Source organism: Musca vetustissima, unplaced genomic scaffold, assembly GCF_032173495.1.
Source record: "Musca vetustissima isolate MV318-11 ecotype Yass unplaced genomic scaffold, APGP_CSIRO_Mvet_v1 utg25722, whole genome shotgun sequence".
Taxonomy (NCBI): domain Eukaryota; kingdom Metazoa; phylum Arthropoda; class Insecta; order Diptera; family Muscidae; genus Musca; species Musca vetustissima.
The window spans coordinates 1-117,148 of record NW_026887153.1 but is presented as its reverse complement, the minus strand read 5'-3'; the positions used below and the strand labels follow the sequence as shown (position 1 = coordinate 117,148).

The 117,148-nt window shown below is 35.9% G+C and overlaps 2 protein-coding genes across 2 annotated transcripts; both read right to left on the bottom strand.

The window, feature by feature from the left end:
* Positions 1-44,891: 44,891 nt before the first annotated feature.
* Positions 44,892-105,445, bottom strand: LOC133334749 (leishmanolysin-like peptidase). Its single transcript, XM_061543077.1, has 11 exons — positions 104,984-105,445; positions 63,051-63,253; positions 57,143-57,173; positions 49,633-49,715; positions 49,389-49,500; positions 48,918-49,303; positions 48,626-48,851; positions 45,930-46,117; positions 45,733-45,865; positions 45,435-45,594; positions 44,892-45,364 (listed from the first exon to the last, which is right to left on the bottom strand). The coding sequence occupies exons 1-11, from the start codon at positions 105,443-105,445 to the stop codon at positions 44,892-44,894; spliced, it is 2,457 nt and encodes an 818-aa protein (XP_061399061.1).
* Positions 105,446-110,478: 5,033 nt separating this feature from the next.
* On the bottom strand, positions 110,479-113,010 carry LOC133334748 (bursicon). Its single transcript, XM_061543076.1, has 3 exons — positions 112,989-113,010; positions 111,030-111,154; positions 110,479-110,745 (listed from the first exon to the last, which is right to left on the bottom strand). Exons 1-3 carry the CDS (start codon positions 113,008-113,010, stop codon positions 110,479-110,481), a joined length of 414 nt encoding a protein of 137 aa, XP_061399060.1.
* Between the last annotated feature and the right edge of the window lie 4,138 nt (positions 113,011-117,148).

Genomic DNA, 117,148 nt, shown 5'->3' with positions numbered 1-117,148 from the left:
AACTATTCTTTAAGAAATCCACGCCTTTGATAGTCCTTGAAAAACTATTCTTTAAGAAATCCACGCCTTTGATAGTCCTTGAAAAACTATTCTTTAAGAAATCCACGCCTTTGATAGTCCTTGAAAAACTATTCTTTAAGAAATCCACGCCTTTGATAGTCCTTGAAAAACTATTCTTTAAGAAATCCACGCCTTGGATAGTCCTTGAAAAACTATTCTTTAAGAAATCCACGCCTTGGATAGTCCTTGAAAAACTATTCTTTAAGAAATCCACGCCTTGGATAGTCCTTGAAAAACTATTCTTTAAGAAATCCACGCCTTGGATAGTCCTTGAAAAACTCTTCTTTAAGAAATCCACGCCTTGGATAGTCCTTAATATAAAAGCTTATAAAAAAGAATAACCTTCATTGCATTATCACATCTCATTGATCTCGTAAACATACATTGAGGAAATGAATTCAAAGCCAACAATACCATGTTTAATTCAACGTAATTGAAAAGAGAACGTAAATAATTTTTATTTGTTTGTATTATTGTAATATGTTTATAATTAATAATTATTCAGAATAGGAATAACAGCCAAAGCGCCTGTGTGATTATATCTTCGTATTCTTTGGATTATTTCTCAAAAGTGATACTAAAGTCCTTTATTTGAAGTCGTTGTAGTGAAATAAACAACAAATAAAAAAACAAACTCACAAGACATTAATCTAATCGAATTAAATGTTCTACTGGGAAGATGCAATAAATCTATAACTCCAGACATTGCAGTAAAATGATGAAGATACGAAATGACGAAGGTACGAATGATCAAGATACGACAATTAAAATTTTTTTGCCTTAAGGAAACCCCCCATTCTCGATTTTAATTTTTCAAGTTTTTCAATGGTCTGGTAAATCAATACCAATACTTGTTAAGGTTTGTAACTTTGCACATATATAATTGAAGATTTAAACGAGAGGAAAAATAATTTACAAAAAAATTGTGTAATTGTTTTGTTGTTGTTTTTTGTAATTAAAGAGAATTCCTTATCTTTGATGGATGGCATGATAACTCCTCACTGGAACATCGGAATCCGAAAATTCCAACGGTGTTAGAAAGAGTACATGTCTGGCTCTCGTATAAACTAGGATTATTGACTTCGCTCTAAATTTACAAAATGGCGGACCTTTGTAAAAATATTTTTGGAAAATCGCCGATTTTTTACCAAAAATCAAGTTAAAAAAATAAGGACGATCTTCACCGATTGGCTTTATCATAGTTCATACGATAGCTATACACTCACAGAGAAACGTGTAAAAATTTGGAATCGATTGGGTTATTAGTTTTTGAGTTATCGTGCACGCCATTCGCAAAAGAGAAAAACGCGTTTAAAGTTTGAGAAGCCCATTAGCCGTGACTTGATGCTGACACAATAAATCGGCTGTATATTCAAGAGTTCTTAAGATTTTCACTTGAAATTGTGTAGGGACATTCTTGAATTAGTGTAGATTAGAATTAAATCAAAAAAAATTTTTGACCCCGAGAATGGGGGGGTGTCCCTTTAAGGCATCAAAGAGAGGATTTTATAAGGAATACTTTTCAAGGCATGTACAAGGCGTATATTAAAAAAAAATCATGGCATATTTCAAGGCATCAACAAGGCATACATTTTTTAAAGACGATTTTTCAAGGCATCACTAAGGCGCGGATTTATTAAAGAAGATTTTTTCAAGGTATCAACAAGGTATGGATTTTCTAAAGAAGATTTTTCCAAATCATTAACATGCCGGTGATTTTTTATTATTAATTGAGAACTATTTTTACCAATATGTAAATGCATAATTTTGGAATATATATTTCCACAATGCTAATATTCTGCGGCGCCATCCAATATAAGCTGACAGATTAAATTCACTTTTCAACACCTGCATTTCTTACTTAATTCCCTAAGGGCACTTTATTCCGTCTTATAATTTGAAGATAAGTTAATTTTCTTGAATATCACGTCATTATCATTGCAATGACTTTGTAACTTTTAATTGAATATTTAATAGTTTTTCTTTTTTACATTTTTTTGCAATGACATCGTAGTGACGCTGCAAAACTTAATGACGCATGAAATTAACAACCTCTCAAAGGAGTGAAGGCATAGTTATATAGCAAACCTATGGAACATTCCGTAATAAAATTCAATAAAAATCCAAATTGGTTTTAGAACAAATATTCTTTAAAAAATCAAAGCCATCAGGTATTTTTAAAAAAAATATGCTTAAACCAGTTAACGGAGCATTATAGTCGGACGGAGCCGACCATACGATACCCTACACAACTACCACGGAACTCGGATGTTTATTCCGATTCCCTTCACAGTGGGTTGTGTTGTGATGTTTGCCTATATTCGACTAGAAACACACACAAAAAAAATAAGTTTTCGGTCCACTTCATCCCAAAATTTTAATCAGATCATCATCGAAAATTATAGGCGTTGTCTTTGACCATAATTGGAACTTCATGGAAAATTTTAAAGGGATCAACGCTATTTTTCCGCCATCTAATGAGGTAATGGGTTACTAAATAATATCTGAATACGTAAGCACCTGTAAATATTTGTGTGTAACTCCCATATCCGAGTACATACGATAATGTAATTGGAGTCATTTTGAAGGCCAACCATTCCTCTTGGATACACTATCAACTTAGCGGGTCTATATGCTTTACGAGTAAATATATACCCCATAGAATACAAATTTTGTCATTTTTCACACAAAAGTCAGGGTCCATTTGACCCGCTAAATAATGACCGATCTTTATCAAAGGTGGCATGCATATTCTCTGGCCCGATCCCCTTCTCCATGCAAAAATTCGCAGTGTTTGGGACATAATTGCGGCCTCTGGAGTGGCCAGAAAACCCAACAAAAATACATATTTGGTCCATATTATCCCCTAAATATTAATCGATCTTTACCAAAAACAATAGGAGTCTTCATTGGCCAAAACCCTTCCTACATGTAAAATTTCTTGAAGATTGGCACATAACTGTAGTCTGTATCATGTTTACAAATTATAATGGACAGACGGACGGACGGACACACATGTCTAGATCGACTCAGCTAGTCGAGATAAGACGATCGGTATACTTAATGGTGGATCTAGGACCAATATTTCGCAGCGTTACAAACTCTTGGGGCTGCACAAAGCTATAATACCCTGACAACATAGTTGTGTAGGGTATAAAAATTCACTCCTTGTGTTGGTCCTTTTCAAAAAATATGCTTGAAAAATGCACTCCTTGTTTTGGTCCACGAAAAAATGTTCGTTAAAAAATCCACGCCTCCATGCGGCCTGTATTATAGCTGCCATGGAACGAGACGTGAATTTGGCTGCGGATTTATGGTTAACAGGATAATAAAAGACCCCGTCTCCAGATTCACTCCAGTAGATGAGCAAATTGCTATAATCCGTATAAAAGCGAAGTTTTTCTACATCAGTCTCATTTGCGCCCATGCTCCGAGCGAAGATAAAGATGAACAGACCAAAGACTTTGGTGCTTTGGTCCAGGCAAATCCTCCTGTAGAGATGAAGAAGGAAACCTGGTGGCAGCGTGCTGTGAATCTGGAAGGAGCATTTTGATAAACTTCTGGTATCAAATAGTAGCAGTGAAGAGAATACCCCAGATGAGGTCAGAATAACAATCAATCAGCTGAAGAAGAATAAAGCAGCAGGTGCCGATGGGTTACAAGCCGAACTATTCAAGACTGGTGGTCAGATGCTGGCAAAGAGTACAATTTGGCTAGAAGAATGCAACCTCAGCATCCGGTGTCCCGTGCACAAAAAGGGAGACCCACTAAAAACACATCGACACATTCCACCTATTCGTCGACTATAAAGCCGCATTCGACAGCCCTATCCGTGTATACAGCCATGTCTGCGTTTGGCATTCCTGCAAAATTAATACGGCTATGCAGGATAACTTTAACTGGCACAAGATCAGCAGTTAAAGTCGGAAAGAGCCTCTCGGAGCCCTTTAATACCGGATTCGACAAGGTGACAGTTTGTCGCTGATGGTATCAACGCGCAAGACGTCCAGTAGACTCGGACCAACTGTGGAAGTTGAGAATTACAGCTTTTAGGTAGTCAAAGGTTTTAAATACCTTGGTACCGCCATAAACAAAAGAATGACATCAGTTTTGAAATTCGGAGAAGGATAGTGATGGTCAACAGATGGTCTGAGCAAACAACTCAAAAGCAAGGCCACCTCCCGCCAGACCTAACTCACACCCTACAAGACGCTGATACTACCCGTGTTGTTATACGGATCTGAAGCATGGGTACTTACGCAAGCAGATGAGGCTCTTGGTGTGTTTGAGAGAAAAATTCTCCGAAAGATCTATGGGCCGATCTGCGTTGACGGTGAATATCGCCGTCGAATGAACCATGAGTTGTACTATCTATTCTCGGACATCGACATTGTTAGACGTATTGAACTGCAGCGACTACGTTGGTTAGGTCATGTTGTGAGAATGGATGAAGATACCCCAGACCTGAAGGCATATAAAAACGAACCAGCTGATGGTTCACGCAGAAGTGGAAGGCCACGAATAAGATGGAAATATCAAGTGGAAGACAACATTGCCGAATAGGGTCTTTCAAATTGGAAAAACTGCGCAAAAGACCGACGCGCCTGGAAATCTTTTTTAAAGCTCGGCTTATGGAACGAAAGTTCTATAAAAAATAATAGTCGTTGAAAAAATGTGTTGGTCATGAAAAAATATTCTTTAACAAAATCCACGACCTATGTTGGTCCTTGAAAAATCCACACCTTTAAAAAAATTCACCTGGTGGTATTTTAAAAATATTATTATTTTTTAGTATTCGGAGATTTCCCCATGGAATACCCTATATGTTGAAAAAAAAACGTATTACTAATTTCCATTTTATTGTTGCTAAATTAGCCAAACCTTGTGGACTGATGGGGCCAACAAATGAAATACCTGAAATACTAAGCATGTAATTATACTTAGTGGTCATCATCATTAGTTTCGTTGGTACTTAGCTGGGGTCCGCCTCATGGGCCAGACAAATTGGCAGGCAGATATGGCACAAGTACACACTCCTCCTGATGCTGGTGCTGCTGCCGCCACCGAGGTCTTTAATATCAATTTGTGGTGTTGTAACAATGTTTGCTTTATTAAATGACATACATGTGTATACAAAACCGACACATATAAATATACAAACATATGTATGTATGCATGTACAACAACAAGCATTGGGCCAAGTGTATTTTAATCATTGACAGCAATGAACAAACACACACACTTTCGAGTACAACAGCGGTGTTTTACATATTTATTTCGCTTGTAATTGTAATTGTTTAACATAATTCAAATACTTGTGGTCTTGATGACTTGACTTTTGACTAGTTCGAGTGACTAGTTCGGTGGTAAGTACTTCGGCTCGTGCTATTAACCAAGCATTGATCGCATCGTAGGCATAATGCCACACACATAGTCAAATTGGGGCGCTGCCGGCAAAAAAGAAAAGAATCGAACTGAACAATTTCCTAAGTACGTCATCGATTGATTATCACCACCCAGATGCCGGGTATATATTGGAAAGTGTTAGCCGGGGATATTTACAAGTGTACCGACTGGCTGTCTGTCCGTCCGTCCGCCTGTCGATGTGTTGTGTGTATGTTGAACAACACAAAACAATGCCAACCACTTAGGGACATGGTGATCATTTTACAACCCTCTCAAAGCGAGGATTTATGGCCATAATGAAAGGGGGAGTTTATGCCTCGGCACCATCAGCTCGCTCAAGTGGTTTTACTTAGGAACGGAACCAAACGAATAAAAAACAAAACTTATTTTTTTATATTCCCTAATATCTGCGGAATATAAAATATCCAACAAAGGTGAATGCCACACTTATGTGGAGCGGACACATTCACAAAGCTCTGTGACATATTTCCGTTTTTGTAAGTTTTCACTTCCGTTGGGCCACATCCAGCAACGATTAATTTTATTATTGTTGTTGTTGCCAAAAAGGATACAAAATATCTGATTACCCACAACGATTAACTGACTGATTAACAGACTTAAAGAGGCACGTTCAACAAGAACAACAAAAATTCACTTGATTCCATTAAACTTCACAAAAATCAAAACTACCCTTCGACTCAGCTCGACTTTCGGATAGAATTAGTCGTTTTTGTGTGCCATACCACACCACAGTGAACAGTGATTTGTTTTATTGTTGTTGTTTAGGTGCTTCGGTCTTTGTCCCCAGATGCAAACGTTTTTTGCTGCTGTTGTAATTTAATATTATGTTTTATAGTGTTTTTGTTTTTATTCATCGTTGTATTTTTTTAGCAGACTAAGAAGGGCGCTAAATGCGCTTTAATGTGGTTTTTGTGGCTTTCGCTGAGACAGATTTATTTTAAATTTTTTTGTTTGGTTTCCATTCCAAAGTTCATTTGATGTTTATTTTTATCGGATAAACCTTTTTTCTCATTTTCTCATAACGAGTAAGATCACTAGGTCAAGTTCAATGAAGCCATATGGCTTCACTGATTTTGGATTGGTCAATGATTTGGAATTGTTACGAAGAGAAGGATATCGGATAATCAGATTTATTGAAAATTATAGATTTTATTTAATGAGATAAAGGAAGTGAAAGGTAAAGGTTTGAACAAACTAAGCCCTAACAATATAATCCCAATTTTAAACTTTGCTCCGGATTTATTTTAGATATTTCGAAGTTACTAGTCGAATTTTAACGACCAAAATACAAAAATCGGACTGACTTGGTACAGATAAATCAATTTAGATTAAATCAATCGAAAATATATACCAGAGCTTATCAAAATTTGAACCGATTTCAATAAAACTTAAGGGAACCCCCCATTCTCGATTTTTATACCCTTCACCACACTGTGGTAAAGGGTATTATGTCTTTGTGCATATGTTTGTAACCGGCAAAAATAATCGAGATAGACCCATGGTTCCTTTTGAGAATATGCATAGAACCACTTTCTGAGTCGATTTATGCATGTCCGTCCGTCTGTAGATGTTAAATTGTAAACAAAGTACAGGTCGCATTTATGATCCGAATTGGATGAAATTTGGCACAGCTCATTTGTTTGGCCCAAGGACGAACCCTATTGAAGTTGGGAAAAATCGGTTCAGATTTAGATATATATCTTTCGATTTGCACGAATGAATTAAGTCTAGCGTAATGAATTAAGTCTAGAATGATGTGTGTAAAATTTCATAAAAATCGGTTCAGATTTAGATATAGCTCCCATATATATCTTCGTCCGATTTAATGTAAATTGTGTAATAAAATCCCTATATATCTTTCGATTTGCACGAAATTTGGCACAGCGTAATGAATAAGGTCTAGAATGATGTATGCCAAGTTTCGTGAAAATCGGTTCAGATTTAGATATAGCTCCCATATATATTTTCATCCAACAATTTAAAGTATAAAATTTCGATTTTTTCCATTAAATATATTACGGAACCTTCCTGACTCAGTATTTGATGTCACTATAATTTTTTTTGCAGCAAAAGGTTGCTACCCAAAAAAATGGATCTCGCTTACTTAGCTGGCCCGAGACAGCACTTAAAAAGGATTTTATGCTCAGTTATTCCAATTTGAAAGACCGTGCTTTGATATGTCGTCCTCCACTTGATTTTTCCATCGAATTCGGGGTCTCGTGGTTCATTCGACGTTGTTCGACACATTATGTCGATGACATCGGCGTAGGCAAGTAGTAGTGTACAGAGCAACAATGTAGCTAGAGGAGCAACGAAATGACATTTTTGCACAGTAAATTTATATTTGCAACACCGATTTTTTTCATTTTGTACCAGTATTTAATTTGAAATGGAAATAGAGATTTCAAAACATAAACATTTGATTTAAAAACCTAAAATTAGGTTAGGATCATTAGACAACGAAACATTGAACAATATTGAACATTTTACAGAGAATGTAAAACGGATCAGTTGCCACATTCCCAGTTTGAGAGGTTCATGGAATAGTTTCATTGATAACTTTGATAACTAGTCAGCGGGGCAGTATAGTCGGACGGCGCCGACCATATGATACCATACATAACAACCATGAAACTCATACTTTCTGCGGCTCAATACTGCGAGCCTGGGCATTATTTTCACGGTGTGTCAGCATCAAGTGACGGCTAAATGGCTTCTCAAACTTTAAACGCGTTTTTCTCTTTTGCAAATGGCGGGCACGATAACTCAAAAACTAATAACACAATCGATTCCAAATTTTTACACGTTTCTCTGTGAGTGTACTGCTATCGTATGAACTAGGATAAAGCCAATCGGTGAAGATCTTCCTTATTTTTTAACTTGGTTTTTGGTAAAAAAAATCGCCGATTTTCCAAAAATATTTTTTCAAAGGTCCACCATTTTGTTAATTTTAGAGCGAAGTCAATAATCCTAGTTTATACGAGAGCCAGGCATGTACTCTTTCTAACACCGTTAGAATTTTCGGATTCCGATGTTCCAGTGAGGAGTTATCATGCCCGCCGTCAAAAATAAGGACTTTTCTTTAATTACAAAAAAACAAAAAAAAAAACAATTACACATTTTTTTGTAAATTATTTTTCTTCTCTTTCAAATCTTAAAATATATATGTGCAAAGTTACAAATCTGAACAAGCATTGGTATTGATTTACCAGCCCATTGGAAATCTTGAAAAAATAAAATCTAGAATAAATATTCGTTACAAAATCCACACCTTGATGATCTCTTGAAAATGGAGTCAAGAATCGAACGCATTGTGATTTGATGGATTCCAAAATGTCCGTTCTATATTGTAAAAGTTTGCTAACTGATTATGGGCCATAGAAGGTAGAGGGTACTTTAAATAGGTGTTAGATTAACAAAGAACCATTAACCAATATCCATTGTTGTCTGTCAATACATAACCGCAGTTAATCCCCACATAATAGCCCACTTTATTCGACATACAAAACAAGTGTGAACCACAGAAAACAATGAATGAAAGTTACACACAAACACACGCACACATTTATCTATCGGCGGACGCCTGCTCGTTGTCATTCTTTTGAAATTTTTATTTCGCTGATAATGCGCCTTAATTAGACAAGGCCTGGTTGCCTAGTTGTCAGTACCGCGATGCGCGTTGGAACATATCTACTGTGTGTTAGATAGATAGCTACGCTTCGGGATGCTGTGGTGGTGATTTTTCTACACTTCTCTGGAATTGACACTAACAAGCATTATTTTGCATGTTTACCATCAATTACCACCACAAGAAACAAGTTGTGATTCTTGGTATGGACAAGGCAAGCTAGCCAGCTAGAGATAGATTCCCAAACGTCCGGCCAAACGACAGACTGATCAACTAGGCAGCCAGCAAGCCGACCAACCAGTCAACAGGCCAGTTAACCAAATCCAACACACACATATGGTATAGCTTGGCATGTCTAGACAAGACAAGCGTAGGCAATTGGTTAAATTGGATATATGCCGGAGTTATCTTGGCATAGCTGACACCTTTCGGGCGGAGGCAATGATTTGAAGGCGTAAATTAAATTTGTGTGTGAGTGAGTGTGTGTCTTTCTACCCAAATCAAATCGAATTAGAAATGCTCAGACGGATTTCAGCTGTTATTCATTTGTGTCTTAAGCACGCATTTGGGCAGCTAAAATAAAACTTGGATATGTGGACGATCCGAAAAAGTCCATCAGAGGGAAGAGAACAAAAAAAGACGAATGGAAGAAACATGTTAGGCAATAAGACGCTCATTGCGTTTGACTCAAATGGACAATCACTCAGACAGTTCGGACAGTACGAATGTATGTAGGTATGTACATGCAGCGCACATGCAACACGTTTTGCAACAAATCCTTCTTCGGTTTTCAAATTCATTTCATTTATCTTTCCTTGCATGGTGTGGAGGATATCTCTGGGATGGTGTGCGCCTATGTTTGTATTTTGACATGTTTAGGTTTGTGGCTGTCAAATTAAACGAATTGATGATGTGACACCACAAAGAGTTGCCTGCCACAACCACGTTGCAAAAAATTAGAAACCATATCAGGTTATGGGATGCTAGTCATATCGGAAAGATGACACAGAATTTGTTGCGTGGCGGAGGAATTATGGTTTCAGTAGTTATAAAGGGGGGACATGGGCACTAAAAACTCCACGCCTTGGTAATGCCTTGAAAAAATCTTCTTTAAAAAATCCACGCCTTGGTAATGCCTTGAAAAAATCTTCTTTAAAAAATCCACGCCTTGGTAATGCCTTGAAAAAATCTTCTTTAAAAAATCCACGCCTTGGTAATGCCTTGAAAAAATCTTCTTTAAAAAATCCACGCCTTGGTAATGCCTTGAAAAAATCTTCTTTAAAAAATCCACGCCTTGGTAATGCCTTGAAAAAATCTTCTTTAAAAAATCCACGCCTTGGTAATGCCTTGAAAAAATCTTCTTTAAAAAATCCACGCCTTGGTAATGCCTTGAAAAAATCTTCTTTAAAAAATCCATGCCTTGGTAATGCCTTGAAAAAATCTTCTTTAAAAAATCCACGCCTTGGTAATGCCTTGAAAAAATCTTCTTTAAAAAATCCACGCCTTGGTAATGCCTTGAAAAAATCTTCTTTAAAAAATCCATGCCTTGGTAATGCCTTGAAAAAATCTTCTTTAAAAAATCCACGCCTTGGTAATGCCTTGAAAAAATCTTCTTTAAAAAATCCACGCCTTGGTAATGCCTTGAAAAAATCTTCTTTAAAAAATCCATGCCTTGGTAATGCCTTGAAAAAATCTTCTTTAAAAAATCCACGCCTTGGTAATGCCTTGAAAAAATCTTCTTTAAAAAATCCACGCCTTGGTAATGCCTTGAAAAAATCTTCTTTAAAAAATCCATGCCTTGGTAATGCCTTGAAAAAATCTTCTTTAAAAAATCCACGCCTTGGTAATGCCTTGAAAAAATCTTCTTTAAAAAATCCACGCCTTGGTTAGGCCTTCTTTAAAAAATCCACGCCTTGGTTAGGCTTTCTTTAAAAAATCCACGCCTTGGTTAGGCTTTCTTTAAAAAATCCACGCCTTGGTTAGGCCTTCTTTAAAAAATCCACGCCTTGTATAGACCTCGAAAAAATATTCTTTAAAAAATCCACGCCTTGGTAATGCCTTGAAAAAATCTTCTTTAAAAAATCCACGCCTTGGTAATGCCTTGAAAAAATCTTCTTTAAAAAATCCACGCCTTGGTAATGCCTTGAAAAAATCTTCTTTAAAAAATCCACGCCTTGGTAATGCCTTGAAAAAATCTTCTTTAAAAAATCCACGCCTTGGTAATGCCTTGAAAAAATCTTCTTTAAAAAATCCACGCCTTGGTAATGCCTTGAAAAAATCTTCTTTAAAAAATCCACGCCTTGGTAATGCCTTGAAAAAATCTTCTTTAAAAAATCCACGCCTTGGTAACGCCTTGAAAAAATCTTCTTTAAAAAATCCACGCCTTGGTAATGCCTTGAAAAAATCTTCTTTAAAAAATCCACGCCTTGGTAATGCCTTGAAAAAATCTTCTTTAAAAAATCCACGCCTTGGTAATGCCTTGAAAAAATCTTCTTTTAAAAATCCACGCCTTGGTAATGCCTTGAAAAAATCTTCTTTAAAAAATCCACGCCTTGGTGATGCCTTGAAAATATAATCTTTAAAAAAATCCTTACTGGACTTAAGTCCATTTTGATTTCCATGTCATGGTCTTGCCATTACAAACTGCTATTATGTCTCATGGACTTGTGGCCAATTTGATATCCGAACAAAAAAATCGCAAATCCATTCATTCCGTTTAATGTTGAACATTACCAACATTGTAGACATTATTGCGTGGATTTATGATGACAAGAACATAATTTATTAATGGCTCAGTTTATGCCGCTGCTGTTGCTGCGGCAGCAGTACACGGCTATGGCAACATGTGCCGGGCAATGATTTGTCGAAAGACGACTTTTAGTGTCCATTTATCGTTTTGGCCAAACATTAAATGTTCAAGCGGAGATTTGATTAATTGTTTCAAGGTAAAAAATTGAACAAGCCTGGATCAAGATAACATACATCTTAAATCGGATATTATCTTTACAATTTACAGTAATTTTTTTCAAAAAAAAAAAAAAACAAAGGACACTGACGTAATAAATTCCAATATAGTCGACTGTACGAAGCTCCGACGTTAGCCTGATTTTCAATACGCCCCATGGGTAAAATTATGATCGACAATCGATTCGAATATTTTTAAAAAATTTCCTACAAGTTCATCAAATATTGCTCTTTGTTGACGTTATTCCTTTTTTCCTTGTCCCCTTCCTTGTGGTTACCTCTGCCTCCCATGACAATAACTATCTCTATTCTTGTGTTGTTTTGCTATTGTCACTGGAATATTCCTACTGATTCACTTAACCGCTTTTTTTCTCATCATAAAGAGGGGTTCATAAAGGGGAACGGACAATATAAAAACATAATGAAAACAAATTACCAACAAGTTAAGAAGTTGTCAAGACCACACCGCACTAAACACAAAACCATGTAAATAAAACAGAAGACGAAAAAAGGGAAGACCTACCATTTATCAACTACCCAATGCTTACTTTTGTGACCGATCCGATCATCCGACCATCCAGACTCACTTAAACTACTTTTGTCTGTTTTGTAATATTGTTTTTATCTGTTTATTCGTCATTGTCAGAGCGTTAAGGCGAGATAAAAATTAACATAATTTTTTAAGCGCTTTAATGGTTTATTAATTTATAACCTACTAAGATTTATCAGAGATGATCCACACACGAACACACACACTCAAGAGCTCCACTTGAGAATGGCTTTGGAAGCGGAATATTTATATTTCAAGATTTTTAAATAATATATTTTCAAGGCATCACCGAGGCGTGGATTTTTTAGAATATTTTTTCAATGCATCACCAAGGATTAGATTTTTTAAAGATTTTTTTCAAAGCATCAACACCGGCGTGGATTTTTTAAAGAAAAATTTTCAAGTCATCACCGTTACGTGGATTTTTTAAAGAAAAATTTTTAAGACATCAACACAGTCGTGGATTTTTTAAAGAATATTTTGTTAAGGCATCACCGAGGCGAGTATTTTTTAAAGAATATTTTTTCAAGGCATCATCATGGCGTGGACTTCTTAAAGAATATTTTTTTTCAAGGCATCAACACAAGCGTGTATTTTTTAAAGAATATTTTTTCAAAGCATCAACACAGGCGTGGATTTTTAAAGAATATTTTTTCAAAGCATCAACACAGGCGTATTAAAAGTTATGCCAATAAAACTTTTGTCGAAGACGTTTTTTAGAGCTGTCAATGATTAACGACGTGACACTGATAATAACCACTGAGCGGAGCAGTATAATCAGACGGGGCCGACCATATGATAGCCTACACAACTACCACAGAACTCAAATTTTATGTAGATCTGTAGCGCAATATGTCACGATGTTTGTTCCCTTTTGACCAGTTAGAGGTCAACTGCTCCTCTTTCCTACTCCGGCCTATTTCCAAAGGGTTCAAATTTTGCTATTTTACACATAAATCTGGGCTCATTTGACCCGCTAAATATTGACATATATTTATATTATTGGAATAATAAAGATGCCGTCTTTGCGCCTAACCGGAACATTATATAAAATTTCATAGCGATCAGCACTACATTTTCGCCCTCTAGTGGAGTAATGGCAATACTTAAGAATATCAAAATGCGTAGACCGCTCAATTGCTGATGAACATTTTAAAGGCCAATAACTCCTCTTGAATATACCGTCAACATCTCCGGTCTAAGTCCTTCACGAGCAAATATGTACACACATTTTTCACATAAAAGTCTGGATCCATTTGACCCGCGAAATATTGGCCGATTATCATGAAGAGAGCCATGCTAGTTGAGATATAATGTTTGGTATATTAAAATGTGTGTTTTGGACCAATATTTCGAGGCGCTAAAAACTCCTGGGCCACACAAAGCTTTAAATAGATATTCGAGTCATAATTGTGGTCTCTACATGGACTACCGAATAGAAAAAAATAAAGTTTTTGGAAAAATAAATCTATTATGAAAATGTCGATAAAATCGGAGAAATAATCGAAGTTGAACGGCATGTTATCAGTTGTTACATCGCCTATGAGCTAAAAATCGACCATAGAATTGCTTAAATCATTTACAAAAACCTGGATTCAAAGGGAATCTCGATGTTTGGGTGCCACACCAATTAACAGAAAAAAATGTGATGGATTGAATTTCCATCTGCGAAGTCTTTGCCAAACGAAATGAGATAAACCCATTTCTTAAACCCATTCACATACGATAAGCCTGTGCGAAAACGATCGTGGTCAAAGAGTGGTGAAGCACCACAAACGGTGGCCAAACCGGGACTAACGGCCAGGAAGGTTCTGCTATGCATTTGGTGAGACTGGAAGGGGATTATTTATTATGTGTTGCTTTCATATGGCGAAACCCTAAATTCAGATCTCTACTGTCAACAACTGGACCTTTTGAAGTTAGCAAATGACCAGAAATGGCCAACAAGAAGGTTCTGCCAAGAAGGTTTGGCCAGGATGGTTCTGCTATGCATTTTGTGGGACTGAAAGTGGATTATTTATTATGAGTTGCTTCCATATGGGCAAACGCTAAATTCGGATCTCTACGGTCAAGAATTGGACCGTTTGAAAATAGTAAATGACCAGAAATTGGCCAACAGGAGAGGTGTTCCACCAGGACAACGCTAGGCTCCACACATCTGCAATGAATTACCAGAAATTGGCCAACAGGAGAGGTATCATGTTCCAAAAGGAACTCGGCAGAAACTTCGGGAGCTTGGTTGGGATGATTTAATGCATCCGTCATACAGTCCGGACTTGGCACCAAGCGATTATCATATTTTTCTTGCATTGCAAAATGTCTTTAATGATAAAAAATGGCATCTAGGGAGGATTGTGAAAATCGACTACAACAGTTTTTTGCAAATAGAAGAGGACTTCTATGAGAGAGGCATTATGAAGTTAACTTTAAAATGGCAACAAATCACACAACAAAACGGTGCAAATTTGGCGAAAATCGGACATTCCGTATCATGTTAAATAAAGTCCAATAGTTCAAATAAAAATAAAAATAATGGATTTATTTTTTTCCCAACCTAATATTAGTGTTTACGATAAATGTCAAATGAAATTCGATAAATGAGATTTCGATGTTCCTGAAGATGGGCCTGATCAAGAATATGCATTATGCATCACTGATGAGTATTTCATTCAATAGAATATGATAAAACGCATTCAAATTCGACGGGACTGATTATTATATACCACCAACATGTACCGACATTGTAATATTTCTGCCGGGTGGAGTTTTATCCTCTAGGAAACCAAAATGCGAAAAACATAGTCGTATATTGGCAAATTTTTAACAGAATGTCTATTAACATCTGAATATTATAATATTATGGTATGAGAAATGCGGTTGGGTCTATCAAAAATTTTATAGTCATTTCGTTTTGAAACTATAACCATCAAAATAGTGAAAATGGGGCGATACTATCATATTGGTGGATTTTCCAAAACATAGACTGACCCTTTTCAATAGTGAACAAGCTATCATAGTATGAACAGACAGAGGGGCAGATATGGCTAAAACCTCCCATAAACTCTCATTAATATTTCATGGTGTTGTATTCGCTATGACAAATTTATTATAAAAAGTGGAAAGAGTAAATACCAGCCCTCCAGTCTTTAAAAACCTTGAAATTCCAAAACGTAACTTGTCCTTCAGAAAAAATGCAATACGCGTGGCAGGAATCAATTGCTTACTGCACAGTAGTAAAATATCCTTGAATTAGCTCCAGCTTCAATTAATAAGATTTCATAACAATTTTTTCAAGAAAAATAAATCTTGTTTTGTCAAGGTCAAAAGAGTTTTCCCAAGAGTCCTGGTAGTCAATTTATTTGCCCTTGACAAGATCAAAAGTCACACGACAAAACAAGAAGTAGTAGTAAGTGTAACAAAACGATTTTTTTTCTCCTCGTTCGCATAAATATTGACTACAAGGTCAGAAGCAACTATTATGTGAGTTGGAAACGGACACATTTTTTACATTAGCCAAGGACAACAAGCAATACCTTAAAGGTCAAGAATGTGCGTGAGCGAAACATATTTGTGTGACAATGTGATTGTCTCAGATCTAGACACAGTGTTCACTTCTTGTGTGAAATATTCGTTTCAGTCAATTTGGTATCAGGTAAAGAGTGTCTTGTGTTCATATTTATTGCAAAGAAAAAGTGTCGATTCATTACTGGAGATAGTGATGAGGTGGAAATTCGACCATGCATTTGTCTAAAACTTCTTCAAAAAATTCTTCAAAAAACTTCGAGGGCATAATATGTTAGAGTTTTCGTTAAAAAATCTCGGCACGCCCTTCTAAATTCTCCTCTCTCTGTGCGGAACTCCAAACCTTGAAATCCAGTTATAATTTCTTCTGTTAACACACATTCAATCAAAAATCTTTATTAATGGGATCATATTTTGACATTTTATGAGATTTGATTTTTTCCCCAATTTTGTTCTGACATTTGGCTGTTTCATAATCAAAATCCATCATCGTTTTATACAAAGAAGAAGAACAAATCTGTATCAAAGAAATTGTGTGATTTGATGCCTACAATCATCAAATGGATTGACAGCAAGCCAAACTAAGAACCCTCGAACATCATACACCACATTGCCACGTTCGATTAATTCTTGAGCGAGATGATGAACGGAAAATATCAAATTACATTGCATTCCTTCTTGTTCGATTGTAAAACATGGCATTTAGAAAGAGATTTGTTGTGATTTATTTCGATCTTAAATGAAGAACATCAGATACAAAATATTCCCATGTTTTATATGGCAATAATCATTAACAAATTGTTGTTAATAAATTTTGGATGATTTTTTTTCAAACAGACTCCCACAATTCAAAAACACATTTTGCTTTCATTTCGGTTTTGCTTTAGATCATAAATTATAAAGTCCAGCTGGATTCTTTGGGTTTCGATTTAATTCCTGTGAAAAATGGGATATGCAATATACACACGAGTGCTTTGAAATATTATACTTCACGGATATTTGCAGCTATCATTTATCAAAGGGGCAATACGAAGCGTGGATTTCTTAAAGTATATTTTTCATGGTCTCAAAAAGCCGTGGATTTCTTAAATAATATTTTTTCAAGGTCTCAACAAGGCGTGGATTTCTTAAAGAATATTTTTTCAGGGTCTCAACAAGGCGTGGATTTTTTAAAGAATATTTTTTCAAGGTCTCAACAAGGCGTGGATTTCTTAAAGAATATTTTTTCAGGGTCTCAACAAGGCGTGGATTTCTTAAAGAATATTTTTTCAGGGTCTCAACAAGGCGTGGATTTCTTAAAGAATATTTTTTCAGGGTCTCAACAAGGCGTGGATTTCTTAAAGAATATTTTTTCAGGGTCTCAACAAGGCGTGGATTTCTTAAAGAATATTTTTTCAGGGTCTCAACAAGGCGTGGATTTCTTAAAGAATATTTTTTCAGGGTCTCAACAAGGCGTGGATTTCTTAAAGAATATTTTTTCAGGGTTCATACAAGGCGTGGATTTATTAAAGGGTCTCAACAAGGCGTGGATTTCTTAAAGAATATTTTTTCAGGGTCTCAACAAGGCGTGGATTTCTTAAAGAATATTTTTTCAGGGTCTCAACAAGGCGTGGATTTCTTAAAGAATATTTTTTCAGGGTCTCAACAAGGCGTGGATTTCTTAAAGAATATTTTTTCAGGGTCTCAACAAGGCGTGGATTTCTTAAAGAATATTTTTTCAGGGTCTCAACAAGGCGTGGATTTCTTAAAGAATATTTTTTCAGGGTCTCAACAAGGCGTGGATTTCTTAAAGAATATTTTTTCAGGGTCTCAACAAGGCGTGGATTTCTTAAAGAATATTTTTTCAGGGTCTCAACAAGGCGTGGATTTCTTAAATAATATTTTTTTGTGTGTTAATATATTATTACCTTTTATGAATATTCCAATTTAAGTAACAATTTGTATTTGTATTTTTCAGGAGCTGGAGCGAAATGTTTACAATATCCAAGGTAAGTGCAGCTATCCAAATTCCATTGTGTTCAATACTTATTTCTAACCAAATTTGTATTCCATGTATTTAAATTTGGAAATATAGGAAGTATTCCACATATATTTTATTTAAATTGATTTAATATTATTTTAATTATTCCGCACGAATTAAATTCGCCACATTCCAATAGAGCATCACCCACTTTTTGGGTGTTGGAATTTTTTTATATTCTCGACAACGACACTCGGTATCTCGATGATGATAACCTGCGACAATTACCACGGTTAAGTTCGCTTACTGTTGAACAAATAACAGTAGGGTATGAGGGTGCTTTCAGAAACCCCGATGCTACAGCTGAAAAAGTGTCATGTTTTATCCTACTGCTGTTATTTGTTGTTCTTGTTGTTGTATTTTGTTTCATATTTTTTGTCTGTATGGTTATTTTTTCCTAACCAAAGGCATCATATATATGCCATTGTGGTTGTTGTCGCTGCCTTAAAATTCATTCACAAAATGAACTCCTGTGTAAGATATTACAATTCATTTGTCTCTTCATTTCACTCGTTTTTGTCTCTTTGTGAGAAAATCCAGTTCTCATTGGTTTGTAAACAAGCGAAGAGTTCATTTCGAACTCAACTCAAACTCGTTGACAAAGGAATGTATGTGAGCTCTCTTTTGTTGTAGTTGGTGTGTTGGGTTTCCTTTGTTGGAAAGAGATGGCTATAGAATTGTTTGTTGAAATGGGAACTCAATACTCAAACTTCACCAACTACCAAGGAAACGTGTATGTTGGAGTTGGAGTGTGTTTTGATTTATTCAGTATATTTTCGTTTAAATTTTTATTATTCAACATGGCTACTCAGCACTCAATCACAACGCATAATTGAATGAGTTTTATACCCTTCACCATAAGGTGGAGTGTTTATTAATGTTGTCATTCCGTTTGCAACACATCGAAATATTCACCGGAGATCCCACAAAGTGTATATATTCTTGATCAGAATAAAATTATATTTCGATTTAAATATGTCCGTCCGTCTGTTGAAATCACGATAGAGGTCGCAATATTTATGATAGAGCTCTGAAATTCTGCACAGACATTGCTAGTACTCCTAGGATGTTTGGTACTTTGAATGGAATTTATCGGTCTACTTTTTGGTGTAGCCCCCACATCAAACTTATGAATATTGACCAACATTTCAATGAAGCCTCCATGTAACGGTACATCCCAGCATTCGGAATTTTGGACACGTTTTAACCCAAATTTGGTATTTTGTATTCTCACTGCGTGTCAAATCTCACTACCAAAAATTTGGGCATTTGGATAAAAAGTTCGGCTCGGCTGAACTTAAAGCAGTTTTGACTTGATTTTCCTACAGGAAAAAATATTCCAATGAAGAACTTCGTTATGCCTTTCATAAATACAAAACCTTCTACAGATCTATTATAGATAGAATACGCTTTTGAAATAATTTACCTTGTACTGAATTTCTGTTCATACCGGCATCTGTTGGTGGTGAATAGTAAGTATACCTTTTAGGGTCTTCAAAATATTTACCATACATTTTCTATAGATGAAATACATTATATAAAGGTCTCCAATAAGTCTTCTGTGGACTGTTTACAGATTCTCTATTAACAGAGGACCCCCCATTTAACTTTTACTGGCTTCCTACGGACACACATACATATCTACAGCCAGAAGAGCATCTGCAGGCCTTCAAAAACAGAAGGCCTTTTGCATGTCGTTTGGGTGTATAAGGCCTTCTTCAGGTCTTCAAAAGTCGGAAGACGTTTTTAGGCCATCTATAGTCAGGAAATCATCCACAGATATTGTACAGTGAGATGATCTTCTGCTGATCTTTTATAGTCAAAACACTTTCTGCGGGTCTTCTCCAACGGATCTTCTATAATAAGTAGTCCCTCAGTAGCCCTTTTATTGTCAGAAGCGTCCTAAAGACCTTCTATATTCAGAAGACCTCTTACAAATATGCGAAGTCAGAAGACCTCCAACAGATCTTGTATAGTTCTAAGATTTTTTTCAGGATTTCTATAGTCGGACATCTTCTGCAGATGGTTTTCTAAAGTGAGATGATATTTGGCTGATCTTGTACAGTCAAAACACTTTCAGCGGGTCTTCTGCCACGGATATTTTATAATCATTAGTCCCCAGTCTATTGTCACCAGCGCCCTACAGACCTTCTTTATTCAGAAGACCTTTTACAAATATTCTATAGTAGGAAGACCTCCAACAGATCTTATATAGAGAGTTTTTTCAGGTTTTCTATAGTCAGGTCTCGTATAGTCAGAATCTGTCTCATAAATCTTTTGTACTCAGATGACTCAAAGGTCTCCGTATAGTCCCTTTAAAAGGATTCTATAAATCTTTTGCTACTCAACCAAAGTACATCTTAATGATTTTCTAAAGACAGGAGAACGTCTACATTCCGTTAATAATCGAAAGGACTTTCTATAAGTCTTCTATATTTACAAAATACATTTAGAAGCCAGAAGACCTACGGCAGGCCTGCTATAGTCGGAAAGCTCCTTCAGATCTTCTATAGTCGTTTTTGCGTATTCAGAGACCTTCTGCAGGTTTTGTATCTCTTCCACAGATTTTCTGTAGTCAGATGATCTTTTAAAGGTATCTATAGTCAGAAGGCATTTAGCTAAAAAGCAGGAAATCTTCTGCGGGAATTTTATAATGTAAAGGCTTTTTGAAATTCTTCTACAGACAGAATGTCTTTTGAAGATTTTTTTTTCAATCATAAGACCTTCTGCAGGTCTGCTATAGTCGAAGATCTTCTTCAGATAACATTCTTAAGGTAATTTTGAGACAGAAGACTTTCTGCAGGTATTTAATTGCCAGAAGAATTTTTTCAGATATTTTATAGTCAGGAGTTATTCAGCAGACTTTTTGTACATCTCCCAACGTTCTTCAGTTCTTCAATTGGCAAAATAAATTCCACACATCTTTCATACCTTTCCTACAGGTATTCTGTAGGTAAACTAATTCTTGACTTGTATGTTCATGTGTTCTGCAGATATAATTCCTATATAAAATAACTTCTCATAATTTATAAATGGGTAAAATGTTTTATTTCCGATATACTGCTTATACAAATTAAACTCTTAAACTCTCTACAACTCATTAAACGCCATGGACCGCAACAATGAATGACTTGTTGTTGGGGTGGAGCTGCCTAAGGCATATGTTTTATTTTTCTTTTCTTACTTCTAAAGTAGCAGAAACATAAAAACTCAAGAGCGCATACACCAAACGCACACACATTACAAACTATTAATGGCGCAGTCAGCATCAGCACAGAGATGATCATCAACGAAATTATATTTCCAAATTTTTTTCGATTTTTGATTTTTTGGAACAATGGACAAGTGGTGAATAGGAACCGGTCTACATACATATGTATATACAAACTTACATACAAAATAGTTAATATCATTCGGAGTCGGCATCATTAACAAGAAAGCGTTCTACCATGAAATACTTTTGTAAATCGGCATATAAAATATATGAAATCGGAAATTTCATGTTTTATTTCATTAAGTACACAAGAAGAATCATTTTATAAAACTCTTGTCGAGCTATTGTGAGCGGAACGGAAAGAGATGCCTGTATTGGAATTGTGAGAAACCGAATAAAACATTAAGCACTCATGAAGAACTTTCGTTGTAAACTTGTATTCATTTATAATAATTTTTAAAGGTTATTAGGGTAGGTCTGATAAAAAATACATAAGAATTTAATATTTATTACTGATAAATAATAAACTGTACGAATTTAAATGGAAAACCTATAATATCTTAAATTTTGCATTATGAAATCAAAAGACTTAAGACACATACACGAATATTGGTGCCCACACCACAAAATTTTCCATAACATTTTTATAATCGACTTGAATTTGTTTTCAAAGCAATATCATTATTTGGGAGCTATACCAAAGCGTGAACCGACATCTGTGCAAAATTTCAAAACTCTGTCTTAGTGCAATGGAGGCATGATTGACATACATTTTTATACTTTTTGGACGAATATTTCGATATGTTTGCAGAGGGAATGACAAATTTAACATATACTGCATCTGTAGGTGGGGAATATAAGTTTTTAATGTTTTTCGTTCCCGTTTCTTCTGTGTATATCTTTACTCTAGTGAAGATATAGACATTTCGATCTGTCGTCTGTCTTCTACTTGATTTTTCCATCTAACACGTGGCCTTCACCTTCTGCGTGAACCATCAGTAGGCTCGCTTTTATGCTTTTGAGCTGAGGCTTTCTCATTCATTCTCGCCATTTACACCCAGACCCTCTTTGGCAGGCTCCTTCTCAATTTGTTCAAAGGTGGCTGTTATCACTCGCAATGTTCGACCCGTTATATCGATGTCATCAGCGAAGGCGAGTAACATGTGTTGTTTGGTGTACAAAGTGTCATTTCAGTTCACTTTTGCCTCTCGTATGACCTTTTCCAGAAGAATGTAAAAAGGTTACACGACAAACTGTCACCTTGTCTGGCTCCGAAAGGTCCTTTCCAACATTCACTGCTGACATTGTGCCACTCAAAGTTATCCTGCATAACCGTATTAATTTTGCAGGAATGCCGAACGCAGACATGACTTTAAACACCTCTGAACGGATAGGGCTGTCGAATGCGGCTTTATAATCGACGAATAGGTGGAATGTGTCAATGTGTTTTTCGTGGGTCTTTTCCAGTATTTGACGCAGAGTGAAAATCTGGTCAATGGTGGATTTGACAGATCTGAAGCCGCATTGGTATTGTCCAATAATGTCATTGACCATTAAGTTCAGTCGTTCGCACATCACGCTGTGTAGAACTTAATATGCGATGGGAAGGAGACTTATTCCTCTATACATGGCACATATCGTCTTGTCTCCTTTTTTTGCTTAGGTTCTAATCATTGGGCATGCATTCCTCAAGCAAATCGTACTAATCAGCTGGTACATGCTCCTGACCACCAGTCTTGAATATTCTGCTTGTAGCCTATCGGCCCATGCTGCTTCATTATTCTTCCACCGATTGCTTGCTATTCTGACCTCATCTTGGCTATACCGTCATCTATTATTGGTTCAGAAATATCCACTTCACCGCTACTATTGATACCAGAAGCTTTTCAAAATGCTTAGGTCTACAGGAAGATGTGCATGCACCAAACCGAAGGCTTTGGGTTGCCCTATACCTGTTTTGTTTGCAGCTTTCCGAATGTACCCTTTATGGTGAATATGCCAATAAGGAAATCTTGATATATTTCTTTGCATGGCATTCGGTTGGCAAATTAGTCAAAAATGCCGAACATCAGTAGGTGCCCTCGTATGGAGGCTAATATTGACAATCGGAAGGTAGCCTTATATGGATTATATACCAAACCATCGATCAATATTGAGAACCCAGCATTTTTAAATAGGTATATTTGACTAAATAACTTGTCCGAATCTATCTAAATACCAAACAATTTGCAAGTCGATTAATCTATGAGATTTTACCACTCGTTTTTACGTATTTTTTATATGTACCTTGAAAGATATTTGAGAGAGTGTATTTTGCCAAAATTGGAACTACATGTAAAAACAACAACATCAATATGGGTACTATTGTCAATTAATGAGAAACATGATTGTGATATTAGTAATGAATTGCCTTTCGCAAAAATCAGACTTGCAAACTCATTGTTTTGTGGGTGTATTGTAGGCTACTGTATACCTCTAATTTTCTTTAAATTTCTTAAAGTGACATTTTTTCAAAACAGTTTGAACCCTTTGCGGTTGGACTGGTGAATCTTTTCAATGTTCAACAATAGAGAATAGCCTTTGCAAACCCTTTCACTGTTTGCCAACAAGCGCCACATGTGGTCCTCCTATTCAGGTTCGCACATCAATCATGACTCGTAATTTTGCGACAAAGAAATGTTTGCCAAAAAATTTAAAATTTGCCCACTTTGTGTGTTTTGTAAAAACTGTCAAATATTTGTCACAAAAGGCAGCACATCTGGTAGCTCTTTGCAAATCATTATTACTTGCAGTTTTTTAGTAACACAGTGAGTTCTTTATATTTAAATGACTTTTACATATTTATATGAATACTTTTTAGTTTTATTTGTAAACAAGGTATTGGGAATCGTTCAACGTCTAACGGATATTTAAGAGACAACAGTATAACTTGAGGTTTATACATTGATCTTAAAAAGGGAATCTGAGAAGATAGGTAGTTCCCTTTGTGATATAGGCTTAATAATTTCCTTTAAAAGTCCGTAAAATGAAGTTCTCTTTTGTGATTCCTCCTTTACTTCTATCGACCTCCGTAATATTTACTAATAATTTATCCAATTTCATAGCGTTTGTGTTCGTAACCGTAGAGAGACTATAAAATATGTCGTGTACAGAGATAACCATTCGTGACGATATTAGTTGTAATTATGATGTATTCGGAGGGATTGAAACTGAGATTGAGAACACTCATGATAGTCTATATCGGTTATATTGTTTAGTTGTAGTTTCCTTCTCTCCTCGGAGTATGGGGCATGTTTCGGTATAGGCGTCATATAAAGGTACCGAGCTGTTGAAGGTTCCTAGTGATATAGCATTGCTGGTTATATCGGTTTTTTCCCCTATAGGGGAAAGGGTATGATAGATACCAAACAACGGCTCTGATTGGCTTTAACATGGCTAACTCTAGGTTTATCTTGGTCCCTCTTTCATCTCAATTGTGGACACGAACCTCCCCGCGGTGTCGCCTGGGTTAGCTACTTTCATCCGTTGAAATTGTGGGCTGATATGTGCCGTGAGTTCACCCATAAGAACTATAAAAAATAGGTTAAGGCGTCGGGTTAGTTGCCCACTCTTACTATGAAAAAGCAACGAGAATGAAAACCAAACCCTCCAATGTTGACGAACCCCGCAAATGTATAAAGTACCACGATCTGCGAATCTGCACTTGGAATGTGCGGACATTGTACAGAACAGGCACAGTTTTCGCTTTGGCGGATATACTCAAAAATTACAAAGCCGATATTATTGTCTTACAATAAATGCTATAAATCAGATGATTACGCGCTGTATTATAGCAGCTGCCGTGAAACGAGGCATGAATTTGGCTGCGGATTTATTGAAATACCTAGTCTCCAGATTCACTCCAGTAGATGAGCGAAGTTCTTCTACATCAGTCTTATTTGCGCCCATGCTCCGAAGGAAGTCAAAGTTGAACAGACCAAGCGCCTAGAAACAGCATATGACCATGACATTAAAATTCTGCTATATGATCTTAATGCAAAAATCGGAAGGGAAAATATTTTTAGTCCCACCGTCGAAATATTAAGCCTCCATGAAGAAACATCCGACAACGGCATGAGGTTAATTGACTTCGCAGCAGCAAAAAACATGGTAGTTTGCAACATAAGATTCAAGCTTCTCTGGATTTCTCCTGATAAGCAACGAGAAATCAAATTGATCATGTTGTGATAGACGAAAGGAATTCATCCACTGTTGTAGATGTTCCATCTATACGAGGAGCGAATATCGATTCGGACCATTACCTTGTGGCAGACAAGGTTCGCAACCGTCTTAATGTAGTAGCAAAGGTGCGATCTAATGTAAAACGGAAACTCCACGTCGAAAAGCTGTAAACACAACAGATAGCAGAAGCCTACGCCGCTCAACTTATCCACTTGCTTGACGAAAGCACTCCTTGTCCCGATAATTGTATAGAAGCACAATGGCAAAGAATTGCCCACTTCCTATAAACTGCAGCAAAAGCAACACTTGGGTACCAAAAACCACCATCAAGAACCCCATGGTACGATCAGCAGTATCGTAATGCTACTAATGTGAAAAATGCAGTGTATAGGGCAACCCTGCCGACAGTAGCAACACGTAATGCTAGAGAGAATTATCGGAAGAAAAGGATAATTATCAGAAAAAAGAAGAATGAACCAAAAAAAAGCGAGTGTGAACAAATCAAGATGTAAAGGAGTCAGAATAAAGTCCAGAAATGTTACCAACGACTAAAGCACCAAACCGAAGGCTTTGGTGCAGCAACATCCTCCTGTAGAGATGAAGAAGGAATCCTGGTGACAGATACATATATGTATATGTATAGAAGGAGCATTTTGCCAAGCTTCTGGTATTAAATATTAAATATTAACGTTGATACCCAGAATAGAAATTAATTGGCTGAAGAATAATAAAGCAGCAGGGGCTAATGGTTTACCAGCCGAACTATTCAATCGCGGTGGTCAGACGCTGATCAGAAGCAAGCACCAACTGATTAGTACAATTTGGCTAGAGGAATACATGCCCAATGTGAAACGTCAGCATCCTGTATCCCGTGCAAAAAAAAAGGAGACAAGACGATATGTGCCAACTATAGAGGAGTTAGCCTTCTTCCCATCGCAAATAAAGTTCTATCCAGCGTGCTGTGTGAACGACTGAAGCCAAGGGTCAATGACATTATTGAACCATACCAATGCGGCTTCAGGCCTGCCAAATCCACCATAGATCAGATTTGCACTCTGCGTCAAGTCATGGAAAAGACCCACGAAAAACCGAAGGAGGATTCAGACAAGATGACAGTTTGTCGTGTGACCCGTTTACCTCCTGCTGGAAAAGGTCATACGAAGGGCAAAGGTGAACATAAAGGGTACTCTGTACACCAAACAACACATGTTACTCGCTCGATGACATCGACATAATGGGTTGAAAATTGTGAGCGGTAACAGCTACCTTTAAACAAATTGAGAAGGAGTCTGCCGAAGTGGGCCTGGTAGTAAATGGCGAGAATACCAAGATGATGGTATCCACCTGCAAGACATCCAGTAGGCTCAAACCAACTGTGGAACTTGAAAACTACAGCTTCGAGGTAGTAAACGATTTTATATACATCGGTACCGCCACAAACAAAGCTAATAACGTCAGCTTTAATATACGGAGGAAAATAGTGTTGGCCAACAGATGCTACTATGGTTTAAGTAAGTAACTTAAAACAAGGCCACCTCTCGCCAGACCAAATTTACACTCTACAAGACGCTGATACTACCCGTAATGTTGTATGGATCTGAAGCATCTGTACTTTCCCAAGCAGATGAGGCAGCTCTTGGAGTTTAAGAGAAAAATTCTCCGGAAGATTCATGGCATGATCAGCGTCGATACTGAATATTGTCATCGTATTCTCGGGCATCGACATAGTCAGACGGATCGAGCTGCAGCGGCTACAATGGCTAGGTCGTTTTGTGAGAATGCTCCAGCTCAAAATTCATATAAAATCGAGCCAAGTGATGGTTCATACACGACCACGAATTCAATGGAAAGATCAAGTAGAAAACAACATCTCGGAATATGGTCTTTCAAAGTGGATGAGCTGCGCACAAAACTGACACGCTTGACAATATATTTTAAGCTCGGCTTATGGAAGAACCATTATGTCGCAAGCCAAGTAAGTAAGTACTATATCGTGTTCGAAGTTGTGAATTATTGAACCGTTCATTCTGTTACTTCCCTCAAAAAGGGTCCATAGTTTGAAATGATGGACCCCTTCATATAAAATCGAGCCAAGTGATGGTTCATACACGACCACGAATTCAATGGAAAGATCAAGTAGAAAACAACATCTCGGAATATGGCCTTTCAAAGTGGATGAGCTGCGCACAAGACCGACACGAATGAAAATATATTTTAAGCTCGGCTTATGGAAGAACCGTTATGTCACAAGCCAAGTAAGTACTATATCGTGTTCGAAGTTGTGAATTATTGATCCGTTCCTTCTGTTACTTTCCTCACAAAGAGACCATAGTTTGAAATGATGTAAATAACTTATAATGCGAGCGGAGTATTCAGTTTGGTAAAAACTCTGCACATCTTAATAAATTTGTCTAAATGTCTATGAATCCGAAAATGGGATTTATAGACCCACTCCTTGTAGTACTTCCCCCTTTAATGGTCAACATTTTTGAAAATGTGTAAATCTAATACGAAGTTTTAGATTACCCGATTTGATTCCAACTTCTCACAAAAGTAATATTTTTAACAAATCTAGATCCAGCCCATCGGTCCATTCCTCCCAAAGATTTATAACTTAAAGAAGTAATAAATCCAAATACATTTCGAAAATGGGTCCTTACGTACCTCCTCCACAAATTGTCAACATGTCGACTATTTCTCAATTGTGTATTCTTAGTACAATGTGTTTCTAGAATGCTGCCTAGGCCTGATAGGATCATTATATTTCAGAAATGTTTCAAAATATAACTGCATCACTTTATACCATGGCTCTCAACCGAATCGGTGTCGAATCGGTTTTGCATTTGAGTGGATCGCAAAAAAACACAAAATACTGCTGTCTACGGATTATATTATTAATTTTCGATGCTTCTTCCTAGTGGCAACATCTGGTAGACCGTTTTCGTCCAATTGTTCCTTAGACATTTTACAACCAGGTCACGTAATTTCGTTCTTGCCATTAAAAATGTGTGTACCATTAATCTATGGTCCTGCATTTTTGGCCACCTACGAGATGTGGTAGACAAATTGTAACAGTTGCTGTCCGAATCCTTGTAGATATGGTTTCGTGGTCGATATGCCAGACAATGTCTTTAGGGTTCAAATACTAAAATCTCTTCATATCTCGTTTCCCTCCCTCCTTACATAATTTAATTGCCAAACATTTAGTAGTAATCTACGGTTCTATTGAAGGAAGTACACATTCATTTAGATTATAATTGGTGATTGCGATCAATAACAATATTAGTACCGTTCTTTTTATCGGAAACATGGATGGATGTCTCGAACAATGAATGCGAACCCACACGCACACACAATTGTCTCTTGTCTTACAAACAAACGTTGTAGTTGGACAAATTCTTTGAAATTTCCCTTTTTTGTAGATTGTTCAGCAGCTACTACCGCTGGCCTGGCTAGCAGCTACTGTCACAGCATTTCGATTTTGGACCACAATGACAATTTATGAATCGTGGAATGGAAGACAACAGTAGAGACAAACGGTGGACAAATGAATGGTCACTGGGCAAACATAACCTTATTGATCTTTCTTATCGCCATCAGAAAAAAAAACCAAACAAAAAACCTCCATCAAATTTTTGTGGGCAAGTCTGTGTTTGTTTTCTTTTATTTTTTTCTGATTTTGTTGTACTCTCATCTCTTAACACGAATTTGGAATTTGTGGTCAAAACGGATGTGAACCAAAGATGTGTGTGTACGATTAAAGTATTAACTGTGGTTAATGGCCACCACACCACAGCCATGTTAGTGGCCAGAATCAAACCAAATCGCCAGACATGTACAAGTGGTGTCATGTCGAGAGTTGAGAAGGCTTGATCGCCTTCATCTTCCACTTGTGCTTTAGCTTTAGACAAGTCATCTTGAATCGTCAAGAAGTGCTCTTCAACATTTCTTACATGCAATCGTCGTGTTCACATTCACACAAGTTTCCTAACTAAGTCCGATTTGAGATTCAAATGAATGGTAGGGAAAATTCACCTGTTCATCACTCACCATCCCCACTTTACACTGTCACGTCTTGCTGGCTGTCCGACTGTCTATCTGTTTGTCAAGTTAAGTGTTAATATTTGTTTGTTTAATCGTTTTAAAGTGGCAGTGATACACTGGCGCTTACAAATGATGGCTGAATGTACCCTCCATCCACAAAGAGAAACGCTCGACTTCGAATCTCTCCCCACTTTTGGTGTTTGCTTAACTTTCAATTGGATTCCAAAACCATGTTTGTCTTGTTTTTTTTTTTTTTCTTTTATTCTCAGGAATTATGATTTTTTCTTACAATGAAAGTCAATATTAGAGCTTACATCTCTGGGGATGTGTTAACCCATTTGTTAAGAATCACAGATAAAAATATGCAATTTTTGTTGGGAGTTTCTTCTTCATAGACATATGGTTCTAGGTTTAGATCTGGCTTGAGTTGGGAATTTCATATGGATGACCATAACATTTAAAGGCTGCCAAGGAAGAAAAGCATGAATGGAAGGAATAAGGAATAAAGTCAGTTAACATGAGATAGGCTTAAAATCGATCCGGACAATTATATGAAGGCTATGTAGTGGTAAATTGCTGCCATGAGGGTTTTTGTACTCAGGTAAATAATAATAAAAAAATATAATATTCAAAAGAATATATAATTTGTGAGTTATACGGGGATTATTTCGAAGTTTTTTTCAATAAACATTCGTAGTAATTTAAGTACAATATATAAATTTTCGTATGCTTGCAGTACGCGATGCCTACCCATACCAAATAAAGGGGTCTCCCCTATTATCAGTTAAAAACATCGATATTTCATTTCTATTTAATTAAAACCTCTAACTACTGAGGAATACTTACTTACTTCTTAGCTGGCTTGTGGCAGAACTTTGTTCCATAAGTCGAGCTTAAACAAGTCTTGCGGTCTTGTGCGCAGGTTTTCCAATTTTAAATACATACTCCGAGATGTTGTCTTCCACTTGACATTTCCTTCTCGTTTTTATATAACTTTTGAGCTGGGGCATCCCCATCCATTCAACAACATGCCTAGCCAACGTAGTCACTGCAGCTCGATACGACTGACTATGTCGGTGTCCAATAATAGATGGCACAACGCATGGTTCATTCGACGACGATATTTGCCGTCGACACAGATCTTCTCTCATATACCCCAAAAACTACCTCATCTGCTTACGTAAGTACCCATGCTTCAGATCCATATAACAGCACGGGTAGTATCAGCGTTTTGTAAAGTGTGAGTTTCGCCTTTCGAGAGGTGGCTTTATTTTTGAATTGCTTACTTAGACCATAGTAGCATCTGTTGTCATTAATTTTATTTATGGCGGTACCGAAGTATACAAAATCGTTGACTACATCGAAGCTGTAGTTCACAAGTATGCCCGAATATACTGGACGTCTTGAGCATTGATACCTTCAGCTTGGTCTTGATACCATCAGCTTGGTCTTATCGCCATTTACTGCCAGACCCACTTTGGCAGAATTCTTCTCAATCTGTACAAGACCAGCTATTACCGCTCACAATGCTCGACCCATTATACCGATGTCATCGGCGTAGGCGATTTGTTGGCAGTACAGAGTGCCATTTCTGTTCACCTTTGCGTCTCGTATGACCTTTTCCAGCATGATGTTTAAAATATCGCACGACAAAATTTTGCCTTGTCTGAACCCTAGTTCGATATTAAAGGGCTCCGATAGGTCCTTTCCGACTTTAACTGCTGACCTTGTGCCAATCGTGGATCTTTTCCAGAATTTTGCACAGAGTGAAAATCTGGTGAATAGTGGATTTGCCAGGTCTTGGTATGGTCCAATAATGTCATTGGCCATTAGCTTCTGTCGTTCCCACAGTACGCTGGATAGCACTTTATATGCGATGGAAAGGAGACTTATTCCTCTATAGTTGGCACATATCGTCTTGTCTCCTTTTTTGTGCACGGGACACAAATTGTACTAATCAGCTGGTGCATACTCCTTACCAACATCTGACCACCAGTCTTGAATAGTTCGGCTTGTAACCTATCGGCACCTGCTGCTTTATTATTCTTCAGCCTATTGATTACTATTCCGACTTTATTTTGGCTAGGTGGTATACACTCTATACCGTCCTCTATTATTGGTTCTGGGGTATCCTCTTCACCGCTACTATTTGATATCAGAAGCTTTTCAAAATTCTCCTTCCAGATCCTCAAAACGCTGTCTATATCTGTCACCAGGTTTTCTTCATCTCTACAGGAGAACGTGCCTGCACCTTCTGCCTGCACCTTCTTCCAAGGACTGCAGTAGCCGATTTGATCCAAACTTTGCGAATCGATTTTTTTTACAGATTGATTCCAAATATGGGACCCATAATTCCACCCGTTCAGGTGGAATTATGGGTCCACTCAGTGTCACCATTTTAAAGATTGTAAATCCAATATCATGGACGATGGTATAAGATCGACCCAATATATCTTTAGTATTTCCATCTTTCCAATAAGATATGCAATAAATTCTATATCTCCTTACTGCCCGAATCTGAAAACTATATCCCTAACAACATTTCTCCAAGTGTACAAACGACCATCATCCGTAATCTTGCCCATTCTCATTCATCTCATTCTCCCAGTCAAGAAAGTGGCCACAATTAATGTCCATTTGCTTGGCCGTCCGGACTGCCTGCCTGCCATTCTATCTGTCTGTCGGTGTATCTGTGTGTGAGTTTTGTTTTTGTGTGTTCGGGCAATATCTTTTAGTTCACGCGCGTTAAATACCAGTTAAACAATTTTTATGCTGTCAGCAAACGCGTGCCTGTATGTGTGTGGTCCTTGCTTGGTCTGTGGATAACACAAAACTCCACAAACGAGAAACATGGATGGTCATCGTTACGTGGCTAAAAAAATAACAATCGGTAACGTGTGAACGTCAGAACAGATGATGACTGGTCATCAGAGTTGGGTTAAGATGATCATTTGAGTGCACTACATACATGATATTTAGATGAGGTAACAGGTGGTGGAGAGAGGGGGGAACATATGGGAAACAAATGTTAGTAAGTGACATGGGGAATATGTAAAAATCGTTACACGCCTTGTTGAGACCCTGAAAAAATTCTTTATAAAATCCACGCCTCATTTAGGTCCTTTAAAAATTCTTTATAAAATCCACGCCTCATTTAGGTCCTTTAAAAATTCTTTATAAAATCCACGCCTTGTTGAGACCCTGAAAAAATTCTTTATAAAATCCACGCCTTGTTGAGACCCTGAAAAATAATCCTTCATAAAATTCACGCCTTGTTGAGATCCTGAAAAAAATATCCTTTATAAAATCCACGCCTTGTTGAGACCCTGAAAAATAATCCTTCATAAAATTCACGCCTTGTTGAGATCCTGAAAAAAAATATCCTTTATAAAATCCACGCCTTGAATATTTTCATTGTCTATGATGCCGATTGTAGAACCCCAATACCCCCACCCCACTCCTTTGCTATACATGCATCCTCATAATGTCTGTCCATGTAGATGATACTCCTCTGTATTCATTTCAAAGTTCTGTGAAATGGTATTCACACGCTCCAGGTATACCAAAGAGCCCATCATCCATCCATTTGGAGATCACTTTTAGCTGACGATGCTGCTGCTGCTGCTGCCAGGGGAGCCAACAAGCCATTTAACTTGTCTTTTGCTTGTTGTTCGCTTATTTGTCGATGTTAGTCCTTGATTTCTTTCAACACACCAGAACAGCAGAACACAACACAACGTTTTGGATGGATCTGGCATTAATTCTACCTCAGACGCAGATGAGGGTATGGAGTGGTGTCCTTATTATTGTTGTTGTTGTGGCTGCCGCCGCCGTTGTTGATGATGAGGCTGCTGCTGCTTTTGTGGTATGTTTTACTGGCCTTGTTGGCATTTAATTTAAAACTTTTGTTTCGGCTTTATTGAATTTTTATTTAGTGTTGCTTTAATTGATTTTAACATGCAAAGGATGACGTTTTGCGCATATTTTTTCGGGAAAGGAAGTGTGTGTTTTTTTGTAGTTTGGGATGAGCAATGCAATGGTGGGACAGTGGTTTCAAGAAAAAATCGAAGTATGTATATGGGCGAAACAATATAAGGACAACAAATAAATAATTTAGAAAAATATACTTCACGTTGGGCACCATTAAAACACTTTATAGCTATTTAAAAACATGATTGTGGATAATATATATGATTAAAAATTATTTTGAAAAATCCGACCTTATGAATAGTCTGTTAAAAAATATTTTTATATAATTCATGCTTGTATTTAAATATTTTGAAAAAAATATTTTAAAAAATATATATATATATATATATAAAAAATAATAATTTTTAAATTGTAAATGTCATAAAAAGGTCCTCTCAGAAAAAAAAGTCGCTGCAACATTTTGGAACATCTTGAGTTATTTCATTTATCTTTTTTCTCCATTTTTATATTTTTTCCACTGTGCAAATACTTTTTGCCATAGTTGCTATCTCGTATAGTACAATACCCCAATGTAATCGGATCCCTTTATTGGTTTCTAATGGATACAAACGAAGAATGGTGGTTTTCAACAGCTTTTGCAACGGTATTGTTGAATTTCTTTTTCTTCTCCGTCTATAGTTTGTGGTTATTGCTTTCGACAATGATGAGTCTTCTTCTTCGTCGGATTGTCTTTATAACACCATTTGTGGTTATTTTAATTCGTATGACAATTAACAACAATTCATTAAGAACTATGTATGTGGGAAAAGATTTTGAGTGTTAGGTCTGCTGTTCGAAACGAAAGACTTAAGACACAAACATACACGTTTTTATTGGAAGGGAATATCAACAAAAATGTGATTATAAATTAAAATACAAAAAAATATCCATTAAAAAATCCAGCCTTACTGAGACTGAGACCCTGAAAAATATCCATTAAAAAATCCACGCCTTACTGAGACCCTGAAAAATATCCATTAAGAAATCCACGCCTTACTGAGACCCTGAAAAATATCCATTAAGAAATCCACGCCTTACTGAGACCCTGAAAAATATCCATTAAGAAATCCACGCCTTACTGAGACCCTGAAAAATATCCATTAAGAAATCCTTGCTTTACTGAGACCCTGAAAAATATCCATTAAAAAATCCACGCCTTACAGAGACCCTGAAAAATATCCATTAAAAAATCCACGCCTTACTGAGACCCTGAAAAAATATTCTTTGCAATATCCACACCTAGTTGAACCCCTGTAAAATGTTGTGTTGGTCCTTGAAAAAATATTCTTTAAAAAATCCACCGACGAAGTCGAGTTATTTTTTCGATTCAGTCTTGGACTTGGCCAACATTTTTTGGTAGTTAACAAATTGCCTCAGCTTTCATTCATATGTTTATATATGCCATATGTGAATCTTCACAAACCACAACCATCCCACCTTGTCAAACATTAAATGCAAACTCCACACATTTCTCACTACTGCCCTCCAAACTCAAGAAATTTAAAATCAATTATCATTTTTTGGGCCGTTTATTATCTTTCAAAAAACCCTCTAATTTATTGACATGGGTTCACCAATTTATCCTTATCCATGTCATTAAACGGACAACACTTCGAACAAACACTCTGGAATCGCGTTAGCCGAAAATTGATTTCCTTTGCGCAGCGGTAAAAGGCAAACGCAACGCGAAAAGAGAAGACAAAAATAAATCATAAGAAGATAAAATGCTTCTGATTTGGCGGTCATGGACTCAGAATTCTTCACTCTCATATTTAAGGGGAAAGGAGCAAAAGGAGTCAAATGAATGAAGTGAAGTTGCAACAGGCAGACACAATTTGAGAGCTTATATAGAGGCTTTACGACTTCCTTTTTTTCTTCTTCTTCGATGCTGCTCCTTCATTGTTATGTTCTTATAATTAATAATAATCAAGAATAACAATACGAAGTGGAGGCAAAAGCGCCAACAAGCACCGAAGGCGTTTATTTTATTAGTTGTTGTTGCTGGTTATGTTCGTATCCTTTTTTGTTTGATGCTGAAACCAACAGATTTGTCATCGCACAAAGTCACACGGTTGAATATGATCGTAGCGTCAGTATCGCGTCCATACAATTTACTAAATAGGATTTATGAATACCTCAGAAAAAAAGAGATGCAATCTTAATCCCATAATTCTGAGCGAATATATATTTTGCGTACTGGACAGATCAACTTAAAATTTTATTTATCAAATAAGTCGTTTAAGAAGTTGTGAAATCATAAGTAAAATTCACAAACTCAATTCAAGAATATACGAATTGTGAAATACGAGGTCTGATGATATTTTCAAATTTTGTGAGTTACGTTTCTTCGATGTTCGCATTTGTGATACACTCTACCCATAAATTTTAATATATTCTTGGTCAGAATAAAATTCTTCGTCAATTTAGCCATATCCGTCTGTCTGTTGAAATCATGATATAGATCGAAATATTTAAGATAGATAGTTTTGATAGTTTTGGAATTGCAAATGGGTTCACATGTTGATATAGCCTCTTAGATCGGTAGGCCCATTTTAGGCATTTTGAAAGATTTGGGTGCATTATCCAAACCAAATGGCTGTAATTTGGCATACAAGGTTTTTGAATGCTAACATACATCTGTGCTGAATATGTTAATTATAGGGTCCCGTCCAATTTTCGATATTTTAAAACTTCTGACCGCATTTTGCTACCGAAAAGGCTTGCTTAATTTTTGGTATTTTAAAGTTCCTAGCCTAGTGACTGTAATTTGGTATGTACAATGGCATTGTTCCGTTTTTTTTTTTAAGAAATTCGGAATGTACACTACATGGTGGAGGTTATAAAAAGTTCGGGCATGCCAAGTTTTTACTTGTTTCTGTTATGTTGATACACATATCTCATCAAATAGACTTATTCCGTTTTGTTTAAAAAATTAAATGTTGAAATGTTGACTGTGGCGCTTAGCGAGTCTACTATGAGCAGAACACAAGTTCAATTGTGGAATAAAAGGTTTAAGGACGAGCACTTCAACAACCGATAAAAACACTATGCGATGAATACAATTAATTTAGATAATCGATAGTCGAATCACTATCAGGAAGGTTGCTGATGATAGTGTCATAGCAAGGCTGAATTTGTCAAAAACCTGTGGATTATATGGTGTGGCCTTTCGGATGAAAAAACAAATCTACCAAAAAAGTCTGGCAGATTTTATGTTAGTTTTGTTTTCTTATTTTTTATATCTATCCAAAATCCAAATTATTCAATATTATGTAGTACAAATTCCGGCAATAATGTATGAAATTAAAATGCACATATTTATTTAAGAATATCACGTTTGTTCCTTTCAAATTTATAATAGTCCCTTCTGCCATGACATAAGTTTTTTTTTGGAGATCTTGTTCATCTTTTCCTTCGGATTGGAGGGTCTCTGCGTAAAAAATTGAGAAGAAACGTTTTTACATATACGGGTATGTTCTGGAACTCACGGTGTGTTCCTTTCCCTTCACACATACACTTCACCTCAGAAGTTACCTCCTGTTCTGCATCTCACGTGAATTCAAATTTTCGAACTGCGACAAAAATAAACGCCGACATTGTACTTTGCAGTAATAGTATTGCCATACAATATAAACTGTATTCGTTTAACATTGTTTCTGTTATTTTTTTGTAATTTCGTAAGTTCTAACGGTAATTTTATAATGTTTTTTAATATTTTATTATTCGCAACATAAAATATATGTATGGAAGACTCTGTAATATAATTAATTTGTTGATTGATTTATGTGGATCATTTGGTAACCCTATCTTCTTCGGCCTTACTTCAAATCAGCTGTTTGTGTCAAGCGAGCAATCCAGTTGAAGAAAATGCAACACAAACCTTAGTATCCATTTAAAATTTTTTTAAAGGCGTTTTATTTTAAATTTGTGATTTTAAACCAATTATACGCATATTAATCTATCATCATGTGCCTTTTTTATTTCAAAGAAGATTTTCTTTTATATAGAAAAACATGAATACACCCGACTCTCACTATGAAAATGTAAGTGTAAAGAATACACCTCAAATGGGTGTAAAGTGTGTTACAGAACACCTCGGCGTGTGTTCGATACACTTCTGCCGTTGAAGTGAATGCCAGAACATGCCCGATAAACTCAATTTTTATACACGCAGCCTAGATGTAAAAATGCCAGTCAGGACATTGCGCACGATAACTCTCGAATGGAGTTACCGATTTAAGCCAAACTTTGCACATCGGATTATTTCTTCCAGGCCTTGATCATGCTACTTCTGTTACTCCCATACAAATGGTCAACAGTTTGCTCATACAAACTTCCAATCTGGTACCTCCACCACAAAGGGTTTGTAAATGTGAAAATATCTTACAATGCGAACGGATTATCCCATTTAGTAATAACTTTGTCAAACTTTCTTTGAATACGAAAATCGTATAGACCCAATCCTTGTAGACCCTTCATCTATAATGGGTCAAAATTTGTTAAAATGTGTACATGTAATATGAATTTTGATGGTTATCCGATTTTGCCCCATCTTCGCACAAAAGTAATATATGTATTAAATCTAAATCATATCGGTAGTTGCAACCTATCGTTTCACTACTTCTAGTTATTACTCTACAAAGGGCATTTAACTTAAAAAAATAGTAGGGGAGAGGGGGGCACCTTTGAACGTGGGGCACCTTTGAACAGCGCTCATAAAATCTTGGTTTAATATTTTTCCGACCCGCAACCACATTTTTGTATATTGCAATCTTGTTCTCTATATGCGTAAACCACTTTGGCTTGCTTTTTCAGTTGTCGAAAAATTGTGCATGGGTGACCATGTTTTCTCAGTGTCATTGTAAACTTTTATTCATTTGGTTGTAAGGGCGCAGGAAGAATTCTGTGATAGTTTTCTTTCGTCAAACAATTTTTTTGCATTCCAACAATCATTTCAAACATAACTAATGTAATTTCTTTCATATATATTTATTACAAAAAAAGTTATTTTAAATTTCCGTAAAATGCCATGGGTGGGGCACCTTTGATCATGCCCTTTAAATTCGAGTAAAAAGCGGAGTAAAAAACCATGTCGTTCACAAAATTTCAAATGGGATAATAAAGCTGCCCCCCTTAACTGTATTTTTCACCATATTAATTTTGGTTTTTATGTCATTCATTAAAACAGTAATAAAATATATTTATCAAGCTTATAGTGTGTCATATTTATATTCATTTTGAAGGTTACATATGTACCTATTAGTTAAAATTTATAAGAAATCAAAAATTATAAAATAAAAAATTTTATAAGGCTTGAAAGCAAAAAGTGTTCAAAGGTGCCCCCCTCTCCCCTACTAATAAATTTCAAAATGTCTTCAAAAATTAACTGCATAACGTCATGCACAGGTTTAGGCTAGTAAGCAATTTATGATATTTGCACTTTTGACAAACAATAATCCGAAATGGGTAGGTCTGCGGGGAAGGGGAATTTAAATTCATCTTCATTTCAATAAGTAGCTTAAGAAGAATGTATGATTTTTTAAATTAATGTATGATTTTAAAATATAAATTAGTTATCAAATTTGAAATGAATCAAATTGGCTAACTCCGTAATAAATCTAGTATTAATGGAGTTGTCTGCATATAAAAGTCCACTTTTGTTCCTTCACAAATCCGCGTTCGTTTCTGATGCCATCTACATATACATTTTTGTCGAAACCTTCCTTTAGAATAAGGAGTTTAAATTCCTTCTATAAACATTGCATACTTTTAGGTCATCACAGGTTAATAAAACCTGGCTGAACCCCTATTTATATATACAGTTTAGCTTTGTCATAAATAGTGGTTTTGGGCGCCATCTATATACAAGTCATATGAAAGATATAATTTCAGAGTCATCAGCTTTGATATATGTCAAATATTGCGGTTTTAAACCTTATACAAGAAAATGAAGCATACTTGCAGGCGTCCATATCAAATATGCAATTATTACATGACGTACGGTATTGTTTTTTCTTCAGTTCCATGGTTATAAAATGTGATGACTACATAAATTAACATACAGTTTCATATATAGATGGCGGTAAACATATCGTGTACTCTTTAATCAAATATCAAATGGAACCCTTATTCTCCGTTTATGGTCAAAAATTGGGGATTTTCCAAAAAAAAAAAAAAAAAAAAAAAATTTTTATACGTCCGCATGGTTATAAAATTTGATGACTACATAAATTAACATACAGTTTCATATATAGATGGCGGTAAACATATCGTGTACTCTTTAATCAAATATCAAATGGAACCCTTATTCTCCGTTTATGGTCAAAAATTGGGGATTTTCCAAAAAAAAAAAAACAATTTTTATACGTCCGCATGGTTATAAAATGTGATGACTACATAAATTAACATACAGTTTCATATATAGATGGCGGTAAACATATCGTGTACTCTTTAATCAAATATCAAATAGAACCCTTATTCTCCGTTTGTGGTCAAAAATTGGGGATTTTCCAAAAAAAAAAAAACAATTTTTATACGTCCGCTATATCGTTTTTTGAGCGATGTTAATAATTCTAGGACATACTAGAGCCAAACATGTACTCTTTCAAATCACGTAGGAATTTTTGGACTCGGAGGTTCCAGTGGTGAGAAATCACGCAAGAGTTGATAATTTTTCGGGAGATACCAGAAGAGGACCACATATTTTTGGAAAATGTTTACGATTTACAAAGATTGCATCCAATCAGAAATTTTATTATCTTGATATTGGATTAACAATTTTTTTAAATATTGACACTATGTGGGTAAGTTACCAGAAAAAGTGGCCCAACAGGTCCTATTTTCAAGCTTGGTCTATGAAATTGGATAATACGTTGAAACATTGTGATGGAGTTATTAGAAGGAGTGGACCGATAACTCCCATCTTCCAAATTTGACATGATTAAAATATTAAGTAGTGCAATGTTTAGTTCAAATCGGATAGCTCGTTCGCATGATATTAAAGAATTAAGTTTCAGCAATATTTTTGCTATATGGGAGATACCGGAAAGAGAGGACCGATGAGTCACATCTTCCAACCTGAATTAAGTTTGAAAGAAATATTACGATGTGTGTAAAAGAAATATTACCATAAATATTACGGAGTTTTCAAAATGTTAACCCTTAATGGGGGAGGTACTACGAGGAGTGAATCGATAAGTCCCATCTCCCAACTATATAAAATTAATTTTCAGCAACATTTTGACCATTTTGTGGGGGAAGTATCACAAGGAGTGGATTGACATCCTCCATTTTCGAACTTGGTCTAAATTTGAAATAAATATTTCGATGTACAAAATTTGAATGAAATCGGATACTCCCTTCGAGAGTTATCGTGCGCACCAGCTGGCCAGACAGACGGACATTTGTAAATCGACTTCAAATTGTGTGAAACGGATTTGGTCGAAAGAAACATGGGATCTAAAGCCAATATTTCGATGTGGCACATTTGTGTCGTATCAAATATAAAGCTGATGGTATAAAAACATATACCTTATATAAGTCGAATAATAAAATATGTGTGTTATTCCGTACATCTCCGCAAACCCTAGGCTGAGAATATATATCTCTCGACAACACCGACTGGCACTTTACTGGTTTTCAAGAAAATAGTTCATTCGCGGATCAAAACAATCAGATGCTGACCATGTTTTTATCGATATTGAATTTTTTTTTTTGAGAAGTCTTAACATATATATAGATGATTTATATATATATATATATATATAGATGATTTAAGGATAAATATAAAAATAAAAAAAAAAAATTGTATTTTATTCGCCATATTCCCCAATATCTCTTGAAAATCCCAAAAATTTAATACACATTTTAGATATTTTAAATATTTTGCGTAAAATGCACACAGCTGGATTTAGAAATCCACATTTCTGTTGTTTTATTTTTTTATTTGTATACTTCGAAAAAAATATCATCGGTACATTCATTATCATACATACATAAAGTTGTTACAGATATAGATAATATCTCTTTCTCTAAAAAAATATCATCAAAAGTATTCACCCTAAGAAATATAAATAATCTGCTTTTGTTTTGTTTTTTCTTTCAAAAGGGCTACAACAGTTATTGCAACATAATAATTCATAAAAAATACATGTTATATAAATATATATTTATATATATGAATGTAGATAGTTTACATATATTTATGTATGTTTAGATAGATGTAATATGTATATATAAAAAATGTGTAAGGTAAACATAGCTAAAATTTGTTTGGCTATGCATAAAGTCTTAAAGGAATGTTTTAGAGATTTATTATTATAATTTGTTATTGTTAATTTCTTTGATATTGAATATAAAAAAATACATAGAATTGAATATGTTCATACAATAAAATTAAATAAAATGTATATTGTGGGGTGGTCATTAATCTTCAGCCCCAGAAAAAGATTATAAACAAAGGGAAATGAGAGAATATAATAAATACTTTGTTGTTGTTATTTTAATTAAACATATTTGAAAATAATTTATAGTATACGTTTCATTTGTGTTATATGTATATACATTGCACATCGTATGTTGTGTAGGTATATATTTTCCGTTGTTTGTGTAACGTTGTATACAAATTTATAAGAAATCTATGAGGTTAGATTTTTTATGGACGTGTCTTAGCTGCCAATAAACATTTTGAAATTATAAATTACGTTTTTTGTGTGTAAAGAATATTTGCGTTGTTGTTTTTCTAAAATTTAATATTGGTTACTGTTTTCTATATCTACATTTAGGGGGAATTGTATTACTACTAGTTTGTTGATTTTTTGGAACATGAAAAATCTATTGTATATGGATGGATAAAAGTGACAAACTAGATGGTGACCTCTAACAAAGAAACGGGGAGCCAATGTGTTGGAATTGGTGCTTGGAAAACCAAAAATACTGAGTTTAACCCAAAAACAACAATATACTATTAACTTCTCGGGTCTATATCCTTCAAGAGTAAATATACAAAATCTGCGTCCATTTGATAGCTAAATATTGACCTATCTTCAGCAAACCGGTCATGCTTATTTTTTGGCCAGACAAAAAAAGTTTTGGTCTATTTGATCTCCTAAATATTAACCAATCATTAATAAAAAAAAACTATAGAGATATTTTAGGGCCAGAATCCGCCCTACATGCAAAATGTTGAGATGATTGGTCTATAATTGTAGCCTGAGAGAATCAAAAATATGAAATTATATACGAGCGTTGAAGTAGTTCATAATAAACCCAATTTTCCTTTGACAGACCCTATAAGGCGACAGAAGAAAAGATAATCGGGAGCTTCATCATAGTTTTAGAACCAAGAAGTATAAGTCATAAAGAAGTTGTGCTGAGAAACTGAATAAACAGGCGCCAAAGCATGGGTCAGTAGTGAAGACGAAAATGAATAAATAATTCTTTGTATCTTAAAAAAAAACTTTGTCTGGCAAATTCCTCAAAAAAGAGCTCATAGACCATCTGAGGACAACGATGAAACCAACGTCAGATCTGCCAACTATTGGTTTTATACTCGTACCAATAAAGAAAACACCTTCTTTTGTATTCTTCCCAGATGTTAACTGCATTCTCGGCAAGATTGAACTACTGCAGAGAATTAAAAAAAAAAACTATTTAAAGCCAATTTAGGTTTGGTGGACATTAAAAATAGCTAAAATCGTTCGGACTTCTTTATGTTCACAAGAATATTCATATTCAAAAACAAGTAAAAACGTCGTTTAGTTTGGGCGGGCCGGGCCGAGATGTCCATAGCCTTCACCTTGAGGGCCAGAGCCTTCACCTAAAATCGATCTAGTCTTCCAGGAGAAAAGGAAACACCAAACTACTGACACTCAGATTGGCCTAGAATATGGAACATGATGCCTGACTTCTGAAAAAAGAGAGTTTTAAATCCTCAAAATCATATACAAAAAACGGGACCCGATATTGATAATTTTTGGTTGTGAGATTATACACCCAATAAGAATCCAAAATATATAAGTACAACCAATTCGGTTAATAAACGTGACCAAGGTAAACAACTACCGAATATTAGGGATACCCCGAATATTAGGGTCTACGCCGAAACTTGTTTCAATATAAAACAATATTAGAAGGGAGGTTCACTAAACATTGGGACTCCAATTCGTCGAAAAACGTGAGCAACATCTACAAAATACTGAATATTGGGAGGTTCTGTTATATGGAGGGGTTACCCCAAAATTGATTCAATAATAATTTTAAGTATGAAGGTTTGCTATACCTTGAGAATCAAAATGCCAACTTACAGCCAATTATTCAGTTGAAAAATGTGTCCAACATCCCTAAAATATCGAATACAAAACGAGCTAGAAGTATTAGCAATGACTATGCATTTCAGTGCTCTATATAAATAAAATGTCTATTCTGATCAAGAATATATACTCTATTTGACCACTTGGGATATAATGGCGACTCTTGATAATATTTGAAAATTTTCCGGTAATTGAAATACTCCCATCATTTCTAAATAATTGAGAATCAGCAGTATTCGAACTAGACTTATACATTAAGTTGAATTCATACACAAAGCATTGACAACAAGACTGTCAATTCATCCGACAGACAAAAAATTAAGAAAACCCAAATATTTGTTATTTATGACAGGTAATAGAATTTTTGCAGAAAAATGGTGGCCAAGCATTTCTATAAAAACTAAACCATATTCAACAAATAATGTTAAAAAGGAGAATGCAAGCACAATAGGAAGTTTTTCTTAGTTTTCGAATGTTCTTATATATATTTCATTTTTATCCATCCATTTTTTTGGGACACTCTATAAATTACTAAATTACAATTTCAATTGTCCTCTGAAGAATGTATTCGAACACAGTTAATTATTATAAATAATTGAATGTTAATAGTTTGGAATTTTTTAATGAATGCCCACAGCACACAGTTTCTATAAATCGACAATTGATAAATTAAAATAAAAAATATAAAAAAAAATCCATTACTTACGATAATAATTCAAAAATCTAAACGCTAATCACAAAAACAAAAAATACACACATATTTCCTAAAGAAATACAATTAAATAATAAAAAATAGATACACTCACACATACAGATAATATACACATACATATATTGTATTTATCTACTAACTAACCTTAAATGACAATCAAATCCTAAAATGTAATATGTACATTTGTACTAACCTATACATAACCAGCTAACTATGTACTACGTTATCTATACTCTATTGTCGTCCGAACCTATCGTCGCCTATCCGTCACCACGACAATTGCTATAGAAACTATAACTACAACAATTGGCTGATGGTACCAATTGAGAGCATTCAATGCACTGGCACCACATTGTAGATAATCTCGAGGATATTTATTTAGCGGTGGAGCTTCCTCTCTCAAACGACATTCTTCATCGCGGGCACCAAAATATTCACCACACATTTCTTCACATGAAGGACATATGAGTGCTCCGCGGTGTAACCAATCATTAGCCGATATACTTATCGATAGTTTTTGCCCGGGGAAATAACAGGTGTAACTGTAATTTCCAACGAAAATGTGTAGACGACCTTCGCTGCAATTGTAGCGATAGCAACCCGAGCCCCAATGTTGCCATTCACGTGTGTGATGGCAATTGCGTTCTTCCCACATAGCATCGCCGTGATCGAAACATTTCGATCCCTGGCCATAGCTTTCGAGGGCGTAGTTCTTTTCCGCTTCTGTAAAAGGGAAATTAAAAATGGAAATTAGTATAGTTTTTAAAATACATTTCTGTTACGCATAACTCACTTGGATTATTTTCCACAAAATGACAGTGGGAACCACGTATTGTAATATTCTTATTGCGCCATGTAAACTCTTGTATATAAGGACAATGATCGGCCAAGGCCACAGAGCCACCATAATATACTTCATCGCCATCTTTTATGTTGCTAATGCTATCAAAATTCTATGATATAAAAATACAAAACAATTTTAGTAATATATTAAAGCAGTGTTTGTGGTTTGTTTGGGATACAAATGATATTTTGTGTTAAGATAGTCCTGGAACAATCTCCTATATCTTAAACAATTTTGTTTTACTCACCTGATACTTTTCCGGCAACTCATAATTGTGTCGTATCAAATTACACAATGCCACCGAGTTTCGATCATCTGTACACTCAGTTTGTAAAGGATCTTGTTTGACTTTTGAGCAGAATGGATGTATTGAGCGCCCTCTGTATATAGCAAGAACAAGTTTAAATGGGTAAATTCAAAATAAAATGGGTATATCGATATTACCTGGCATTATTTAATTGTATCCAATCCTTACAGCTCCGCATAACAAAATTACAGCCCAAACCACGACCCCATGACAGCGGACTTCCCATACTGTAGTTTGCACGATACCATCCCGAATCTTCCATTAATGCTAGGGTAATGCGTGAAAATACTGGTGATTGGGTATGGGTACCAGTCATAGCCTCATTCTGAAATACAAGAATACGAAGATTATGTTGATAAAAATATATAAATCAGGTTTAAAGTTATTATGTTTATAAATTAGTAGACGTCGACTAATTTGACCAAATTGGGCTATTATGAATTACAGGAAAATAAATCTTTTAAGCTTCAGTTTAAGGTCCTATTTAGGATGACACCGAAATAGTTTCTTTGCTAATTGGCGTCCTCTACGTTTCTGTTGATTTTTATATCCTCCGTCATGTTTTGAAAGATACATTTTGATTGTCCTATGAGCATTTCCCACTGTTATGGTTATAAGCATGCATTTCGGGTCTTTAGAGGATAAGTTACCATTCGGCAGACAATGTAATATAATCATTTTTGATATAACCCCACATTTACGGAACCCAAATAATCAATTTTAGGTATTTTCAAAAAATTCGTAGTCCTGTCACTTTCTATACACCTGCAGGACTAATACCCGAAGCAAGGCCAAACTTCTCAGCAGCGGCAATGGTATTGGTCAATGAGCTTGGAAAGAGAGACTGACTAGACCACCTGAAGAATTGAAACATTTCTGTGGCACTCACGACACTCACAATGAAGGAAAGATGACAGAACTAATTTCACAATTAACGACGGGGTCCCACAGGGTCATATGGTCAATAAGGAATACTGCCTTGAATCAGGAACCACCGTATTCAACGGAATTAGCACCGATTGACTTTTGCCTCTTCCCAAAACTAAGGACACCGGTGTAAGGAAAATGTTTTGTGACGATTGAGGAGAAAATTCGAAACAAGTGCTGCGCATTTCAGAAGTGGAGCAAGAAAACAGTTTATGTAGGTTGAGGATGTCTCCGGAATAAAACACAGGTTTTTATAAGGTATATGTCTTTATCAAAGAGTTGCCCAACTTTGGGGAGAAGAAGATGTTGCCCTATAGACCCATCTTAGGATTAAAGGTAGGTTTGGAAATATGTTACGATTTACAAAGTTTGGATAAAATCAGACATTCCATTAATTTGATGTTGGATTAACAAATTTTCAAAATATTTGCACTTTGTGTGGAAGGTACCAGAAAGAGTGGAACAATATGTCCAATTTCTAAGCATGATCTATGAAAAGTAAATATATTACCATATGTAAAATTTGGATGAAATTGCATATTCGGTCCGATCCGTAAGAGATTTACAAGTTTTCAAAATGTTGACCCTTTGTGGGGGATGTACTAGAAGGGATGGATCGATGAGTTCCAACTTGCATTAAGTTTGAAAGAAATATTACGATGTACATATGTGGCATCAAATCGGACATTCCATACCATTGTTATTAAAATGTTGACCCATTTTGAGTAAGGTAGCAGAAGGAATGTACCGATGGAAGGTACTTCCTTGGATTCTGAAACGGATTTGATCCAAAGAAATATGGGGTGGTTCTAAATCTCACGTTTCATTTCATTAGCCACCACGATAAGGCAGATTCCCACAGTTTACCGGACATAGACATACGGTCATGAATTAGACCACTAATTTCTTGGCAACACAGGCCTATCAAGCAGGGTTGATTGAGTGAGAAAGCTATTCGAGAATAATCCTCTAAGAAAACTCGGCACCGATAGAAACATCTACCGCGACAAAACTAGAGTGGTTTTAACATAACTGAGCCGATGGTGGTGTAGCCGACTCAATTGAACACTAATTGAGGACACGGTGGATAATATCTGCTCGGAGTGTGTAATGGTGCACATGACACGCTTACTCTGCTCAGCCAAACCTATTCACCTAACCCCATCTTCACTTTGGACACAACTGTGACCTTTTCAACTTGGAGTTAGAAGCAAAACAAGATTAGAAAAGAACTCTGGAGAGGTCCAGAAGTAAAAAAGAGGGTATCTGTATCAACAAAGTAAGCTAGAAGGATGGGTATCTACCACCCATAGTCATCCAGAGGTAGGTAAAAAAAAGAGGGTATCAACAGGGTAAGCAATAAGGATTGAATAGTATTCACACTGAGTGTGTATTATTAGGTGCAGAAGATCATATGCTCCAGACCTCAATTCCTATTTGGTGCGAAATAATGGCATGGTTCATAACCATGTCTCGAATTGAGCAACAAACCCACAACCTGCAAAGGGTCGCCGATTTTTAACTTGGTGTTAGAAACAGAACCATATTGAACTTCTTTAAAAGCTGCGATAATTTTGAAAACTCTGAGCCGCGTACTTCATGGAAATATGACAGATTTTTCTTCATTTGAATTTATATTGAAATTATAACGAAATAACTGAAGTTTAATCGAATATTCAATATTCGAATGTTCGACATTTGATAAATTCAAGGTTCCGGAGTCGAGCTCCATACTCGGAGTCTAAAACGTACATTATAAATATGTTTTTCTCATATTGGTTTTCTCGACACCTACAATTTCTTCCCTGGTGTACACATACATTTGTTCAACGTTTGGAAATTGCGTAAAAGCTAAGTAGGCGGCAACATTTATGTTCTCATGAAAACCAAACCACTTCGTACTTACCTCCAAAATACGTTTCTCCCAGTGAGTCAAGGCGGTACCCTCACCACCTTGATCCTCCAATTCGGCACCCTCCAATTTATCACAATTGAAATGTTTACGGACTTCGGCAACAACACGTGGCGTAACCATCATATCAATGGTTTTATTCACATGACCACCACGGACCGACCAATTCGTACGTGTTATTTTGCGTATCGTTGTGTTACTCCATTGATGGATTTGGAGACTGCAAAGTAAAACAAATTTTACATAAATAAAATTATAAAATAACTTTAAAAATGTTAATACATACTCTTCATTTAAATGCGGTTTCCCCGTGTCCGGATTTCTTGGCGTTCTCGGATTACCATCATCATCACGGAAAAATGCAAACAAACTAACCGAGAAACCCAGAGCATGAAGTATTTCATGTTTCACTGTCGATATCAGTGTATGCAATTCCTGAGGTTTTGTACTAATACTGTCGGGGCAAAGATTGGCATGACCGGCAATTGGACGATCTAGGGTAGCCTCTTGTTGGCAATGGGCAGCGTAGGCCACTGTCAATCCCTTGTGACAACGTTCTGTTTGCCGTGCCGAGACGTAAAATACAAAATCGGTATTTTCAATACCATCACCGGCTTGTGTCGAATCATCGACACGACAATTTTGTCCAGTGGCATTACAGACGCGACAAACCTTTGAAAGAGACGAAGAAACGATTAATGTTTATGAGTTTTTTGTATTTAATGACTATTATTATTTTCGTTTGTTTTCAACTTACATCCAAATGATCTTCGGGTACTTGAACTTCACCACACATGGTCACCGGCCGGCAGTTGTCTATACAGTGGGTTTGACCATTTTTAACATAGATTTGTGTGCTGTTGCATTTTCTGTAGAAGAGGTAGATAGATGTGATTAGCGTCATTTAATATATTTAAGAGAGAAAGGTGATAATTAGGAATTTTATGTGTAATGTATCTAGGACGATCTTTCGAAATTTTACTTATTTCAAAGATCCTTACCTATTTAATCTTATAGGTCCCTTTGTTTGTCGCACCATTAACGCTTGTTCCCAAAATTTAATTGCCTCTGGCAGTACAGTGTCCTGAAATAAATTAAAATAAATAAATTAGTTCATGTTATATTAGTTATATATAATGCCATGTTCTGATGAGCATTCGAACAACGTAGTTCGCTCTCAGAATTACGTACATGAATTAACCCGTTCATACAACACTATGCTTAATTCATGTCATCCGATTTTATTTGTTTAAACTTTTTGTTTCTTGTTTTACACCAAAATTGTAACATAGCACCGAAAATATATATGGGTGCTATATCTAAATCTGAGCCGATTTTCATTAAACATATTATTCTAGTCTTAATTAAGTACGAATTTCGTGCAAATCGAAGGATATATAGGGACTTTGGTGCACCATTTACATTAAATCGGACGAAAATATATATATGGGAGCTATATCCAAATCTGAACCGATTTTCAGGAAACTTGACACACAAATTTCGTGTAAATCGAAAGATATATAGGGACCGTTTACATTAAATCGGACGAAACTATATATGGGAGCTATATCTAAATCTGAACCGATTTTCTCCAATTTCAATAGGGTTCGTCTTTGGGCCAAATAAGTGAACTGTGCCAATTGTATGTTGGTTTGAGATCGGTTTATGGTCTTGGAAATTAGTACCGAAGTGCGCGAAAAGATTTGAAAGTGTAGATAGTCTTGAAATTCCGAATATTTGAAGAAATGTAAAAAATCTACAGACTCGAGATTTGGCTCTGCAGAAAATTAAAGTTCTATGATTCTATGATTGGTCGATTACGTCCTTCTATATGGCTTAGTTTTCTTATTAGTAATGTTTTGAGATGCATATCACAGCCAAGAGATGTTATTTCGAATTACCCAGTATATGGATTCTTAAAAATTTTTGCAAGTATAAACTATGCCATTATAAAAAATAGAACGACTCTCCTAGTTCCAACAATACCTTCAATGTATTAAAATTTACTGCAAAAAATCTTACAGTTGGGAGAAGTCGCCCATTCTCCGTCGTTAATAGAAATTGGGCATTCTAAAAATGTCAAGACTTAATGCCAGTAAAAAAAATCAAAAATTTGAAGGAACCGACTATATGATACCCTTGTAAATCTAAACTGATTTCAACAAAACATAATACACGTCATTCTATATTCAATACAATATGCTATATCGTATATATGGAAAAATGCAGGGTCTTTGATGCACCATTTACATAAATTCGGGCGAAATTATATATGGAAGCTATATCTAAATCTGAACCGATTTCAACGAAACATAACATACAGTATAAACTCGATAATCCGGACTATTCGGTAATCCGGACTGCATTTCACAATTCATTGCGTATCCTACAATCCGGATTGTTTGCAACTTGATAATCCGGATTGTGTTCAAACATTATATATATTGCTTTTTTATTGAAGTCGTAGCAAATGAAACACTTGTTTCAGCATGTGGGAATCATAAAACCGTTTTTCTGCCACCAAACACGACAAGCCTTGTACAACCAATGGATCAAAATCCAATAAGAGTGACAAAAATGTACTATAAAAAGTCGCTGTTGTGTGAAATGATAAATGCTGATAACGAAGATTACACGCAATTTTTGAAGAATTTCAATATTAAAATGTGCTGCATTTTGCTAAAAAAAACTCTTGGGAGAAAGTGAGTGAGAGGTTACTAAGATCCAGCTGGAAAAATCTGCTCAAGGAAGAATGGGATTCTGAAGATAATTTGCCGTTGTCTGTGCTGCAGGAAAGACATAACTCTGATGAAAATATTGAGGAGACCAATACGACCTTTATATCACAACTAATTAAAAACTCGTTTCAAATAAACATTAACAACGAAGAAGTTGAGGCATGGATTAACGATAATAACTCGACAGTGTCAGATATGTATTCAAATTTCTTCAGAGGATGAAGAAAAGATGCTGTTCAAAGTTAAGAAACGTCAATAAAATGGGCTGAAGAAAATAATGTAGGCATAGAAAAAGTTTTTGTTCTTCATGAATTGCGGAAACAGGCATTAGAAAAATGTATATCTAATTCGAGGCAAACAACTGTACTTGATTACTATGCCAAAAAAATTAATACCGACTTATGTTAACTTTGAAATATATATTTAATTTGCCTGTACTTATTATAGTTTTGAAATGAAGTTATTTTTTATTAAAACCAAAAACTATTTAAAATAACACTAATTTAATACATATTTAAAACATTTGGAAAAAACTCGATAATCCGGAAATCTCGGTAATCCGGATTTGGGTCTGCAATCAATTATCCGGATTAACGAGTTTTTACTGTATGTCATTCTGAACTCAAATGGGTACGCTATGCCAAATTTCGTCTTAAATCATGAGAATTGTCCTTTAGCCAAATAAATGAGCGTACAAAATGTCATCTACATCGGATCATTAATACGACCACTACTTTGACGGACAGCCACTTCGTGATTTGATTATGGAATATATGAAAAGGATTAAAAACATATCAAGTCTGTATGTGGTATTTTATTAGAATATCTATTGGTATTTTATAAGTCTATTGACTTAAGACCTATCGATCTTATATACGATCCATTAAGAAGGTCCAGTGGACTTCTATAAGAAAAACCAGTGAGCGGAGTGGAATAGTCAGACGGTGATAGTCGTGAATATCACTGACATCTAACGTTCTGGGGATCTATATTGCGAACCTGAGTAATATGCGATATTTGCACTCTCTTGATCGAATAGATGTTAAAAGCACCTCTTCTTAGCCTGTTTTACACACAAAAGTCGTGGTTCATGTGAACCGCTTAATATTGACCAATCATTATTCCAACTATTACAATTAGTTGGCCAGATTCTTTTCTACCATAACGTATTTGTAATTTTCTGTTTATAATTGTGGCTTCTAAAGCAACTAAAAATGAGACAAAACTAAAACTTTCGACCCATTTTATCCCATTTACCTTTACTGTCAAATGTTGCAGTCTATGCCCTTTTGTGTATAAATATATATAAAAATCTGTGTTCATTTGACCTGCTAAACATTGACCGATTGTCATGAAAATGCTTATTCCTTGGCTATATCGAACCTACAGGGTTTCCCATATTCGACGGACCCAAGTTTTTTTTTTTTTTTTTTAAATCAAAGAAAAAAATAAAAATTTGGCGGTTGGCAATGTTAATCATTTAATTTATTTTCCAAGTAGATTTGTTTACATCAAATGTCCGCCTCTGGCGTTGATAACGTATTGTGCCCTTTTTGCTGCATTTCCATCGTTTTTGCCAACATTTCGGCCGGAATAGCGGCTATTTCTTCACGAATGTTGTCCTTGAGCTCTTCTACGGTCCTTGGCTTGTTAACGTAAACCTTTGACTTCAAATATCCCCACAAAAAGAAGTCAGGCGGCGTCAAATCTGGCGAACGCGGTGGCCAGTCCAAATCACCACTTTTCGACATCAAACGGCCCGGAAACAAATTCTTCAGAAAATCGATTGTTATGCGACTTGAGTGCGGTAGAGCGCCGTCTTGTTGAAACCAGAACTGCCTCATACGCTTTCGACGAATAATTGGCATCACAAAATTGGTCATCATGTCGCAATAACGCTCCTGATGGTAACTGCATGACCATTTCCATTTTGGAAGAAAAACGGCCCAATGACCGTTTTCGCACTAACGCCGCACCAAACTGTGACTTTATCGTCATGAAGAGGCACTTCTTGAATCTCCTGAGGATTTTCAGTGGCGTAAAAACGGCAATTTTGCTTATTTACGGTGCCATTCAATGTGAAATGGGCTTCATCGGACATGATAATTTTGTTCCAAAATTGCTCGTCATCTTCGGTCATTTCGATGACTCTTTGGGCCCATTCCAATCGACGAGGCTTGTCCGCAGGCAACATTCTTTACGTCAATTCAATTTTGTACGGGAACAAATGCAAATAAATGCGAATAATCCGTTGTAAAGTGGTCCGAGCCATGCCCAACTGCTGAGAACGGCGGTTTTGGGATGTTCTTGGGGACCTCTCAACACTGGCTCGTACGGCAGCGATATTCTCGGCCGATCGCCATGGTCGACTTTTATATGCCCTCTTCGGACTAGAAAGAGCCTTACCAGTCGAAAATTTTTCGTATAAACGCTTAATGGTGTTCTTAGAAGGCGCACATCTCACATTTTTTAATGTTTAAAAACCACGTTGAGTTTTTTAAGCGATGTGACATCTCTGTCAAAAGTTATGGCGTTGCCAGATGGGTCTGTCGAATATGGGCAACCCTGTACATGCAATACGGGACGATTGGTATATAACTATGGCACGACAAATTATAGTGGACAGACGGACGGAAACACATATACTAAAAAACGGGTCTAGGACTAATATTTCGCGGTTTTACAAATTCTTGGGGAGAGTATAAATATGAATCTTCTATAATTATATATTTTATATTCTATTCTTTAACTACTGATTTACTATAAAAAGACAAGTAGGTCTATGATAATAATAAATATTTATCTTCTATAAGAAGACCTATTGAAGACCTTCCCAGCCTTACATAAGAATAACATTTGGCTTTCTATATGATAATTAACGAAGATTTTGTGATGCTCTATAAGAGGTCCCTGTGGTATTCTATAAGATATGTTGGTCTATTATAAGATTGCATTTTGTAGGTAGGGGAGACTGGAGCACATTCGGCACTCTTTTAGGCCTCAATATCTCTGTACTTATTCAACAGATATAAAAATATAATGGCTGGTTATTATCCTCTGATACTTAATTACAAAAACTAGTACCAACAACATTTGATAAACCAGTGAGAGGAGCAGTATAGTCGGACGGGGCCGACCATACGATACCCTACACAACTACCACGGAACTCTAACTTTTTGCGAATGTATATTCCGAGCCTGGGCGATATTTCGTGATACTTGCTCCCTCTAGGCCGATTAGAGGTCAACAGCAAATTTTTCTTACACTGGCATATTTTCCGAATATTTGTAATATTCAATACAGCTCTTCTAATTAATTGTCTAGATTCACTTCACCGTGGGTTGTGTTGTGATGTTCGGCTTATCATTGGCATCAACTCGAAAAAATCACAAAAAAATTATGTATTCGGTCCACTTCATTCCATAATTATAATCTGATCATAACCGAAAATTTTAGGCGTTGTCCTTGACCATAACTGGTACCTCATGGAACATTTCAAAGCGATCAGTGCTATATATCCGCCCTCTAGCGTGGTAATGGGTTACTAAATAATATCTGAGTACATAAGCAACGGTAAATATTTAAGTGTAACTCCCACATCCGAGAACATACAACAATATAATTGGTATCAATTTAATGGTCAGCCACTCCTCTTGGATATACTATCAACTTCTCGGGTCTATGTCCTTTAGGAGTAAATATATACGCCATAGAACCAAATTTTGTAATTTTTCACACAGAAGTCAAGGTCCATTTGACCCGCTAAATATTGACCGATCTTTATCAAAAAAGGCATGTTTATTCTTTGGACCGATCCCCTTCTCTCCATGTAAAATTCACGATGTTCGGGCCATAATTACGACCTCTGAAGCGACCAGAAAAACCGACAAAAAATTCATTTATAATACCCTGACAACATAGTTGTGTAGGGTATAATAATTATTAGTTAAGGGGACCCCCCATTCTCGGGGTCAAACATTTTGTTGATATAATTATAGAATGTGCCTACAACATTTCAAATGAAAATCTCAAGAACTCTTGAAGATATAGCCTATATTGTGTCACCATCACGTGACGCGTTTTTCTCTATTTTTTGCGAATGGCGGGCACGATAACTCAAAAACTAATAACCCAATCGAATTTTTACACGTTTCTCTGTGAGTGTATAGCTATCGTATGAACTAGGATAAAGCCAATCTGTGAAGATCTTCCTTATTTTTTAACTTGGGTTTTGGTAAAAAAATCGGCGATTTTCCAAAAATATTTTTTCAAAGGTCCACCATTTTCTTAATTTTACAGCGAAGTCAATAATCCTAGCTCATACGAGAGCCAGACATGTACTCTTTCTAACACCGTTGGAATTTTCGGCTTCCGATGTTCCAGTGAGGAGTTATCGTGCCCGCCATCAAAAATAAGAAATTTTCTTTAATTACAAAAAACAACAACAAAAATTTTTTGTAAATTATTTTTCTTCTATTTTAAATCTTCAATTATATGTGTGTAAAGTTACAAACCTTAACAAGCATTGGTATTGATTTACCAGCCCATTGAAAATCTTGAAAAATTAAAATCGAGAATGGGGGGGTTTCCTTAAATATTTTTACAGTTTTGTCAAAAAAGTCAAATTCTCCCCTAACTGGGGGTAGCTTCGACATTTGACGGGGCACATTCGGCACCCATAGGCATAGCCTGGCAATTATCATTGCTATCAGTCCGGATGGAATTCAGATCCTGTAAAGCTTCTATTTTATTTTTAATATGCGACTCAATGTTTGAATTTTAAGGCTATATTTTCTAGCGGCGGACTTCTCAAGGCTTTTAAGGATTATTTATAAAGACAACCCCTTATATGGCCGAATGTACGCCACTTAAAATGCCAAATCTATCCCAAAAGTTACTTTCTATAGTTTAACTCATATTTTTCTATCAATCCTCTAAAAACATTATATTTGTAATTACTTTTATAAGACTAGACATTGTAATTAACGACGTTCCATAACATTTTAAAATTTTTTTTTTTTTTGTTTTTTTTTTTTTACAAAATACTTATGAAATGGAGTGGAAATATTACAAAAACATCTGTTAAAATCCAAAAACTCGTCCATAATAAGCTTATTAGCTAGAGATTCCAAACTGTGCTACAGTTATTTATTTTGATATTCGATACTTATGGATCAAAGCTAGTGATTTACAATGAGAGCTTCATATCGAAAACGCCATTGCAGAATATGTCCCAATCCGAAGGTGCCACAGACTCCCCTAAGCCTTCAGACCTTCTTTGAGAAGGCATCTTGGTCTCTTGCGTCTTTCACAAGAAAATGTATTAGACTTCTATAAGACGACTTCTTCTTTTCTATAAGAAGGCCTCTTCAAATCTGAGTACATTTGCAGATGCACTCAGATTTGTAATTCCCTAAATATCAACCAATTATTACCAAAAACTATTGGTGTGTAGTGTACAGAAATTATGGTCGGAGTGGCAATTATTATTATTATTATTATTCCATACTATAATTAAAGTTCTCCCCCACATCGATTCTACAGCCTTGATTCGGCTAGACTTGGTCATTAATATGCAGTTTCGTATTCCGTATTCGCAGGTGTTGTTCTGTATATCTGCGAAATTGCATTTCTTTCGTACTTAGCTACCGATTGACTTACAAAGAAATTTCTTTCTTTAAAATTCTGGTGTAGGTGTTATAGGCTATCACATGATAGCCGCCCATATTATGCCAATTTTGTAATTATGCTAATAACAAAAAATATACTTACATTGATCAGAATAAATTTATCCGTGTCCAAGCTAAAAAAAGAAAACAAAGAAAGAAATTAGTAATGTTGATTTTCAATTTCCTGTCTTACAAATCATTCTTGTAAATTGTTTTAGCCGGCCGGCTAATTTTTATGTAGAAAGTTCAAAGTGTTGGTCGTGGACGTCGTCATTCTTTGTCAAAGTCTACAAGTTTTTTACAAGTGCTAGACAATAAGAAGTTCTATGGTTCTAATGCTCAATTCTTGGCCAATTACATGGTCATAATATTGACAGTGGCGACAGATCATAGAATTGCAATGCTAAATGGATTTTTTTGTTCGTTCGTTGAGGTAGCGGTTGGTCGGTCAGCGGTCGTTCGTTCTAATGTCCAATAGAACTTGTTGCAATTCACATGCAACAATAACCTTGGAAAGACAAGTAGTTAGCCAGCCATACGGCGTAATTTGTACTCTATGAGAAGACACGAAAGAAAAACGTTCTTACATAGAATCGTTCTTTTTGCCTCTTTACTTCTTCTTCCTCTCTGGTCCTCTCTTGGCGATATAAAAATCTTTAATTTTTAATTGCATTGATGCTGTAAATTGAAGCTCGCCATGCCACACCACGCCATCTCCCCACACCACATACTATAGTCGAGACAAGTGTTCATAGTCTGCTCCGTGGTCGTGATAGTCGGATATTGATACTGATATTCTCTCTGGCCATTTGTCCGGCCGCCATCCATTGTCCAATAAGTTGCTGTTGATCTGGGCAATCATAAATGGTTTTTATTATTTCTTCAATTCGTTTTGTAAACTATTTAGTATTTCTTTTATGAAATGAAATCGTCGGAATGAAAATTCCATTGCATCGCTATTGCTGGCTATTGTGATCGGATGAGCTTAAATTATTTTAAATGATTTAATTGCCCGTGATGAATGATGAAGAAATCTCGATTGAATGAAGAGATGATATTTTGTGCATTTTGAGATTTATAGAGATTAAACTATTATTGCAGAATAACAATAATCTTAATAGCCTCATAATATTTAGCAAAATATTTTATGGACATGTTTTGTTGGCTGATACACACTGACCCACACAAAGACTGCATTGACATATGGCGACGTTTTAATGTACGTCTGTTTCTTTAGATGTAATATGCTACCCATTAAAAAATTATGGTGTAATAACCTGAGATTTTCACACAAAACAGAAAAAGATTTATTACGTTTAAATTATTTATTGACGTTTAAAATGTAATTTTAATATGCGTTTTATGTTGAAGTAGTTTCATTAGGATGATTGGGGGTTGGTTTCCATTTATGGCCTAAGCGATGGCCTAATTTGTAAACACGATACAGGCCACAGTTATGGACCAATCTTCACGAAATTTTGCATGTAGGATGGGTTCTGGCCAATGAAGACCCCTATTGTTTTTGGAAAAGATCGGTTAATATTTAGGGGATGAAATGGACCAAAAACTTTATTTTTGTCGGTTTTTCTGGTCGCTCCAGAGGCCGCAATTATGGCCCAAACACCGCTAATTTTTGCATGGAGAAGGGGATCGGGCCAAAGAACAAGCATGCCTGTTTTGATAAAGATCGGTCAATATTTAGCGGGTTAAATAGACCCTAAATTTTGTGTGAAAAATGACAAAATTTGTATTCTATAGCGTATATATTTACCATTGAAGGACATAGACCCGAGAAATTGATAGTATATCCAAGAGGAGTGGTTGACCTTTAAATTGATACCAATTATATTGTCGTAGGTACTCGGATGCGGGAGTTACACTTAAATATTTACAGGTGCTTAAGTATTCATATATTATTTAGTAACATATTACCACACTGGAGGGCTGAAATATAGCGCTGATCGCTTTGAAATGTTTCATGAGGTTCCAGTTATGGTCAAGGACAGCGCCTAAAATGTTAGGTGATGATCAGAAAATATTTTTCGGATGAAGTGGACCGACAAGTTAAATATTTGTACTCTTCGAGTCGAAAGCCGAACATCACAACACAACCCACGGTGAAGGGAATTTGGACAAGTAATTAGAGGTACTATACTGATTATTAGTAACATTTGCTGACCTCTAGCTAGTCAAAAGTGTGCGAATATCGCGAAATATTGTCCAATCTCAGTATATAGAACGACAGAAAGTTAGATTTTCATGGAAGTTGTGTAGGGTATCGTATGGTCGGCCCCGTCCGACTATACAGCTCCGCTCACTGGTTTTCACTGCTACAATGTGTTCATTGGTTGTTAAAAAAACGTGGGCTGATTAGTACAATTTGGCTAGATGAATGCATGACAAATAATTGGAAAAAAGAGACAAGACGATATGTGCCAACTACAGAGCAATAAGTGTCTTCCCCATCGCATATAAAGTGATATCCAGCGTACTGTGTGAACCGCAGAAAACAATGGTCAATGACATTATTGGACAATACCAATGCGGCTTCAGACCTGACAAATCCACCATTGACCAGATTTCCACTCGGCGCCAAATCCTAGAAAAGACCCACGAAAAACACATCGACAAATTCCACCTATTCGTCGACTATAAAGCCGCATTCGACAGCCCCATCCGTTCAGAGGTATTTAAAGTCATGCCTGCGTTTGGCAATCCTGCAAAATTAATACGGCTATGCAGGGTAACTTTGAGTGACACAAGGTCAGCAGTTAAAGTCGGAAAAGATCTCTCGGAGCCCTTCAATACCAAACTGCATATGTTACTTGCCTACGCCGACGACATCGACCATAATGGGTCGAAAATTGGTAACAGCCACCTTTGAACGAATTGACTGAGTGGGACTGACAGTAAATGGCGAGAAGATCAAATTGATGGTATCAACGGACAAGACGTCCAGTAGACTCGGACCAACTGTGGAAGTACACCTTCGTGGTAGTGAACGATTATATATACCTCGGTACCGCCATAAACAAAACTAATAACATCAGTTTTGAAATCAGGAGAAGAATAGTGTTGACCAACAGATGATACTGAGTAAGCAAGTCCACCTCTCGTCGGACCAAACTCACACTCTAAAACACGTGCTGTATATGGATCTGAAATATGGGCACTTGCGCAATCAGATGAGGCACCTCTTGGTGTGTTTGAAAGAAAAATTCTCCGGAAGATGTATGGACCGATCTGCATCGACGGTGAATATCGCCGTCGAATGAACCATGAGTAATACCATATATTCTCGGACATCGACATAGTCAGACGGATCATGGTTTCTCAAATGCACTTGGAAATATTTTTTAGCGCGGCCTTTGGAACAACAAGACAGCTAAATTAGCCGGCTCCACATCTCTGATTTTATCTACAGGAAGCTTTTCGTACTAATTTTCTAATCTCTTCTTCTGCTAAAAAGTTAATCTCAATTCGGATATTCGACCAATGATCGGTCACGACAATCGGTACAAATTATAAAAGCGCGATTATAACAGTCAATTGAAAAGTCAATAGCCGAATAGATAGATGAATCATCATAGTGAACTGTTCACGGCGAGCACGTTCTAAAGATTGTACAGATAGATGAATCACTTAAAAGCGTGCAACAAAGCGATCTAGGATTCATTTTTACAACATAGTAAATGTAACGGCCCTCCTCAACAAATCTTGATTTCGTAATTTCTGGAGATTCCATTTAAGAGCCATTCAGGTTATGCTTTGTGAACAATCCATCTCCAGTTCCTACGTCTAATCGGCTTTTGTATGTGTTCTTGATTCATTAGATTTCACAACTCTACTTGGTGGTGTTCAGAATATTTTGGTTCGAGTTGTCGTAAAACCCTACTATTTATAGCCATATTGAGCGAGAAATGTGGCTAAAATCATAAATGTGTCGAAAATGGGACAGGATTATTATACGGGGTGCAAAGATAAAACCTGGATCTATTTATGCTACAAAATGTGCCTCATCGAAATATTGGTTTAAGACCCCATATTTCTATGGAACAAATTCATTTTAGATAATTTGGAGTCGATTTAAAAATTCCGCCAATCTGTCTGACCGGCTGCTGCGCACGAAATCTCTTGAAGGGAGCAACCGATTTCATCTAAACTTTGTACTTTGTAATATTTCTTTTAGACATAAATTAAATTCGATGATGGGAAATGTCGGACCACTCCTTCTGGTACCCTCCCACACAAAATGGTCAAAATTTTGCTGACAATTTATTTTACAATATCTCGTGAACTAAACTTTGGATAACCTAATATTATAACCATGACTTTATAATATTGAGTAATGGGACTAATCGGCCTACTCCTTCTAGAACCTCCCTACAATTGTTGACATTTTGGAAACTTGTACATTTCAAATGAAGCGAACGGAATACCAAATCGAAACTTTGTTCATCGTAATATGTTTACCGTACCTAGATTATGTCTGAAAATGCAACCCGTCGGTCCACTCCTTCTGGTACATAATCCACAAAATGCTCAAGATGTTATAATATCACGTGAACCGACTATCCGATTTTAACTAAAAAAAGATAGAACTAATGGATCCACTCTTTCTAGAATAATAAACATTTTTAAATCTTGATCATGCCATGTAGAGCAAACCGAACATCCATTTCCATCGAAACTTTATACACCGTTCTATTTTTATCGTATCCGAATATGAGGAATAGACCCTTCCTTTTGGCACAATCCAAAGGATGGATCTATTCCTCATGTGCCAACATTTTTAAAATTTATTGATCAATTACAAGCGAATTGAATGTCCGAACAAATTTAACTTTGCAAATTGTAATACTTTTACTAAACCCAGATCGAGGGAACCATCCGTCCACTATATTTGGTATCTTTAAAAAAAGCCGACTGACACATTTTAAGTAGTTTTTTGTTATTTTCTTTTAGAATATAGGTTAGGATTTTTTTCTAAGCCTGTAAGCTAAAGGACAGCCACCTCGTTTGGATATTGTGCCTTTACTTGAAACTATTGTAAGGGATATACCAAACCAATGTTTTTCACGCTCCAAGAACACGGAATGCCAATTTACAGCATATTCCGAACGTGGTCCAAAATATCCAATTTTCAATACTAAAAAAACCTAAGAGTATCAGTAATGTATATGCGAAATTCTAAACCGCTAACTTAAATATTGCGATATTTGTGTTGTTCGGAAAGAATTAGAAGACGCATACATTTTCCTATCTGAGTCATTACTCTTTGCCGCAATTGTTCTGATTGCCCAAAAACCTGAATTCGCGATTTTCGCCACTAAATCCATTGACATGTTGCCAATGCAGGAAACCGTTGCGCATGACGTTCTCTTCAGAATATTGACGGTGATCTATTCAGAATTAGATTATAAATGACCCACCCTCCCTCTCAATTACAAAAGTGGCTTCGTTGTGCTGTGCTGTAATATTTACAATTTATAATCAGATTGCATATTTCGGATTTGCATTGATATTCTATGCAAATATACAGAAACCTGTAACGCGACGATAAGCACTGTTACTTTTTTGCTGCTGCTGTTGTTGCTGGTATTGCTTTACAAATGGATTATTGTGTCACCTGCGTGAACGGGTGTTCTTAATGTGTTGTTCTACAAGTTAAAATATATCTTCGTAGAATTCTCGATGGTGTTGGCTCATTGACTAGCCGGTGGATTACAGCAGAGCAAAAACAAGAACGTAGCGTCGGGTAACGAAGTAACGCAATGTTATACTCTACCAAAAGTCTGACATAAATTCTTTGTCGATGTGAGTGTGTGTGGTGGTGGTGTATTCTCGAAAATACATTTGCAAAATGTCTGAGCTACCTTAGTTGTCTGTCATTAAAAATTATACGTGGAAGTGTTTTTAACCAGCCAGTCTGTCAATATGGTGGTCATACGGTCTGCCGGTCACTTGGTCTGTCGGTCACTCGGTCGATCACTAGTTCTTCAAGTACTTACCCAATAACGGAATTATCATATATAAGTGATATACGTAGTGGGCGCTCTTCAATGCTGCGTTTATGTCTTGTCGAACGATGTGATTGTGTTGTCGTTGTTTTTGTCGCTGTCGTCACCTTGCCAGAAGTAGACTCTTCTTCTTGTAAATTTTGCAATTCATCCACTGGAGTTTCAACAGTTTCGATTTGTACACCATGAACGACCTAGAAAGAAAAATAATAAGAAGGAGAGACAAAATCAATCAATAAATGTTTATTTTTATATTTAGAATAAAAAAATTATAAGGGACTAGTCGATGGGAAGGCACGCACCTGCACGAACTAGTTGATAGCAACAAAAATAGAAATAAAACATGAAACAGTTCATGGAAAGGAAAAAAATATGAATATTTGTTTCAGTATTGAGAAATCATAGGAGGAAAGGATAATATATTTATAGAACCCGTTCCCTACGAGGATCTAACAAATTTTTAATTTTTAAAAGCTGCAAATAGAAACCCTATCCCAATCATTTCATTTTAAGAGACACAAAACCTTAATTTCTACTTTTATGGGAAGAACGGCTCCTGACGAGTCCTTGTGTAGATTTTTCGCCCTCATTTTCTTGAAGCGTAAAATATGCCTTATTTTGCTCATACGATTTAAGATAGGGTCCCTAAAGAAAATAACTAGATATTATTTTTTCATCATCCTTTACCAATTTTTTCAGAAAACTTTGTATCTACGAACATTAACCCCTTGAGCCCCGAATTTTTTTCCGTAATCATAGAACAATTTTCTCTTCACAGATTTAATGCAACTAACCTAGATGGGATATAGACAAAATTTGACATCGCTACATCCTTGCATTCGAGGGATACAGTACGTTCCTTCTGAAAAATAAAAGCCCAATATCAAGTAAACCAAATGCAAAAACGACGAAAGATTCATTTTAAATTATTCTCTATATTCTGTTTTACAAGAATCAAAAATAATTATGTTCGAAAAATTCGTACATTTTGAATACCAAGCGATTTAAATAATTTGGACTGTATACACAAATTAGTACTGTACACATTTCCCCTCATCTGTATATTGAAAAGCTCATAACATTACCAAAAATTTTAATTTTTTAGATTTTTCTTTTAATATGCATCGTCCAAAATCAGGTCTTGACGTATGAAATCCAAAGAATATATATCTACACTCTACATGTTAAATATAAGCTCTAAAACATTTTGTTGCCTGTGGGCAACATTGGGCCACAACGGGTTAATAACTTCGAATAAATTGTACATTGAGGACAGGTATTTTCCTCTGTAATAATTACCATTGTAGAATATTTTGAGGTAAAATAACCTAGTCTTGTTGTATTTACTTAACGGTACAAGCAAATAATGACTCGAGATACAAAAATATTCCTTATCCGATTTGACTCAAGACATGTTATCCCAAAAGTTACCATCAAAAACTTAATCACATCATAACTCAAAATTTAGACCTTTATCGGATTTGTCTTTCTGAGTTCTTACTAAACTCGTCAAAGGCTTTCAAAGAAGTCCAACGTAGGTTTTTTTCTAATAAAATGACTTTTAAGGAGAGATGTATAGCAACAGCACACATAACTGTGGGAATACGACTTCTGTTTACAAGTACAAGGTTCGTAAAGGCAGTTAATGGAGTTATTAAAGAAAAGTAAACAAAGCCAATGTAGTGCCGAACCTTACGACACTACCAATGGCTTTTATTTTTTTGCAGTCGCAATGGCCTATAGAAACTAAAAATATAACAATCAGACTCCATTAAATAATTGTTTATATCGATGACCAGGAAACTAGTCTTCGCGCTAAGTGAACGAATGAAGTCAATGGTCAATGACAGTATTGGACCATACCAATGCGGTTTGAGGCCTTGCATATCTACCATTGACCAGATTTTCACTCTGCGCCAAATACAGGAAAAGACCCACGAAAAACACATCGGCACATTTCACCTATTCGTCTATTATAAAGCCGCATTCGATAGCCCTATCCATTTTAATAGCACAAGATCATCAGTTAAAGTCGAAAAGGACCTCTCAGAGCCCTTCAAAACCGAACGAAGATTTAGACAAGGTGACAGTTTGTCCTGTGATCTTTTTTACAACCTGCTGGAAAAGGTCATATGAGACGCATAGGTGAACAGAAATGGTGCTCTGTACACCAAACAGCATATGTTACTCGCCTATGCCGACGACATCGACAAAATGGGTGGAACATTGCGAGCAGCAACAGCCACCTTTGAACAAATTGAGAAGGAGTCTGCCAAAGTGGCTCTGGCAGTAAATGGCGAGAAGACCAAGCTGATAGTATCAACGCGCAAGACGTCCAGTAGAACCGGACCAACTGTGGAACTTAAAAACTGCAGTTTTGAGGTTCGATATAGCTCGGTACCGCCATAAACAAAGCTAATAACATCAGCTTTGAAATCCGAAAGACAATAGTTTTGGACAACAGATGCTATGGTTTGAGTAAGCATTCTAAGAACAAGACCAACTCTCGCCAGTCCAAAGTCACACTCTACAAGACGCTGATATTAGCTGTGCGGTTGTATGGATCTGAAGCATGAGTACTTGCGCAAGCAGATGCGGCAGCTCTTGGAGTGTTTGAGAGAAAAATGTTCCGAAAGATTTATGGGCCGATCTGCGTCGACGGTGAATATGGCCGTTGAATGAACCATTAGTTGTGCCAGCTATTCTCGGACATTGACATAGTCAGACGTATCAAACTGCAGTGACTACATTGGCTAGACCATCTTGTGAGAATGGATGAGCATGCCCCAGCACAAAAGGAATATAAAAGTGAGTGAACTGATGAGTCACACAGAAGAGGAAGGCCACGCATTTGATGGAAGACAACATTCCGAAACATGGTATATTTTATTGGAAGAGCTGCACACAAAACCGACGCGCTTGGACATATTTTTTAAGTTCGGCTTATAAAACAAATGTTCTGTCTCTAGCCAGCTAAGTAAACAAAACCAAAGTAGTGCCGAACCCTACGGAACTACCAATGGCTTTCATTTTCTGCAGTAATGACCTATTGTAACTAAAAATAAAATATCGGTGACCAATTAATTCAATATCGAAACAATATTTCAAAATATTTCTGTTTCTTCGGCAAAATTTGTACGCTTCAGCAACGTAGGATGGCCAATTCTGGATAGCCCTTAAAAATGTTCTTTAGAAAATCCAAGCCTTGGATAGCCCTTGAAAAATGTTGTTTAGAAAATCCACGCCTTGGATAGCCCTTGAAAAATATTCTTGAGACCCTGAAAAAATATTCTTTGAAAAAACCACTCCTTTGGTTGTGCTTGACAAATATTCTTTAAAAAAAAAAATCCACGCCTTTGGTAACCAGGGCACGGCTTAATTCCTAGAACATAATCTATTCTAATTATGGCTTTAATAAAAATCAAAAATATTCTTAGAAAAATTTCGACATATTTATATTTTTTTGAACAAATATTTGATATAATATACTTATTGTCTTATAATGTGATGATCATTATCAGCTTTCCTACCTGGATAGTTGTAGTATATCTCTACTAGCTATTTAATAAAATATAATCGTAATCAAAATTGTACCACCCATTGACATGGATGACCTGTATATTCCTCAACACCTTTTCATAATCAAAATTTGTAATTACACACACATTTCACCGAAAAACAATTTTCTCAGCAAAATAATAATCAATCCAATACTCATAACAAAAATCAAATTAAAATTTTAGGGTTTGTTAATGAAATGCAACAAGCAATTTTTTTGAATAACATCAATAATAATAATACTACTATTACGTTTTCTGTTTAATTGTTTATATGTAAATTTCATAACTTGGATTTATTGTTTTATCGAAATAAATATCTGTGAGTGTGTGTGTGTGAGTATGTTTACAACGTACCACCACCACCAACACCTATAATTTGGGGCATTGTATTTATTAAACGCGCTTTCAATATTGATTTGCCGATGGTTATTAGGTGTGGTCAAGGTATGATGGATTTTTTGTCGCACGCTCTTGTGAAACACACTGTGCAGTAACACAAAGTTGTTGAATTGTGTTTTTTTCTGGCGAAGAAAATAAGTGCGGGTACTACTACTACTTTCGTCAATTTGCATTTTAATAAGAAAATTTGTTTTTGGGGTTTCGTTTACACCTTAAGCAGTTGGTGATTTAATCCGCAATTCATTCATGCAGTTAACTAACGCGAAATATAAGACCGAAATATTCCCTCCCTCTCCCTAATGAAGGGGACTTTAAATAGGATTTATGAATGATTTTTTAAGGTTTATTAAATTCGTGTATTTTTTTAAAGAATATTTTTGGGAGGTTACCAAAAGGCGTGGACTTTTGAAAGAATATTTTTGAGAGGCTTAACAAAGGCGTGGATTTTTTAAAGAATATTTTTGAGAGGCTTACCAAAGGCGCGGAATTTTTAAAGAATATTTTTGAGAGGCTTACCAAAGGCGTGGATTTTTTAAAGAATATTTTTGGGAGGTTACCCAAAGGCGTGGATTTTTTAAAGAATATTTTTGAGAGGCCTAACAAAGGCGTGGATTTTTTAAAGAATATTTTTGGGAGGTTACCCAAAGGCGTGGATTTTTTAATGAATATTTTTGGGAGGTTACCCAAAGGCGTGGATTTTTTAAAGAATATTTTTTAGAGGGTTACCAAAGGCGTGGATTTTTTAAAGAATATTTTTTAGAGGGTTACCAAAGGCGTGGCTTTTTTAAAGAATATTTTGGGGAGGGTTACCAAAGGCGTGGATTTGTTTAAAGAATATTTTGTAGAGGGTTACCAAAGCCGTGGATTTTTTAAAGAATATTTTGGAGAGGGTTACCAAAGGCGTGGATTTTTTAAAGAATATTTTTGAGAGGCTTAACAAAGGCGTGGATTTTTTAAAGAATATTTTTGAGAGGCTTAACAAAGGCGTGGATTTTTTAAAGAATATTTTTGTGAGGCTTAACAAAGGCATGGATTTCTTAAGGAATATTTTTGAGATGCTTAACAAAGGCATGGATTTTTTAAAGAATATTTTTGAGAGGCTTAACAAATGCGTGGATTTTTTAAAGAATATTTTTGAGAGACTTAACAAAACCGTGGATTTCTTACAGAATATTTTTGAGAGCTTAACAAATGGCGTGGATTTTTTAAAGAATATTTTCAAATTTTTGTCGGTTTTTCTGATCGCTCCAGAGGCCGCAATTATGGCCCAAACATCGCGAATTATTACATGGAGAAGGGGATCGGGCCAAAGAATAAGCATGCCTATTTTCATAAAGAACGGTCAGTATTTAGCGGGTCAAATGGGCCCTGACTTTTGTGTGAAAAATTACAAAATTTGTATTCTATGGCGAATATATTTACCGGTGGCGGACATAGACCCGAGAAGAGTGGTTAGACTTTAAATTGATACCAATTATATTGTCGTATGTACTCGGATGTGGGAGATAGACTAAAATAGTTTCAGGTGCTTACGTATTCAAATATTATTTAGTAACCCATTAACACACTAGAGGGCGGAAATATAGCGCTGATCGCTTTGAAATTTTCTATGAGGATCCGTTTACGGTCAAGGACAACGCCTATAATTTCCGGTGATAATAATATTGGGATGAAGTGGATCGAAAACTTATTATTCATCTTTTTTCGAGTCGATCTATAGGCCACGGTTGAAAGCCGAACATAACAACACAACCCACGGTGAAGAGAATCTGAACAAGTAATTAGAAGGGCTGAACTGAATATTAGGTTGCAAATATCGCGAAATATTGCTCAAGTTCAGAATATATTACCACAGAAAGTTAGATTTTCGTGGAAGTTGTGTAGGGCATCATATGGTCGGCCCGTCCAACTATACTGCTCCGCTCACTGGTTTAAGGAATATTTTTTGGGAGGTTACCAAAAGTGGTCAATTTTTAAGGAATATTTTTGGGAGGTTACAAAAAATCGTGGACTTTTGAAAGGGTTACCAAAGCCAAGCTAATACCCCTCCCTCTAATTGTGGAGAGCATACAAAGAGCCACAGTTATACCATCACGAGTTAAGCGATTACGCAGACTAACAGCGACGAATTCATAACAGTAAACAGTTATGGAATTACACAAAAATATAAAAATAGTTAACGTGCAGTAGGTGGTAAACCCCAAACAATAAAAAATACGGCTTAGATTTGGCCGACATGCCAAATTTCATAACGTAAACAAAAAATATTGAACCGCGGGCTGAGTGGATATTTTGCATTGTCCATCATTGTTCGTTCCCCCACCACCAAAATGGTGCGAAATGCCTGGGGCCAAATAAAATAAAATTTGTTAAGCTAATTGTCTAAACAAACAAATAACGAGCAATACGTATTCATATATTTGTTCGGCGCATGTGCGACAACATTTGTAAATCTTAAATTTCTTTAAAAACACACATAAACAAAATTGAATGACTTGCAATAGGCCATTTTTCAAATTTTCATAATTTTTTTCAACATTCATTTACTCTTCCAATTCACATGTTCACCAAACAGGCCCCCACTACTACCCAATCCATTGACTGTGAATCATTCACACAGAATGAATCAGTTGGTTAATTAAATTTATCGTTGAACTTGAAAATAAAAACACCACGTCCATTCGATTTGACCATAAATATTGGAAGTATGGCGTTTATCGCACCAATAAAAGAAATTAAATTGTAACAGAGAGCTGAAAAAACCTGACTCCACTAAACGCTCCAGTTAGATTTAAAATCGAAGAAATAAAGCCTACCCGCTGTTGCCGCTTCACATGTTCCGTTTTTGTTTCTTTCTGCCAACAATTTATGCTTTCACTTTCGTTTTCATTTGCTGACGACGTTGTTGTTATTGTTGCAAAATCGATCTCCACATTATTGTGAAGCAGCCACAACTCGACACTTGCGCATAGCTGCAGCACCTAACTGTTAACTCCAATTTTTGCGGTATCCACCAAAACAATTTCGTCTTGTTTTGAGTCTTTTTTGTTTTTTAAGAGTTTGGTGTTTTGTTGTTGTAATGTTTTGTTGTTATTGTTGTTTTGTATTCGTGATTAAATTATTAAACGCGAAATATTCAATGAAAATGAAAACTATTTATATGTGAGCTTTGTTTTTTGTGAACAGTGGGTTACAACAAGGCGACTCAAGCCCGGTAAGAGTAACCAACATTTCTGTAATTACCGGTTCCAAATTCTTGGCATTATACAATAATCTCAATAAGCAACCAATCGGAACCAGGCATTGAAAAACCCACTAGGTGTACTTTCAGATAATGCATAATTCATAAAAATGCATCATAGAAATTGTTTTAAATTTTAATTATTTTAAAAATACAAAAAATCAGTATGGAAGAAAATTTAATGACCGACCCATTTTACCGGAAAGGTCATTCCAACAGATATTCAAAACCGCTTTAACTGAAAAAAATTCATAATTTTCTGAAAGTACACCTAGTGGACTTTTCAATCTCTAATTCAGTATTGGTGTGTCAATTTTGGATAGAGTCTCGATTTTACCTTCACGAAGTTCGTGTGTAAAATATATTTTATCAATGATTTTTAAACTTATATGTAGGTAATATCAAAGGCATAAACACGGTTATTTTTATGTATTTTCGGGAGCCACAAAAGTAGACTATCTAACCAGAAACGTGGTTATTTTGGAGGGACTATTATATTAGGCCTTTGAATTTATAAGGTATATTTTTGATGGGATTTCTGACTAGAAGCTTGGATTTTAAAGGATATTTGTCAAGGATTGTTATAACAAAAACTTGTATTCTAAAGAATATTTTTGAGAATAAAACCGATCATAAAATACTGTTTTCTATTCGAAATAAAAATTATAATTTTTCCTTATTATATCATTCTGTGGACCCTTGGCCATACTTAAAAAAATATTTGTAGTTAGTTGTCATCAACGCGGGAGAAAATCATGATACTCATATTGTTCACAATTGTACTGTATAAATGAATGAAGTCTGCTCTCAGAGAAAATATATCATATGAAGTCTCTCACGGCATCTCGGAGATTTACTTTACGCGGTTGTTAATTGCTTTGGGTTTCATGATATTAATATTCTCCTTCTTTTAAATTTGACTGCATGTTGGATATCTTATGAGAAAGAGGAATGATATATGTCCTCTTTCTCATAAGATATCCAACATGCAGTCAAATTTAAAAAAATGAGAATATTAATATCATAAAACCCAAAGCCATTAACAACATCCGGTCTAGACTAGGTCTAGGACTGTAACAAAAAGAGGTGTGTCAGAAACGGACATAGTCAATAGACTAACAAAAGCGAGAGCATCATTCGGACGACAGCTTCGTGTATGGAGCAGCTCCCATATAACCAGGAAAATCAAGTTTAAATTACTCGACTCATCTATAAAATCAAGCTAGCAGAATATAGTGAGCTGCTGTGTAAGGCTGTGGCACTAGGAACCCATGCAAAAGCAGATTAAACGTAGGAAATAGAGATATATTGACCAAATCTTGAGAAAATATATCCATAGTATAAAAATGGTACTCGAATGCAATTCAAAAACAAGGGCAACTAATCAAATAAGATGGGGATGCTTCGTGGAAGACATATGCTCCGAGAGGATAATAGTAAATAAAACTATAGATCAACGGATTCAAAGTCCGATGCATATGGTGGTTTAGCCATGATTACGGTTTTGTTTTTTGCCAAAAATTTACGCACAAGGTAATATTCCTTATTGATCATACAACCTTGTGGCAAGAATTCATGTCGTCATTACAGTCGAAGAAAACCATGAGCAACGCCTTAACATTTGACCGCACTAGGAACAAACTTACACTTTACAAGACGCTGATACTACAGCTTTTGGGGTGCTTGAGAGAAAATTTCTCCGAAAGATCTACGCGCCGATCTGCTTCGGCGGTGAATATCGGCGTCGAATGAACCACGAGCTTTACAATCTATACACGGACATCGACATAGTCTGTGGTATTGAGCTGCAGCGACTACGATGTTGTGCGAATGAATGAGAATGTCCCAGCTCAAAACGCATATAAAAGCGAACATACTGATGGTTCACGCAGAAGGGAAAGGCCACGAATTAGATGGAAAGATCAAGTAGAAAACAACATCTCGGAACATGGTTTTTCGAATTGGAGGAAATGCGCACAAGACCGTTTTTACGTTCGGCTTATGGAACCACCGTTCTGTAACAAGCCGGCTAGATAAGTAAGGACGTTCCATAGGAATGGTTGAGGTTTGATTTCATAGCCAAACAAATTTAGCCGTAATATAAATCGTAGTTGACAATGTTCAATAGCTCCTGAGCGGTATTAGCGGAATAGAGAATTCGATTTTATCCAATTTTTTCACACCTTTTACTGCAAAAAATATGCAAATCATAGTAATATTTCCTCAATATACCCGGCAATCTAGATGCATTCAAAATATGCAAACCCTGTGTAATAGTTATGAAGAGAATATTTTGCGTAGCTAAATCCCGATCCTGGCAGTTGTCCCTTGCTTAAGCCACATTAGGATGTCGAAATAATCGTTGGAAACCCCGTTTTTTTATTATTTTAATTTATAAACAGTTAATCGTTTTAAACATGTCCTCTACACCATCCACCACTCAACAGCTCTTACGTAAGTTTACATAGAACGTTTTTGGTTGATTTTACGTGATCATCACCAATTATTATAGACATCATCCTTGACCATAAACGGACCTCTAGTGTGGTAACCAAATGAAAATACGTAACACCTGTACATATTTAAGTGTAACTCCCACATCCGAGTAGGTTTAAAGGTCAACAACTCCTTTAGGATATACTATAAACATGTCGGGTCTATGTACTTCAGGAGTAAATATGTACGCCATAGAGTGAGAATTTTGCCATTTTTCACACAAAAGTAATACAATAGAACCGGCCCGAACCGCACCTGCGTCCTAAATTCCGTAAAAATTGGGTCTAGAACCAATATAGTGTCGGTACAATCTCTTAGATACTCTCGCAAAATAGTTTGTAGGGTATAAAAATGTACTATGGCGCACATATAAAATTTCCGATAAATTTAGAATGTCCACCTGGCTCTGAAGGGTATTAAAAGTTCGGTCCGACTAAGCTTATAGACGTCTTTATTCATTTATATTACAATATATCTTTAGAAGATTTGGGTTTTTTTTTTGCTTTGGGACTATATGATATTTTTTCATTACATGATGTTGAAATTTTGTATTGAAAATAAAATCGGTTAACCAAAACGAAATCCCAGTTTCGGTTAAAGTAAAAAACCGTTTCTGTTATTGTCATCCTAATACAATCCCTATAAATATGTTAATATATTGCCTATCGCCGACCATGTCGGTCCATTTCTATACTTTGATTGCAAATTCTAATGGACATACCCGTACATGTAGCCAAAAAAATTGCCGATCGGTATATTAATAGACGGGTCTAGAACCAAAATATATTGTTCGAATGAAAACCTAAATATAGCATTATGTATTTCAAAATTTGAACAAAGCTATTGAGGGTTCTGACATGGTATATTTTATTAGTATAGGGCCTTAAGAAATATATGTAGGATTGATAGTAGACTAACTGCAAAATTATGGGCCAAATTAAAATTTATTTTGTTGTATTTTCGAATTGACAGTCGTCTTACACATTGAATTTGAATCTAAGTCTAATCAATAATATAACGGTTTCAAAGCCCTTAAAAAATCAGAAACAACCGTTATATTAGCGAAATTCCATTAATTCTTTTATTTTATAGCTGTATCTGGTTCTATACTATCCACGCTTCATACTAAAACTTTTATTAAAATTTTATTCCAAAATTTATTTGTATAAAAATAATAATTTCCGGTTTAAAAGAAAATTTTAGATTTTGAAGAAAAAATATCTGGCGTTATCTGGGTTAATGCTGATCGATCTGGAAACTTAATTAATATTACTAGTATTTATTAATAGCTAATAAATACTCCTCCTTGTTGCCCGACGAAACTTGATCGATTATTTATATTTTTAGCTAATCCCAAACCACTGTCCACCGACCAAATCTTTACCAGTGTTTACATTTTTAAAGACAAGTTCAACATGCCTGGCGTTTGGTTGGTGGAAGTCACATTTATGTTTTGTTGATATGTTTTTTGTTGTTGTTGATATTCAGCATGTGTTGTTGTGGCCAGCTACTCAACTTTCATTTATGTATGCGCGTCGAAGCGTCTTTTGTCAAATTGTTACCTCATTTTTGTGCGCTGCATAAAATGGTTGAATGTCGGAACAAAAAACACAGCGCGCAAATAACAGCTGCGAATATTACTTCATAAGCCGGGCAGCAGCAGGCAGAGCTTAAAAATATGTCAACTTTTGTGTGTGAGTTGACGTTATGAGCTAAGGTAAACCTGTCAGCCAGCCAACAACACACGAACACCTTTACACACTGTGTGTACGTATTGCTATTATTGTATGTCAGGTTTAAGTTATAGTTTGGTAAGTCATGACCGGTACACCGGACATTGGTTGGCTGGACGGCAGATTTGCTGACTGGCGGGCACATGACTAAATTGTGGATATAATTACTTTCGGCGGCGGAATGTTGTTGAGGAAAAAAATTGCCGGCATTTAAAATAAAACAAAACACATCATAAATGAATGACTTAGTGACACAAAGACACACACATTCATCTCATTAACTCATTGTACCGTTATACGTTGTTACAATTTCGGAGTTTTTTCACAACATTTTTGTTTATATCAGAGATCAGATCTCAGATGCCGGGCAAAGCATCTCATCGTTGTGTTACAATTTTAATGTCGGAGACAAATTGAAATTCATATCATTAACAGGAATCCCCCTCTCCCCCCAATCGACACATTGATGGACATCTGTCAGGCAGATAGTCAGCAAGTCAACCAGTAGGGCAGCCAGCCAATGCGTCCGGCATTACCCAGCTTTATTTTTCTGACATGTTTCAATTACGTCAACACTTTCATTCATTCATTGCCCTGCTGATGATGGTGATGATGCGACATAGATTCCATTCCATCTCTCGGATCATTGCACTGCACATCTCGCGCAACTTGTTAGACGACATTAGTTAAGTCATCAGTGGAAATTTGAGACAACGACGATGAAGATGACGATGATTACAATAAATACACATACTTAAAACGCCTACAACAATCTAAGTATTTAAATCACTGGTACATTCACTTTTTTGTGTTCCCTGTGTGTGAAATGTGTACGAGGGTAACCTCCTAACCGCATGGGAAAATGTTTTCATCCCAAAACCGCAGTTATTGCAAAAAAAAAAAAAAAAAAAACAAGAAAAAATATTGGAAATCGAAAGTTCAAATTTTTTGTCGTGGGAATGTGGTGTCGATGACGTGCATGTTTGGTAGATTGATATTAGAAATTAAAGAGGAGGGTTGTTATTTGTATTTTGGGAGCCATCATCAATTAAAGAGAATATATTCGGGATCAAAACGCGTTTTGTGTTTTGTTTAACCGCTTTTATAGAACAGGAAAATACAGAAGGTTTAGAGGATTTTCCAACAGTATCTGGAGAATTTATGTGAGTGCTTGCCATTTGGCCTTCCTCACAGTGGCTGAGCCAGAGGTCAGGCTGGATCTACAAATCCAGGGACACCTGACATCCTCGGTACAAAAAACTTCCGATCAGGCTCGAGACCGAAGCCTCTCACAGTTTGATACAGGTCCGACCTGGTTCCGAAAACAGAAACAGACGACATAATGATGTAACCACACCGCGTTTCTGCAGAAGCAACACCACTAGTGACAAGCAAAACACTGCCACCGGCAGTAACAACGATGAACAATAATATGGAACACAAACAATTAACATGCTGTCCTCATGGACTGCACCAAGGGCTCAAAGAACCGCGGCAACGGACAACATAACACAAACCCTCGTTTCCACGACAGAGGGGTCTACGATCCGAAACGACCCGAGTGTTACTCGGCCAACGTCTGTCACCTGAGCCCATTGTGCAAAAGCAATAGGGTTGCTACAGCAACAACTCAAACCCTCAACAAAACCGCCCTCACAGACAGCTTTCACGATATCCACATGAGATGTGAACCTCGTGAAAACCAGAAGCACCATGACATGCGCACCACGATGCAACAGCCAACGGCAGTTAGTTCACTGCTCGCCAACACCCGGTGTAACAAGCCAAGCCCTCCTGCAAGGAAGCTACGCACGAAGACCAACTCCACTAAGTACTATCTTTTTTCCTAAACGTTTCTCGAACAATACTACTTACACAACTAAGAGTCCGATCGTCTTCAATAACCCTTCTGAAATCCCACCCCGCCCTTCTATTCGATATACCAATATTTGCTAAATCTCTAATGTCTTAATAGTAACAGCATTCCATCAGTATATGCTTCCAGTCTTCAGTCATCCCGTCTGGGACAGGCCTCTTCTATGGAAAAACGAATTGAGAGAACCATGCTCCGTAAGTAAGAAATCAGTACTTAAGCCGAAGCGAAAGTCTGGACGGTCCACTACGAACGTAGCGTCCTCCAGCAGTATATTGAAAAGTTTTATGTGAGTACCTGCCTATTGGCCTACCTCACAGTGGCTGAGCCACAGGCAGCGCCCACCAGCGCACCAGCTCCGAAGTACTGTACCAATTGGAGAGCATGCAGAAGGCACACTCTCCCTCTTGGTGGGGGGCGAATGCTATTTTTAATTATCCAATATTTCGTTAAATGTCATATTTTAAGTTTTTGCTTCTAAAATTTGAAAGGTAGAATCTACGCCATTAGTAGCCTGTAAAGAAAGGACCATACTTGCACAATTAAGATAACAGCTCAAAATGTTTCATTTGTTCCTCACATTTTTTTAATTTTTTGCAATTAGCTGCACAGAGACATATTCGTTAAAAACTATAGTCCTTCTGTTTCATTATTATATACTTTGCGTTGATCGTTTATTCAGAGAATTTAATATTGTCCCATTTTTATGCAATGATTTCACTTACGTGCATGTTGAGGCAGTTAAGAGATTTAAGATATCTGCACTTTTGAATTACCTGCACCGAAATAATTGCATGTGTTGTTTGTGCAGGTAAGTCAAAAAAAAATGTTGTGCAAGTTTGGATGAAATCGGTTTATCCCTTCGAGAGACAGGCGGGCGGACGAACATTTGTAAATCGACTCCAAAATGTCTGAAACGGATTTGTTACAGAGAAACATAGGGTATATTTCCAATACTTCGATGAGGCACGTTTTTAGCAAAGCCATAATACTGAGGATATCAGCATTAGTTTTTCATGGCGTTATCTGTCATATCTCTTGGAAAGTTCGATATTTTTCGTCATAAACGTAATCAGTACGCGTTTTGTTGGGAATTTCTTCCGCCAGCATTAATTTGATATTCCGTGAACATTTGGGGGAGCAACTGGGAATAATGCTACTGAAACCCATAGTATGTCCAAACATGTCCATTTCGTGTCATTCTTTGGAAATGGGTTTATAGATTTGGGCCTTGGAGAACTTGAAACCCGATCATCAACAACGTCATGACTTTGCTTATTGGGTTCTTGAAATATGCAGAATTCCCTGGAAAAATCATGTTGGCGGAAGAGGACCATTTGCTGCTCGTTAATTACCTCGTCGTTTAAAATCGTCGCATCTGGGGATCCGGGAAACCACAATAGAATTATTTTTAACAAGCCTCACCTCCTGAGCGTGTGACTGTTTTTTTGTGGTACATGGAAAGGCGGAGTCATTGAACCTTACTTTAAAAAAATGAGTTAGTTTCGCATGATTAATAAGTATTTATTGTCGAAATTCGATGATATTGCTCTAGACCATAATATTTACTTTTAAGAAGACACCGGACTACATGCCATGCAGGCAACAAATCCACTGCTCAAAAAGATTATTATATTATTCGTGAGGCTATCGACGACATAGTGCGATTTTGTTATGAACAATTTTAAGGAAAAAATAATCCTGAATATCAGACTTTCTATTAGAAGACCTTCTGATCTTCCATTTGAATATTTTCTGGGGTTCCAGCTGAAGAGCATTTGAACTTATATAAGAAGCCATTTTGGTCTTCTTTAATAAAATGAAATTCTATTAATTGACATTTGGGTATTTTATTATTATACCTTCTGGTCGATCATAAGTATAAAAAGACATTCTGGTCTAATATAAGAAGACATCCTGACACTCTATAAGAAGACCCTTTGGGTTTCTATAATAAGACTTACTATAAGAATACCTTCTAGCTTTCTACTAAAATACCTTTACCAGAAGACCTTCTGGATTTTATAAGATATTCTGCCCTTCTATAAGAAGACCTTCTGGCCATCAATATGAAAATCTTCTGGCCTTCTACAAGGAGCCCTTCTGCCCTTCTATAAAAAGGCCATCCGCTCTTCTATAAGAAGACCTTACGCACATCTATAAGAAAACCTTCTGGCATTTTATCAGATTATCTCTTGGCCTTCCATTAGAAGACATTCTGGACTTCTATAAAAATATCTTCTGGCCGTATATAAGAAGGCTTTCCGGCCTTCTATGAGAAAATCTTCTTGACGTTCTATAAGCAGACATTCTGGCCTCCTATAATATATTCTAGCCTTCTATAAGAAGACCTTTTTCTGGTCTTCTATATGAAAACCTTTTGGACTTCTATAGGAAGACATTCTAGCCCTCCATAAGAAGACCTTCTGGTCATCTATAAGAAAATCTTCTGGCCTTCTGTAAGAAGTCGTCCTGACCTTCTACAAGAATACCTTCTGGGCTTCTATAAGAAGACATTCTGCTCTTCTATAAGAAAACCTTCTGGTTTTTGTAAATCGACTCCAAATATGAAAACATTTTGGCCTTCTATAGGAAGACATTCTAGTCCTCCATAAGAAGACCTTCTGGTCAACTATAAGAAAATCTTCTAGCCTTCTGTAAGAAGTCGTTCTGACTTTCTATAAGAATAGCTCCTAGGCTTCTATAAGAAGCCATTCTGCTCTTTTATAAGAATACCTACTGGATTTCTCTAAGAAGACCTTCTGACCTTCTATAAGAAGACATTCTGGTCTTCTATAAGAAGACATTCTGGCCTCCCATAAGAATAAATTCAGGAGTTCGATTAGAAAATTTTCTCGCCTTCTATGAGAATACCTTTTGGCCATCTACAAGAAGACCTCCGGCCCTTCTATAAGACTTCCTGACATTTCATAAGAATACCTTCTGACTTTCTATAAAAAGTATTTAACCCTTTCAGTGTCAAATAAATTTTTTTTCGGAATAAAAATCTAAAATTTTTTACTTAAAATCATATAAAGGCATAGAGTTTAGAAAAAAAGGCAATTTTCATTTTAACCCTCGGACAGTTTCGTCTGATTTTCAGCAAAAACAAAAACATCTATGTTAACGGTACATAGGATAACCGAAAAATCGCAAAGAAAGATAGAATTTTTAAATGTCGAATATATTCGACAAAAAGACTGAAAGGGTTAAGACCTTCCATAAAAAAAACCTTCTACCTTTATATTGCAAGACTTTCTGATCTGCTCTCAGAATTACTTCTATACAGCTTTTGATCTTCTAGATCTTCCTTGCCTTCTATAAGAAGATACTAGGGCTTTTTTAAAAGACTATGGTTATCTCAGGAAGGCATTGTGGTGTTCTATAAGAACTGGTTTTGGTCTTCTATGTGAGAAAACCTCCTAGCTTTATATGAGAATACATTTTGGCCTTTTTTAACAATATATTTTGGCCTTTTGTAAGAACGATTGTTAAACTGATATTAGAGAATCTTTTGGCCTTCTGAATATAACGCTTGTGTCCTTCCACAAGAATACATTATGGTATTTTATAAGATGATCTTCTGTCCTTATATAAGTCGAATTATTTATCTTCTATAATATGGCATTTTGGCCTTCTATAGAAGAACTATTGTTCTTATATTCAAAGCTATCTTCGTATTCTAAAAGAACACGTATTGGTCTTCTCCAAAAATCCCTGTTCAGAACCCTGAACATAACAAATTAATATTATTATCGTTCATTACCTAAGCAAACATTAATCTGATACAATTTGTTTTAATTAATTTTTAATACCCAATTTTTGAAAAAAAATTAAAGATAAACAAATCCCAATTGTCAAAAATGAGATTAATGAAAGATAACAGATCCCAACATTTTCCACACAAACAACATTTAATCATTACTGTTGTTGTTGTTGTCATTAAGTGCTCTAAAAATCTCATTGCTTTATGAGCGGGAACAACCATAATTGAAAAATTAACACTTTGTGACGTGTTGGGAGTTTTATGTTTAACAAATAACTTTTACAACATACCTCGTAAATGGAGGGCGACCGAAAAAAGCATAAATATGAATGTGCGATGTGAGATGATGATAATAACATTTAAATAAAAGATAACAAAAATAATCGTCGACAGTCGTTTTGTTTTCGTTTTTTTTCAATGAAAGTACAAAACAGCTAAAAGAAAAGAAAGAAGCAACAGTATCAGAAGCAGAGGAATCATCTGCTCGACACAGAACCTTCAGATACAGAAGAGACCTGCAAATGAATTTTAGAGGAACGATGAAGAGGAGACAAAAAGTAAAAAAAAGTGTAGATATCTAACACACAATCAGAATGTGTTGTTTACTTGATTTTTATTGTAGTATTTATTCTTTTTGTTTTTGTTGTCGTTATTGTTTGTTATTATTTTTATTAATCTAATACAAGATAAATTTCAGTTAAACAAAGTGACAGTTTGAGGTTTGAAGGCTAGGGGTAGAGGTATGGGTAGGGATAGAGGTAGTCTGCAGATGATGATGACAACAATGTGAAGAATCAAAATTATTTACAAAGTAGACGGAAAAAAGTGTAAATGATGTTGGAAATGCATTTGGGACTCTGACAGAAATTTAATCTCCAAGTGTCTAACGATGTCTGATGGTTGTTTGGCTGTTTGGTTGGCACAACACCTGTCATCTCATACAAAATTAAACTTCCATTGAATTCAATAACAATTAAGTTTTAATCAAGTCAAAAGATTCGATTATTGTTGTTGTTATTCCAAGGTTCTTGGTTCATTTGCTAAACGTTTCACAACAATGGTTTACCTTGAAAATAATCATTGTCATTTATTCTTTTTTATAATAGACAAAAATAGTTGGTTTGCTTAAATTAATTGATTTGATAAATAATTTACTAATTATAGCAAATTGAGGTAGGTCAGGACGTTTTCAATTGAAAATACCTTTGGATAATATTTTAGAAGAGATATTTCAAGGTATAATTGACTAGAAAGTTTTATTATATATGACATTTCTTATAGCAGAATTAGGAATGTCAGGAATTAGTTATATACAGTCAGAAGATCTTCTTATAAGAGATCAGAAGGTATTATTGGAGAAGGTCTTATCTGTTTATAAAAAGCCTTGAGGTCTTATAGAATATCTTCTAGAAAGTCTTCATATAAAAAGCCATCTTTTTATAAAAGGCGAAAAGGTTTTCTTATAGAAGGTCAGAAGGATTTCTTACAGAAGCCAAAAGGTATTCTTATAGAAACCCGAAGCGTTTCTTATAAAAAGGGCTGAAATTCTTCCAATAAAGAGCCACAGAGTGTTCTTATAGAAGATAAGAAGGTCTATTAACAGTAAGTCAGAATTCTTCTCATACAAAGCTAGAAGGTAATATTATAGGCCTTCAGAATATTTTCCAAAGACTTTTTCATATAGAAAATAAAAAAGGGTCAGAGAGTATTATAAAAGATAAGAACGTTTTTTTTTTTTTTTTTGAAGGCCATGAAATCTTCATATAGAGGACTAGAAAATCTATTTTGTAGATAGTCATAGGTCTACTTTTAGAAAATCAAATGACCATATAATAGAAAATCTGCAGGTTTTCTTTATAGAAACCTGTCACATTGTCTTAAATGTGGTAGCTCAAACGGGTTTCTTATAGGAGACCATGTGGTATTATTATAGAAGAGTTACAGCTATATTTATAGAAAGCGAAATAACTTATTTTAGAAAAGCAGAAGGCATTTGTTATAAAAAACCACAACGTCGGAAATTCTTCCGATAGAAAGCCAGAATGTGCCTTCAAATCTTCCTCTCTTCAGAGAAGATCTTATAGAAGACCAGAATGTTTTAATGAAGAAGGGAAGAAGGTCTTCTTATAGAATGTCAGAGATGGTCTTCTTACAAAATGCCAGAAGGAATCTTATAGACGCGCCGGGATTTTTTCTATAAAGAGCCATAGAGTCTTCTTATAGATGAGCAGAAGGTATTTTTACAGAAGGTCAGAATCTTTCCGGATGGTCTTCATATAGAAGATAATTTTATTGATGATCAAATGAAAGAAATCTGCAGGTCTTCTCATAGGAATCCTTCCCAAAGTCAAGATCTTCTTTATAGAATCCTGGAAGATCACCTTATAATACGCCTTAAGATTTTCATGATCTTTCCATCGAATTCGTGGCCTTCCCCTTCTGCGTGAACCATCACTTGGCTCGCTTTTATTTATGTCTTTTGTGCTGGGGCATCCCTCTCCATTCTAACAACATGACCTAGCCACCGTAGTCAATGCAGCTCGGTACGTCTGACTTTGTCGATGTCTGAGAAAAGATGGTACAGCTCATGGTTCATTCGACGCCGATATTCACCCTCGGCACGGATCGGCCAGTAGATCTTTCGGAGAATCTTTCTCTCAAACACTCCAAGAGCTGTCTCATATGCTAGCGCAAGTACCCATGCTTCAGATCCAAGGTAAATAAAATCTTTGACTACATCGAAATTGTAGTTTTCAAGTTCCACTGGACGCCTTGCGCGTTGATAACATCAGCTTAGTCTTCACGCCATTTACTTTGACAGACACCTTCTTTATTCGTTCAGAGGTGGCTGTTACGGCTCGCAATGTTGGACCCATTACGTCGATGTGGTCGGCGTAAGCGAGTAACATATGCTGTTTGGTGTACATAGTTCTATTTAAGTTCACTTTTGCATCTCGTATTTCCTTTTCCAGCAGAATGTTAAAAAGTGTCACATTGTCTGAATCTTCGTTCGGTTTAGAAGGGCTCCGAGAGGTCCTTTCCGTCTTTAACTGCTGACCTTGTTCCAGTTAAAAGTATTCCGTATAGTCGTATTAATTTTGGGGGAATGACGAACGCCGATTTGGCTTTAAACACCGCTTAACGGATAGTGCAAAGCAAAGCCGCATTCGAGCTTTGTAGTCGACGAATAGGTGGTATGTGTCGATGTATTTTGTGTGGGTCTTTTCTAGGATTTGGCGCAGTGTGAAAATCTGGTCTATGGCGGATTTGAGAGGTCTGAAGCCAAATAATGTCATTGACCATTGGTTTCAGTCGCTGTATAGCACTTTATATGCGATAGGAAGGATACTAATCCCTCTATATTTGGCACATTTCTTGTCTCCTTTTTTGTGCACTGAGGTTCCAATCATTGATCAATTTGATATCTAGTTGCTTGATTAGGAGAAATCAAAGTGGTCTTGTGTATATCGAGATGCTTAAATCTAGTGCTGCTGAATACCATGTTTTTTGCTGCCGCGAAGTCAATCAACCCCATGTCGTTTTCGGATGTTCCTTCGTGAAGTCTGAATTTTACGCCGGTGAGGCCAGATATATGTTCCCTTCCGATTTTTGGCATTAAAATCTCCTAGCAGAATTTTAATGTCATGCCAGGACAGCGGTCATATGCAGTTTCCAGGTGCTCGTAGAAAATGTCATTGGTCTGTCTAAGACTGATGAAGAAAAGCTTCGGTTTTATACGGATTATTGCAATTCGCTCATTTACTTGAGTGAATCTGGAGACGAGGTCTTTTATTCTCCCAATAACCACAAAACTGCAGCCAAATTCATGTCTCGTTTCATGGCAGCTGTAATAAAGGGCGTAACCATCTGATTTACATACGCGAATCCCTTTCCATCGCATTTCCTGTAAGGCAATAATATCGCTTTTATACTTCTTGAGTAAATCCGCCAAAGTGAGAACTGCGCCTGTTCTGTAACTAACCCGACGCCTCAACCCAACGCCTCGGCCCATATCTGCTCACTATTTCAACGGGTGATGAAGGTAGCATCCCCTGGGGACACCGCGGGGAGGTCAGTGTCCACAATTGAGATAAAAGAGGGACCAATATAAGGCTCGGCTTTGTCATGTCTAAGCCAATCAGAGCCGTTGCTTAATATCTATCATCCCCTACGTCCCACTTAGTATTAGGCCCAGAAATATATGTAGTAGCACTCGCTGAAGTAGATTTTTGGCATTCCACAAAGTAATCCTTTTTGATAATTAGACCCTTTGGTATGTTTTTAGACCCGTTGATCTTTGGGTGTATATAATTGCATTTTTTATGAGAGGTCATTATGGCGTTCCGAACTTCTATAAGAAGTTTCGTTGGTCTACTGGAAGAAGACTATTTGGTCATTTATAAAAATGCTTCTGTTCTTCTATAAGGGTCGTTCAACGTTTCTATTATAATTCATGTTGTCCTTCAACTGAAAAAATGTTTTTCACATGACAATCACATAATTTTCCCCGCAGTTGACAGGCATAAATATGGCTTGCATTTTAAATATTTTTTTGCAGATTTTAATTGTCATGAAAATTCCTGGAAAAGGCAATTTTTGAATTCATTGAATATACCAGTCGAGGATTCATCAACACAATGCCAGCACAAACTCATCTCTCTCAAAATACGAAAAATCATACGCAATTAAAAGCAGATTTATTTACTGCAACAATTATTATTCGGAAAAACAATTATATGGAAATTATGAACGTGAAACCATATAAGCCACGTATAGTATCATGATACTTCTAGAGAAATATGGAAATTATCAAGGATACATTAGATTCATTAAGGATACATGGGATTCATTAAGGATACATGGAATATTTAGGACTTTCTTTCTGTAAAGAAAGAATGGAACCAGGTAAGTATTGAAAATCAAAATGTATTCTTAAATATGCCTACAATATATTCTGCTTGTAGACAAGAAATTTTTCTTTTAGAAAACAGGAAATACGTACAATATAACCTCTTTTTGTATAATGTCAACCCTCCCCGAAAATGTGGGTAGATGTAGCTATCAACCCTTTTCTTTTGTTTAATCTATTATAAATATTTTATGTGTAAATTTAAACATTTCATTGGAGACGAAATCGGCTTTCGTAAACAGGCTTAAGAAAGTGACATTATTTTCCTCCCTTGACAATAAGCTTTTTTTGTCAAAATGCCATCATTAAAATGTCAACTTCCTTATAAACAATAATAATAACAACAACAATACTAATAAAGCTCTTCTACAAACAATGGAATTTTTTAATCCATAATATTTATTTAATGACTCGAAATTTTGTGCATTCATTAGAATTGATTGGCAAGAAGTACACAGACACTCACGCATACATACAAAAATATATCAAAAAACCCACTCTCAGGCACTCTGAGAAGAAAGAAGCCTTAATTAATTTTGCATTGTTCGCAATGCTACAATTCCCATTATAACTAATTTATAAAAATTTGCTGTTAATTAAAATGTTGAATTAAATCAGAATTTTATAGTTTTCTAAGTCGCTCTAAGATTTCATCATTAAAACTGTGCTGTGTGGTGATAAGGTCAATTAACGAGCGAATTATTTACTATGTTGTCGGCTTTTATGTTTTATATATCGGGGTATTAGATGGTGATAGGTTGTTAAGTAGTCATTTAATGCATCGTTTAAATAAAATTGAAAGTGTGATAGTTATCAGAACACCATTTCAGTAATTGTTGCCCACTCCATGAATTAGTCTTTGTCATTATCGGAAGTTCACACAGTAACAGCTGATAAACCCATGATTATTAGAAGCTTCCGCATAAGGATTCCAAAAGGTTTCTTTTAGGGTATGGAAATAATTTATTTTTTCCTAACTATATTTCAGAGTTGCCTAGTAATACCTGATTGACCGATAATAAAGGTCCCGACCAAACAATCTTGGATATTTTTTTAAGGACTTTAAAAAATACTTTTTTGAAGAATATTTTTTTGAAATACCAAATATGGGCGTGGATTTTTATACCCTATACAACTATGTTGTCGGTGTCTTATAGCTTTGTGTAGCCCCAAGAGTTTGTAAAGCCGCGAAATATTGGTCCCAGACCCATCTTTAAGTATTCCGATCGTCATATCTCGACTAGCTGAGTCGATCTAGACATGTGTGTCCGTCCGTCTGTCCATTATAATTTGTAAACACGGTACAGGCCCAGTTATGGACCAATCTTCACGAAATTTTGCGTATAGGATTCTGGTCAATGAAGACCCCTGAAATGAACCAAATACTAAATTTTTGTCGGTATTTCTGGTCGCTCCAGAGGCCGCAATTATGGCCCGAACATCGTGAAATGACAAAATTTGGATTCTATGGCGTATATATTTACTCCTAAAGGACATAGGCCCGAGAAGTTGATAGTATATTCACATCGTGAACATCGTGAAATTTTACATGGAGAAGGGGATCGGGCCAAAGAAAAGGCATGCCTGTTTTGATAAAGATCGGTCAATATTTAGCGGGTCAAATGGACCCTGACTTTTGTGTGAAAAATGACAAAATTTGGATTCTATGGCGTATATATTTACTCCTAAAGGACATAGACCCGAGAAGTTGATAGTATATTCAAGAGGAGTGGCTGACATTTAAATTGATACCAATTACATTGTCGTATGTCCTCGGATGTGGGAGTTACACTTAAATATTTACAGGTGCTTACGTATTCAGCGGAAATATAACGCTGATCGATTTGACATTTTCCATGGGGTTCCAGTTATGGTCAAGGACAGCGCTTGTAATTTTCGGTGATGATCAGATAATAATTTTGGGATAAAGTGGACTTAATTTTTTTGCAGTTTTTCGAACCGATATATAGGCCACAGTTATAAACCGATCATCACCATACAACCCACGCTGAATATAAGTAATATTCGGAAAATATGTCAGCGTATAGAAGATGTGCTGTTGACCTCTAATCGGGCAAGAAAGAGGGTGCAAATGTCACTTAATATTTCCCAGGCTCGGAATAAACTTCTTTAGAAAGTTAGAATTCCGTCGTAGTTGTGTAGGGTATCGTATGGTCGGCCCTGTCCGACTATGCTGCTCCGCTCACTGGTTAAAGAATATTTTTGAACCAACAAAAATAGGCGTGGATTTTCAAAGAATATTTTTAAAACAAAAAAATAGGCGTAGATTTTTGAAGAACATTTTTTGAGGGGGAGGTACCAGAAGAAGTGGACCAATGGGTCCCATCTTCGTACTTAATCTAAGCTTGGTAAATATAAATATATAGGCTGTGCAAAGTGCGGCTCAAATCGAAATTCTATTCGCCCGATATTAGATTTATAAATATTGAAAAATTTGAAACTTTGTGGGGGAGGTAAAAGAAGGATTGTGACTAGATCTAGCCTTGGTAAAGACAATGGGTTGTGCAAAGCTCGGTTCAAATCGGACATTCCATTCGCATGATATTGGATTTGTAAAAAATAACCAGTGAGCGGAGCAGTATTGTCGGATGGGGCCGACCATATGATACCCTACACAACTTCCACGAAAATCTAACTTTGTGTGGTTCTATATTCTGAGTTTGGGCAAAAATTCGCGATATTTGCACCCTCTTTACCGTGAAAAAATGTGAACAAATATTACTAATATTTAGTACTTCTTCTTCTAATTACTTATCCAGATTCCCCTCACCATAGGTTGTGTTGTGATGTTCGGCTTTCAATTTTGGTCGACTCGAAAAAAACACAAACAAAAGTTTTTGGTCCACTTCATCCCAATAATGTTATCCGATTATCATCGAAAATTATAGGCGTTGGCGTTGGATCCTTACGGAAAATGTCAAAGCGATCAGTGCTATATTTCCGCCCTCTAGTACGGTAATGGTTTACTAATTAATATATGAATACATAAGCACATGTAAATATTTAAGTGTATCTCCCACATCCGAATACATACGGCAATATAATTGGTATCAATTTAAAGGTCAACCACTCCTCTTGGATATATTATCAACTTCTCGGGTCTATGTCCTTCAGGGGTAAATGTATACGCCATGGAATACAAATTTTGTAATTTTTCACACAAAAGTCAGGGTCCATTTGACCTTCTAAATATTGACCAATCTTTATCAAAACAGGCATGCTTATCCTCTGGAGCGACCAGAAAAACCGACAAAAATTAAGTATTTGGTCCATTTCATCCCCTAAATATTAACTTTACCAAAAACAACAAAACATTGGGCAGAACCCATCCTACATGCAAAATTTCGTGAAGATTGGTCCATAACTGTGGCCTGTATCGTGTTTACAAATTATAATGGACAGACGGACGGACGGACAGACATGTCTAGATCGAGTCAGCTAGTCGAGATATGACGATCGGTAAGGAGGGTCTAGGACCAATATTTGGCGGAGTTACAAACTCTTGAGCTTCACAAAGCTATAATACAATGACATCATAGTTGTGTAGGGTATACAAATTTTGATCATTTATGGGGGAGGTACCAGCAGGATTAGCCCAATGGATCTCAACTTCGAAGTTGATCTAGGACTAGTAAATATAATAGGTTAAACAAAGTTTGGTTCAAATCGGATAGTCCGTTGCCTAATATTGGATTTATAAATATAGAAAATTTTAACCCTTTGTTGGGGTGATGTCCGATAAAGACTTGATCCAGGCTTGATAGTTTATACAAAGTTTGGTTCAAATCGGGTAGTACGTTCGCATGTTATTATACATTTTATGTTTAGCACACTTTTGACCATTTTGTGAAGGAGGTACCAGACATGGACCGATATTCCCCATGTTCGAACTTGAACTAAGCTTCGAAGAAATATAACGATATTTACAAAATTTGGATGAAATCGAGAGTTATCTTGCGTACCAACCAGCCAGACAGGCGGACAGACGGACGGACATTTGCAAATCGACTCGAAATCGTCTGAAACGGATTTGGTCCAAAGAAACGTGGGGTCTAAAATCAATATTTCAATGAAGACCATTTTTGCCGTAGCATAATGTATATAACCTCATTGGCCAAAAGGCTAAGGCTATTAAACAAATATTCTTTAAAAAATCCACGCCTTTTTAGCCCCTGAAAAATATTCTTTAAAAAATCCATGCCTTTTTTAGCCCTTGAAAAATATTCTTTAAAAAATCCACGCCTTTTGTAGCCCCTGAAAAATATTCTTTAAAAAATCCAGGCCTTTAGTCCCTGAAAACATATTCTTTAAAAAATCCAAGCCTTTTATAGACCTTTAAAAAATCCATCCCTGAGAAAATATACTTTAAAAAATCCACACCTGTTATAGTCCCTGAAAAAAACTTAAAAATTCCTTTAACGTGTATTCTTTAAAAATGTATGCCGCTGATAGTCCATGAAAAAAATATTTTTTAAACAATCGACACCGTGCGTGAAAAAATATTCGTCAAAAAATCCAAGCCTCAGCTAGTCTTTAAAAAAATATTCTTCAAATAATTCAAGCCTCAGCTAGTCTTTAAAAAAATATTCTTTAAAAAATATACGCCTCTGGTAGTCTTTAAAAAAATATACTTCATAGGTGCGATTTACCTCCCTAGTTCTCAAAAAAACATTTCTTCTTCCTAGTAAATAATATAAGCAGTACCGAATAATATATTTTCCCATTAATTAAAATTTTCTTATTAAAATTTAAAATCCCATAGTTTCAAAACCAAAAAAAAAAAAATAATTTTCAGGTCATTTGAATGACAAACCACAAAAAAAAAATACAACAGCGAATTCATTTGAAAAAAAAAATGGTGTATTGTTTGTATGTGTGCACGTTACAAAAACAAAAGTAAGTAATTATTTGCTGCTCTCAAAATCCTTGCAAACCAGGTTTACACCAATTATAAATAAAACACGTTTTACTTTGTAGTTTCGATTTTTTTGTCGCTTTCCGTCGATATTGTTATTCGTCGAAATGCGCTAAAATAATACAAATATAAACTGGTTTAACTAATAATAAACGATTGTATTGTAATGTTGCTATTGTTGCTATTATTAGAGAGTGTGGTGAGCGTGGAGAAAAAACACCAAATACCTTGTAATAATAAAGAAAAAAGAAATTACTATTATTGTTGAAGTTCAAAACCGGCAGAGTAATTGTTGTGCGACCGACCAAACAAATGTCCGGTATTCAGAGAATTTTGAAGCAATCACTTTTTATTCGCTGGTCAAGTTGTGGTGGTCCATGAAGTGATTAAAGCGCGAGCACACATACACAAACACTTCAGGTAATTTCCTGTGACCAACCAACTCCTCCTTACATGGTCTGTGGTAGCCAGCAAATGTTGAAAGTGTTGTTCGATTTGAAAGCAGCCAAACTGTTTGTCTTTTTTTCTTTTTTGCACCTGAAGTGCGAATAATAATCGACGACGATGACGTGACCGGTAAATAGTTGTACCAAAACGTGCAAATCTCTTTTTTGTCCGACAGTCGGTCGTGTGTTCGAAATATCTTAAATGGCTATTGGCATTATTTTCTTTAGTGTTTTTGTTGTTGTTTTTGTGATGTGATTGTTGTGTGTTTATTATTTAATGAATATTTATTTTTATTTTATTCACAACAATTTGCCTGGGAGATAAACCGATCGCATCGTCACAGATTTATGTTAACGATGGCAAATATATGGATATTTATTTCTGTGTTTGTTTGTGTATCAACCAACACCAGCAACAACACTATCCCATTCAGATGGTTTTGTATACAACAGAAAAAAATGTTTCCTACTCTTACTTTAAAAGAGTGTAGATGCATATTTTGCGTGATAACAGGGTGGGCAGAAATTAACTCAATAAAAATAAAATAGAAAACGATTACATTTAAAAACAATCCACGCCTTTGATAGTCCTCGAAAAAATATATTCTTTGATAAATCTACGCCTTTGGTAACCCTTAAGAAATATTCTTTAAAAAATGCACGCCTTTAGTAACCCTTGAAAAGATATTCTTTAAAAAATTCACGCCTTTGGTAAGCCTTGAAAAGATATTCTTTAAAAAACCCACGCCTTTGGTCAACCCTTGAAAAAATATTCTTTGAAAAATCCACGCCTTTGGTCAACCCTTGAAAAAATATTCTTTGAAAAATCCACGCCTTTGGTCAACCCTTGAAAAAATATTCTTTGAAAAATCCACGCCTTTGGTCAACCCTTGAAAAAATATTCTTTGAAAAATCCACGCCTTTGGTCAACCCTTGAAAAAATATTCTTTGAAAAATCCACGCCTTTGGTCAACCCTTGAAAAAATATTCTTTGAAAAATGCACGCCTTTGGTAGAGCTTGAAAAAATATTCTTTAAAAAATCCACGCTTTTGATAGTCCTCGAAAAAATATTCTTTAAAAAATCCACGCCTTTGATAGTCCTCGAAAAACTATTCTTTAAAAAATCCACGCCTTTATAAAATCCACGAACAATAATTTCGGTACACCCTGTGATTTCAAGTAGCTTGTTGTACATCTCGACTCGCATTTGCAAATAAATCAAATGAGTAGCAATTAATGATTCGCAAAATGAAACAAAAAAAGAAACAAAGTCGAGCAAATAGATCGACTGGCTGGAAAAGTGACTGGCCATTTGTTTGTCCGAACACTACAGTGTGTGTGTGCGCGCTGCTGCTCACTTTTTGTTGTTGTTTGTAAGCTATAAAACACGTGATTCATTTTCATTTGTCGTGTAAACATATTTCGCTTAACTTGGTTTTGATTAAAAAGAAAAACAAAGCGACGATGACTACAAAAGAAAACTTAACTGAAGTGATATTTGACTTTTTAAGTAGCTTTAATTAGTTTGGCACTTTGAATGAATGACACGCGGCGACTCGGCGACATTTGAAACTAATTTCGGTGTTAGCCTAGCTAGCCAGTCAACGTACCGACCGCGCGAGCGACCAACCGACTACAACAATAAATTACCCAGTTGGTGTGTTGTTACTGCTGCGCACATAACAATTTTCAAGATCAATTAGTTACCTAATCTTAAGTTAGGAGGTGTAATAAAAATCAGCGAAAAAAATCACAAAACAGCAACAGCAAATTTCCATTTCGAAATTAATTTGAAATTGTAATAAAAATAGAATATTTAATTTAGTCGTTAAAACAAAAACGAAAAACCCCCTCAATAGATTACAGTTAAGTTTAAAAAAAGTGGGTAATTTGGCTGAGATTGCAAAAATCGGATAGAGATAATAGGTAACCTCCAAGGTTAATTATAAAACACGTCAAAAGGGCAAGTTTTTGTTAACTCGGCTAGGTGAAGTTTAATAAGTTGTTGTCCCCACAGTGGGTGCATGATTAAGCGATTTTTAATTGAATGCATTTAAAAAAATATTTTTTATGGTGTAACAATATTCGTAATTGTAAAGATTTTTCCGCTTGATATAATTAAAAAACCAGTAAGGAAAGTAGTAAAGTCGGACGGGGCCGACTCTAGGATACCCTTCACCACTATGGGTACATTAAACAGGACTATTAACATGAAATTGGATGAAATAAAATATGTGATATTTATCTAAATGTGAATCTACCTAGATTTGTCCATAAAGTGTGTAAATCGACTTCAAACAAATATAAATAGGTCATCCGGTTGACTATGTCTGTACTTCTAGAAAACGCAACTACGTAATTCTATGCTCAATTTTGTACGTTGTGCAAAATTTGATGTCAATCTGACTAACATGAGGAGTATGATGCCCAATTTGCTTGATATCGGGCGAAAAAATATATGTAAGCTATATCCACATATTAAGCGATTTCAAACAAACTTGTCACAGGTTAGGTTATACTAACTTTAGAACGTTTTGTTCCTATTGGTTCCTTGGTGCGTCAATTACATAAAATCAGTCTATAATAAAATGGAGCTATATCTAAATCTGGACCGATTTTCACGAAACAAGGCAGACATCACTCTAGGCTCAATTCAGTACGTTATGCCAAATTTCGTGCAAATCGAAAGATATATATATACAATTTACATGAAATCGGACGAAACTATATATGGTAGCTATATCTAAATCTTGACCGATTTTCACGTAGCTTGGCAGATATCATTCTAGACCTAAATGATTAAGCTGTACAAAATTTCGTGCTAATCGAAACATATATAGGGACTTTGGGGCCCCATTTACATTAAATCGGACGAAACTATATATGTGAGCTATATCTAAATCGGGACCGATTTTCATGAAACTTGGCAGACATCATTCTAGGCCCAATTAAGTACGTTATGCCAAATTTCGTGCAAATCGAAGGATATATAGGGACTTTGGGGCACCATTTACATGAAATCGGACGAAACTATATATGGGAGCTATATCTAAATCTGGACCGATTTTCTTGAAACTGGGCAGACACCATTCTAGACTCAATTCAGTACGTTATGCCAAATTTCGTGCAAATCGAAAGATATATAGAGACTTTGGGGCACCATTTACATGAAATCGGACGAAACTATATATGGGAGCTATATCTAAATCTGGACCGATTTTCACGAAACTTGGCAGACATCACTCTAGGCTTAATTCAGTACGTTATGCCAAATTTCGTGCAAATCAAAAGATATATAGGGACTTTGGGGCACCATTTACATGAAATCGGACGAAACTATATATGGGAGCTATATCTAAATCTGGACCGATTTTCACGAAACTTGGCAGACATCATTCTAGACCTAAATGATTAGGCTGTACTAAATTTCGTGCAAATCGAAAGTTATATAGGGACTGTTTACATTAAATCGGTTAAATATATATATGGGAGCTATATCTAAATCTGAACCGATTTTTCCCAATTTCAATAGGGTTCGTCCTTGGGCCAAATAAGTGACCTATGCCAAATTTCATCCAATTCGGATCATAAATGCGACCTGTACTTTGTTTACAATTTAACATGGACAGACGGACGGACGGACAGACGGACATGCGTAAATCGACTCAGAAACTGATTCTATGCATATTCTCAAAAGGAACCATGGGTCTATCTCGATTATTTTTGCCTGTTACAAACATATGCCCAAAGACATAATACCCTGTACCACAGTGTGGTGAAGGGTATAACAACTATATACTTTTCTTGAAAAAATCGAATTTTAATCAGAATACTAAAATTTTGCATTTGAAATTCCACGAATTCAAATCTGGAAATATTTGTTGAAGAGTCTAAAATTGGTAAAAACATGTGTTTAGAACTCTATTTCTGTGAAGGATTGGTCCATATGGAACGTGGCATTATTATTTCCCATAAAAACTTAAATTAAAATAGTCACGAGTGACTGTTAAATGTCATAGTTAAGCTATCACGTTTTTGCATGATTTGTCGAATTCTATGATAAGGGTTAATTCCCATAAGCCAATAATTGAAAATTGATTTTTTTAGATAAAATTAAATGAGGGTATAATATCATAAATGTGAATAGAAATACAAATTGTTACGACAATCAATTTAATTTTGTTATTGAAATGTCGAAAAAATACATCCAATTATTTTTTAAAGAATATTTTTTCAGAGACTACCAGAGGCGTGGATTTTTTAAAGAATATTTTTTCAGAGACTACCAGAGGCGTGGATTTTTTAAAGAATATTTTTTCAGAGACTACCAGAGGCGTGGATTTTTTAAAGAATATTTTTTCAGAGACTACCAGAGGCGTGGATTTTTTAAAGAATATTTTTTCAGAGACTACCAGAGGCGTGGATTTTTTAAAGAATATTTTTTCAGAGACTACCAGAGGCGTGGATTTTTTAAAGAATATTTTTTCATAGACTACCAGAGGCGTGGATTTTTTAAAGAATATTTTTTCATAGACTACCAGAGGCGTGGATTTTTTAAAGAATATTTTTTCAGAGACTACCAGAGGCGTGGATTTTTTAAAGAATATTTTTTCAGAGACTACCAGAGGCGTGGATTTTTTAAAGAATATTTTTTCAGAGACTACCAGAGGCGTGGATTTTTTAAAGAATATTTTTTCAGAGACTACCAGAGGCGTGGATTTTTTAAAGAATATTTTTTCAGAGACTACCAGAGGCGTGGATTTTTTAAAGAATATTTCCAAGACCTACCAGAGGCGTGGATTTTTTAAAGAATATTTTTCAAGACCTACCAGAGGCGTGGATTTTTTAAAGAATATTTTTTCAGAGACTACCAGAGGCGTGGATTTAAAAAAGGATATTTTTTCAGAGACTACCAGAGGCGTGGATTTGAAAAAGGATATTTTTCAGAGACATATTTTTTCAGTGATATCTGTTTATCCCAGGTTGGTTCCACAAGTCTCAGTGTCAATACAACACACATGTATGTCACCAGAGGCGTGAATTTTAAAAGGATATTTTTTCAGAGACTACCAGAGGTGTGAATCTGTAAAAGAATATTTTTTCAGTGATATCTGTGTATCCCAGGTTGGTTCCACAAGCCTCAGTGTCAATCCAACACACATGTATGTCACCAGAGGCGTGAATTTTAAAAGGATATTTTTTCAGAGACTACCAGAGGCGTGGACTTGAAAAGTGAAATTTTTTTCAGAGACTACCAGAGGCCTGGATTTGAAAAAGAACATTTTTTTTAGAGATATCAGTGTAACCCGTGGTGGTTCCACAAGCCCGCCAGTGTCAATCCAACACACATGTATGTCAAAAGCCTCTGACATGGGAACATCACATCATGAACACAATATGTGTATGAATCCGTATTATTGAAGATCCTTAACAACTTTTTAAAGGACATGTGTGCGTGTGTGTGGAAGGAAGATTTCGTTTTGTTAAATAATTAAAATATTTGGAAATTGTAAAAAATGTTTTTTATAATCTCGCCAATTAGCAGTAGTTGCTGTTATTGTTTTAAAGACGGTTTCCATGGAAGAAACATTTAATTGCAGAGTTTTGTTTTTATAAAACTACAAACTGTTGCTAAACAAGTTCTTCAGTTTGTTGTTCGATGATGGTAGCTATGAAACTTAAAATAGATGTCTTTGTTTTCTTCTTCTCCTGTTTAATGTTTGCTGTTGTTTCGGTGACATCCAGCTATGTAAACTTTAAAGAGGGTTAGGTTAAGGAGTTGTCTAGCCATCCATACACCCATACATATGTATGAACTACGAACTTACACTCCCAATAGGAAAGGGAGGAACATAAATCGTGTGTCGGTGGAGGATTTTCTTGGTAAAAATATTTTGCAAAGTAACTACAATTAGGTGTGCTGTGGTTGCTGCTGCTGCTACAAACAACAATGGTTATTTGAAACAAAAAGTCACCACACAACAACAACAAAAACAAGAGATATACAAAATAAAAAAAAACAAACAATTGAAGAAAAATAAAAACACCAACAAAAACTATTGGAGAAAGAAACTGAAAACCAGTTCTATGTTCATAACGAACGAACTAACCAAACAGTCTGTTTCTTCAAGTGTTTCTTCTCTCATTTTGAGATGTAAAGTGCTCAAGTGTTCAATATTTCATTATTCGTATTTTCAATTCATAACCCCACAATGCTATACCAGCGAGCGAGCGAACAACCAACCAACCGACCCACCGATCTACCACCAACCATAAACCATACCATGCACCCAACAAAAATTGTGGTGGGATTCGGTTCGGTGTTCTGTATCCAAAAAATATGAAGCCATACAGTGGTGTTGTACTTCTGCTGCTGCTGACTTTTGGGTATGACGTCTGGGATCTAGTCTGGTGGTATGTCTGTCTGTCAGTCTGCTGTTGGTGTATTTGAAACCGCACTTTTCCATGCAATTATGAAAAGAAACATAAGTATTCACAGTTTGATGATTATTAGTTTTCAATGGAAAACTTGAGATTGAATATCTGTTAAGAAGAAGAAAAACAAGGTAAAGAACTGAAGTGAATTATAGCAATGAACTCAAAAGTAATGCCCTCCATATTCTTAAGAATTTTCAAAATTTTTATTTTTAATTGGAGTCACATTCAAAGACAAAGAACAGCCTTAACAAAGAACCATCATAGCATAAGTGGGATGCCAAGTGGATTCTATGTATGTTCAGATCGAAAAAAGATGATTATCAATGAGGTTTGAAGATTAGTTTCACATAAAAATTAAATTGTTGTACTACAATATTATTTAATATTTAGATTTCAAGTAAACGTGTGATTGGGCTTTTAAAATACTTAAAATGGGACGGTACCCTTTGCCAGAAGGTTTAATGTCCTCTGTGAAATGGAAATGCCAAATAATAGACACTCTGATTAAAACATCATGAGCGAATTGCTACAATCCGTATAGAAGCGAAGTTCTTCTACATCAGTATTATTTGTGCCTATGCTTCGACGGAAGACAAAGATGAACAGACCAAAGACATATATACGAAGGGCCTAGAAACAGCATATGACCGCTGCCCTGGCTATGACATTAAAATTCTACTAGGGAAATTTAATGCAAAAATCGGAAGAGAAAACATTTTTAGCCCCATCGTCGGAAAATGCAGCGTCCAGTGATGCAGTGATTAACATCGCGGCAGCAAAAAATATGATAGCAGCACCAGATTAAAGCATCCCGATATACACAAGGCCACCTGGCGAAATCACTCATTGTCCCGATAATAATATAGAAGTACAGTGTCAACGAATTGCCCACTTCCTACAAACTGCAGCAAAAACCGAAGGCAATGGTGCAGGGACATCCTCCTGTAGAGATGAAGAAGGAAACCTGGTGACAGATATAGATTGCGTGTTGAGGATCTGGAAGGAGCATTTTAAGAAGATTCTGGTATCAAATAGCGGAGGTGAAGAAGATACCCCAGAACCAGAACCACATATGACAGTATAGAGTGCGTACTACCTAGCCAAGATGAGGTCAGAATAGCAATCAATCGGCTGAGGAATAATAAAGCAGCAAGTGCCGATGGGTTACCAGCCGAACTATTCAAGACTGGTGGTCAGATGCTGGTTTGGAGCATGTACCAACTGATTAGTACAATTTGGCTAGAGGAATACATGCCAAATGATTGGAACCTCAGCATCCTGTGTCCCGTGCACAAAAAATGTAACAAGAGGATATGTGCCAACTATAAGTCCCCTTTCCATCGCATATAAAGTGCTATACACCGTGCTGTGTGAACGACTGAAGCCAATGGTCAATGACATCATTGGACCAATGCGGCTTCAGACCTGGCAAATCCACCATTGACCAGATTTTCACTCTGTCACTCTGCCAAATCCTGGAAAAGACCCACGAAAAACACATCGACATATACCACCTATTTGTCGACTATAAAGCCGCATACGATAGTCCTATTCGTTCAGAGGTGTTTAAAGCCATGTCTGCGTTTGGCATTCCTGCAAAATTAATTCAGCTATGCAGGATAACTTTAAATGGCATAAGGTCAGCAGTTAAAGTCGGAAAGGATCTCTTGGAGCCCTTAAGTACCGAACGAGGATTCAGACAAGAAGACAGTTTGTCGTGTGACCTTTTTAACATTCAGCTAGAAAAGGTCATACTAGAGGCAAAGGTGAACAGAAATGGCAACACATGTTACTCGCCTACGCCGATGACATCGTCATAATGGGTCATACATACATAGTGGTAACAGCCACCTTTGAACAAATTGAGAAGGAGTCTGCCAAAGTGGGTGTGGCAGTAAACGGCGAGAAGACCAAGCTGATCAACGCGCAAGGCGTCCAGTAGACTCGGACCAATAGTGGAACTTGAAAACTACAATTTCGAGGTAGTCAAAATTTTTATTTACCTTGGATCTGAAGCATGGGTACTTGTGCAAGCATATGAGACAGCTCTTGGAGTGTTTGAGAGAAAGATTCTCCGAAAGAGCTACGAGCCGATCCGTGCCGAGGGTGAATATTGGCGTCGAATGAACTATGAGCTGTATCATCTTTTCTCAGACATCGACATAGTCAGACGTACCGAGCTGCAGTGACTACGGTGGCTAGGTCATGTTGTTAGAATGGATGAGGATGCCCCAGCACAAAAGACATATAAAAGCGAGCCAAGTGATGGTTCACGCAGAAGGGGAAGGCCACAACTTCGATGAAAATATCAAGAAAATCTTAAGGCCTTTTATAAGGTGATCTTCCAGGATTCTATTAAGATCTTGACTTTGGGAAGGACTTCTATGAGAAGACCTGCAGATTTCTTTCATTTGATCTTCTATATGAAGACCATCCGCAAAATTCTAACCTTCTGTAAAAATGCCTTCTGCTCATCTATAATAAGCTCTTTATAGGAAGAGTCCCGGCGCGACTATAAGAATCCTTCTGGCATTTTGTAAGAAGACCATTTCTGACATTCTACTCTTCCTCATTAAAACATTCTGATCTTCTATAAGAAGAGAGGAAGATGTGAAGGCACATGCTGGCTTTCTATCGGAAGAATTTCCGACCTTGTGGTTTTTTTATTAAAACTGCCTTCTGCTCTTCTAAAATAACAATTAAGACAATGTTTAAGGTTTCTATAAAGAAAACCTGCAGATTTTCTATTATCTACAAAATAGATTTTCTGGTCCTCTATATAAAGATTTCATGGCCTTCTTTTATAACACTCTCTGACCCTTTTTATTTTCTATATGGAAATGTCTTTGGAAAATATTCTGAAGCCCTATAATATTACCTTCTGGCTTTGTATGAGAAGAATTCTGACCTACTGTTAATAGACCTTCTTATCTTCTATAAGAACACTCTGTGGCTCTTTATTGGAAGAATTTCAGCCATTTTTATATAAAACCCTTCTGGTATCTATAAGAATACCTTTTGGCTTCTGTAAGAAATCCGTCTGACCTTCTATAAGAAAACCTTTTCGCCTTTTATAAAAATATGGTTTTTTATATAAAGACTTTCTAGGAGATATTCTATAAGATCACAAGGCTTTTTATAAACAGATAAGACCTTCTGATCTCTTATAAGAAGATCTTCTGACTGTACATCTAAGTCTGTTTTTACACGGTCGTTTTGTACACGGTTTTGATATAACACGGTTTGAAAATTGAATATTTTTAATTTTTTACACGATTTTATTCCATTTAGCACGATATGAATTTTCATGTACTTAAATTTTTTTGTCAAATTTAATTTTTGCGAAGTATGTTCAAATCACAAAAAAGTATTTATGAAAGAAAAAAAGTCTAAAACCATCGATAGTATCGATAGTTTGCGAACACTAGCTTACAGATTTAAGTGAATTCCCCTTTAGCGCTTACAAACAATTTTTACTGGTCAAAGCAAATGTGAATAGCACTAATTTAGGAGAATTCCCTTTATGTATAAGATCAATGTCTTTTTTTACACGGCTTCTTCTGGAACCAATCTACCGTGTAAAAACAGACTTAGGTGTATTATGATTATCGCCTGATTTCAAGACTTATATACATTAAAAATGCATAATGGTCCTATTTCCGTACTTCTGAGTCCATCAAAAACCATGCATTCAACTTCGTTGCCCCGTTATATGCACGGTTTCTTATAACGTCAATATTCTTCAATTGCCTAAAATCGAAAGTAAAAAATGAAATCTTCCACCGAACTTAATGGCATTGTATTCGTCTCGTCCATTGTCTAATTCGAAAAAAAAAATAATTATCATATTTCAATTGACATTATTGGAAATGCAAATGAATTGATTTTCAATAAACTACAAATAAATACACGTTATAGAATAACTTGATTATTTCTAACTGGATTCACACGTTATTTGAATTAATAAGACTTTATGGAATAAGTTAATATAATTCTGAACGCATTTGCATGTATCTTATACAATAAAAACAGATAAAATAAAAAAAAACATATGGGCTTCCCCATATCGAATGTAGGTGGTGGTGGTGCTGCTGACGTTATAGACATAAATTAGCAATTTGTATTTCAAACTAATAAATTGAATGAAAACAAAGTAAATTGTGTGCAATGAATACAAATTAACTAACAACGTTCAATGGAAGTGCAGAAGCAACTAACAAAATAAAAACGGAAGCCTTTTTTTGCTAAATGTATGCAAAATTTTTGAATATTTTCCCCAAGTAATTTGAAACAACAAAAGGTGAAAAACAAAAAGAAGCATAACAAACAAACCATCAAAGAAATTTTTATGCAATATTAACCTACTCCTATTCTGTGGGTTACCTACCAAACGCAGCAGCACCAAAGTGCAATAAAAAATGCCTAACAATGCATCGAGAGTAGAGTAGAGCAGCCATGCACTTGACCACAATCATAATGCCGTAAACGAAGCATTTCATTATGAAGATATAAAGCTTTTTCACGTTCGTTTGTTTGTTCGATTGTTTATTTTTTGTAGACATCGAAGAAGAAGCACAAAATACCAAAATGGTCGGAGCCCCGCTGCCTTTACCTGTGTGGACATTAAAACTGGTTCAATATTTCATTATGTCCAAATGTGTAAACATCCATTTAGACAAGTACAACAACAACAATTGTTTTCTCATTTTTATTGCTATTGTTGTCTATCTAACTCCATCGAAATGCACTTGGCAACCTAAAGGAAAAAATATACTAGAGTAACGAACGACCTTTCATGTCGGACTCGCAACAACAAAAGCTACCGAATAAATATTCAATGCCAGTCAGCCCGAGTTTTAGACAGTTCTTTAAGTATCTGGCACGCATGAGAGATTTTCCATGCCTCATTCATGAATGAGAAAAAAAAAACTGAAGAAACTGAAGAAACAATGATCATAAAATCCAAATAATTCCATCTGTTAAATTTTTTGTAAATGTATTTCAAAAGAAAAAATATTGCGGTTATACTTCTTGGTTATTTCAACATAAATTTGCCAAATATGAATTCATTTAAATTTGCAAAATTTTGTTAGGAATAAAATGTTAAAAATTATGAAAAATAATTCAGCTATGTGGTTTGTAAAGGTGACAGCGGTCTCATTGCGGCATTCCTGTTAATTGGATACATGCTTAAAGTTCCGAACTATGATTTTTATAAATATTTCGATTAAGATCAGCAGGGCTGGACCGATAGGTTTTAATATCAAACTTAATGGTCAAGAGAAACTCGACTGTTGTTAACCATAAGGCAAACTTAATACGCATAGTTGAACTTAATGACCGACCTACCGATTAATAAAAATGCATCATTTTATCTTTGGGTGCAACGTGATTGAATAGATGACACATTGTTTTTTATTTAACCCATATATCTGTGGCTGCCACGGACGTGTTTAAATATTTAGCTGTCGAAAGTGACTCTATAAAATTTTTTTAAAAAAATATGATACAGGGGCTAAAAGTAAAAGACAAATGTTTCTGTTTACATCCGGAGGTAAACTAACAACGCGTGACAATATTTCCCATTTTCAAGACATTTAAAAAGCAGTGAGCGGAGTAGTATAGTCAGGGCCGACCATACGAAACCCTACACAACTACCACGGAACGGAATATTTCGTAATATTTGCACCTTTTTGGACGTTTGAGATCATCAGCGCCCCTTCCTTTCAATGACATATTTTCCGAATATTCCCAATATTCAGTACAGCCCTTCTAATTACTTGTCAAGATTCCCTTCACTGTGGATTGTGTTGTGATGTTCGGCTTATAATTGTGGCCTTTAGATCTACTCGAAAAAACACAAAAAATTCATCCCAAATTTTGTATGTGATCATAACCGAAAATTATAGGCGTTGTCCTTGACCATAACTAGAACCTCTTGGAATTTTTGAAAGCGATTAAAGGTATCAATTTAATTGTCAAACACTCCTCATTTTCATGTCCTTCAAGGGTAAATATATACGCCATAGAATACATATTTTTTTATTTTTCACACAAAAGTCAAGCTTCATTTGACTCACTAAATATTGACCGATCTTTATCAGAACTGGTATTCATATTCTCTTTCTCCATATACAATTTCGCCATGTTCGGGCCATAATTGCGGTCTCTGGAGCGACCAGAAAAAAAAACGACTAAAATTAAGTATTTGGTCCATTTCATTCCCTATATATTAAGCGATCTTTACCAAAAACATTAGGGGTCTTCATTGGTCAGAATCCATCCTACATGAACAATTTTGTGAAAATTGGTCAATAACTGTGGCATTTATCGCGTTTACAAAATATAATGGGCAGACGGACAGACACACATGTCTAGATCGACTCAGCTAGTCGACAGTTTGACAACATAGTTGTGTACGGTATAAAAATTCGAATCAAGATTTTTCGAAATCATTGCATTTTAGGGAATCTTAGTCGACTCTCTGAAGGGATGTTTTTGCTTCCCTTTCCAGAAATGATTGAAAACTCGTTTAAAACTGGGTTATAGCAGATCAGAATATTATACAATTGTTCGCCATGAAATTTTACTATAAGTCTCAAAATAGATGAAACCTCAAAAACCAGCCTAAACGTCAAAATTCTTAAAAATATAAAAATTCAATTTATGTTCAAAACCGATCTTATTCCGAGTTGAAAAAATTACAGGAAAATTTCTATGAAGAAAAAAAATTGGTGAATTTTTTTGTCCTATATTGATGAATTTTTTGTCCTATATACGATCTGCTTCGTATATAATATATACGAGGCAGTTCGGAAACTTCTTAGCCAAGCACAAAAGCGCAGTATAAACAGAAAAAAATAAGTTTTTTGGAAACTTCCATTTCTGTTATGAACACATGTTCAATTTTGTTTCGATCTGACAACTCCTTCTGACTTTTAATTGTTCCCAAATCTAAAAAAAAATCCTTGCTGGCAAGCGTTTTACCTCTAATGATCATGTAATTTCAGTTGTAACCACTATTTTGATAGATATTTTGAAGACCTTGAGGGAAACTATTTGAATCAAGGGATAGAATTGCTAGAAAAGCATTGGACTAAGTGTATTGCTGTTTCAGAAGATTATATTGAAAATAGAATAATAATATTGAAAATAAATAAATATAAATAATTTTGAATAATTTAAAATTATTTTTCCTTGATGGACTAAGAAGTTTCCGAACTGCCCTCGTATGCTTACATTTGTTTAGGTTTTAATTATATACAATTTAATTTTATATTTGGCATTTTGTGTTCTAGAAGATAAATAATTCGCAAAAAATCATACCGGCGTTACCATTATATGAAATTAACTAGTTTTATCTTGCAATTTTCTAAAAATTCGGCGTTGAGTTATATTTGTGCACCCAAACTTAGAACCCTATTGCTAGACTTTACTTCCACAACCTTGATTTAACATGGACAGAGACTTGCAAAAAAATTTGCATTCTTATTATTATGACCTAGAGTTCTAAGAAATAAGTGTCATTATTAGATAGTACTGGCAAAGCCATGCACCAGATTTCTTAGAAACAATGGAGAGGGACTACATAGCCTTGGTCTAAACAGCATCGTCTTGTTGTCATATTGCTATACCCAGATTTTTAAAAAACAAATGCCCTTTCATAAGGGGATTGTTTCGACAAAGTATTCATGATCTGATTGGATTTCGTAGAAAATTTGCAAACAAAATAATTTTTTGCAATTATTTTCATTTAATGATTCTTCTTCAACTTTCCAGCACCCTACACAACTAAAACCATTTCTAGTTTAAAATTCATTTTTGCAAAACCTTGCAAAAATAATTGGCCAATTCTAAAAATAGCTGGAGAAGATTACATCATTGATCCCATCTTTAGTTGCATCATCTTTCAAATAAACAAAATCATTATCCTTCAAACGGGTTTCTCTTTTTTTCTATCAAGGATTCTTATTTGCCAAACGACCGACCCAACAACAACAACAAAATGCAGTCATGCATGACACAAACTCTGGTTGCCGGGCCAACAAACGAAAGTGAAGTGAAGGAAAATAAGGAAAATTGAAAAATAACAACAACAAATAAACATGGCTTGCTAGCAACTTACCTCATGAGCCTTGGGATGATGATGTTGACAGTTGTGTGACTCGGCCGGATGTATGGTATGGCCATTGCTGCCATCAATCACAACGGCCCAAAAACTAAAGATGAGCAATAATAGTGACAGATAAGTGGTGCTGCTGCGACTGGAGGAACCACTAGGGCGGCCACTAACAACAAACATTTTGGCTAATGTGCGTTGTAATTGTTGTAGGAAATTGGATTGTTTTTGTTTTTGCTGTTTTTGATATTGGCGGTGGGTGCTGCTTTTGGTGGAACGTATACTAGGTTTCTGTCGTTGTTGTTGTAATTCTTGTTTTTCTGGTTTGTGTTTATGACGACAATAATGTGTGGCAGTTGAAACAGCTGCTGCTGCTGTTGTAGCATGGCTGCTAAGAAGAACTTGTCCTGATGGCGTTGTTGGGCATTTCGTTTTTTGAGCTGGCAGGCAATGTAGATATTGGCACATATTTCTATGGTAGCTGCTGAGAAGAGAGACAGAGGTGAGGGGTTGTTGTTTATATACAAGAATTGAATTTTCCTATGAACTCGATTGATTTTTTTCTTTGGATTTTCCCAGGCTTTAGTTACCACGGCTCCGCCATTTACATTTGCTATCGCCCACAAATTATGGCCTTTTTGCCCAAAACTTGCCGGATGATTGCAAGCCACCACCACCTATAGATTTGCTGGCTGGAGTAGCACACCAAATTTTCACTGAAGCCTTTAATCTACACAATAATCACAATAGCAACACTAAGGTGCGTCCAATCATGACGGCATCTGTTGTCAGGTCTTAAATCCGTGGTTCCAACAACATAACGTCACACAGCATCAATTAAAGGCAAGACATCAGCCACTAGCCACCTCTATCTGCCGGACTGCCAGTCTGTCTGTTTTCCACCTTTAAAATCGTAGTGCAGCAGCACCACACAACAACAACCACTAGTAATGGAAGCAGCGACCGCTAAACAACATCTGCTGCTGCAGCAACGGCGACAGCGGCGGCATCCAAACAAACAGCAAAGCCTTGATTAGACACAGTGAATAAACAAACCAAAGCAAACTGAAGCACGACGAAATCACCAAAACAGCCAGCAAAACCGAACGAAACAAAATCTGAATTCTATTTTCTTGATTTATATTATAAATGTCACATTCACATGAACTCGAACTCCACCACAGAAACAAACAACAACAAAAAAACTCCCCCCACAATACTTTAACGACGGCGCTGCAACCCCTCTCATGCGACGACGAACCGACCGAACGAACAATAAATGTAATCAAACTACCAACAACACACACACTCAAACAAGGCAATGCAAAATTATAAGGCAGACCGACCGAATTACCACTTTTTTCACTGACTGAACGAGCGTTTCGATTTTTTTCTTGTTTCGCTTTGTTTGTTTACAATTCTATTCTTCTCTTTCACTTGGATATTTCGTTTTACATTTCTTATTGTTGTTGTTTTAATTCATAACAACTCTATAAAACAATTTGTTTTGCAAGTAATTTAATTTCATTTACTTTTTGTTTTGTTTATTTAAGTAGTTGTTGTTGTAGCTAATTTTCACTCGCGTCGTTATACCGTCCGTACGTCCACTCTCTTTCGTGGTTTATAAACAAATGACAACAAAAGTTTATTTTGTTTTCGCAAAATATTTGTCTGATGAAGAAAACAACAACAATTGTGAGTAGGGTTAAGTAAGTCGATTTTGGTACTAATCGATATTTTTATCGAAATTATTGTTTAGTTCCCTTTTCATATTTATTTTTATTTTGTCCTTTCGTTTAGCAAACGTTTTCTTATATTTTCGTTTTTATTCGTTTTTAAAATTGAAGGAATTGAATTGGAATTTTAAAATTAGTTTCTTTTTTGTGGATTAAATTGAAATTAATGCGGAAATTCAATATCGAAATTGTATTATTGATACTTTTAATTGAAAACAAGGTATTCGTAACATAGAAAAAGAAACCCTCAAGCCTTGGCCGAATAGAATTTGAGTCGTAGAACTGGAAGCTATTTGAAATGAATGAATACACCTGTCTATACTATACTATAGTCTATACTTCCCGAGGTACGTACATAACTCAAATGTTTCATTTTTACTCTCCAATGTTCACATTGATATGGGAATCCGGGAATCAGGCGCTGAAGTCCTATTTAAAACGCTTTCAAGGAAATGCTTTTCCAAAGATTGGTAAGAACCTTTCAATTTTTAAGTTTGAACACATTGAACACCATCTACTGGTGATTCTCCTTATAAATAGAATCGGAAGGAAATTAAAAATATGTCTTGTTTGTCGTGGCCACATTTTTAATGAACTATTACCGAACTATGTCCATTTCTAAAGAAGTATAATTTATTTCCAAAATGTTTCCTCTCGTGGTATGATGTTACGATGCCACAGAAATTGCCATCTGTCAATATTTAAAAGTAATTTGTGAGAAAATATTTATGTGGGCAGGAACGTTATGATGCCCGGGACGCTTCACTTGATGAGGAGGTCAATTCGAATTCTCAATTAACTTTTGTTCTTCTCTTAGGGTGATACCAGAAGAAGTGGGCCCATATATCCCACCTTAGGAATAAGATATACAAAACAACCTTTTGTACAATATTTGGATCAAATCGTATTCTCCGCTCGCTATAATATTTACTCTTTACTTTTAAAATATTTACTCTTTACTTTTAAAATATTTACTCTTTGTTGGAGTGGTACCAGAATGAGTGGACCGATAGGCCTCTCCTTCGTGCATGATATAGTTTTGGTAAACATATTAAGTTTTGCAAAGTTACCAGTAGAAGCGGTTCGATACTCCTTCCTTATGGTCGAACTTGATAGTTTTGGAATATGGGTACGAAAAATACAATGTGTACCAAATCTGGTACAAATTTTATTTCGATGAACATATAGAGGTGAAATTCTTAAATTTGGACTTTCGATTACCATTTGAATGCAAGATTGAGGTATTTTTATGATTTCGTAAATATGAATACGAAAAAGTACTAAATTTGATACAACTTGGACTTTGTTGGAATTAATATTACTGTTAGAGTGTAGGATTGATGTAGAAATTCTTAATTATGTGTATGGAAAGTAGTAATTGATAATACATTTTGTATAATTTGGATTTGGATGAAATCCTGAGATTTGGAATTTAGATTACTGTTGAAGTGTAAGACTGAGCTATGCAGATAGGTTTGGAAATTGGAATTTATGTGTACGAATAGAATTTGAGTAACGGAGAGAACTGGGAAACTGAAATTTGGTATTAATTAGTACTGGTGAAATTAGAAATATGTGCTGAATGGACCTAAATGTAAAACCTGTAGGTATTTGCTAAAATATATACAATTGGAATTCTGATCAATTTTGAATCTGTATAATGGAAGAAAAGAAAGAGATTTTTGAAATTAGTGCTTATGTGTATGAAGGGTACTAAATGGTAATAAACTTCATATTAGATGTAAGAATATAAGTGGAATTCGGAATTATAGTACAACAAATTATACAGTATTCACAATTTCCATATAAAATATTTGTCACAAATTGTTGATAAGGGAAGACACTAGAACGGATGCCTATATTCCCTATGCCGATATTCTCTATCTTCGGACGTCGTAAAGGTAATTTGACCTTATTTATGTCATGACAAATTTTGCATAAGAGATCATGTAAAATTCCTATTCTGAGACCGTTTTCCGAACTACATTTGATTGTACAAGCTTGAGAGAATAGATCTCCAAAAACCCGATACGCTACAGTATTACTTATTTAAAATTTATTTTTTAATTACGTTTGAACTTCGGCAACAACAGTTACATATAGTTTTTTTTTTTTGTAATTTTGTTTTTTTATGGCAAAATCGCTATCGAATAGACAGATCGCAGAATACAATGGGAAAATGTTATATTTACATAGAAACATAAACTATTATATATTTTCAGATAAATTCTCCGACAGATCCTGATCTTGTATTGGACCAAGAACAAAATCGTTAAACAACTTATTTGGGTGTAAAAACTGTTATGATCAATGAGCATGGATTGCATTGCATTGCCATTTGTATGTCAAAATACGACTTGAGTCTAGTGAAGGCCTGTATTTGAATTATTATGTAGCCCGTTAAGGTTCTGATTAAATGACATGTTAAGTAAGTATCTTTATATTTTCTCAGATTCCGAATGGTCGGTGGCTAATAAAAATAATTTATTGTTCTAGATAAATCCTCTGACATTCTACTCCGAAAGAACAAGTATTGAATCTAGATCAAGAGCATTGTATTTAGCAACTATTGTCATCAAAGAATATCAATAATTATATGGAAATGGGATTACAAAGTTCGGTAAGTACCTTTATATTTTTCTTATTATTTTTGTCATTGAACATGAGTCAATGAGACTTTGATAACATCAATATAATTTTGTATACAAAACAAAGTCACAATATCCGATATGTTCGCTGAATTTCTCTCGCTTTTTAATATTTTATACAGTTTTTCCATGATATTTTTCTAATTGATATATTAAATTTCGGAGGGGCAAACGTCCTTTGCTCTGTAAATATTCTCCCTAGCCACATTTTCCAAATTATTTAATAATTTGGTTGAAATGAATGGTCAACCACTAATTGAAAACCTCGTCGAGGTAAACGTTATTTATTCCCAATAGACTTCTAAAAGAAGGCCCAATGGTTATTTATAATAGTACCTGATGGTCTTCTGCTCTGGTCATCCATAAGAATACATGATAGTCTTCTATAAGAGCTATAAGTCTTCTAGAGGAAGACATAATGACATCTTATATGAAGATCTTGTGATCTCTATAAGAAGAGCTAATGGTCTTTAATAATAAAATGTATTGGATTTCTGTAAGAAGCTGTTTAGAGAAAGTTCTTCTAAAAGAAAATCTGATGGTCATCTATAAAAAGAATTAATGGCCTTCTGTAAGATGCCTTAATGTCCTTCTATAAAAAAAAAAACTTCTTATTGTTTTCTATTAGAAAATTAGTCATACACTTTTAAGAAAAAGATTTGTCTTCTATATCAAGGCAAAATGGAATTCTCGCAGAAAATCTAATTGTTTTGACAAGAAGTAAATTTATTTAATTCGTGATCCTACAAACTAAAGTACCTGCAATCTCTTACGTGTTCACTAATTGCAATTACGAATAGTCATCCTTATAAATCATAGACACAAACCTTCATCATTGACATCAACCATAATCACATTCTTTGATTTCGTGCTACCCTGTGCGCAATTCCATAACACCCGGCTATGAATTTATTTTTTTAGTTTAAAATCAATCTTTTCGCTCATTAATACCACAAACGCATCGAAATTCTCATTTAATACCATTTATTATTTCTTTATTTCTACTTATTTGCATAAATACATATAAAAATACGTTGCTATAATTATAATTTGTGCGTGTGTGTGTCTGTGATGTTTTGTTTTGATAAATTATAGTTAACAAATATGTTTAAACATTTTACTGCAATGCTATTCTTCTAAAATGATTATTCAATGGTCCTTCATCTGAATAGCCGGCAATTTCTTGTGGCACAATTCCCGATTCTTCAATCGATGTACAGGGGCGACACATACATTCCAGTGGAGCTTTTGTAAGTACTTTCTTAAACTTCCGTTCGCCATGTTTCACCTTGGGACAGAACAGGGAAACGGCAGCTTCTCGTTCACCGGATTCCTGACAGCACATACAGGAACGTTCCATTTGCCAGATTTTACTACCAGAAACCTATAACAGAGAATGATTTATAATAAAATGGAGTTACAAAATGGAAATAGCTAATAAAAGAGATATTAGGTATGATATTAAAAAAACCATTAAATACGATATCCTTAAAATCAAATAAAGGATTCCATATTTCAAATATAGTATTGGTGATTTAAAAAATCTTATTGTTAAAATTTAGGTATTGGTCCACTTTTTAGCATATTTTCCGTATATCACGATTCATTTTTCTTATGAGTCCTACCTTATATGACATTTTACTGACATATAAGAATAACGAATATTACCTGTATATAACTGGCACATCGTCCAACACATGCGAATGAGGGTATCGGTTTAGGTACACATCCTGGATATTGCAGAACATGGATAACTGGTGTCACCTGGCAATCATCGCCAATGTGGGAAATATCTGAAAAGAAATAATAGAATTATACACGTAATTTTCCAATAGGTTAATTAAGTTTCAGACAATTTGGAGATGATTTAGAAATACCCGTCGGTCTTGATAACTATCGAAAGGAGTACTTATAAGGCTCCCCTCCTTCCGATACATCCCCATAAAATGGTTATATTGCCAACAATTTATGAATCGAATTGGTTATCCCACTTACATATCGTAATATATTTTTGGTTCTAGTCAAATCGCTGAAAATCAGCATACCAGACTATCAAAAGATAAAATACCGACTTGCCGAAAATGTTCAATGACCATGCATAGGTCTTCGAAGAAATATATGAACCAATGGAATTTTAACATAGACATAATTCAAGTATCATACCGCCTTTGAACTATTTTGGATCCTCATTTTACCGAAAGCGAAACATTACAACAATGCGTGTTTACGTCAAAACGTAAACCCCTATCTTTTCCCCGCTACAAATATTCATCATATGAAAATCTCTAATTTCTTTTTTTTTATAGCAAAGTAACCAAGATACATTCGTTGAATATTCTTCTTCTACCATTTGCTCTGCTAAGCCATATTGAAAAATCTATTTCCTTTTTTAGAATAAGTTTCTTCTTTTTCCAACATTCAAAGAAACCAGAACTACATCTCAAGAAATAAAGGTTGTTCATATTCAAATCAAATTAGAGATTTATTCGTTTCTTTTCTTCATTGTGGTTTGTATGTCAAACGTGGTCTCCAAGTTACAAAACCAACATTTACCACAAATTATGTTTCGTTGATTCTTTCGGCTCTCAGTAATTGTCTTTTTTTTTATTGCACAATCCATCGGTACAAGTTCCACAATCTCAAACAACCACTTCATACCGAAACATTTTGGTCCATGTCGAGACGGATAGACAGTTACGAGAGATTTCAAATCCACTAACATCTCCATTGGTTTGTTCTCATTTAAAGTCATTTACTTGTTTCAGTTGACTGAGTGAGACCGAACAGTTTCAACCACGTGTGATACAGCGCATACGGGTCTGTGCAAATTTCTACAGCAAAAAATCAATGAAATATTAAAAAAAAACCTACAGTTGCCGGTAAACTGGGAAATAATCAGAAGGCCCAACAAGAACGAGAATATCCAAGTTCCAACCTAGAGTTGCCGGTAAACACAAAGGATCGACATCAACCCATCGAAAAATTAGCGCAGTAAGTTCATGCTAAGATTGTCTACAAAGTGTCTTATAAGGGGAAACTATCGAGAATTTTGAATAGAATCTGTGCATAAAGAAGAGTACGTGCGTAGCATGTAGTTGGTGCCTACGGTAATTTGCTAAAAATCAACGTGTTTTTTATTAATATTTTGTCAGGCGAAGTTCAATAGCAGTCACTGCTCTGCTAGCAACATTTATTGCAGTCACAGAGAAGCAATCAGTCACAGAGAAACAATCACTTATATGCTCTTTAATGATCGAGCAATATCACTCAATCCACAATCCATGCTCAGCAACTCATTTGTCTGTTATTGGTTAAACACGTGTACATATCAGTTCTCTACGTTTCATTTACTATCACGCTCTTATTCCAATCTATACAAACTACAGCCCATCAACACATTGAGTTTATTTCGGTGCCGTTGACGCGCTCACTTCTAAGAATTGCACTGCGCATGTCTCCAGAGAGCTACATATAATCATTAGTACTTGAGTGATACAACTGTGCTCCCGATGTTTGCGTTGAGAGTGAAACTGTTATACTCGTATCAGTTCCTCTGTTTTCATCTTCTCTCATTCTCTCAGCTCTAATCAGACAACAGAGGCAAAGAAGAATAACAGAATTGTTTACGTTTCATTTCCAGCTGTTCCATTTTCCTACAGAGACCAATGTTTATTGTTGCAAAATACATATATTTTGTTTCCATTTCTTGTTTTGTATCTCGAACACTTTATTGAACTGTCTGTACATGCACCTCCATTAAGATACAATCACAAAAGATACATTGGCACAGTGGTCGAAAACAGGAAAAGTGTGAGAAAATAATATTCTCTTTGAATTGAAAATATACATATATATATACTTCTGTAATTGGATTATTCTTATAGGTGAATTTATTTGCCTGTACATCAAATTGCGATCTGTGTCTTACAATTAGTGATTGCGAAACAGCTATTTCAAAATCACATATTTATATATATATATATAAGATGACTGGAAAATTCTGATTGAAGTTACGAAATCACATCTAGGACCAAATTTGTAATCCAAATTTTCTACGTCCATACTTGTTCAAGTATACTAGTTCATTTTTATAACATTATTTCCTCCTAACTGGTCATTATTGAATTGAGTCCCGATGTCATTAGACAAATTTATTCGTCTGTGTGATAGTTTAGTGGAGTTTGAGGCTTCGCTAAATAGTAATGACTTTTCTCTAACTACACGCTGCCTCATAGAAACCCATACGGAGGAAGTCAGGTCCACATGGCAACGACTTAAAGAAGTCTACGAACAGTGCTTAATTGATCTCTGCAACAAGGAAGAAGAGGATGGAGAAGATCCGAATGAGGACGAGGCCGATGAAGTAGAAACAGTCAAGGAAAAGTACAAAACCTCATACTCCACATACTGCAGATGCATCTCCAAACTTAACACTGCCCGTGATACTCTGCTTCCGGCATCTATTGCCTGTCCTAGTCCATCCCCACATGTTAAAATAAATTCCTCTAATAATGTGAATCTTCCGCCAATTGAACTCAATCAGTTTCATGGCGACTACAAGTCCTGGCCTACATTCCGGGACATTTTTACTGCAGTGTGCATCAAAAATCCAAAATTAAGTCCAGTTGAGAGACTTTTTCATCTGTCTCAAAAGACGAAAGGCGAAGCTAATGATATTGTATCCAAGAGTCCCCTTACCAACGAAGGTTTCAATAGCGCATGGTCCAACTTGTGTGCTCGATACGAAAATAGACGAGTTTTGGTCAACGGTCAACTGAAAACGTTATTTACGTTGACACCAATTTCGACAGAATCTGCAAATGCAATTAAAAAACTTCAGCGAGATATTAACTCCTGCATTTCTACTCTTAAGATGTATAAGATTGATGTTGCAAGTTGGAATCCATTATTCGTCTATTTATGCTCGAACTGTCTTCCCGATTCCACCCTCACTCTCTGGGAACAGACACTTAGCGACAAAACTAACATTCCCGAATGGTCGGAATTGGATTCATTTTTAACAAACAGATACAGGACATTGGAGTCTGTATCCGAAATTAAGAACACTAACGATCGTAAGCCTTACACAACAAAGTCTAAATCCAATTCTACGTCCAAAATCAATACTTTTCAAATGAATGTTAGTCAGACAAAATGTAAATTTTGCCCAAAGGAAGTCCACGTTATTAGGAAATGTCCTAAATTCCTTAACATGAATTACGAACAGCGATTAGCGGAAATAAAAAATAGTAATTTATGTTTGAACTGTTTCTCCAGTGGTCATATTCTGCGAAGCTGCAAAAGCAAGAATTCCTGTTTTAAATGTCATAAACGACATAACACTCTCTTGCATAAAGATGGTGATGTAACGAAAGCATCTGCTTCTTCGAACCCATCTGCCAACTGTTCTCAAAATCACAATGCAACTTCCATGCCAGTTTCATTCACTCCAAAAACATACAATATCTTACAGTCCACTACACCTACTGATGGTATGGTACAAAGCTGTTTTGCGACAAATTCCAAAAGTGTTTTGTTGGGAACCGCTCTTGTTAAAATTATACATTTGGATGTTGCTTACAAAGCAAAAGCTTTAATAGATTCTGGATCTGAGGGAACATTCATTTCAGATAAACTGGTGAACTTATTGAAACTCCCCACAAAACGTACCGCCGCCAAGATATGTGGCCTTAACAACACTGTTTCAGCTGATGTTCACAGAGAATGTCAGTTTACTTTGGCATCACATTCTGACGAGAACTTCGAACTAAACGTTTCCGCTTTAATTGTCCCTCATCTTTCCAACAATCTTCCATCCAAAACAATCGATTCCCATATAATCTCTGCTCTTCCGCAACTCGAATTCGCTGATCCGCGTTTTTATGAGAGTTGCAAAATTGATATACTTTTGGGGGCAGACGTTCTCCCTTTCATTATGCTTTCTGGTTGCCAAAATCAGATATGTGGATCAATTATGGCTCAAGAGACAGTATTTGGATGGATATTGACTGGCCCAGTTCCAGTCACTATCCCCAGATCACAATCCACGTTAGTTTCTTACTTTTGCGAAATCTCTCTCGACAAGGAGATTTCACGGTTTTGGGAGGTGGAGAATATTCCTCAGAAACAAATTATATCCCAATCAGATAAATTCTGTGAAGAATTATATAAAAGGTCTACCATTAGAGATGAAGAAGGAAGATACGTTGTATCCCTTCCGTTTAAGGAAGACTTTCCAGAGATTATCAACATAGGACAGTCCAGAAGTAGTGCAATGGCGCAATTCCTCCGTAATGAAAATCGTCTTCTTCGCAATCCACAATTTAAAAAAGAATATGATGACAATATCCAAGAGTATTTGACGTTAAAACATATGGTTCCAATTCAAACTTCCAACTATTCCCATAAAACACCGTGCTATTACCTACCGCATCATGCGGTAATAAAGCCTGAGAGCACAACGACTAAGGTCCGTGTGGTGTTTAATGCTTCATCCCCCTCCTCTAACGGTTTAAGTCTAAATGATATGCTTTATGCTGGTCCAGTCTTGCAGAAGGATTTAACGCTTCTGATTCTAAACTGGCGATTCTATCGGTACGTTTTTAATGGCGACATTCAAAAAATGTACCGCCAAATCCGAGTTAATCCGCGTCATTCCCATTTCCAGCGAATACTATATCGCAAAAGTCCAGAAGACCCAATTCAGGATTTTGAGCTTCAAACCGTAACCTTTGGGGTAAACTGTGCCCCTTACCTCGCTATTCGGACAATGCTTCAATTAGCCAAGCACATCAAGTTTCAATTTCCTCTCGCTTCCAAGATTTTAGAAACATCCATGTACGTGGACGATGCCCTAGTTGACGCACACAGCATCAATTCTGCTATTCAAGCTAGAATCGAGTTAGTTCAAGCTTTAGAATCAGCTGGTTTTGTCATGAGGAAATGGACTTCAAACTCCAAGCAGATATTGAAGGATATTTCCCCTGAAGATTTACTGTATTCTGACTTTCTTGATTTCGATGACCGTAGCTCCGCAAAGACACTCGGTGTCCGGTGGAATGCTCTGTCGGATGAATTCTACTTCCAAGTCGCAAAATTTCCTGAAGATTCTCTGTATACCAAGCGAGTTGTACTCTCCTATATATCCAAACTATTTGACCCGGCAGGCTGGTTAGCTCCCATTATTATACTAGCAAAGATCATTATGCAACGTATATGGATGGAACGGACTGAATGGGATTCTATGATTTCTAATGATTCTCTGCTTTTATGGAAAACGTTTCAGGAGCATTATCCTACGATAAATCAGATCAGAATTCCAAGATGGATAAAATTCGCTCCCGATGCAGAAATACAATTCCATGGGTTTTCTGACGCCTCGGAAAAAGCGTATGGCGCCGTCGTCTATATACGTGTTGTGTATCCAAACGATATTTCCACATTCCTAATCACATCTAAATCAAAAGTAGCCCCAATAAAAACTCTTTCAATTCCAAGATTGGAGCTATGTGGCGCTGTGCTGTTAACAGACCTTATAGACAATGTTCTTACACAATTTGACATTCAGAATTCTCCGATATTTTGCTGGACTGATTCCGCAATAGTCCTTTCATGGCTCGCAAAACAACCCTGTTGCTGGAATACCTTTGTAGCTAACAGAGTCTCTAAGATAATTCAGGTTACAGATACTTCTCAGTGGCGCCACGTGGACTCGAAGGATAATCCTGCGGATTTGGTCAGTAGGGGTGTCTACCCTCGTGATTTGAAGGACAATCGTCTATGGTGGA

Bases quoted from the DNA above. Each gene is read 5' to 3' on its own strand.
- LOC133334748 (XM_061543076.1), bottom strand. From the start codon at position 113,010: ATGGAACAGCTGGAAATGAAAC. The intron at 111,155-112,988 runs GTAAACAATTCT...ATTTCTTTTCAG, and splicing joins GGAACAGCTGGAAATGAAAC to ATATTTCCCACATTGGCGAT. The intron at 110,746-111,029 runs GTAATATTCGTT...TCTCTGTTATAG, and splicing joins GATGTGCCAGTTATATACAG to GTTTCTGGTAGTAAAATCTG.
- LOC133334749 (XM_061543077.1), bottom strand. From the start codon at position 105,445: ATGTGCCAATATCTACATTGCCTGCCAGCTCAAAAAACGAAATGCCCA. The intron at 49,304-49,388 runs GTAAGTTGAAAA...TCTCTTTCAAAG, and splicing joins TACCCGAAGATCATTTGGAT to GTTTGTCGCGTCTGTAATGC. The intron at 45,866-45,929 runs GTAATATCGATA...TGCTATATACAG, and splicing joins ATACAATTAAATAATGCCAG to AGGGCGCTCAATACATCCAT.